The sequence below is a fragment of the Anoplopoma fimbria genome, chromosome 15, assembly GCF_027596085.1.
Source record: "Anoplopoma fimbria isolate UVic2021 breed Golden Eagle Sablefish chromosome 15, Afim_UVic_2022, whole genome shotgun sequence".
NCBI lineage: Eukaryota > Metazoa > Chordata > Actinopteri > Perciformes > Anoplopomatidae > Anoplopoma > Anoplopoma fimbria.
The window spans coordinates 24,695,651-24,827,738 of NC_072463.1; the positions used below are offsets into that span (position 1 = coordinate 24,695,651).

At 43.5% G+C, this 132,088-nt stretch overlaps 1 protein-coding gene across 5 annotated transcripts; it reads left to right on the top strand.

The window, feature by feature from the left end:
• The first annotated feature begins 37,732 nt into the window (after positions 1 to 37,732).
• Positions 37,733 to 116,135, top strand: meis2a (Meis homeobox 2a). 5 transcript variants are annotated; one of them, XM_054613679.1, is made up of 13 exons: positions 37,733 to 38,369; positions 38,767 to 38,990; positions 40,378 to 40,519; positions 40,771 to 40,821; positions 41,117 to 41,167; positions 41,669 to 41,818; positions 49,886 to 50,000; positions 70,447 to 70,592; positions 91,342 to 91,418; positions 108,519 to 108,577; positions 110,418 to 110,528; positions 111,027 to 111,125; positions 114,331 to 114,420. In XM_054613679.1, exons 1-12 carry the CDS (start codon positions 38,358 to 38,360, stop codon positions 111,083 to 111,085), a joined length of 1,197 nt encoding a protein of 398 aa, XP_054469654.1. In that variant the 5' UTR covers positions 37,733 to 38,357; the 3' UTR covers positions 111,086 to 111,125; positions 114,331 to 114,420. The 5 variants fall into 5 exon arrangements, with proteins under 5 accessions (XP_054469654.1, XP_054469656.1, XP_054469655.1 ...); XM_054613681.1 differs by having other exon boundaries at positions 110,439 to 110,528; XM_054613680.1 differs by having other exon boundaries at positions 70,450 to 70,592.
• The last annotated feature ends 15,953 nt before the right edge of the window (positions 116,136 to 132,088 follow it).

The following is a 132,088-nucleotide window of genomic DNA, read 5'->3' on the forward strand; positions in this document are numbered from 1 at the left end:
TATTTGAACCTCCATAGCACCTCATACAGTCGCTTAGTACGTTCTGTCTTTTCTGTCAGCAAACTCCTGCTTTAAAGTTCCCCTTTGTGGAGAAATTTTAAAACCCTGCTATCACACAAAAATTCACAAATGTCCCTCCCAAGCAAACCCATATTAAATCCTCAATCAGTGATAGACGTATCTCAGTACCGAGACAAAACGTTGATAAACCACCACCGCGACAGTGATTTGTCATTTAGAAGTGATTCGTCTGGTGCTGTCCCATCTCCTGCCTGAGTAAGACATCACATGTCGGTGGTGATTGACAGTTCCCAGTTCTGTCAGTTAGCTGCGGGGGAGCTGCAGGGAAAGATAAGGACATCTATCTGTGTAGTCCCCCATGGCAGGCCGGGGTCACATGAAGGTCCCCTCCAACCATGATGATATCTGTATCTGGTAGGCCTGGGTTTACTCCTACCATAACACCTGTCCTCAGCTGAACTTTCAACCCTACCCGACCCCACTTATCTGGATCAATCTGTGTGATCAGTGATTGTTAAAGGCAAACTTTGTCGAATTTCAAGCAACTTTTCATTGTTGCAATGGCGGTAGGTGCAATTGGACGTTGTTGGGTTTCCTCCGCGTTATCAGCGCAGGGAGCTCCCCTTTCAGTTGCAGGCAAGGGTTCCACCGGATGACGCAAAACTTTAAATTCAGTAGGTGAATAGAGTTAACACCCTAAACTGGGGGTTTATTTAGAACTAACTGTTGTCTTTAGAGTTAAGTTTTAACGTATGAGGACGTTGAGCAAAGACTTAAGATCTTCAGATTGCACTTTTTTAGCCCCAAAGAGGGTTGCTCTCTTTTGATACTGAGCAAAACATTGCTTTTTTCACCTGCTCTCTTCATCTGCCATGATAAGTCCCTTTGCATTGACTGTCCATTATTATAATAACCAAGGTAATTATTACTAAAACCACACTATAGCTAAATGTCTTCAATGGCTTTGGAGGGAGCTTTGAGAAACGTTCGAAATGTACCAGACTGCACAATACCATAAGTGTGTTAGCAGATTTAAGGGCCCTTTACTTTTATCTCTTTAAATCTCCTTATTTGGCTTTATACAAAAGCAAATGGGGAATCCAGCACTGTAGGGGGTACAAGAGGGGAGGGGCAAGCCCTGCACCACTTAACCTTAAAGTACCTTGTATTTAAATCCCTCAACATATGTAGTCTGGAAGTAAGATCTGTGTTAGAGTTTGTTTAAATGTATTTAACTGAATAGCTCTTTTGTAATGTGATTAGCTCGGCATTACCAAGTTGACACACAGTTGTTACAGTAAAGCGGGTTGGGTGCTCTGTATAGTACAGGTCAGGACAGTACAGGCACCTATATGCTACGCAGATCCACGTGGAGCCATCTAAGGTCAAATGAACAGGATATAGATGGGCTTAGAGAAAAAACAGGTCAAAGGCTTAAACAGGAACACATTTTAATTACAGTTAGGTTTCGCTGCGTATCTGTCACAATATCAAGAAAATCCTATCTGACGAGATAATGGAGGTTGTGTGTGCATGTGTTCTTCTTTGGACATGCGTTGGCATGTTTGATCTTCCTGTTTCTCAACAGGAAGATCCTCTGAGGTCAACCAGAGGTACTTTAGTGAACTGACTTAACCTCTTCCTATGTATCAAAGGTTATAGGAGTCACTAGACCATAGCCTCACCGTGAATATTATGTTATTTAAAGATCGATGTATGAAATAGACTGTAAGATTTAAACTTGTGGACATGATTCTCATAGTGACACATCGGAAAACAGATCAAAAAACAGACTGATAAGGAGTGATACAGAAAACTATAAAGGTGCAGCTCCAAATCCATAAATGACCTTGTCTGTGTTAGAAGAGAGGGGGAAATGCAAATAGCATCGGGAAATGACAGAGTGGAACAACAGGACATTTAAAGGGGAAACCAGACAGAAAGTGTTGGGGGGGTGTAAAGGGGAAAAGAGAGAGCCTTGCTTATTATCTCAATCATCGAGCGGAATAATAGGACAACAAAAAGCCTGAGTGTGCCCAAACCTACCATCCCGCCTGCCTGCCAGTCGAGCCTGATGTGGTTAAAAAAAGAGTTTGGCTAATCGACTAAGCTCTCGCCGTCCCCACCCCAGTGACCCAGAACAGCCATCATCCTCTCCCCGTGAGACCCCGACAGAGAAAACACTGCAGGGACATTAAACACCCATACACATTTTTAACCATTATCCTAAATGGCAAGGACTGTTCTTTTCTCCTTCCATAAGGTTTGAGCCATTGAATAAACTCAAATGATAATCCATCAATTTATTTCTACTTAGGTTGGTGAATAATGATGCAATATCAGTCCTGGAAGGAGCATTAGGGAGTAGAGATAAGTTCGTGAAAAATTGACATCATTGGTTTCAGTAGGGGCCTGGATTTCTTTTTCTTTTTTTTTTTTTACCTTTTGCAAAAAGAATTAAAAAGAAAAATCCTTAACATAGTTTTATAGCTTCTTATTCTTCAGGCTGCTTGTCCATATATTCTTGCTGCCCCATTTAACCCCCATAGTAAACACTCACACACAGCTATGTGGCAGTGACATGGGCAGCATGCCAGACCCATTGTCGCTGTAAATACTCGAGGGCTGGTGTTTCCCCAGAGGAAATGTGTTTGTATTGTAGCTATATCTTAACCACCTGTAACTTGAACTAAGTTTGATCCCTTAAAACGTTTCCTGTCCCATAGGAGAACATTAGGCTTGGTGGTGAAAGGAGGGTAAAATCCCGTATGTGGATTTCCTTTAATTACAATAACATTTGAAGTACACTATGTGATAAGTATTTTAACAGCACAGGTTGCCGGACCTTCTGTGTACTAACTATTTGAGGATAAGCAACAAGATAAAATAGCAAATATGACAAACATATGTCAACATATGTCAATATAAACCAAAAAGGAAAGTCGCCACAGTGCTACTATATGAACTTCCACTTTAAAGACTCACTTTTGGTTACAGAGATGAACATACCCAGCAATATATAAAGTAGTTCAAATTAGCTTTACCTCCACCAGCTGCGACATAAAAATGCTGCTCGGACATTAAAGCTGTACTGCTGTGGAATATTTGTTTTATAAGCGGATCCCTGTTTTTTTGGTGTCATGCATGCGTGTTAGCGTGCGTAACTTTTTGTGTTAGTTTCAAACGATTCCACTGTTTGACAGTTGGAGGCAGTAATGTGCAAAGAACCATTGCAACGCATTAATTAATGCATGAAAGGAGAAAACTGCGAGCTTAGTTAACACAAAAGTGAACAAATGCCAGTTTAAGATATTTAAAAAAATTGCATGTTAACATAACTTTTGTTTGCTGCCATGAAAACTCCACGGGGTACCTTTAAGTAAAATATCTTCATACTTACTGCATATACTGGCTGCAAGTCAGGTTAAGCCGTGGTCCACATTTGTCAGATGTTCCTCTAATTTCCTATTGGCCTGATGGAGGGAGCGAGTTGGCGTGAGACTTGTAGTGTGTGGGTGTGTGCGCATACAAGTTTGTAATGGCGAGGTGATTGTTAATTTACATCCGTTGCCATTCCCTGGTTTTAATTCCACCATTAGAGCATTAAAAGCGCTGCTGGCAGAGGCCCCATTACTCTGTTACTGGGGGATGTTGGAATGAAACTGTGTTATTATATAAATACCGTTGCACTTTTGACTCCAGGAAGCTACTTCCTGAGGTGTAACCCTTAGTCATTCAGGGACCTGATTTACAGTAACTAGCCGGGGGTTGGACGTTCTTCTCTAACACTTTATTTCACCCCTCTGCGCTCCTTCCCTCCTCGCTCTCCGTCTCCTTCCCACCCTTCACAGACACCCAGGTTTCTCATCTAATTTTAGGACTGGAAATCTCACTCTTTGACATGTCCTGGGGTTGATTTTCACCTCAACCACCGGCACAGCTGTCCGTCCATGTGACGTCCAGAGGCGAGATGTTCTGCTTTATTAAAAAGTGTGAATATAAAAAAAAAAAGCAGAGAGGGAAAGAGAGTGAGACACGCACGAACATAAGAGGTACAATGGGCGAGACCGTTAACATGCATCAGACCATTTTGTACATGCAGAGATACCGCCTTGTGCTAGCTGGGGCCGAGCTGTGTTTGTTTGAATTTTAACTGGCCATCATGCGTGTTGTATAGTGTACAAATCCATAGAAGAAAGGGTGCTGTTGTGGATCTATTCATCTGACAAACTTCTCCGGCAATTTGAGGTAAAAGACAATAACAATTAACATGACACAGAGAGAGAGGGGAGGAAAAAAGAAGCAAACTCCCTGCCAATCAAACTTGCTTTTGTGTACACCACAGCAGATAAAAAAAGAACCTGACTTTGGAATCAAAAGATTAAAACAAAAGCTCCCTTGTCGAGTATCTGTAATAGCACCAACTCTCTGGCTACTGATTATATAGAAAACAACTGCAATTACATTTCTGAGCTCACAAGAGAGAGGCGAAGAGGCAAAAACCAGGCCCAGGAGAGATGATTAATAATTACATTTTTATTCAAACGCAGCCAACGCGGTGACAGACACACCGTCTCACTGGTTCCCTCATCAGCCAAACGCAAAGCACGGGCACCAGGAGAAAAAAATAAATAAAGTGGCTGTGTTTTTCGTCCCACTTTTTCTTTTTGTCTCACATTTGATGAGAGCGCAACAGTGGTGTTTTAATTTAAATGTAAAAAAATCCCAGTGAAAGAGAATGATGCTATTTCCCCCCTAGTGAGTCTTTGGAGAAATCCTCTGCTCCCCTGTGCCTCCGTAACTCCTAATTTATTTCAAGAGTGTGTGTGATTAGAAAAACCCTCCTAAATTACTGTATCGCACAAAACGGTATAATTAAATTAATATTGGATGTAATAATTACTTTGTGGATTCTCATTTTTCATACACACAGCTGCTTTGTAGCCTGAACCATTAGCGTTTGTCTGCTGCAATTAACAAAGGCTCTAATGAGATTTCTGTGTATGTACGTGTGTGTGTATGTGAGCGTGACTTTATGGGGGCCTTGTTTGAGTGTGTGTGTGTGTGTGTGTGTGTGTGTGTGTGTGTGTGTGTGTGTGTGTGTGTGTGTGTGTGTGTGTGTGTGTGTGTGTGTGTGTGTGTGTGTGTGTGTGAATGCTTATGCATGCAGATTTGGCTGCATAGTGCGGGTTAGCAGCCACATGCCTCACTCCTACAAATATATAACAGCTCTGCATTTCATGACACCTTAAAAGGGTTTTGTCATCGCTGGGTTCTTTACGAGTATCTTTGGACAGAGTAATTTAGCTTCAATGAGAACATGAACTTTAAGGAAAAGGTGGAAAAGTTCCCACTTCTTAATGACTAAAGGTTGAAGAATCTCAGTGGTGCCAAGAAAGGTACATTACTCTCAATCTCAACTGTAATGTATTCCACTACTTGTGAAAAATAGCTACATTTGTCTAATGCATGTCATGGAACTGACTTAATTCTGAATGATGATCCCGTCCCACCGATTTCATTCACATTCTCATGCTTTCCAAGGACAAGAGTCACTTCCATTCAACTTTTATAGTTTAAATGTTATATTCACGGCTACTTGTACAAAGAGTTTGATGTCTAGTCTCGGTTTGTGAAATCCAATTCAGATACGCTCTTTCCGAGTTTCTCGTCGGGCCACAAATAGATTCTATTCCATTAATAACATGGCTAAATAAGTCAGGTAGTCAATAACTGTCACGTGCTGCTGGCATGTTTGGGGACCTGCTCAACCTCCTCCAGTGGACTTTGAGATAACCCTGTCCATTTGTAATGACCACAGTGTGTGTCACAGTCCTCTCTGTGTATTCTGACTGGCAGGTGGACCTCTCTTTTCTTCAAACAGGACACCAGTCTCCTTCTATCCCTCTCTCTCTCTCTCTCTCTCTCTTCTGTCTACAACACTTCTGTGCCAGTACTGTCACTGTGGATGAAAATGTCCCCTAGTTATCTGCCAGTGTAATTGCTGTCTTGTTTGGTTAGGAGATTGGAGGGCTGAAACTCTTTGTGTGGTCTCGCAGATTGAACAAACAGGCACCGGCAAGGAACCCCTGTCCAAAAACCACAAGACCGACTCTTGTCTGTGTGACGATAGCGAGCCAGATGGACGGGCGCAGGTGATAATTGTGGAGGTTGGCGTGTTGATGGGCCACGTTGGGTTGTGATGATGTAGCCTCAATTGAAAGCCATTCCGCTCAGTGCTATTACGTCTCCAGTTATGAGCTGAAGTTTATCTCTGCTCATGGATACATACACATCACACGGAATGACTTTGTTCTTTTTTTTTTTGCAATGATTGTAAAGATACATTTGTCAAAACTCTTTAGAGTCCTCACAGAGCCAGATTCTGTGGCTATTAGCCGGCCTGTTCTCTCTTTAGTGTACTGGATACAACGGCTGCACCTCTCCAAGTGGTGAAGCCCGGTTTGCTCCTCTGTGTGCTGTCGCTAGTCAGAAGTGACAGCCTTTATTTCAGCAGCCTGCACTTTTCCTCCCCGTCTCTGAGGGTGGTATCCCATCAACAGCACTGCCTCAGCCTCAGCCCCGTATACAATACTAGTCTCCACGCTCTTAAGGCGAAATTTCCATCCAAAACCCTCCAATCTCCTTTGGCCCTGCATGCTTTTATTTCCCTCTTTTTGCTCCTTTTTTTTTGCTTTTTCTTTCTGCTGTCCTCCCTTTCTGTTGAAAAGCGGAGAGCGACAGAGAGAACGTCAGGCTCCTCTTGTCATGGTGGTTCCAATCAGTGGGGCAAAGCTCAGGGATCATGTTTGATACTGTCAGATGGCCTGGAAAATTAAAAACCCAATTAAAGTGGCAGTCCAGAGGTCAGCTCTTCTGCATATCAAAAGCTCTCCTCTGGCTATTCTATACAAATTATATCCGTTAACAGCTCACTTTGCTCGGGCTGCACCAGCACAGCACTTACGGAGCAATAAGTGCTTTCCCCTCTCCCTGTTCCATTTCAAATGTAAACCTCTGCGTCTGCTCGGCCAGAGGAAATAGTGACAAACAAATTATTACTAAATCATTTTTCGTTGTTTCTTTCTTTGAACAAGACACAAAGCTATGTCTTGGGTGTGTTGTTAATGTAGCGACAGAAAGAGAAATACAACCAGCAGTTTATTTTTAGATATGTGGCCACCTAACTCTTTTTCTCCTCTTTTTCCTTTGTCCACACATGACATGCTGCATTTCTGCTCGCATTTATCTTTTTTTTCCGCTTTTTTGAGAAATAGCCACCGACCAAGCCCCCCAATTTCTCTCTCACTTTCTCTATCTCCCTCGTTCTTTTGTGTTCCCTGTTTTAACCCACGATTCATTAATTCCTGTACAGTGGTAGGGAAAGGACAGAGAGAAATGGCCAGCCAAGCTTAATGGCATGCGTCTCGGGCCAGGCCATTAATATTCAGCTTAATGTTTCTGATAACAGGGCTGGGGGCCACGAGGAGCCGCCGGCCCAGACAGCCTTATTAAGCAGCTGAAGTGGAATGATGCTCGCTCGCGTCAGGGATCAAATGCAAGAGTAAACACATATGTACACACACACACACACACACACACACACACACACACACACACACACACACACACACACACACACACACACACACACACACACACCCACTCACAGTCAAGACGATTGTCTTCAGGACTTCAGAAAGCATCAGGGTCTTCCCACTAAATCGCTCCCACCATCCGCCCTCTCTTTATCTGTGTGACAGTAGCAACTTCAGAAATTTGGTAAGTTGCTTTAGCTGTTTGTAAATGTATCACGCCGTCCAGGGACGATGTTCTACTTCATAGTCAGAGTTTGTTCGGGTTGTTAAATGTTTATTTCCCACAAACATAGCCTTAACATTTCTCTTTTTTTATTATACATTTTCTTTTTTTTTCCCCCTCCCTTTTTCTTTTTCTACAGCAAGCCACAAGTCCTCTGCGTTTGGGTCTTTTAGCTCCATCTCATTTACATTTAATGACATGATAATACACATTAGCAGACTATTTCAAATAATTACAGCCTTTCAATCGCTTTTTACCCTCACCTCTCTCCCCCAAATGTTCTTCTACATCCTACATGCTCTGTTCTTTTTTTTTCCTCTAAACTTTCATATTTTTAATGGCAATAATAGAAAATGCTTTCCCTCAGAAACAATGTATAATAATATGGCACAGAGACTGGGTAAAAGAAAAGATTGAGCAATTTTCCAAACGGTGCAGGGCGGAGGGGTGAATAGGACATTAAGTTCTTTTCTCTGGTAGTGGTGGTGTGTTTTTTTTTTTTTTTTTTTTTTTTCTGTCATACTGAAGGGGTCTTACGTTAAAGCTATAGCGGCCGGGCAGACAGGAAGGTGACAGCTCACCTGTCAGGTCAGCCATGGCTGATGGTGAATAAGAGCTGCTGTAATTCTCCCTTAAGTTCAAAGTATCCATTCAGAAAACAGACTGTAACCCATTGTGTTATGTTCTCTCATACTTTCCTTGTTATATGACGAAAGTCCGACATGCTGTCGATGGTTTGAGATAAAAAAGGAGATGTATCTGATAAGATGTTCAGTGCCAGGTGCAAAATAAGCATTATTAAACAGATTTTATGAAAAATAAATAAATACAATAATAAATATTGGCAAAATCTACCCATAACCAAAGGATACATGTGGTGTATTAAAACTTGGTTCTTATTTTCTATAGTTTTGACAGTCATTTCCATCAATTATAATTTTCACAGTAATTGTCGGGATCTAGAACAAGGCAACATGACTTATCCATAATGTCTGAAGGGCGAATAAACAATCAGACAAGTTGTAAACATGGCCGCATGTTAGCAGACACTGGCTTAGAACTAGAACCTTGAAAATGTATTTTATATTTCACCATGAGATTTGAATCTGATTATCTGAGTTAAAAGTAGAAAAAAAGCATTTAAACGATAAAAATAAGTAATGTAATAATCCAGAGTTTAATCTTCACATTTCATCTCCTTCTCCTCTGCCCAAAATGTCTAATGTTTTCCTGGATAAAGGCAAAAATGTCATTCTTGGCACTAGAAACCACCCCTGAATATATTCAGCCATGTCTATTAGGGCCTTATCAACATAATGAAAGAACATTGTTGGCACCCAGTGGTCCCTCTAGTCCTGTAAAATGTCTTTATATTCCTCTACAGTTATGGTACCGTGCAGAGTGATCACTGGTCCTAATGACTGAAAAGTTGGCTGACTGTTCCAGTCCTACACCTTATTAAACAGATGACAACAAACAGTGGTGGCTGAGCCTAAACCCATTAGAATTTTGGAAAAGATGTAAAAGATGACTCATCATTCATTTTTGACTCATCATTCATTTTCTATGGGTCCAGGTCTTTATATGCCAATGCATGTAAAATACTGATTAGTGACTTAAGATGCAGGTGTTTTTACTTTTAGGCCATACCGTTGGTGTCTCCACTTCTTCTCAATGTACAAAAAAAATATATATCATGGATATGGGAGCTGCCATCTTGAGATTTTGACCTGATTCGAAGCCAGAGTCCTTGCAGTAGTGATTGAATAGCCCCAGATTGTTAGCGTGAGCCACCTAGCTGCTACGTTAGCAACACTAAATAAAACTATTTAAAGCCAACCTTATCTGAAAAAAGAATATTTGAACATATATCAGTGTGACAAGAACTACCTACAATGACAGAATCCATCTTTGGGAATTTTTCCTTTTTTTTTTTGTTTGGCCCATTGACCATTGGCCACCTGTTAAAGCTGCTTTTTATGATTGGGACGGACAGTATAACCTTTTCAAAAGACGCATTGTCCAGCAACTGTTATGTTTATTTTTGAATGTATGTCTGAATTTTACACTGGACACTGACATCTACATGTTGCTAATATCCTGCCAACATGCTGTCTGCATGGCAAACCAATGTAGACTTAATATCTGGAGCTCTTATTCATATTATGAACCCATCACTTTGTCCTCTCCCTCTATTCAGAAGCTCCTGTTGTAGATGTGAAACAATTAAATAATGATGGATTTCTCAAGTATGAAATCCAAACAGAGAGAAACCGAGAATCTGAAACAATGGTAATTATCTGCGATGGACTGAAGTAGCTTAATATATACATTGTCTTATTAGCATATGAAAAACACACCAAATGTTAGCTTTGTATTAGCATGTGCACTCGTATGAATACATTTGTGCATTTGTATGTGCACATGCATGTTTGCGCATGCATCATTGTCTTAATGCGTCTTGGTCGCAGTAACTAACTAAATGAAATCAAGGTTTCTATTGTGTCTCTATTTTCCCCACATAATATTGTGTGAAAGAATTAGCCATGTGGAAGAGTAAGCAGAGCTCCCTCGTGGTGCGCGTATGAATCTATCCTTCGCAGTTGCACTGTACCGGTCAAACAAATTAAATTACCACGCCAGTATGTAAGTCATTTTATGTAAATGATGGTGTTAATGTTCTGCGTCGTGCTGTTGATGATTGGCTGGTGTGTACCTCCTCTGGTGGCTCTCGTCTAAAGGCCCGGTAGTCACCAGCTGGAAATGAACACGTACATTTGCCAAGAACAGTCGACAGTCTGCCCTAATTTTTTTTTTTTTTCTTCTGTCTGTACATTCAAAAGGATTTAACATATCTTTGTTGGCTTCAGGCTACAAAAGTAGTGGGACTTTGCTAGAATAGTGGAGAGTGTGGTTAAGATGCACAGGCCTACTGCTGTCAGTACAGATATATCTACATTTATGATTTTTTTGGCCAGAAGGAACACTTGTCTAGAGGCTTACAGCATCAATTTTATCGTGTATATTATTGGACAATAAATATTACATATGACGAATTATAATATCAAGCAATCTTTAATTCATATGTTTCCAAGGCATTTTTAAGTACAACTTTAAAAACAGGAATGTCGCAATCACAAAACACGTTTATGGACTTGCAGACTCAGTTCCATCTCAGCACATCTCAACCTCCATGTCCTTCCTCCCTTTTCCAAAAGTCTCCGCTGGCATCCTCCCTCCCTCACGTTCCCTCCACTGGCTGCTACAATTTATAGAGCCACAGAGGAGTGCAGGATTTACGCTGGGATTTTTGTTTCAGCCATCTATGGAATTAAGAAGTCTATCCTTGCATTTCATTAAATCCTGCCTAATGAGATGACTGTCTCTCCCCAAAGAGCAGATGATAAAGTACCCTATGCCATGGTGCATAAATTAGTATGGTGAGGTTAAATGCTGGAACTGACTCATGTTTCACAAGAGGACCCTATCCAGCAGTTAAATCAACTTGCATAAATACTGCCAACTGCAGGCTGAATTCAGCTGCCTACTTAGATCTTGCATCCAAAGCTAATGGATCATTTGGATCGAAATGAAATCAGAAGGCAAAAGAATGGAGCTAAGTAGAATTTGACAACTTTGCAAACTGCACCTGCACACTGATTCATATGTAGTGTTGTGACTACAAGTTGCTGTGAAATACAGGAATAGTAAACAGTATCAGCAACAGTACCACATTGTACAAATACTTCATTGGTTGTAAATGTCTTAATCTAGTATTAAATTTCTATAGCTGTCAATGACATTTTGAAAAAGTATAATAAGCAAGAAGCCGAAGAAGTATGTAGTAGCAGTACTTAAGTAAATGTACTTAGTTAATTTCCACCACTGCAAGCTGTGCTAACCTCTCATTGTAATGAGCATCGTGTGTTACTTGATCTTTAGGTTCAAATATTCAGAATAAGTTACAAATCTATTTATTGCAACGAAAAAAGAAAAATTCTGCTATTGCCGTGGCTCTGTGTGTGAGAATAAACAATGAGTGGCAATAATCAGTTTGATAGATATTTCAACCAGAACTTTATTTCTATAATGATGTGCTCCACATGGCTGTTGCTCTTTGAAGGAGGAATTTCCAACGTATTAGTATAATTACCAGTGATGAGAAAACGAACCAAATTTCCTTTCATGAGTTCATCTGAGCTGCGGTTTCACCACACACACACACACACACACACACACACACACACACACACACACACACACACACACACACACACACACACACACACACACACACACACACACACACACACACCGAGTGAGAGACAAAGAGAGAGGAAAAGAGAGAGTGAAATTGAGAGTGAGAGAGAGACAGTAGCCATCAAGAACTCAAAGAGTGGGGTTCATGCCTGATTTGATCATCACCTCTAATTGGACGATCATTTTCATAAAGCCTTTCAAATAGCTGACAGCTTCTGTCCACCATTTTCTGTCTATCTGTACAACTCTTTCCCCATATTTTTCGATGCTTAAAAAGATGCCCTCGGCCGAAGGCGAGCAATTGGAGGGGATGCTGGGATTTTGCTGATATTCCAGGTATTTTAAGCTTTTCGGTCCACATGGGCGTAATGGACTTATTCTCAAGCAGTTCTTGTCTCTCTAATTAGTGGTCCCCCCTCGAGCCGTAACAAGGGCACTGACGAGAGAGGCTTTTTCCCAATGATAATGTGAATGGATACCTGCAGGGGGAGATTTCTGCACTGTTCCTCATCCTGTCAGCCACTGAGGGTAACACAGGGGCTTAATGAACCTGAAAACAAGACACTGTGTGTGGTGAGGGGTGTGTGAGTGTGTGTGTAGGTGTGTGTGTGTGCAAATCCAGATGGGAGCTCTACAGTACCTTAGAGCTGGCTGTGGTGCATTTCTTAAAATACAGTGCATCTCTGGTGAGAATAAGGCACTCCCTGTTATGATGATGAAGTCAATTATTTGTCCGTGTGTTTATGATTTCGTGGAGTATGTCAGCTGTAAAGGTGAAACCGACGTCGGCACCTCGCCACATTTACAGAGGCAGAGTTTACCTTGTGTGAAAGTGCAAGAATCCGAGTCAAACCACACGAGGGGCCGAACATTGTAATGCGATATGTATGTCCTGCCTGCGAGACAGTTTGACTGATAAGTCAACACTGTGGACATGCATATCTGGGATGCATGCAATGTCACAAATGTCACGTATGATCGATCGGAAGGAGCACTGTCTGAGTGAGAGGTCATTGCTCTCCATATACAGCCAGGGGGTGGGAACGGGGACAGAACGCTCGGTCAGCACATGGTCACATTTTGGACGCACCATTTTTTCCTCCCCTCCCCTCTTGGGTGGGTAATGAGCTGAGTTGTTGTTTGGAGGAGCACACGTCACTCCATGTGACATTAGACTCACTCACTGCTGCCAGAGTCTACCCTGTGCTTTATCTCGGACACTCGGCCCTTTCAATGATGGGCTGCAGCTACCTTCTCAAGCTCGCTGACATTGAATGATGTGTTTGTTTATTGCGTCTGATAGGTGTCATGACAGACACGCATTAAGTCCTTGCAAAGTGAGCCATGCAATTTTTTCTTTTTCTCCGGTAATAGTGCTGTGGACCAAAGCAGGAAAGCATTTGCTTGAGGACGAAGCGGTGGGGGAAAGTCTATGTCAGACTAAGCAAAGTTAAAAAAGCTAGAGGGAATAAAGTATATAAACAGGAGAAATACAGATAGGTTGTGTGCGAGGGATGCAGAAACACAAAGAGACAGAAAGAGGGAAAGACTGAGAGACTGAGATGGAGGAAGGGAGCCACAGATGTGGCGGGGCCTCAGGCAATACAAGTCATTATGGTGTAAACTGCTCCAGTGGTGATGTTGTGGCGAGAGCAGAGAGGTCACCAGCTCGGGGTGTGTCAAGCAATACATGCAGGCATACACATAAGTAGAGGCGCACATACCTAGGAAATTGAGAGAACATCTGGATATGTGCCACCTGCCTGGAGGAAGTCATCTAGTTTACACGCAGTGCAGGAGGGGGTTTGTCCCTTCCTGGATGTGCAACCTTCATGCTAGCCTGCACCACTGGGGAGAGGATGGAGGACGAAGTGGAGAGTGAAGAGCGTGCAAACCAAATGACACACTTTACAGGGATTAAGTGTTAAAGTAAACACGGATATCGTGAGATGGGACAGGAAACGGAGAGAAATGCACACCGCCCGTCTCCTCTGCAGACCCCTATCATGTCACCACAGTTGCTTGTTTTACTCAGCTACAAGGCCCTGGTCCGATGTGCCGGGAGGATGCTTGGTGACAAGGGCTCTATCCGTTGTAAACCAATTCACAGGCGTTAAATTGAGGAAATAAAGAGATTTTTAGAGTTTAACAGGAAAGTTCAAATGTAAGTAAAAAAAATAACAGTTGGAATTTGTTTGTTTTTAGGCGTTACTTCTTTATGCCTTCTTGAGTGTAAAAGCAAGAGAGAACGGAGGAAAAGAAAGAGGATAGGAGACACAAAACTCAGCGCTAAGTATTGACCATCTGGCTCCAGCCCAAGCTAGCGTGCCACGAAACAATTGCATTCATTAGGTTAATTTATCATGGTGGTAAGCTCAATTTACTTTTGCCTGTGCGAGCGTGGCTCATTAAGATTCAGTCTGCCGTTTCCTCAGGCCGTCTTGTGATCATTCACACAGGGTTAACGCATTTTGGACCAGATAGGAAGCACTCCGGGGTTATCTGCCAGACCTAAACTGTTTAAATAAAGGCAGCAAAAGAAGAGGTGGAGAGAGGGATTACGGTGGCAAATGAGAGAATGAGAACGAGATGGGGAAAGGGGGGGGTGGATTGGGGGGAGTGATCTAAAGAAGAATGCCGTTGAAGAGAAGTAGGGAGAAAGAAAGGCTCAGCTCTCAGTTGACAGAATGGATGTTGCGCGGCCGCGATGGAACAGGAATGGAGAACGTGAGAGGGAAGGGAGGCACGTGACTAAATGTATTCTGATAACTGAACAGCAGATGTCTCGCATGGAGCTCCTTTGTTGCCTGAACAGCAGGACCCTGCACTTCAGTGGGCTCACTTCACACCGCATTCATTTGCCTGCCAGCTGCCAATTTAGGGTAGAGAGAGTGGAGAAAGAGAGGGGGAGAGAGAGAGAGAGACAGAGAAGGGAGGGAGAGAGACTCACACCAGTCCGTCCCTCCCCTCCCTCGGCATGTCTTACAGAGGGGCTGCCATTCCGTTCTCTCTTTACCCCGGTGGCCTGTACAATTAGCAATCTGCATAACCACCCACACCTCCACGCACCGCTCTCACAGAGCAGAGGGGGAGCTGCCTTTGTCTTTTGGCTGCTGTACAATGAGTCGCTTTAGACTTGGCTGGAAGCCAGGAGCTGTGGCCCAGAACTGCATGTTCTTGATGGATGACGAATACTCCCGGAGTCTTGTTTCCGCACGCAGCTGATTTGGCAGGTCAGGGATGAACTGCAGCCGAGGCCATCAACAGCCCTTTCCGTTAAAAAGAAAAAAACACCCCCTAAACTGTGGAAAGGGAGAAGTTTCTGAATTGTGAACTCTTTATTATTCTCCCAGGTACCTTTTTGCTCAATAGAAGCACGCTTTCATTAAGCCCACAAAGCCCACAGTTCATTAACGCCTGGGCGAAAACAAATTCACACCCCTCTGCTAAGTGATGCGGTCCGAGGCGCGATGGCATCGAGGCTGGCTGTGTGAGGCAAGACTCGGGTGTCTAACACCACAAGTCCACAGCTCACCTGATGCTCGTGACCGCGCTGAATTGGTAACGACCACATTTCTTACGTAACGTTAGAAGTAGAAAGGCTTTATTTTTCCTCTAAACTTTCTCATTGCGTTTTCTCTCATTGCACAGCAGCACTATGAACTTCTGCTCTGCTTTATTTTCACCATGTTATTATCTTAATTGTGAAGGCCAATCGGTGATGTGGGTGCTAAGGAGGTTCGTAGAGTCTGCAACCCTATTATTAAGGCTTGTGCGGTGCATCATATGGGAGATAATGCACATATTGGTCGACGGCCACCAGCTCATCTAAATTGTGCTTTGTTACAGTACAAAAAGCAGTGGGAGCAGATCCCTCTCATCACCCTCCCCAATGTCAATTCACAGGACGAGCAATGGAACGAGCATTATCCCCACTTCCTGAGTTGGAGGGGGGGGGGATGATAAAAACTTTTTGATTAAGGGAAGGGAATGTTCTATTTCATTCTGATTCGGGAAGCAGGAGAAAGAGCGGAGGATTAATCTTAAGGCCGTCGTTTTACTGCCTATCCCCACTCCTGTCTCAGAGCTGAAGAAGCGTGGGTGAATAATGGGGTGTCCATCAGCCGTGGGCTCAAGCCCAGATTGGGATTTTCTCTGGGGATAATACAAAGCAGGGCGACAATTGATGATTCATAATGTACAGTTTTAGCCTGCCGATAGCGCCAGCTATTGTGTCCGGGTTGGCATTAGTATTACAGTATCTCCCAATGAGGTGTTCCCGCCTGACAGCAATCTTTCGAAGTGTTCTTTTGCTGAGGATGGGAAAATCTTGAGTTTAAAAATACGGATACAGAACATCATACATGCTGTAATGCAGATATGTGACAAATTGCACTTCCAAGTCGTCTGAAGAGACAATGTCATTCAGTCATACATGCACAATATTTAAGGATCCTTTGAAAAGAAGGGAGGATCCAGCCTATGGCAGGAACCAGCCAGGAATAATGGCGCCTTGTTGCGTTCACTGACTTGACTCTCCCTCATTTTGTTCGCCGCGGCTTTACACTGAACCGAGAACAATCCCGCTAACAAAGTTGTCTGGCTCTCCAGTCATGTGAGCAGCACCTGTCGTGTCAGGGAGTGGAGGCAGAGGATACGCTGGGGATCCATGGTGGGGACGCTATCCATCAGCGGTTCCATTTGATATTTAATTTAGACTTTTATGAGCCTTAGAGGATGGGCCATGTCATTTTTCTCTCTCAGACTCTCTCTCAATAGGGATTGAGTATAAATTCCTTCCATCCGTGCAGCAGCCCAACCAAGGCTGCCTCAGATTTATAACTGTATGTGATGGTGGTGATGCTGGTGGTGGACGCTGACTGGCCTACATACAGGACACAGCACATGGGTCTCTGTCGGGGTCATAGCTGCTCTTCACTTCCTCAAACTTGGGTAAAAGACGCACTTATTTCGCTCAGATTTTAGTATAGCTGCCTTAATAAAGTGACTCTAGCCAGTGTTGCATTGGCATTACATTAGTGAGAAATAACTGTTATGATGATGTCATATCTGGCGTCACATTTAAAAGCAGCAGGACAAAATCAATTAATTTAGCATTAATCAACAGAGTGTGATATTATGCATACATGTTTTTTATTTCCGTGAGTTATGGACGGAGTAAAATACGCAATATTCTGAGAGGGTAATTTTAAGAGCAGCAACGAGTTTTATAAACTAATCCCCTCCTAATGGTCTGTTTTAACGTAATTTATAGCTTCATTCATTACCCCTTTTGTATCAGTAATTATTTCTAAAATACCAAAGAGCCATCTTTTCTTTCCTGGTTCTTCTCAGGCTCTGATTTATCGCCACGGCTCTGGCCTGATGCTGTCTTCCCAAGGTGTGACATTTCAAAATATTTATAGCTCTGGCACATTAAAGGCCTTCCTTTGAAGGTGACCGACCGCTCTTCCACACCAGTGTAATTAATGGAATCTCAGCTTGTTCGACTTGTGTTATTTATCCACTGCATTCTGCCGAAAGACTATGGAAAACAGCGAGGTGTTGGCTCAGCTACCTCAGCTCATAAACAGGCATTTTATACCCTCCAGTAACAGGATGCATTGCACCGTGGGGCGATAGGGAGACCATTCCACGTCAAAGCCCCAAAAGTTTAATATTTTATTGATTAGATCTAAACCTTCTGTCCAAAGTGGCAATTAAAATTCAATTAAACTGACTGAAAGCATCATATTAAACTTCATCTCTTTATGAGCTTCAAGATAATGCTGGAGGACAAGACTTGAATATAATCACACCCTTTTTAGATTATATTATCCTGTTCATTCACTATAAAAGTGACACTTTTAGGTATACTTTCAATATTTCTTATCTACAACATTCTAATGAACACATTTTATAGCCATTAAATCAACTATTATTGGGCAGTGTAATAAAGAGAGACGGTAACTTTTTTGTTCGTCATTCCACATTAAAGAAGAGTTAGTTGCACAAATTTTCTCACACAGGTAAATGAAATGTCAACAAACCAGTAAAGTATAAACAAATTGATTAAGCATACTTATTAAAACCTCCATAATCCTAACTAACAGTATGCACAATGGTGATAAAATATTCTAGTATCCCAGTGTTGCATAATAAGGCAGCCTCAAACTTCTGTTTTATTGAAAATGCATACATTAGTATTATGAAAAACATGCTTTGCCTGTTCAACAAGAAATAAGGCTTAGAGTCTAGAGCCATGCTAGTGACTGAAGCTGTAGTAAGACACAGCAGTGCATGCTAACATGTGCCAACAATGAAAACATTTGAATCTTGATGTTTGGCAGGGGCTTACCATGCTCACCATCTTAGTTCAGCATGTTAGCAAGCTAACATTAGTTCATTAGCTTAAAAGTCTGAGTCCGATGTAAATGGTGGTATTTTTGCATAACCAAAGTAAAATTTTGACCTCATGGTGCCACAAGACAAAAAGTCTGAAGAACATGATTTTTTTTTTATTATTCATTGTGAGTGGCTCATTAATCCATTTTATAGTTTCACTCTGAACCCAAAATGTCAACCTCATGGTGGCGCTAGAGAAAAAGTCAGGGGATCCAAAAAGTCATCAGGCCTCATTCTCTGGGAACCGTGAATGTCTGTAGATCATTTTGTGCCAATCTTTCGGGTAGACGTAAACTTATTTCACAGAATAAGTAAAAGCTTTGTGGTACTTCTCCGCATTATATCCATGACAATCCATGTAATAGTTGTTGAAATATTTTATTAAAAAACATAAATGTGCACCTTATAGCGGCACTAAAGTAAAAGGATATCCAAAGGCGGTGGATTTTATCGTCTGAGGAACATAAAAGTGGAGACAATTTTAACGCAATCCATCCAATAATTACTGTTGTATTTCAGTCTGGACCAAAGTGGTGGACAGAGAGGCCGATTTTGCCGTCCCTAAACTAATGCAGCTAGCCAGCATGGCTAGAAATGTGGCCACATGTCTCAATCGTAACAAAGACATTTACATGTATTGTATGTTCCATTTGCTGATCAAAAATAGTGTCAGGACTTCCACGGTATCCTTTCATTTATTTCCTACTGACTCATCAAAGGTCAAAGGTCAGCGCTAAGCCACAGCAAGGCCATTGATCCCGCAGAATCCACCGCCGTAAGCAGGCTATTTAGATGTACACAGAGAGCAGTGTGGGAGACTGGGAGAGGTTGTTATTACTGAGTGCCTCTCTGTTTCCCCAAGACTGTTTGCTCTGTGTGATTATTCTCTCTAGCTCCCTGAGCATCCCGGCTCCTGCCTCTGTGATAAAGATATTCATTTACCTGATATGAAAATCTTGTTCACGCCGATCCCAAATGACTCTAAATAGAAGAGGGAGAAAGCGGGGGGGAGGCGAGGGAGGATAGGGGAGTTGATGGCATCGAGAGTGGCTGGAAAAGAATGACATGAAATATTAATACGATCTGAGCCAATGTGACACCTTAAGTTTGCATGATAACAAAATAAGGTTTTCTATCAAACGGGGGGTCCGGGATATTTTTTTTTTATCGATTTGCAAAGAAACCATTACCAAGACATACAAGTCAGTTGAAGTGGAGAGTATAAACTTCCCATAGGTTTGAATGTGTTTGGCTGATAGTGATTCTGGGTAAAATGAATAACTGGATGGAGGCTGGGCATGACCGATTGTGTGTGTGCACAAGATTCTATTGTAGATGTGAATGTTTGCATGTTATTTTTTGTGCGTACGTCAAGGAGTATTCAACAGTACACATCCTTCTCTTTGCTAATGGTGAGATTCATATCTTTTTAACTGCCTCTGAATGAGGAGGCTTTGCGTGAAATGCTGGCATCCATCCACTAACTCTCCCACTGTTATGAAGTAGAGAGATGGATATTATGGGGGGGCGGGGAGGGGGACTAAATGTGTCCTCTCAAATGCATCCTCATGGTTAAAGGGATAAAATGAGATGCAGGGGTACGATCGTCACTCCCCCTCATCACGCAGCCAGCCCATCTTCTCTTCCTTTTATTTTGTTTGAGTACATGGCTCACTCATCTCAGGTTTTATTGTCTCTACCTCGGGGAGCGCCGCTTTTCCCTCTAACACGGTCGCCATGCGCGGCACATCAGGCAAGTTCTTGATTCTGTGCTCAGTAATTTAAAGCCTTTATGGAATTGCAATTTCAGGGCTCAGTGCTTGTTTTTCTAAAATGTACTCAAGGAATTAGCTACTCCAGCCACAAATCAGTTGAATTTATGCACAGTTGTAATACACTTTATGGGCTCATGGTACATTGCTTCAAAAACAGCAGATGTGAAATTATGATAAATATAATGAGGGTTTTTTCTTTTTTCTCAGCGCTCGCCTCTTTCTGTCCCTCACCCTCCTTTCCCTCTCTTGACTGTGAGAGAGGAGGATGTGAAGCGTGTTTACTTACCCCATACAATACATTTAATGTCTTAGTAAGGGTCGCCAACAAAACCTGATTAATGTCCTCATCTCTTTTATTAAAGATAAGAGTGGCACTGCAGTCAGGAGATAGAGAGAGTGCCATAAATCTCAGGCAAAATGAGCAGTCAAATAATCACTCATCAGAAATGAAATCTACATACATTAACACTCGCAGACATTCTGCTGTGAATATAAACACAGGGCTGTGGGCGATGAAGCCAGCTCCATTTATCCACATATTCACGGTTAGGGGGAGGTAAAGGTGTCTGGAGAGGGTAAGCTCTCAGCTGGTGATGATGTTTAAGGGGGTCCTGTCCCGCTAAGCTACAGTCCACCAGACTAACTATGTGTCCAGGGAAGCAGACGCACAATCATTACGGCAATGGATGAGTTGGATGGCGGAGGCAATTAAGCATCACCCTGAATAGGACATAATGTTGATCCATCCCTACGATTAATCAAGGCATGCATTAGACAGTGATGGGCGACCCTGTGCCTTTGTGACAAAATGATTCTTCATCCCGTGTTTGGGGATTGGGCTCCGGAGGTCCCTAATGCGCCATAGAGGCGCCCCAATGAAACCCTGTCATTTATTCTGTTTCCGTCCCTGACAGCTATCAACCTGTCTTCTGCCAGCCAAGGAACATTATCTGAACTCCCAAGGCGATTAGCGACAGGGACTTATGAGTGGTGGTAGCAGACAGGCAGATATGTAAAGCAACGATAATGCTACCTTACTTTTTACTATCGGGATCAGCTACCCAGGTACGTGTACACTCAGTTTATTAGGTCCACCCAGCTAAAAGTACTGTGGTCTAATACAACAGTCCTGCAATAAATCCTACCTTTAGTATTTGTTGGAGCTGTTTCAGAGGGGTGTTGAGTCAACTGTGTGGCTAATTTGGAGGATGTAGTTTGTGCTGAGGAATGATATTGCATTCAACAGAAAGGTGTTTCCGCTATTGTGGAAAAGATTATCTAAACGTCTGTCAGTATAACACAATACATTTCAACAGAACAAGAAACTGCAGCCTCCAAAGTGACCCTGCAGTTGAATCAACACCTCTCTTTAACAGTTTCAACAAAAACTAAACATTAAAATCTTCATGAAGGTAGGCTTTATTCAAGCATAATTGCATTACTTTTTGTTAGATGTACCTTATAAGTGTATGCATGCATATATGTTCCTAAATGTTCCATAGACTCCACAAAATAGAAATGTATATAAATGCATACAAGCATGTATGTACAGTGTGTGTCTGCAAGCAGTCATCTATGCACACATATGCATGAAGCCATATGTAAACACACTATTATGCTCAACACAAATAGAGACAAATGTGCTTTTTCCATCTCACTCACATCACAGGCCTCCCTGTGAAAGATGTCATACGTTGTGATTAAAACTTGTGGAAAATTAAAAACAAATGCACAATACACAATGACTGCACTTTGTTTTGGTGTCAATCATATGTTGATAATAAAAATGATATCTCATCTCTCGCTCATACGCCACTGCTGTGGCATCTGGCAGGGACAGGCTGACGAAGTGTCTTTACAGCGGAAATTACAAGAAATGGATTTTCCACGCTTGATAAGACTGCCAAATGACTTCATGTAGAGTTATAGAGTTGTGCAAAGTACTGCAGCGCCAATATTGACAGGGATGTGCAGCAGCGTCAGTGGTCTCCTTGTGATAACCGTTGCAAGCTGATACTGTACATCTCCCTTATAAAAATTATGCCCAAGCACATATATGATTGTAAAAGGAGCTGTATTTAACTTTCTGAACATTAACATAGCAGCAAACAACAATTTGCTATTTACGTATATAGTGGAGTAATGTCCACCTGAGCAGAGAATGAAGTTGCTCCACCTCTGTGTGTGTTGTCATCCGAGCTCCTCCTTGCTCTGTCGGAATAACTGGGCCGCTCTCAGTGCATGTCGGTGCTTGTGAGCCCCACTGGTTAGCTAACGGCCGCTGCTCGCCACTGCTAACGTACGGCGGTTACAGCTTAAGCGTAGCACCCACCCTTCGTTTCATCCACAGGTCAACACTGTTAGCTCTGTCAGCACTTTTGCCGTGGTTAGCACTGTTAGCAAAGTTAGCTATGGGCCTCCGGCTCGCCGCCGACATGTTGAGAGCCAGATAGAGGCAATCAAAAATGCTCCCAATCTCGGATCCTGCCCCTTTAATATTTCAGTATTTTATTCTGATATTTCTAAATATCATGTCATATTTGTTTTTTATTTAACTCTATAGTTTTCTCTGCATTCACCCTGTGACCTGTTAAAAATATGAAATAGGTAAAAAAGTATGCTATAAAAATCTGACATCAATTTTTTGTGATTTAGGATTATAGGGCCCCCATTATTTCTAATCACAATGTCATTTTACACATTATTTAAATGTAGAGATGTCCAGTTGTTCTGCTCCACAGTTTTCCATGTCCATATGGTTGCCTATTCACCTGTATTGCTGAATCATGAGAAGGTCATTACCTCCATCATTGAGCCCGGGCATCTAAGAGCCTGTTAACTTGGAACAGACCTGGCTGTGCAGCCCTGTGCTGATGGTACAATATGCTCCTTGTTATTCTAGGATCATTGACGCTAAAGCCCTGGCAATCAAGTCAGTTTTGTCGAAGCTCATTGGCTCAGTGGGGCCTCATCTCATCTGCGAGCTTGGAATGAGGAAAGGCGCGTTCGGGTTAGTTGGGTCGTTAGGTGGAAATTCCTTGATAATGGTGCATGTTACATTAGAGCCTTACAAACCAAGGATAAGGGTTTCAGAGTCCGTATAATGCAATTTACAGAATGGTTATGGTAGATAAGAAATTCTCTTGAGGTGTGAAGCATGGAGATGAATAGTTCCTTATTAATCTAGACTCATCACATGCTACACAGCCAAGACACTCTAGTTACAACATGAATAGACTCTTGCAAATCCAAGACCCTACTATGGCAGATGATGTATTGCTAAATGTGTTTCTCAAAGTGGAGACCTAATGCAGTTAGGAGAGGAGTTTGATTGTTTCTGTTATCATCCTACTTTTTAAAACAATTGTCCAAGCAGCAGCTAATTTCATGTAGCATTAATAAGACATTCATAAACGCCCTGTAGTTGTGACTGATCTCTCAGCATTAACAGGAGCCTGATGAAATGTACACCCATGATGAAATGGAAAGGGCAAAACAGCTGAGGCTGGAGTTGTGACCGGCAGCCACCAGGCTTCTACTTTTTTTTTTTTTTTTTTTTTTTTTTTTACTGGTCCCCTGTGAGACCACCATTACACATGAAAATTTAGTCATGCAGCTGGGTGCAACCAAAGTTACACTGTAACAGTCAGCGTTCAAAACACCCCAAAACACAGCACCATAGCTGCCAAATTCATCCAGAAGTGATCCAAAATCCACATGTAAATCGATTTAAGATGCAGATTGTAAAATCTTTTTTTTTATGTACACAGACTTGTACGTGGGACTTCTTTTCAAATAACTTGATATTTTCTTGCACAAATGCTGTGGAAGTATGCCAACAGTAACCTATATTGTCTCTGGAAAAAAACATAATTAAAAAAGAATGAAATTTGTTGATTTAATTTAATTAAACTTTAGGTACGTTAAATTATTCCCAAATATGAACTTTAACTGGAAAATTTGACTTTTATTATTTATATATATTTTACTTTGTCTGTATTTATGAATGCATTGAAATGCTTAGTTTAAAATTGCCCAAACTTTCTGAAACCTCCACAATCAGGCTGCAGGTACAGTAGTTTTATCTTGTAAACAGCTCAACCTATACACCAACTTTAACATCGTCCATGCTGGCATATCACACATTTGCGGAACGTAAAGTAAGGATAAAATGTTACCAATGAGATCGTGTTCAGTCGTGAGTTGTGTCGGAATCCTCGGCAGCATCTCCACTCCATCCCTGTCGCTGTGGGATATCAGCCTCCCAGAGGAAGAGGGGGCCATCTTTGAGGAGGTGGCGTCACACAGCTGCCATAGCCCAGCAAAGCTCCTCGAGGAAAGACATGTTGTCAGTGCGCATTAATCATCGGGCCCGCCATCGGAAACAGATTCCCCTCATAAGCAATTTCACTCATTAGAGTTACGGTGCTGATTTGCTGATTGGAGTTACGCTGAGGCTACTACACTGTGAGGAAAAGAGAGGAGAGCAGGAGGGAGAGAGGGCCTGACACATTTACCGTGATGTGAAAGCTGAGATGTTGATTAATGTGCATTGTTCCTGTCACATAAACTGAATAAATAAATATCAAACAAAAGCAGAGGGAGAGACTCATTTACAAGCCAGGAAATGAAAGTTCCATTTAGTTAAGGAGTAAGACGGACTGGGATGACAGTCTGTAGACATGACTGCAAACAAGAAATCACCACAGTGTAAGTCAAGGACTGTGTGCCCATATGTACAAAGAACAGAGCGTGGCTGTTTCAACTGCATTCCTTAAATTGATTCGGTTCAATTCTTGTGGCATAGACAAAACATTAAGAGGAGAGCCCCACTGCCCTGCCAGCTCCTCTGTGATAAGTGGCCTTCCTAGTTAGCATGACATCGCTGCAATCAGCAATTGAAAAGCCCTCGGGGCTGTGATTGTTTTCAAACCAATCTCACAGCTCACAATTCAACCCTGCATAAAATAAACATTTATTTTTTTATTTTTACAGAATTTAAAAGTGATGCATGGTGATAAACAGAATGTTCCACACCAGCCCCAATCCCCGTTTAGGTCGTATTTAGGATGGGCTGTTTAAATTGATTTTCATATCCCATTCACAAACACCCTTGTTTACATAAATAAACAGTATTCTGTTTGCTGCCATGGAAACAGTTTACACAGGCCCGCAAAAATCACCATTTAATGGAGTAAGATGTTTACATGCCTGAGAATGTTTGCCAATAATGGCATATCTCAGCTGTCACACTCTGGTTTCTCATAACTGGGGTGTGTGTTTATCCAGGCTATTGGGAGAGGAAGATGGTGTTTACGAGCTACAACTCTTTAAATGTAACACTTGTGAAGTAATACTTTCAGAATATCAACGTGAACCGTGCTCCTGTGATAATCCTCTACCACTAATAGGTATGGATTTAAACAAAAACAAAGTTGCTGGTCATTATTTCTTATTATCTTTCAATGTATTTTTACACGTTCTGGCATGATATCGAAGCAGTTATGTTCTTGTAGTAGCAGTAACTTTCTGAACACACTGAAGCCATTGTGCAACAGTGCCAACTTTGCGGCGTGTTTTGGTTTGATCCTATCCATTACATCCTCTCAGTCGGGTCCCTGCGTGACCCCCCCCCACTAGTCATTAGATCATTACTCCGTTTTTAGGGAGCAGCAAACATCCGAGGCCGTCTGAACTTTTCCTGTGGAGTGGAGCCAACAACCGCATGACTTAATAAATGGTGACAAACATAAGACAGCGCCCACATCAGCAGCATTACATACTAACAGAGACATGGAGCAAGTTCAACCAAATAAATGGTCACTACAGTTTTTTGTGGTTATGTATACATATATGCGTGAATGTCTACTCTCCTCCTGTCATGCCAGCATCATTTCTGTACTTTGATCATTTTCAAATCATCCTTAGCATATGTTTCTTCACTGTCTATGTACAGATGCACAGCCTGCGCTAATTAGGAGTTTTTTTTTGTCAGGTGAACGATGGCTTCCGATACACCCCTGTCATTTTCTTCAGGAGAAAATGCACTGGTGCAGGAATTCCTCCGTCTGCTGCCCTCAGCTCCTTTTTTCTCCCTGCTTTTGCAGATTCCTCCGTCCGCCCCGGCAGCCCGGGAGAAGTCGTTTTACAGTTCAATCAGGAATTCTAATAAACTGACCTGTGCTTTAATGACTAATTCATTGTCTCCTTTACTACCTTCATGGGTATAAAGCGGATTAATGACTTGAGCAAGGTTAAAAACAGTACCACTGTGCTTTTCCATCATCTATTATCAATCATCCTTTAGATTCTTAGGAGAGCAACGGAAATTGAAGGAAAATTAGTAATCCCTTTGATGGATGATACTAGCATAGGAGTGTATGTGTAAGATATAAGTGTGGCTATAGCATTAAATGGAAATTGCCTGATAAGTAGCATCGCGTGAGGAGCTTGCATTTTAAGACGCGCCACATATATGGAACAAACTGTAATTCTGTATGACAGGAGAATTATCATTCCGTGACAACAAAGCCACCAGAGTTTTAGACAACCCGAGTGAGGAAAATAAGTCATCTTTTTGATTATCCCCTCAACAGTGGACTCATAAAGACCTGTTATCAAAATGGCCCAGAGACACTATCTCATATATTGCACAGCACAGTTCTTTACAGTGTGTTTACAGCAAAGCTTTTAGGGGGAAAAAACTCTGCAGCAGTTTAGAGAATAGAGGTTAACAATTTCTCGTGAGTTGTTAAACTTCTTTGACAGTTTCTTTACTTTTCCTCACACTGTACTTCTTTCTTGTTGTTCAGAAATCCCATGGAAGAGCTGAGGAAAGAAAAAAAAAGAAAAACCAAAGGGGAACAGCGAGGAAGAGGGAAGAGAGGGTGTAAGGCTGCCTCTCTTTGTTTACCATTCCATATTCCCATCATACGTACGTACGCCTCTGCTACATCTCTGGGCTCTTCCCATTCTTGGCCCAGTCATTTCTGACAATGTTAATGATTTAGTGGAGAGCCCTCCACAACGGATGATTTGTGACATGTAGGAAGGCTCGGAACGGGGGAGGACTAGGCAGGTTTCTGTGGGGAGTGTTTGGGATCCAGGGATGCCTTGAAGATAGTGATTCATTATATTTAAGACAAGTGTGACATCCTACTTCAAGGAAGCAGCACACATACGTATGGAGGGGGGGAGATTTTTTTCGGGTGGCCAAAGTGGGGAGGGGTAGGTAAGTACAAAGGAATGCTGCAGTGTTTTTTGAGATGACATAGGAATAGGAGGCAGGCATATGGAGACGGCAGACTGGAAAATAATGGGTAATGGAGGAATTTAGCCCCGGGCTATATGCCTGCTTTGCCTACTTCTGTATAACTAGTATATTTATAATTCAAATACATACCTTTAATAATTAACAACCAGTGAATATTAAAGGAGAATGCAGGATATCTCTCCTACAGATGGAGTCAGGTGAAGAATAGTATTACATTTCAAATTTGACAACAACACAGAACAAAGGACCGCGGAGCGAAAACAAAAAAGTTGGCTGCCATTTTGGGCATTTTTTGTATTTTCTTTTTTTGTCTTGGGCTCATGAAATAAACAAAAAGTGGTCGTGTATGAGTGTGACATTTATTTTTTAACATATGATGGCGTCTTTGCATTAAAAAAAACAACTCTTTAGTGTTACTGGATTTTAAAAGCATTTGAAATATATGTGAACTTACTTTTAAATTAAAACACAGTCAATAACTGGCTGCTCTTACAGAAGCCTTATTGTTTGTTGGTTTCAGTTAGTGAATCATTCTCCAAGTCAGATGAGGGCAACTCCCTAGAAACTTAAATGTGCAGTTACACAAGCAAACATGTCAACGATTTTCTTGGAGTGTCTCATTCAGTATGCGATTGTTGTCTGGAGTCACAGAGAGCGAGTGTTGACACTCTTTTGTCTGGCCAAATTGTAAAGCTGCGGTGTGATACGCACGTGACATGAAGAGTGACATTCATGTGACTGAGTGATAATGATCCACTCTTATTAAACACACCCTACTCTACATAGAGTTATGTCACTTCAGACACATTTAGGCTGCAGAGATCTGGAAATGAGAACCTTATAACCAGATGCATTGAAATCCAGTGTATTTATGCAGAGTGTGCCTTTTAAAATATATATATATCCCAAAGGACAGTGTGTTTTGTAGTCTTGTACACAAGTAGCACAGAAAAGCTCTCATAGATTGTGTCAAACGATGTTATGCAAACACAGGAGTTCAACAAAAACCAACACATTTGCATTTTATGGATCTGAAAAGTGTTCCGCTTTTGTGCAGGCCTCATTTCTATCTCTGCGCTTTGATGTAGCTCATACATATTGACGACTCGCCGACGAAAAACCCACCATGTTAACTAAAGCATGAGCTCAATTTGTGCATCCCCTTTTAAAAAAAAATAAATAAATGGTGCATTAGTTTGTCCCATTTATATTTCCAGGGTTAATTAGCAAGTGAGAGATTGGACAATTAGTTCATCCATGCTAATTGATTATAATATTACAACTTGGTGATGATAGGATGAACGTAGACTCCTCATTCCGTATTCCTCCAAGGGATTCGATAATATATACAATGCTTCTGTGTAATGAGGGTTTTAAAAGACCAAATCAGCTGGGGAAATTGTTAATTCAATTCCACTCAGATGACTCTGAGTTTTTCAGGGCACAAATGAATTGGATTGAATTGCGGGGATCTGACGGAACGGCGCTGTCCTTTTTGATTTTGACTCGTGTCAACACAGCTGATGTAGATCACTGGTTCGTTTCTGTCACTGGCACAATAGGATGTGAACCCTCAAAGACCTGATCGTATCTAGGTCATTTTCTCTCCCGCTTCTAATTGAAAAGCCCGTTCCGTTTCATATCGGCGGCTTTCAGAGCTGCGTGCGGCTTTGCAAAGAGAGAATACAGTGAATACAGAAGAAAATGAACATGTGTGTGTTTTTCCCCGGAGGCGAACGCGGTGTCTTTAAAAACGAAGCCCGCTTTCTTTAACAATTGGCTGGACCCCCCCCCTCCTTATCTAACTTTACAGTCATATAGGACTTCTCTGCTCAGTTGTCAGATGTGTGGAATGTGAAGCTCAGGTATGGACCTCCATCCACCTCTCGCTGGTGGCCCCACTCGAGCTCCATCACACTGTGACAGTCTGTCATGAGGCTCAGCTGCAGGAATGAGTGCTGTTGTAGTTCACCTGGAAAGTTGCACAGGAAGGGCTCAAACTCCTACTTAAAGTGTGACAAATCAAAGGAAATGTAAATAAGTTACAGCTGTCACACCACTATTTCTGATATAGGAAAAAAAATACTTTAAAAGACAAACATATTTATTGCTCCGCTGTTACTTTGCCTTTTAGCTCAGATGTTAATTATGCATATTCTCACTCGTTGCTCATGTTCTATTTGAGAATTATTACTCTTTAGAGTGCTCATTCTTAAGCACCTTCTCTTTTCAACGAGAACCATTTCGTGAAAAATGTCTCAAAACGTTCATCCTGAGGTGCAGCAAATAAAAAAATAAGATTCATGTGTTAAATGCTGAAGTATTACACTTCTTTAGCGTGCTTAATAATTAATAGCCCATCCCATCGCTCTATGAATATTTACATGCAAAGTGTCCCTGGGAGCCTTCCTTATGCCAGAGGGAGGGAAGTCTGTGTGTTTATAGCATTAAACAGTCAAACATCGTCACCAACCCCATTTCGCCTCCAACCACGAAAAACACTCACTAAAGCATTGTGAGCATTTTATTTGTTGTTGCACAATGTAACCTATTCAACTTCCATTTAGACGTGGCAAGTCAAATTACAGGTGCTCTCTCTGTGCTCGACTGAAATCCCAGGACGCCGCTTGTCTAGTTCGTGCGTGAAGGGAGCAGAAATGAGGTTTCGTAGGGGTTGTTTCCAGAGCGATGACATTGCTCATTGAGATCACCTTCCACTTACTGTGTCAAAGTGTCAAAGGTCTCGTTGTCCGCCCGGCACCCGAATCAAGGCGTCAGCAGAAGAAATTACAAAGTGTATTCGATTAGGTTCGTGAGAGCAAACGGGGCGCGTGCTGATTTCAAAAGTTAATTTGAACTCGGCAACTTTCACTAAGAGGAAAATAAAATGCAAACTCTGCAAACAATGAATGATTACTTTGCTTATCTCAGCTAATTACACTGAGGACTTTAGACATTTGCAATGCCAGACATTAACGTCCTGTTCAATTCTAGTCTTTGCTACCAGTTTCTCTTCATTCCTCCCTTTGTATCTGATCCAGAAATATAAAACGAATGCTGTAATATGAGTTAAGAAACATTTCATGACCGCTCTGCTCGTGACAGCTTCAAAATACAATCAGATTTCCAACCTCTGACATTTGAGAGAAAGAGACTTGGCAGTGTTCACCGCTAGGAAGGTCCAGGAACACAGCACAACCCCTCCTGTTAAAGTTGCACCGGGGGCGCTATAAAGCATACCACGAGCTAATAACTACAAGTAGGATATGTTATACAAATAAATCTGCTGTAACTAGTGATCCTGGGCATGTTTGGCTCTGTTGCTTCCATCGGTGATATGTATCTAGCAAAGGGAAGGCTGGGTGTTGTTGTTGCCTCTCTGCAGGTCCCCGAGCTCTCAGATCTCCTCTCTGTCTCCTGTGTGGATAAGTAGTGGCTGCAAAGGCAACGCCGCTCTTTGATATTTCACTCCTCATTTGAATCAGTGGTCGCTTTATTTGACAATGCCAGGTAATTACCTGGGTACCTTGCTTGATCATGTGAACTCCTGCAGAACCACAGTGGAGTGGAGGGGAGGGAGGGAGGGAGGGAGAGCTGGGCTGTGTGGGTATCGGGTGAGGAGATTGAGATGGAAATGGGAACATGTAAACAGGAGAAAAAAAAAGAAAAAGCAGGGGGACAAAAACAAAACAAACACACACTGACAAACCATCTGCATTTGTTTACCTGCATTGTTTTCTGCAAGCATTTCAAACCAGCGGAGTCACGAGTAGGACCGTGTTGTGTTAAGCAAGTCGTCTGTGTTTTTAAACGTTCAGCAGGGTTTTTTGGTTTTTTTTGCCGGGACTGTCCCATGCTGTGAATGGAGGTCAGATATGGAGGGGTTACTACATACATGCATTAAGAAGAGGGGAGAACACCAAGCACACGTTTATTATAACTCCAATGAATAGTTTTTAGTCTCTTGGGTCATTTGATTAGCTCATAGTGTGTGTGTGTGTGTGTGTGTGTGTGTGTGTGTGTGTGTGTGTGTGTGTGTGTGTGTGTGTGTGTGTGTGTGTGTGTGTGTGTGTGTGTGTGTGTGTGTGTGTGTGTGTGTGTGTGTGTGTGTGTGTGTGTGTGTGTGTATTCAGTGAAACCTTTCTACTCATGAGCTCGTGTGTGTTTCACATCTGCACACATTTTGAACAAAAAAAAGAGTGGAGAGAGGAAAAAGAGAGGAGCGAATCGAAAGACAGTTTAAAAATGTTTTAATTCACGACATGAAAGTTACAAAATGTACAATAAATCCTCAGATAACAAAGTATGATTTGTTACAACATGTACATTATACAGACTGAAACATATTCCGAACTTTATGTTTCAACAACAAAATAACTGAGATTTTCTTGTCATTTTTGATTACAAATTAAAAATTGCTGATTCTCGATGAGGATGGAATTCTGTATTTGAAATAGCCGGATGTGGAACCTTGTCAGTGATGTTTTTTTGAATAGGAGAGCAGTGTTTACTCTGTTGTGTGACTGGAATATCAAAATCCGTCACTGGGTATGAATGCAGCTGCGTTCAGGCTGGCTGGCTGAGCTCTCCTTGGAGGAAAGCAATAGATAACTTAGTCTTGGCCCTGAAGTTTAAATGAAACACTGTGGCAGCATTTCATAAAGAAAATACTATATATCTCTCCTGTACTCAAATATTTTATTTGAGCATTGAAAGCATTATCTTAACACACATTTTATTTAAATTTAAATACGAAAATAAGTAAAGGACTAAGCACCCCCCCTGTGAAAGACATGTAATTAATTAAGGCTATAAATAAAGAAGAAAGACAGAAGACAGGCTAAATATAACCAACTTTTCACAAAGATGTTTTCCTCACCTTTTGATAATTAATCATATGAATAAGTCAGCGATCCATTGGTGTAGATAGTGTGTTTTTAGCTCTGTGAGGCTGTGTTTGGATCAGATGTTTCCTCTCCAGCCTCGTTGAATGCTCTCACACTCTGGTTTTGCATTATTTCGCATCTTGACACGTTTTGCAGGCTCTCGTACATTAACGATTTTTTATTCAGCTCCTAATCATATTGGAACCATGAAAACACCTCCTCCTCCTCCTCCTCCCAGCTTCCACACTGGACAACCAACACAAAAGTGGACTTTGCATTCATTTCAAAGTGGAGAAGGGGAATTAAGACAATGTAATAAAGGCTTAAACCTCTGGGGTCTGTCTGCCTGAAGCCACAGGGACACTTTATTGGACATGTTTCTATTTCCAAATCCGCATAACAGGCAACGATGCATGTATTCCCTATAATGTAGATAAGGCAGAGAGGGTTTGATGTGTAATAAAAGGTGTGCTGCCTGTTTAAGCCCCTTAAGCCTGATAAATGATGAGCGACAGAGGCACAGCAAGAGGGTCACTGCTATTAACTCCTCGGCTTCCCGGCCTCCACTTAAACTTCTCTCAATTACATCTGTAATGTGGCTGGATACGGGCCTTATAGGCTTCGACCTGCTCAATCAAAGTGAAATAAAAAAGGGAAGAAATCATGCACGCAAATCTCCCACAAGCCTTTTGTGGGTTGTAGGTATAGCTGTCCCTGAAGCTTGTGTTAGAGGAACAGGGATTATGGTCTGTGGGGTCACTAACATGCACACCAGGTATTCTGAGACAAACAACGAGATCATTAAAGCAGCATTTGGTGAATCTGCACAGGCGTTAAGGACGGAGACCTGCTGACTGCAGAGACATTTTATTTAACAAAAACATAAAATTAATTTCGTATTGTGTGTTTGTGTCGCAATATAATTTTACATCCCCAAGAATTTTCTCGACATAAAGGAGAATTTTGAATTTTGAAGGAGGTTATTTTTCCAGAATTAAAAGGTTGTTATAATAATGTTTGCGCTGTTTTCCAAATGACGATATGAATTATTTTATTCATTATTTAAATTAAAATTTAAAAAAAATCGGCTTCGCTTGAGTGATTGTTGAACTTTTCGTCTCTATTTTAAACATGCAATAACGAGCATAGTAGATAATAAAATATATATATATATATATATATATATATATATATATGTATATATATTTATATATATATAATATCCAATAATAATAGAGCTTAAACATCCATGTTTTAAGTACTTATATCTAACTGATTTTGATTTATCGGAAGGCCTTGCATACGAAATTAATTTAAAAATCACATACATTCACAAATTAAAAATAACTCTTTCACACATAATAAAATCAAAACTACGACTAATAAAAGCTGCATGTTCTACTCTGTGTGACAGTCACTGAAGGCTGTGAACAGTTATAATATATAGTCAATGAATTACCAGCAAAATAAATGAAGAATGAAGCTAAAATAAACGAATGCACAGGACGCTCGATTTGGACAATAAAACAAAATCTGTATTTTTACAATAATCATATTTTAAATGAGCTCTTCCATATTGTTAAAATTAATTATTTGATTGCCAAGACTTTCATTTAAATTTAAAACACGATTCGGTTTATTTTCGAACATTTTGTTTCGATGAAAACGATATTTATGTTTTCTTTATTTTGTGGGCCTTCAAACGAAGCTTTGGAAAACTGGGCCTCCAATGTGTCCGCCAGGTGTCGCTAGAGGGCCGCAAAATGTCTCTAAAAGACACAGTTACATTCTCTCTCTCTCTCTCTCTCTCTCTCTCTCTCTCTCTCTCTGTCTCTCTCTCTCTCTCTCTCTCTCTGTCTCTCTCTCTCTCTCTCTCTCTCTCTCTCTCTCTCTCTCTCTCTCTCTCTCTCTCTCTCTCTCTCTCTCTCTCTCTCTCTCTCTCTCTCTCTCTCTCTCTCTCTCTCTCTCTCTCTCTATGTCTCTCTCTCTCTCTCTCTCTCTCTCTCTCTATGTCTCTCTCTCTCTCTCTCTCTCTCTCTCTCTCTCTCTCTCTCTCTCTCTCTCTCTCTCTCTCTCTCTCTCTCTCTCTCTCTCCTCTCTCTCTCTCTCTCTCTCTCTCTCTCTCTCTCTCTCTCTGTCTCTCTCTCTCTCTCTCTCTCTCTCTCTCTCTCTCTCTCTCTCTCTCTGTCTCTCTCTCTCTCTCTCTCTCTCTCTCTCTCTCTCTCTCTCTGTCTCTGTCTCTCTCTCTGTCTCTGTCTGTCTCTCTCTCTCTCTCTCTCTCTCTCTCTCTCTCTCTCTAACCCCTTTGACACCAGACTCTGAGAATCGGTGGAGGGGAAAATGAGGCTTTGGAGCTGAAGAATTTACAGTTAGTCGCGAAACTTTTACAAGTATTTGAGTTGCTCACTCCACTTTCTGAAACCCTATAGTCACATTTCACTGCGGGGGTCAAAAGGAGTTCATAGTCAGATGACTGAGGTAATGCTCTCTAAGAGGAAGAGTTATTACAAACAAATCAGAGAAAAAATCATCTAAAAACATGTCCGCAAGAAGAGGGAAATGAAATGTGTTTGGTGAGATGATCACAGGATTAACAGTATTAGTCTCCATAGCTGAAACAACAAATACTTTAATTTAGTGCATAAAGTGATAATTTAAGTTATTTATGCATCAGCAGCTGCGTTTCTTCTCATCTTCAAACTGCTGCAAAAAAATAAAATAAAATAAGAAATAGACCGGCTGCATGGTTCCTCTCCAGCAGTCAGTATATGATGCAGTCTTATACATTAGCTGCTCATTTACATAATCTCACACTGAAGAGGCCAAAGAAGAACAAAGTTACAAACCAGATTAGGGTCGTTTTATGTGTCCCAAGTGTTTCTCCAGGAGTGTTTAAGGTCACTAAGAGGATTTGAAGCTCGGTTCATATCGGTGATCTTTTTGAGGGAATTAAACCAACAATGCCTTTCTCTCCATATTTAGCAACAGGCTTGTGAGTGTGTGTGGACAGAGGAGGGGAAGCTTCGGACCTGGTGCACCTTCAGGATGTGACATGAGGTGGATCTTTAGTGGATCTTTAGCCTGTGATTGTCCCAGTAGTGTTTTCCTTGAAATGGATCCTCTCCCCTCCTCTTAATGAATCCAAACGCAGCTGGCCATGTCCCACACGGACACCGAGAGCTTTAACCCTAAACTGACCTCAATCTGACACCACCAGATGAAACTGTACCGCCTGTTAATGCCATCCACTGATTCTTTATCCTCGGGTAAGAGCTGTGTGTGCACCTGAAAAACAGCCACAGCATGAAAGCCACTTGTAAGAAATGTAAAACTCCTTTAAAAAGCTGTAATTGTGTGTGCTGGGAGTCCTCCTGGAATAATCCGGCTTGTAAACGCGGTCAGGTTGTAAGCAGGGGGAGTTTAAATTGGCACAGGTCTTGTTTATGAGGAAAATTAATTTTAATTACCTATTGAGTGAATGATGATTAAAATAAAATTAGAAAATTAAACACCGACTTGTGTAATGTGGAATCAAAAGCTGTGATTAAGCGAAATTAACCCTAAATGTTTGTTAATGACGCCGCCGTGTGTTTATGGCTTCTGTTAATTACTCAAATAAATTCACAAAAGAAGGAGTTCCGAGTCGTTGCTGTAAGTTTTACAGTGAAGGACGTGTTTGTGCGTCGGACACGCATAATTACCCCGATGTGCTCACACGCTGGTCGGGTGTTTGCCTCCCTCTCCTCGGGGGGAAATCACATATTCCCACAATAAATGCGCAAAAATGCGGTAAAGACCTGGAAGTATGTGCATTTAAAAGAAATCGCTCCAGCGTTTTTGGGATTATAGGACATTCTATTAAGATTAAACATACATGTGAGAATAAATCTATTTTTTTAAATAATAGTCAAACCTTAAAACTTCCCCTCACTGCGCCGTGGAAGGACACAACAAAGCAGTATAATGATGCAGGATAATATATAAGGTTTGTGCTACTTACCAAAGGTTGTCCAAAGAAGGAAGTTGGAAAAAAAGTGCACAAATCAATGTGAACGATAGTATTTAGCTTATGGAGACATGAGTCTTCCATAGTTGTGTTTACAGGAGAGACTGAGGCTCTGTGCAGCTCTGCACGATGAAATGTCCACACAGCCGTTTGTCAAACCTGCAGTCCTCCACTTCCCACCCCCTGTAAGCCAACAAACACAACTGTTGTCACGCTTTCATTTATTGAATCGTTTTCTCTTTAAACACACACAAAAAAAGCCTTACTATTTCTGCAATCGACCCTCAAAAACCCACTCTGGTATTTAGTTTGTTGGAGAGTTTATTGACCCTTCCGACGGCGTGTGTCCACCTTCATCCTAACCTGTGAATAATTAATTCCCACCATCACAAAAATGTCATAAATGGAGCCTTTATGTGAGAAGCTATCAATACGGCCATGATGCAGTATTAGCATTGATGGAGCTCAATATTAATATTATAGATGGCCTGCTTCTGTTTGTGCGTAAAAGGCTCCAAAAAGGCTCCAGTGCGTCGCTCCTCCTCCTCCAACCTTCAGTCTCTCATGATGGATGATCTCAGGGAGCTTTGATAATTGACTACTCTGAGGTAAGACACGGACTTCCATCAAGAGAGCGGATTGGACGAAAGAAACATACAAAATTACTTTCTCCACAAAGCTTTTTTGTTTTTTTCTCCCCTTTTGGAAAAGTTCATTCTTGTCTTAGAGGGGTGCTGCGTGTGGTTTAATTTCCACCATAATTAGCTGTAAAATTATAAAGTATCAGGCAAACAATTGTATAATCACCAAACAGATAACAAGTAATGAACCCAGCATTCATAGGATGTCCTTTATAACATGTATGTATCACTGAGGATGCATGGACACAAGCTCCAAATCTTTATCTTTCTCATTTATCGTGCGTAAAAGTGTGCGTAAATGTGCTATAAACCAAACTTCTCCATTCTCACTCATGAGTCATGTGGTTAGAATCCAGTCAGTGTTGTGTTTTGTTTAACTCTGAGAATCTGCAGCAGAAGTGTCCGTGCCTGTAAACCTTCTTCTTCTCTTTTTTCTTTTGGTTTCTCTTCAGGACTCTTGGACAGAGTTGGAGCTTCTTTGGCTTTTTCTACCCCCAGTGTGGAGTTGAATGCGTCCCTGCGCCTTCCATATACTCTGCATATCACAAGATTTGGTCTCTCCTCTCTCTGTTCTGCTGGAGGACTGGCTATGGCCACCACTACTTCCGGGATCCGTCATTTCATTCGTCCTCCGCTCAGCGAGCTGACTGTGTTTCTATAAGCAGCCAGCAGCCAACCTGCCAACACTCGCTGACACTCACTCATCCAGGCTCAGATAGACCAAATACCTACAGGGGAAAGCAAGGACAGATCTGAATCGCAGTCTCTTAATTTCTACTGCTTTTTCCCTTCTTCTTGTTCTTTTTTTTTTTTTTTTTAACAGTGATAATAAAACAAGATAGCGATCTGGAGGCTTTAAAGGAGACGCGGACTTGCGGGATGAAAACGGACTAAAAAAAGATTCGTCCTTCTCTTGAACATCATCACCGACCGTCATTCATTCATTACCTTGACAACCTCTGGCTTTGATTGACAGCTGGAGTGGCAAAAAGCCATGAGACACGACAGTTTAGTTACATGCAGGTTGTTGATGGGCCGATTGTAACCTTCACTTTGGCGCATTTTTCCCAGTTTTTCCCCGAGGAAAGAGGGAAAACAAGAAAAATTGCAAAACTCCCTGATGCTCCGATACCTGCTGAAGCACACTGGCGAATAGGAGAAGTCGCAAAGTTGGTTGGAAAAAGGAATCTTGCCTCTAAATCACTTTCTAAACGGGACTTGGGATATTAAATATACGACAGATTCAGGAGTTTATTGGAGCGCAGCCTGATGGCACAAAGGGTAAGTTTACATCTACACTACCTGTTCACAGCCACACAGGGAGGCAGTCTATCGATAACCTCTCTCTCAGTATTCCTATCAAAGCTGCTGTATTTCACATTGTTTTCCGCAGCTGCTCTTGTGACAGCCTCTCACAGCCTCACGACTCAGTTTCACAGGAGACTCCAAACTAATTCGCTCTTTTCACCCAGCAAACCCTCTCTTTCGGGAGCACAAATCTAATGTTTTTGGTAATGACAAACCATTTATCAGATAGCCTATAACATAAAAACACTTTTTTTTTCCTCCCCTGCTGCAGCTTATTAGATCTCTGCGTGAATCCAAACTGAGCATGCTTCTTTTTTCCTCCTTTTTTTGTACTTTTCACATCTGACTTCTGCTCTGCTTCTATTCCCAGTACGATGAGCTGGCCCACTACGGTGGGATGGACGGGGTCTCTGCGTCCATGTACGGGGACCCCCACGCTCCCCGGCCGCTGCCCCAGGTCCACCACCTGAACCACGGGCCGCCGCTGCACGCCAGCCAGCACTACGGAGCCCACGGCCACCCCAACGCCATGCCCAGCAGCATGGGCTCTGCTGTCAACGACGTGCTGAAGAGGGATAAAGATCAGATTTATGGGTAAGGTTTTGCATGAATCAAACATGCGTGCAATTTTTTTTTTTTTTCTATTAGGGAGTTTTGTTGCAGTTTCTCTCTAAATTCAAAAAAAAGTGTTTTGTGTTTTGTCCACCGCAATTTTGGAGCTCCATTGTTGGTCAGGGGAGTTTGTCGGTGTGTAATTATATATATATATATTACATTGTAGGAGTAAGCCTTGAAATACAAGCTATAAAATAATATGGAAGCTCTCTGTGAACAGTCACAGCTCTAAAGTCACGCACTGCATAGACATATAATATAAAAAAAGCTATTTCTCAATAAAAACTTAACTTTAATATTACTGCCCAGTATTTGCTAATCCTTAAAATAGTATTGACTCATTTAAACGTTGTCTTTGCTGCAGAAAAAACTCCACAAATGTTTTCAACACACACACACACACACACACACACACGTCTTTATAATTATTATCTCATCCCATTATTCTCAATGAATTAAAGAACACGTATTTAGACGTTTATACTGATGAATCCAAAACTTACAACAAAAACTAATGTTTCCAGACGCTGCTCATTAAACACACCGACTCATAAAGTGTTATAATCCAGTGTATCATTATAATCTGTGTGTAGATTAAATCCCCTTCATCTCTTCTACTCACGGAATAGTTTACCTTCATGTTTTTATATACTGACAACAATCTAAATCACGTAAATTCAGAAACTGAAGGCAGTTAATGAAGCTAAACGTTTGTTCTGGAAATGGCATTTTGTTCTAAAATTACAAATTAACTTTGGAGATTTATATTTTTTTGTTTGTCTCTCGATGTTAATAGAAGAGTTACTTATTCTTATGAGCCATAGTTGTAATAGTAAAGCTTCAGTGCGTCTGTAGGGAACTCTGCAGAATTATTATTTCATTTCATGTTTTTGTGCAGACTTTATAATTCCTTTAAAACACTAACTGCTAAATAGTGTTAATCTTCTTTTGTTTTTTGTTGAGTTTTGTTGACTTCTCAGCCGTTTCTACTTTGCACTGCAAAAAATATCAACTAGTCTGAACATGTCGATTAATAAATAACACATTGAGTCTTAAAATCCTTACATTTCCCCCAAAAAGAAGAGTAAAATATCCCAGATGCTTGTTTAACAATGCGTCCGAATCAAACAGCTTCTGAATAGAATCTTGATTCAGGTTTTATTGTTTCAGCTGTTGACAGTTCTATTTAAAAACGCGTCTAGAAACTATGGTGGAAAAGTAAAAGCTGTGTTCACTTTATCAATATATATATATATATATATACATACATAGAGAGACATTTAGCCGACAGATACTTGGTTGTCGGTCTTTGCAGTGCTCTGTGGAGCCGGTGTGCTGTTCTCAGGCTGTGTTTCCACTCTTGCAGTCACCCATTATTCCCACTGCTCGCACTGGTTTTTGAGAAGTGCGAGTTGGCGACGTGCACTCCGAGGGAGCCCGGCGTGGCAGGAGGAGACGTCTGCTCCTCAGACTCCTTCAACGAGGACATCGCAGTCTTTGCCAAACAGGTCAATTTAAAAAAAATATTAAAAAATAAATATTGTTGGATGACGTCATAGCTTCTTATTTATTTTATTGTTTTTTTATTTATTTATTTTGCAATAAAAGTTTCCCATGATGTGAGTAGCCCAGTGTTCCACTTAACACAAAGTCATTATTAAAAAAAAATGTTTGTATTATCAGGTTACATTTCTTGATAGAAATAGACACATTCTGCAGAATTCATGCCGAACTAACTTTGACATTTGTTTTATTTTAGGTCCGAGCAGAAAAACCTTTATTTTCATCAAATCCAGAGTTGGACAATTTGGTAAGCGAACCCTTTAGAACCTCTTTAGAACCTCTTTAGTCTCCAGTGGTTGCGGTTCTACTCTGCCCTGTTGGGATCCTCCACACTGAACATATGATTTAAACAGTTTTGAAGTGACTGTGTGTGACCACTGTTCAGTCTGCACCATCTAACTGACCTGCTGACCAGTGTGCGATGGCCAGAAATGTGTTAAAACAATATGTGACTGCAGTGCACATTAGCATTAAATACTGTGCATGTGTAAAAATATGAAACCTGTAAATTATGTCATATAAAATGTGTTTATTTTCCCCAGATGATACAAGCCATACAAGTATTACGATTTCACCTCTTGGAATTAGAAAAGGTAAATATTATATTGTTTTATATTTCTGTGGCAAAAGCATGCTGTTTAAATGCAACTGATATATATATATATTTTTAAAGTGCTGTAGTTATTAGCAGATATTTAAAAATAAACCGGCATGAATTGGGAGAAAGTTATTGGGTTTTTTTATTTTTTATTTTCATAAAATATGCTATTATATTTAGCCAGCTGTTGTGTGACCATTGATAAAATATCACATTGTTATCGATCCTTAGATTGAGTTTCAGCTGCTCATTATCTCCATTATAACTGTTTATAACTGTTTATAACTGTTTATAACTGTTTATAACTGTTTATAACTGTTTATAACTTGTTGCTCGGGTCTCAGGAGAATAATAAGCACTGAAACAATTCCACTATTGTTTCCTCGACGCCGATACTGCCTCTTAATTGGAGTTATTCTTGGACTGGCTGAAGCGTTTCCCCATCCTGGAAAAAAAATAAAAAGGTGCTATTTTCCTATTTTATTTCTCTTTCTAGGTGCACGAGCTCTGCGACAATTTTTGCCACCGATACATCAGCTGTTTGAAAGGGAAAATGCCAATAGACCTAGTTATTGACGAACGGGATGGAAGCTCAAAGTCAGACCACGAAGAGCTGTCGGGGTCCTCGACCAACCTCGCAGACCACGTGAGTAACAGAATAATAACATTCTCAATATGTTTCTTTTTTGTTTGTTTTTTGAACACACATGCTGATGAATAATCTGCAGTTTTTGGTGTGATCTGGTGTGTTTGCTGTGTCTCATAATGTCACTGTGCCATCAGTGTTCTGCAGAAACCTGCCGATCGATGTTCTGAGGTCAAAAGCTAGATGTGATACAATAGACTGAGTTATTGTTTTAGTCTTTTGATTAGAGGCAGTCATGTGTGCATAATGCATGTGTGTGTGTGTGTGTGTGTGTGTGTGTGTGTGTGTGTGTGTGCAAATCGCTGCCGTTTATTATAGAGTTGGAAAAAAAAAGAAAAGCAATTATCTGTTCCGCAGGTTTAATGTTAAAGCAGGGTATCAGCGGTAAGCTGTAGCTTTAGGCCAATATTTAAAAAGAAAAGGCTGTGTATGTGGGGCTGTGGGAGCTGGATGTGGAGCCTTTTCTTTGTGGAGCCTATTGAACTAGATCTCACAGCTGAAGCTTACCATCAATGTCAAGTTCACCAGGCACCTGATGGTTGTTTGAGGCCTTCAGTGCTGTTGATTAATGTGTTTAATTGTTTCTATTGATTGCCGTGCGGTTTTGCTCTGCAGTGGCTTTTCTCCTCTTTATTGCTAGAGGCTCCATAATGCAGAATTCAATTATATGCACCTGAAGTACAGTACAGCTTTACATTCTGCAGATCGATTGGTTTAAATCGTGCATTTTCGGTGTAATAATCACAGCTCTCTGCAATATGGATTAAGTTGACGATATGTTATTGAGTTAATATCTGTGAATGAATGTGATAAAGAGAGAGAGAGAGAGAGAATGAGCAGGCTATTGCAAGTAAGTGACTAGTTAATATCTGTGCAGCACAGGGACAAGCCTATTAGGAATTAAAGCAGGTTTAAGTGTTATGCAAAGTCTCTGCATCTGTCGGCTCTGGCTGCAGGCCCGTCGCGTTTACGCGGCCACGCGGCGCGGCCACGCAGCGCGCTCCCGCCGCTCCAGGTGAATTAAAACGCAATTAGACCTGAGATGCCGATGTTGGTTTGAGAAACGGTCAAAACGGCAATATTGTGGTCCTCCAAACACAAGTGTAGAAATGAGGCATGCTGTTGTTTATATTGTGGAGATTAGATAAACTAGCCTGTTTAGTTTCATGGCAGATGGTTGATACTCAAGCCAATTTCCAATGGTGCCTCCAGTGCTCAGGCACCAGCTTTGTCATCAGTCCACTTGTGAGAAATATTTAGATAATTAGAAAATTAGATATGCCAATAAAGCAAATCAGGAGCAGCAATAAACAAAGAAGGTTGCATGACAAGCCATTTATCTTGGAGCCATTTGGACTGACCACCTCATTAGGTATTTAACTTTTGAGGGATTTATTTAACTTCTGTGGCACCGCTGAACTTTTTATTATACCGCTGGGCCGAAGTAGAAAAAAGCAGAGGAGTTTTGTTTTTTTTTCTTCTTGTTTGCTTTTAGAGCTCTGTCTGAGCTTAGAGTTATTTTAATCATGGCTGAGTACATGTTAAGGAAACATATACACTCTCCAGCTAATAGTTATTTTTTCATGAACAAGAATACATAGTTATTTTTTATGCATGTAGCCATGAGGCTATAGTGGAAATATTTGCTGTTGAGGTGAAAATGTGCACAGTGCAGTCCTGATCCGAAAGCCTTGTGCTAAATAGTTAACTTCCTCAACAGTAATTTCCATATCTAATTGAGATGGGTCCAGCTTTTTCATGCCTGAAATGTGTTTTGAATATTGTAAACAATGCACAAAAAATGCATTTGGCTGCAAAACTGTGCTGCTGGATGGAAAGCAATGTCTGTCCTGATTTATTTCTTTTATTTATTCATTTTTATTTGGCTCTATTTTATTATTAATATCTGTCCTCGCCTCTCATTGAGGAGAAAAAGGCGGTTTGATAGTTAGATATGCTAATTTATTTAGTTAGAATCTCTCACGTCCATTTTTCTTTGCTTTGATATGCATTTTTAATATATAGCCCTGGGCTACATCTCATTTGGCAAAAGTTGGTTTTTCTGGAGATGATGAGGCTCTTCACTGTGAAGGAGGAGAAGCGTTTTATTTGTTCGGGTGTGAGTGTATGTGCGTGTGTGTTTCCTTCCTTTTTTTTTTTTTTTCCCTCCTCTCTCCTCTTCATACCTGAGCATAATAAGCACAGTTTTATTCACACTTGAATGCAGCATTGTCTTAGAGATGATTGGATTATGGTATAGTGAGAGCGGGATGAGGCCTTGCTGACACTGTTGGTGACTATCTCAACCATGTAGCCCACCCACGGCTTCCTAACTCATCGCCCCTCCTCAGATCAACCCATCCCAATTTAAAGAAAGAAGAAAAAAAAGATATTGTATTACACATGAAGGGTGATGGGGAAGTATAAAAAAAAAAACACAGAGCAGTGTAGATTTGTAAACGGTTGATACAGTGTGTGTGCTTGTCAATGGTTCGCTCTCTTGTCTTTTAATTAATGAATAACATTTCTGTCTCTTCTGTGCTACATCCAATTAGGGAGGCAAATAGAATTAACAGTGTCTGAATATTATCTGTTCTAATGAATTAGCCTTTGTGTCTTCTTGCGCTATTGTGCCGCTTCTCGAGTAAAGCTTACATATTAGCAGAAGGCTTTTCATTTCCTCCATGCATATGCATTACGCTTTTGAGACTGTCTTTGATTTTCTGCATAGTTTCAGATTTGTTAAAGAGGAACTGTGTAGGATTTGCAGGTCCCGGCGCTTTGTTTTGGAGAGCCTTCCTTAGGGAGTGATAGTAGTTCCCATAGCGGGTTTGGTGTAGCTTATCTTCACCCTGCATGGCTGGAAAGAAAAAAAAAAAAAAAAGAAAGCTTTCTCTGTTTACATTTGATTTTCTGGTACAGACTCTGAGTGCTGTACACCGATGGTCAGACATGGTGATGTCACAGGTTTGGTCAAGTAATAACAATAGTTCATCTTGTGCCCATGCAGTGATTTACTGTCATGTGTTGTTTCTGTATGGCACTATGCATGGTGCAGCGCATACACAGCCTCTCTGCCTGTGGACAGAGAGCCCTCGGGCCGAGCCGGCCTGCTGAACCGTGGAATTTCTCAGTTTTGGAGGTGTTCTAATTCAACTAGCTTTGTTCTCCTCGGGGACCGACGGCCTGTTGGATCTCTCCCTCCCCTCCTCGTGAAAACAGTGCAGCGTTGACTTGGACCGCTCCGTCTGTTCCACACAATTGTTTTGTGATGGTGGGATGTCTGGCCTTACATTTCCTATTTGATTAGTGTTCAGAGGCAGGGCCCTGTTGGCAGGCATATCTAATCATCGCTACCGCGGCTGGAGAGAGAGAGAGAGAGAGAGAGCTAGGCTCACTTGTTGCATCTCCCACACTCCCTTCCTTTTAACTGCATGCATGCTGTAAATGACTGCAATAAAAAACTGATGCTGCGCAGTCATTTTAGGATCATTTTAGGATAAAGGTGCTTGTGTGTTGACTTGTATTGAAATGCAACATACAATAATGAACACACAGTAAATCACTAGAATAGTTCTGCCTTAGATTCTACGTTTACAAAGAGAATAATTAACAAAGATAATAATATTTAGGCCAATAAAACAAACTGATATTTATCTGCATCATAATATTAGATGTTATGGCAGAACAGTTTTATTGGATTGCATTTGAGTCTACAGGTGTGCGAAGTAAAGTAGCCACTGTGTGTATATTTACATGCTCATATTTTAGGGCTTTTTTCATACAAGGAATAACTGAAAGTTGAGCTATCCATAATGACTTTGTTGGTTTTATATTTATTCCATTCTACATTTTGGAATAGTCATTTTGATGTGTGTTTATGTGCCGTTGGCTACAGTGAAAAAGGTGTTTTTTTCCTCAGAGAAAGTTAAAAAGCATTACTACAATCACTCAATCCCAGATGTCTGTTAAAACATGTTCCGGTGAATTATTAGTTGCCAAATGAAGGACTCTTCATTCCAGATAATTGAGGGTGTTGTAAATACTCAGTTGTTCAATAGAGGTGCACCTACACTTTTCCGTAGAGACTGTGTATAATTACGTGCTCAACCCAACAGAAATGTGTGTTTTTCTGTGTTTATGCTGTGTAGCAAGATGTGTCTTGAAATGTCAGCTGGCTTTGTGATTTACGGCCCTGTGTGTTTCTGGCGTGTCAGCGATTCTGTACATATTCAGTGCAGGATTCCTGTAGCTGCCCTTTGCAGGTTGCATTGCAACGTGCACACACACACACACACACACACACACACACACACACACACACACACACACACACACACACACACACACACACACACACACACACACACTAGGCGAGGCGCTCTCAGCCCGTCTCACGCTGCTACTACACCACCAGATTTCTTCCCTTTCCCGAGGGTTCCAGGGGAATTTGAGGGGAAATTCAATGATGCTGCTAAATCAATTTTATTTGAAATTCCTAGGGATGTAGGCAGAGTGCAGGGAGGGAAGTGAGATTGCGCCAGGCAGGTGTTTGTAAATGAGAAACAGGGGACAGGAGCAGAGGAGACGGCAGCATTCTCCCGCTCTCCTGTGGCCCGGCTCCACTACAAGCCTTCCTCCCCATATTGTGTCCTGCTTTTATATTAATTACAACTTGTATTATCAGCTGCCAGTTGCTAACCCCAGCAAATAGAAAAGGCAGCCCCTAGAGACCATGCTTCTTTTGTATCTTATTCTCTATCTAGTCTTATTGTGTTTGTGTGTGTCTGTGTGTGCGTTCTCGCCTTCACATGTATGTGCGTTTGCTTGCCGGCGTCCTCCTCCTCCTCCTGGTAACACTGCTCTTTAACACAATTAGTGAAGAGCACGGAGTGAACCATGTTTGACTCCTAATTATGCCCAGCTTCAGGGAATAGTCACATGGGCTAGAGGCCTTCTTTCTCTTTTTGCTTCTTCCTCAAAATTTATTTTTCAGAGGGCTTCTTGTGTAGGTTAAAGAAGACTGTTTGGGTGACATGATTTATTTTTTTTCAACTTGTTTGAACCTTATCAGACCCACGAGGGTTGTGACAAAATGGTTGTGTGTGTTTGCGTTGCGCGGTGCAGTGTCTGTTGATGCAGCCTCCTTAGCTCAGAGAGGCGCTCTAAATTATTCATGGGGAGGAAAGGCTGTTGCTTTTGTTGCCTTGTTTAGCGTGGAAAGTTAACGCTTTTGTTGTGATATTTGTTGTCTTGTTTTGCAGATAGGGTTATAAATGAGAGCTGACTTACAGGTATTAAACAAGGAGAGTGTGCTTCATTAAAGATATCTACTGCATATGCACTAGGCGAAGTATCCACTGTATTATTATTATTAGGTCACACAAAGTGCTGAGCTCTGCTTTTTGCCCAATAAGAAAGAAACTAACAAAGCATTATCTCCATCCCTGCATACGGGCCCATTAAACCCACGGTAGCAAATCACAGCAAAATATCATTCCCTTTTACACCATTAGCTGAGGTGTCTTTGAATTTAATTTAGTGCCAGCACCATTAAAAATGACACATTACTCTACAATGATAGCTAAATTAAGTCCTATCGATTCAGCTGTTGCATTAAAACCGTGCTGTGGCCATAGCTGGCAAGTGTATGAGAGAGAGAGAGAGAGAAAGAGAGAGAGAACAAGAGAGCGAGAGTGTGTGAGAGCAGCGAGCATAGTTTTTCCAGGTCTGTCTCGTATCTCGCTGGCACTGTGTCTCATTGTGAGGAAATAGAACCCAGTCATTTTCTTCTCTTGGAACAGCAGCTCGTTTCGGAGAGCATTGAGCCCAGCTCTGCCTAAATACATTATACACTCTGGGAGTCTGGGACTTTTACCTCCTTCACAGACAAAATTAGACAGAGGGTTGATGGGCTTTTCCCACATTAGTGATTTTACTCAGCATATGCTGTGTTGAGAATAACAGACAACAGCCCTCGTTCCCATGAAGAGTACCATGTGTTGATCAGTGGCCCAGAGAGTAAACACATGACAATCATCCAGCCCTCTCAGAGCAGGGACACTTTTCTCTCCGTTGACTCTGGAGGGCTCAAACCCACGCCTGGGCTATTGTTCGCCCTTTCTTCGTGCCCCTCTTCTGAGCAATTCTCCAAGCTCTTTATCTGATTGCCATCCGGTGAACAGCTGACGCTGAGAGCGCCTTGAGTGGAGCGGAGGGTCTGAAGGGCCTTGTGTGTTTCTGTCTGCTGTTTTCAGCTCCGAGCTGTTTGAGAAAACCGGCCCTCCTTCCCCAAAAAACTTAGCAGATAAAAGGGCCTCGCTCACAGGCGTAGCAGAAGCCTTGCCTCCGCAGCAGCAGAACAAGCAGCAGCACATCAGGACTGCACACCCAGGGGAGCTCGGCAGCCGCTTGTCTTATATCCTCCGTTTCCCCTGCAAACCTCCGCTAGTCTCCAGGCACTATCCTGTCTGTCCTCCACCAGTACAGCTCACTCTGACTGGGGCACCAAAGCAGGCGGGCAGGCTCCTCTCTGGCGGGAGCAGAGGGAAAAGAAGTTCATCAGGAACTGAAGTTAGACAAAATGGTAAAAATGATCTCTTCCTTGGAATATTCTGTTGCGTGTACATTTTCCCTCGGCTTTTGTATGTATGTATACGTGTTTATGTGTGTTTGAGGGAGAAAAGAAGAAAAAAAACATAGCGGGGACTGAGAAGTGGGTTGAGGTTTGTGGCAAGCCTTGGTGCAGGCCTGTGTTTGTTTGTCTTGGGCTCTGCTCAAGGGGCCGCTTCTCTCGGGGGCCCCAGACAACGCTGGGCTTACGTTCGCCAACATTTTGTCATCATGCTCAGGTGACGGATTAAATTGGGAAAGACTAGCTTGGGCTATGTTGGCTGCATCAACTCTGTATGAGAGAGACTGTTTGGAGTGTGCATTTGATTGAGCCTGTGTGCTCGAGAGTAGTAAATGACGTGATCAGTCTGTCCCTCTATTGAGCCAATGGCAGAGGAAATTCCACCTCCAGCCTGCCTTCATGTGGCACTGATAAAGCCCTTCCTGTAAAGTAGAAAATCCTGTTTCCCTGTGTGCACCGACAGGGCAGTGGGAAGGACCAGGAAAGAGAGGAGGAGAAGGAGAAAAAAAATAGCTGTGGATGGAGGGAAGGAAAAAAGAAAGACGCCTTAAAAGCTATGAATTTGTTTATGGACATTTCTTTGAAGTTAGCCAGCAGAGATTTAACACATTTCTTTTCCCAGCATGTGTTTGTATATATAAAAGTGAGTGTGTGTGTGCATGTGTGTTTATACTTCTCGCTCTATTATGTCATTAGCATGTGTTCGTAAGTGTATTTCTGCAGGCCCTCTGTGGGCGTGCGTGTATCTCGGTGTGGGCGTGTGCACATTTTTGGCAGATTAGCAAGAGAATCACTGTCATATCTTATTTTCATTTCTGACAGTGGTAATGATTAATGGCGGCTGTGGTGTGTTTGGACTTTTTACCTCTATATTTCCTCACTTGACACGGAAGTCTCAATTGGTTATGGTATAAACGAACTCCACTGGGCTCTGCCATATGTGTTTGGACAATTACTCACAAGTGCTCCACTTGCAACGTTCAAAAAATCAAGCGCCACATTAACAGAGCTTCGTTTTGCTCTCATGCATTAATGAAACACTTTGATTACAGTGTTTTGACTTATTGCCAGCTGCTGTTAGTTTCTTTCTATTCCTCTTTGATTTTATTGGCATTTTTGATTGTCTGCTAGCAGGGAACTAGGCAATGGGGCTCTTTGCCTTTGCCAGGAGAATTTAAACCAGCCAAGGACCTTCACTGTGCCTGTAGACTCTTACAGATGTCACTCACTTTTCCAGCATACTGACATGGTCTCTCTCTCTCTCTCTCTCTCTCTCTCTCTCTCTCTTTCTTTCTCTCTGCGTATCTCCCTCCTCCCCCTCTCCCCCTTCCTGCTCTCTCTGCTCCTGGTTTGCGGTTTGGACCGGGAATGTGGATGGATGCACGGATGGATGGATGGATCCCACGCTCCCCTTCTCTCTTTTCAAACCTCAGAACCCAGCTTCCTGGAGAGACCATGATGACGCCACCTCCACACACTCAGCCGGCACACCGGGGCCCTCCAGCGGGGGACACGCTTCACAGAGCGGTGACAACAGCAGCGAACAAGGTGAGCCAGCACAGAAAGGGACATGTACTTGCACACACATGCACACATTTATACATGCATGAACTTGTGCACTCAAGCACTCACACATAAATATACATAGATACATGCACAGGTCCATAGGGTTCATATTAATCATCATGCATGGGTAGAGTTGCCACCACTTCACTTTAACCCTGTCTAATGTGAGATCTACAGTGAATAGATGACACATTTCTCTATACACACATGTCCCAGCCCCTCCTTTTGCACATTGGATTATCCCGCTTTTTGACTGGCGTCCATGTAAACACATAGTCACACCTAAAAATGAACACGCTTATCCACTGTTACACTCGCGCGCAAGTGCAAGCCACAGCCACTGTAATACACCAACCTGGTAAAGGGCTTTCCAAAACGTTGCTATTTAGAGAGCTCAACAAAAGCCGATGATTAATACTTTATTTCTGCCAGTTCTTGCGTGCATTTAAATCATATTAACTTTGCTCACACAACAGCCCCTAATTATGTCTCAGTGAGCCTTCTGTTATCTAGTACACGACCTGCCAAACAGTAATAATGCATTTCAAAACAAATGTATTTGAAATTATTACAGATAGCTTGTGCAAGTCACAGCGATCTGCCTTGTATTTTCGTCACGGTCTATATTAAATTTGACATGTAAATTATCAAAAGCATATGCTGTTAGTTGAATTTAGAGGTGAGAACGAGCATCAATACATTTTAGGTTAAAATTGTTTATAAAATGCGACTGCTGGCTGAACTAAGAGAACAGATGATGAGCTCTTGGCCTTTCCTTTTTTTTGCCTTCTCCCTGTTTTGAATTCACCAAGATCTCCTTTCACTGGCGGATGAGTGTGTGTGTGTGTGTGTGTGTGTGTGTGTGTGTGTGTGTGTGTGTGTGTGTGTGTGTGTGTGTGTGTGTGTGTGTGTGTGTGTGTGTGTGTGTGTGTGTGTGTGTGTGTGTGTGTGTGTGTGTGTTATTGTGGGTCTCTTTCTTTATCCGTGTGTGCCCTCTGGCAGTGTCCACGGTTTTGCATGAAATTTCATCACACCCTCTACACACACAAACATGCTCAAACACTCCGATGCACACTCTCAGCAGCTCGCTCGCACAGTGAAGCCGCTTGGCGTGTCCTGTTCCAGGCTATCGTTTTGTCGATTAGCGATCAAATGTATCGATGGAATGTGTGTCTGTGGTGGGGCCGTTTAAATCATTTTCTCCTCTTCAGTGAGAAGCAGCAGTTGGACCATTACTGACCACACACTGAGGGCTTCAGCAGACCTCTGTGGTTGGCTGTGTCAGGACTAGTTGGATCACAGGCTAGTTGATGATGATCGCTAGGGCTTGGCTAAGCAACAGGATATGCCTGTTTGATAGTACAAGCATAATGAAGAAATAATACAATCAAATATCACTTAATTAATCCTGATAATGATAATTCTCCTTTTGCTTGCCCCCTCCATGGTGAGCAGAGCAAAATGAACAGTTAAAGAAAGAGAAGAAGAAAGAAAGAAATTAAAGCAGATCAGGTGTTGGAGTTTCTGATATGGAAGGAAGAGTATTACTTAAAAACAGTGTATGATTGCAGGTCAGAACACAGAGTTTTTGCACTCATCTTTGCAATTACAAGTAGCATGGGAGATGAAGACTGCAGGAACAACAGAGAGAGGAGGAGGGGGGGGATGAGAGAAAGAAATGCACTGCCTATTGATTATCTTACACACATAAGTACAAGTGACCTGTAATCCACAGAGCACTTATCGACTCCTCTCCCCACCGTATCCAGTAACAGCGGATCAATACGGGCCAAAGACAGTTACGGTACAGCACCGCACACAGGGCCAAGATAGGCCTGGACTAGATCAGGATCAGGGCCAGAGCCTGACCTACACTGAAGAGTGCTAAATGCTCGACCTTTTATGGTAAATAAAAAACAAAGTAGGCAGTATAGAATTGACGCAGAGATTTAAAAGGAAAGCAAAGCAAGAGACATGGAAGTTAAGAGGTGAAGGAGTAGAGAAGGTGAAAAAGTATGCAGAGTGAGAAAAAGGAGAAAGAGGAAAAAAAAGCCAGAGAGAGGGCAGCTGATTTAATGGTCTAATGAGGCTGTCCTCCAGCCAGTTGTTTTGTGTGAAGCATGCTCTGACCTTTCGCTCCGCTCGGGAGCCCCGCCGCCTCATTTTTCACATTCTTGCAATTACGTTAACGCTTGAAGCGCTCGCTGACTCCCGACTCTGGCCCTTCCATTCTGACACAGCCTTCCCTACACAACCTCTCCACCTTTTCCCCCTCCTCTCCTCCACGCCACTCCACTCCGCGCATGAACTCGCCTCCTATCTCAATACATTTCCACATAAAATTTGTAGTCCACACTCTCACGTCCACAGAGAAAATGTGAAATGCGTGCTTCACTTCAGTAATGGGGTCTTTAACAGCTTGGCCCCTGTTAAAAGGGGTGACGATGTGGATCAGTTGAGGAAGACAGAATAAGATGGGAGCCAGTGAGAGAGAGGAGAAGTGGGAGAAAGAGTGTGTGAGACCCGCGGTGCTTTTTGGTTTTAGCTGCCAAGAAAAACAACAACTTTCTACCGCCATCTTCCATCTTGAAAGGTGTGTTGTATGTGTGGCTGTGGCGTGGAAAAAATGTCAGCATCCCTGTGTCGAATATGGGACTTCAAGCGTGTCTCCCAAAGACTAGAAGTCCAATGTTTTGAAAGTAAAAAGTTTACAAGAGGAGAAAGTTTTAACGTGTCTCCACCTTTCCCTTTTGCTGATGTTAGGGTATGTACAGAAAAAATAAAGATCAGCATCACTCACATACCTCCTTTTAGTCGAGCATAAACTGTGCATACATGACTGAGGATGGTTGCTGTGAACAGAGTTCACTTCCACAAATCTCCGTCTTGTATCTCAGCATTGAGCATTTGCTCTGAACCTGTGCCAAAAAACAATTTAACAAGTGCGCAAATATGTATCGCCCCTCTTGTGGAATAATTTATTGTCGAGCCGTAAACCAAGGTGAAGCATGCTCATAGCTGTGAGTAAAGATTGCCAGTTAAGGTTCTGACGCATATGAAAAAGGTTTCAGTACAATACTCAGATCTGTAACCTCTCCCCACCCCCCTGCTCTTAAAATACTTTTTTTCCCCCTTTTCTCCGAATTTCCCTCCAAAAAAGAAAATATGAATGATCACCCTCAGGGCAAATTCTGCACTCTCACTTACTCACTTAGAGAGTGACTCCCTATGTTCTAGCTAGATAAACAAATATCTGCGGCTTATGGGAAACGGTTAAGAAGGTAACACACAATAACTTCATTGGCTCTGCTTGCACATCATTTTGATTAACTGTCCTTTGGAACTCCTCCAAGCTTATCTCGAAACATCAGAGACATCAGTTGCAGGGAGTTAAACTTGATGAATGTGCGTGCCTTAAGATAGCATTCGTTTCCAAGCAGGTGTCCGTAATATGTTAAAACACCCAAAGTGTGATGGAGCAGCTGATGAAATACTCTGCATGTTGTCCACACCAAACACAGTAGAGTAAAGTGCACTTAGTCATTAGCTGTATATCCCCAACACTGATTCAGTACGGTAGGTAATGTTTTTCCCTCTTGCTCTATGTGTATATGCGTGTGTCTGAGTGAGTGTGTGTGTGCCTCAGCTCCAGTTCACACTTGCAATTATTAGCTATGCATGAAGACCAAAATCCACGTTGACATCTTGAGTGGTGAGCAAAGGGGCTTTCCGTACAATTCTACTGTAGATGGAAAAGGCTCAACAGAAGAGAGGAGAAAGCATTTTGTACATTTTCTCAGCAATTGAACAATCCCCACGCTCTGTGGATAGACAGACTCCCCAGAGAGACCGAGAGAGGCAGAGATGGAGAGAAAGGGAGGAAGAGAGGGAGAGCTTGAGTGTTCGGCTCCAAGGGAGCATGCTGCGCTTGATGGTATTGTGGTACATTTGTGTGTGTGTGTGGGTGTGTATGCGTGTGTACACGTGGGGAGTGTGGTGAGCTCCCTTGGCCCTGGCCAGGGGCCCCACTCAGCAAGGTCTTTGTGGTTGAGCTCACCAAAGGGGGGTCATTCCTGGTGGGGACACGACTCCTTGTGTCTGCCCTGAGAGTCCCAGCATGAACAAGGCCTGTTGAATCTCGCACTTTCCAGACCTTTGGTTTTCCTTTTTTTTTCTTTTCTTTTTTTTTTTTTTTTTACTTACAGCTCAAGAAGACCCAAAAATGAGGGATGAGAAAAAAAGAAAAAAAATGAACCACAACCGAAAGATCAGCAGAGTCTGTGATAAACGCAAGACGGAGGCCTTGTGTTTTACTATCCTATACTCCAGCTCTGGAGTGATCAGCGAGGTGTATAGAAAATATATATAGTTTGTGTGTGTGCGCATGTGCGTGTGTGAGCTGGTTCCCCTCTAAGTGCCTGTTAGAGTTTAATTTAGTGTAGTAATTAAAGCTGAACACTGGCCCATAAACAACAGATAAACAATAAAGCAGACCCAAGGCCTGCTGTTTCATGGCTCTCACTCCCAGCTGTTGGAGCGCTGATAATTTTTACACAGTGCCCCCACCTCACCACAACACAATGCTGAAGCAACAAGGGCGTGTATTCGTTGTAAATGTGTTCTCGGGTATATTTAAGTGTGTGATTGCAGAAAAAAAAATAAGGCCAAAGAAACGCATAAACACACAGGATATGCCCACTTCCCCTCCCGAAAGAAAACACAGAGAACCACAGTGAAGCAGAAAGCGTCTGCCTCGGTAGCCACTTAAAAAACCAGCTCAATGGCAACAGCGATCACATAAACATTACACCAAGTGTAATTCAACCTAGAACTCACAGCTTCTCGCCTTTAGTGGCAGCAAGTTAACTTCACTTAAACAGAAAACAAGCTAAAGATATACCTGCATAATAAGGATGACAATGCTAAAGTGTTGCTCAACCATCTACTGTGTGCAACGTTAGCCTTGTCACTACATGTCAGCCCCATGTTAGTCAGGTGTCTGTTGTGAAAACAGTGCAGTATGTCTGTCTGATGGTTTGTTGGGAAGGGGCAGGGCCATTGTTGAAAGCTGAGAAGAGTTGCTGTGGAGGGGGAGAAAACACGGTACAGAGGGGATACTTTCATGATCCCATTAGCATAAGAGAGGCTAAATTATTCATGTGGAGTGCTTAATCTATGGGGAAAAGTATAGTTAATGCACATAGTTTTAAAATGGATCTCTCCCTGCCTCTGCCCTAACACCAGATTCTTGCTGGATTCAGCATTCGCGGGCATTTACGGGAACGCCTGTCACTCTCCCCCGCGTAGACACACATAGACATAGTGTGTGTGTGTGTGTGTGTGTGGGCATATGTGCACTCTTGCTAAAGCGCTGCTGCACTTCGAGCTGTTTCAAGGGGCTCTGCTCTCAGACTCATCCCCTCTTTCCCCTCTCTCCATAAGTCCCGTTCTCATCCTCTCCCTCCCTCTCTCGCCGTTTCCCTCACACTCCTCTCCTCTCTCACCCCTCTCTGTCTCGCTCTCAGAACCGCAGACTACCTGGCCCTCATCCAAAATGTGATTAAAGAGAATGATCAGCTCCCTCAGCTCCCTCCTTCCTTCCTCCTTTTCCGCTCTCTTCTCCTCCTTTTTTTTGTTTTATGTCTCTACGTGTTTCTCCTGACCCTGGGTTGCGTTCTTAGAGTCTATAGATCATGAGAGAAGGAAAAAAACACATGAAAACAGCAAAAGCAAAAAGGAACTGTTAAAGGATGCGGGCTGCCACTGGAGTCGGCTCCACTTCCAGTAACATAGTCTCCAACCCACAACATCACCACCACTCCATCCACACTGTAGCCCAAGCTTTCTCCCTCTTATCGTCTCCTTCCTCCCACTCCTTCTCTTTCCTGCTCTCTCCTCTCCCTCGGCTCTGGTTCGGGCCTGGTCCCTCTGGTCCATAATCATGAACAGGCCCCCCGGCGCGACCCGGCCCAACCAAGCTTGGCCTAGCTTGGCCAGGAACTGGGTCCTACGCAGCAGGAAAGGCACATTAACTGGGTCAGCCTAATGTGCAAACTAATGTTTGGAGAACATGGGGAAAAAATTACCCAGATTATTCTGACAGCAGCTGAGGAGAATGTCTGTCTGTTTTTAGCCATCAAGGGAAAGCTTAGGGGGAGGGACATTTTTTCTCTCTCTTTCTTTTCTTCTCTTTCTCAAAGAAGTAGATGAAGACCAGCTTATCTGAGATTGAGTCGAGCATAATTAAAAAGCAGAAAGAGAAATGTGTTGCAGGGGAAGTAATCATGATTGAATGAACTACAGTAATAGGAGGGGAGTCACTTTCCCTCTCTTTTACCCAAAGGCTGGGGCCAAAAACAAAGATTGAGTGTCATGCTGTTGTATCAGTTCATTATACAGTGGGTTTACACACCCATGTTCCTTTGCTGATTACTCCAGTGCACGTGGTGATGATGAGGAGTGCACAGGGGTCTGATGTAATATGGCTAAAAGGGATTTGAGCGTGTGCCCCAAAGGGCATTTCCACGTCCATTAATGCTGCCGCCGCTGTATTTTCACAGGGATGAAGGTGCTTCAGTTCTTTAAAGGGAGAGTGTTTTCCCAGGAAATGTTCCGTCTTGTTTCAGCAGGCTAGCCTGAAGGGGGTCAGCCAAGAAGTCATCCTTAAGAGGTGATAATCTAATTGCTCTAGTCCTCACCAGATTTGTTTCCCCCTTGTCTGGCAGTGTGTTTGTGTGTGTGTTTACAGAGAGTGTAAGCATGCGTGTGTGAATGCATTAGACATAGAATGGCAGGGCAGAGGCAGCAAGATGCCACCGGTTTCTTCTGTGTCCAACCCCGGGCCCCTTTCTAGATCAGAGAGAGGTTACGGAGGCCAAGTCTGTCAAAGGCACACCTGCAGGGAAAGTCCAAAAACCCCAACTGCCAGCTTACACAGGCCCGTTTAAGGTGTGCTTATTTGGAGTTTAACCCTGACTTCAAATGTCCTTTCCCTCTCTCCCCCTTTGTGTTTGACCAATGGGCCTTGTGCTCTTTTACTTTCTTGCCTTTTCTTCTGCCTCCCTTGGCTCTTTAATCTCCTTCACCACCCCCACCCTCCCAATTCTCCTCCCCCTAATATCCGAACCCCACATCACAGCAAAGGTCCCTCCCAAAAGACAGCAAGCGGTTTAGTGGCTTAGCAAGGCCAGCTATAGCTTGTTCACTTGTTGTGTGGTTTTCTCTTGTGTAAACCAGGGTTTTACACACTGAAGCATATTTGGAACTGAGCGGAGCAGTTATACCCTACAGGTAGTGCTTTAACCATGCTGCCACCGTCCAAGAGAGTGGGAGGATGATAAAGGAAGTGTGTTACAATCCGAGTTCTTCCTCTCTGCTGCTGATTTTCACGCGCACATCTTTCACGTTTATGCAAAGCTTTTGAGGGCATTATGCAAGATAAGCTCATTTTCTAGTCTGATTCCCACTCTAGTACATGCTTTAATGACTCTTAAAGCCAACGGCTGCTTTTTTAGGCATAATAGAAGTCCCGCGGTCTCTCAGTTACCACGTAGCCAGGGTGCTTTTTCCACACCTGATCACTTTTGTTCACCCATTTTATGGCTATTGGGGAGCAGGCGGAGGTGAGCGATTTGACAGTAGTTAGTGCCATGAGCCCTAATGTTTATTGGAAGGAAGAATCTAATAATTTTTGATTACCCCAGAGGAGGTATTAGCCATGTTAGTCAGCAAGGATAATTTCTTATTTACATGCCCCAAGCAGTGAATACTCTGAAGGAACACTGGGGCTAAATGCGCAACAAAACGAATCAAACATGCCAAACGAGATGCTCCATCCTGGCTGGCTGCGGGGCTGAAGCTGAGAAAACCTTCATTATGCATTTACCATAATTCATTTAGAGGGTTATCAATTTGCAGAATACAGAGAAGATGTTTGGAGGGGGAAGCAAGCAAACACCATATCAAACGAAGGAAGAGAGAAAGGAATGAGGGAAAGCGAGATGAAAAGGAGTAAGATATTCAGGGAGAGCTCGGTGCCTGGATTTTTTAATGTTGTTCCAATTACACACTTTTCCATGTTCTGAGGCAGAACTTGCATGTTAAATGCTGCAATCCCCTCTCTTTTACCAGTGTCACACTCCGCCCCCTAAAAAAAAGCAAAAACTGATTTCTTTTTAATGAAAGCCATTTGGCAGAGGAATTCTGTTCTATACAGTTTTTGTTGAGATTGAGGCTACGCAGAGATGTTCTAGTTCAAATATTGTCTTTCTGTTCATTTAGGGTCACTCTTTGTTTGGCCTCTGCCCTGCTTACTCAAGGGCTTCTTGTATCTGTCTCTCGGTGTGGATTTCAGGACAGTTACTACATGTTTTTATTTTTTCTCTCCTGGCAACGCACACTGAGAAAAAAAGACCTTTAAAAGCATCTTTCCCTCTGCCATGAGGCAAGGATGACTAAGGCCCCATTAGAACAATTGCAGGAAACTTAGGGAGACGGGGAGTGTTTGAAAGAATGAAAGCAGACAGAAAACACCACTGTCTTGTGATAACCAGTGCTTGCTTTCATTATCTAAGCACAAAAAAAACTCCACCTTGGAAAAATTGCACTCATTCCTTAGCTTCATTCAATTGAAAATGAAACAATGAAACGGAGAGGTTGGAAAAAAGCAAGACAAAAAAAACAAAACATTTAACATTTTCCAAAGTGAGGGGGGGAAAAGCTGCATTGTTTAGTACGAATACTTACTCCCAGGGATGCAGTCCTTAGACAACTGAGTGTCTGCAGGAGACATCTGTGAAGCCTGACCTTGTGACCCCGGAAAGAATGCTCTTAAGGTGGGGGAAAAAACTGCCTTTACCATTGCATCATGGCCTACAGGACAGCCCAGCAGCAGCACTACAAACACAACTGCTCCAGAAAATAACAACACAACAGACCAACAGTCGATGGAAAAAAAACGAGGTGGAGGAAAAAAAAAGTGGCGTAAGAGAGAGACAAGCAAAAGAGAGAGAAAGAGATACTGTAAATATACAGAGTGAGAAGGAAAAGAAAAAAAGGGAAATGGAGAAAAGGATGGACAGAAAGGCTGATAACATGCACAGAAAACACAGACAGACTTGATACGAATTGTGCCTCACAGGCCTGGCTGTCTTTTACTCCCCCCCCACCCACCCATGAGATCATTTTCATCCTTTATGAGTCAAAAGGAAGCCCAGTTGAAAATGAAAGGTTACACAAGCCAGAGCCCGAGCCCTCGGAGTGAGAGAGGAGAAGATCCCTGCTGCAAGGGCCCTGCTGCTATTCAAAGCACCTGCCATTGTGTGGGCGCCCATCCAGGCCTATTGTTGTGCAGAAATTAGTCGTGCTCCCTTTGGCTCCCTTCGGCTCCAGAGGCATGCGGCGGACCCCCTTGTTGTTTTGGGTTCAGATACGTGGTCGGATAGATGCGTGGCCCTGGCTACCATCACCACTGGCTGTGGCCCTTTGCCCTTTTCTCCCAATGCACAGTATCATTCTGTTTTCTTTTTTTTACTCATCCACCCTCTGTTGTGCACTTCTCAAGAACACTTTCAGGCCAACATTCCTATAGTTTTCTCTCTCTTTCTTTTGTACTCCTACTCTCCTTTCTCCTTTGGTGTATATGCTTATTGTTCTTTGGAGCACCCTCATTATACCCATGGTTATATTTTAAGGGCCTCTCTCTTTGATTTTGGCCTCATGGGGAGTGAGTGGTGGGCTGGTGGGAGCTGTAGGGCTGGCCCAGCTCTCCGGGCTCCCCAGCCAGCGTCTCGGAGAGTGGGCTTGGGGGTATTGTTGGGCTGGGTACCACTGCAGAAGCGCTGGTGCTACAGATAGTGCAGGGGGTGGATGTGAGGGGAAAATTGAAAAGTCAATAACGAAGGCCGCACAAAAAAAAAGAAAGAAAAGAAAGGGTGAAACAAAAGGAGATGGAGAGCTTCAAAAAGCTGAGAGCTATAGAGCACTACTAATTAATAGCATCAGAGGAACAGCTTTTTTCCCTTTCTTCTGGAACTTTAATGCTGCATATTCACTTGCAAGGCAAGGCGATTAGAGGTTGCATTGTGAGTCAGGTCCATCTCACTGCCAGACCAGACTACAGTGGCCATGTTATATGAGGGACGATTGGTAATGTCTCAATGAGAAAATGAAAAACAAACAAAAAAGTGCATTGAGTGGCCAGGAAAACAAAAGACACTTTATTGTAATGCATCCATAACTTTGTAAAACTATTGAACCATCAGTCACTGTGTTACAGAGGAGTCATTTTTGAGCTGTTTCTAATATGTTTTTCCTCCTATATGAATGAGTTATAGTATAAGAAACACTGCTGATTATAATGCAGATCAATACAACACCAGCACAAAGTACATCTTCAGTGCAACATAGAACTGATTTAACCCGCAAATAAGTAAGGAAGTATTTATTTCAAAGCTTTTGCATTGCATTACAGAGGTCTTTTTCATATTTTGGCCACTCAGTATAGAATTACTGTGCATTATTGTCAGTAAGCATGTGTATATTCACATGCATTTGTTTTTCTACATTTGTCAAATTATACCCTAATTCCAAGATACATTGCTGTGTATTCCTACTCAGCCTTGTCAGGCAGCTAATGGAAAGGTGAGGTCCAGGAACGTGACAAAATACACATTTTGGACGGTCAGCGAGGCTGTGTGGCAGTAATTTGAACCAAGGCTTTGCAATTTGTATTTTTTCACAGCAGTAATAGGCTCCTCTCTCACTTTTTCTTGCCATAGCAATTTCCACTGCCAACAGCTGTCAGGCCTCTAAAATCAAAATTAGTGCCATGGAATTGGGCCTTAATGAAATGACCTGCTGGATTTACCTTAAGGAGCAAGGCGGACAGTCAATACTAGCCTCGTCAAAACCCTCTCTCTGCATGCTGCGGCCCCATTAACGAAAGGAAATAGTCTCGCGTAAATGTATTAAGCACTACTTCCACCTTCTAATTATATTTTTTCCCTTCTCCCTTCATAATTCGTTCACGCTTTCATTTGTTCTTAATATTGGAAAAGGCTTTTAACTGGCTTTTCCGTCCTCATGGGGTCACCAATTATATGTCACAATCTATCAGAGGAATGTCAGATGAGTCCTTGTTGAATATTGGGGATAAATGTGGTGTCCCAGCACCGCTAAGATGTGTAAATATGTTTCCTTAAGTTCATAGCAAAAATACATTTCTTTTCATAATATACTGAATACTGTGGCATTAAAGGGTAACACCATGGAATCCAGACTTGTGGGCTCGCCCCGCCTCTTCTTCCTATAGAAAGACGTGAATGTGTGCCAAGGACCCAGTGGAGGACACTGGGCCCTGGTTATTGACTTGTAAAGGAGCCGTTAGGTGAGGGGTCTTGACAAGACATGAGCGTCTGACTCTCTTGTAAAGTAGTATCTGATTTCTCTGCTAGTTGGCTCCCCGGAGAGACCCTCCTCTACCCTCTGTTGATCAGTCTCTTACTCACAGCTGTATGGAAAAACGCAGCGATAAAAAGAATGAAAGAGAAGTTTTGTGAAAGGAGACGCTCTCGTTGTGTATGCCATGATTCCCTGTTAGGGTGAAAATGAGAGCAAAGGGGGGAGGGAGAAGGGAGCAAAATAATCAGCTGCTAGGTGAAAGAGCTGTTTCCAAGAGTTCATGTGTATCTCAGTCAGTATGTCCGGAAAAAAAACGTCTTCAGATAAATGTTTCGGTGAGTCGGGTGATATTGACTTGTCAATAACGGCATCTGCATTTGTGTACAGTATGAAAGTAGCAGAACTGTATCAGTAAGAGGGCAGACAAAGCAGGTATGAGCTAAGCCGGATCCTCACTCCTCATAGATCTGACTAATTTATGAGGGTAAACTGCGCTGACAGAGAGAGAGAGAGAGAGAGAGAGAGAGAGAGAGAGAGAGATGCAGGTGGAGGGAGGAAGTTTTCATTGACTCTCCAGAGTAGGGCAAGCCAAAGCCCCGGAGGGATCTCTCTCAGTTTGAACTTTATCAGGGGCTGCGCTTAATCAATACACTATCGGAAAAAGAATTAATTACTAAAGCAGAATAAAACAGCTGCATTTTAAACCAAGGATTCATCAATTCTGTAATCTCTTGGTTACAGCTCAGGTGTCAGGAGGATCATTTTAGCTCCATGTAATGAGGAACTCTGGGAGTTTACCCCAACCCTCTGCCGTCCTCCTCCTCCTCCTCCTCCTCCTCCACCTCTCTGTTTCTGACCTCCCCTTCCAACCAACACCCAGTCTCTATCCTCTACCTCCTCATCAACATATTTTCCTTTTTTTTCCTTTTTTCCTTTTCCATTCCATTTCCTACCTTCTCAGCTGTTTGTCATCTACCTTCAATATTCTCTCCTTTTATTATTTCTTTTACACTTTCCCTCCTCCCTTGCCCCATCCTTAATAGACTAACTGTATTCTACTCTCTCATCCCCCCCCCCCATTCTGCTACATTCCCTTCCCACCAAATTCCTGTCTTTGCGGGGATGGTACGAAGGGGTATTAAACTTGAAATCTCTGGTGTGAATGCTGACTGGAACGGGACATTCCCGCTGCTGCAGCCGTCAAGCCGGACATTCCTCCGCTCAGGCTGGGACACCGCTGGTGTTAGAGGGGGCATAAGGGACGGGGGATGTTGGTGTAGTGTGCAGAAAAACAACACACAATGCTCAAATAGTGAAAATGTATATATATTTTGTGTATAAACTCGATGGAGGGTGACAATCAAAAGAGAGGATTGGCTGGATGGAAATGAATGGCGTATGGTAACACACTTAGATATTTGGGGACAGTCAAGCCACATGGGGAGTATCCCTTGTGTCACAATAACCTTGGCCACGCTGTTGCCATGACCACTGCCATCCACCTCTCGCAGTCCTTGACCCCAGCCCGAAGCCTGCTAACGGACTGTCCTTGACTCCATCATAATGGGGGATTTCAAGGCAAGTTGAGAAGGGGTTATGGGTGATGAATTGGGTTTTTAGTGAGCTCATTAGGAAGCCAAACAGAGTTTAGACTGGCGGAGCGGGGCAGCAGCACAGTAATCAGTTCTGCTCGCTTTGTTCCCTGCCTCCAGGACATTTGTGTGAAAAAAAAAAAAAAAAAAAAAAGAGAGCGAGGAGAAAAAAAAACTTCATGGTATTTGGCTGATGAGAGGACTGCTGAGCAGAGGCTAAAATCTGATGGTTGACTTGTTGATTTATAAACCTTTTAATCCATTCACTCTACAAACCCCCCCAGCTCTGTGTAGAAACTCCCGTCTCTCCTAACCTCTACTTTGATGCCACTGTCCATCAGGTGTGGCAAAGATGTCTGCAATAAATCAAAGTCGTCCTCCTCTCTCAGTATAAAAACGGGGAGTCTGTTTGTTTGGTTTTGAATTGTAATTGAGGGTAGAGAATCACCGCTCATGCTGTTGTCATACATTGCCTCAAACAGTGGAAGCTGTTCTGAATCACGAAACCACACTATGTTAAAACCAGCACACAGCGGCTCTTTCTGGTGGTTTAGGTACGAGACTTTGATATGCAATAGTTCCTAGAGGGGATTGCAAAGCCATTTCTTCACTAGCAGATGGATGCATATGATGCGTTTGTGTGCTCTCCAGCTCTTTGTTTTCTTTTGCTCTGTGTGTCTGTCTATTCCCTGCTTTCACTACATTATCATTCCAAAGTAGAGCAACTTAGTCATTTTTACAAAGCAAAAAAGTGTGGAAGCAGCTTGTGTTACTAATGATCGTTCTTGTTTCAATTCAAAATAGCCTGCTTTTGGGAAATACCTATTCTTTAATATTTGATGCAGCATCAAACCTTAGGATTAAAGTATGCTTCTCTGTGGGCACATAGTCCTGTTTTTCAATCGTAGCAGTCGTAAATTATAGAGGGTGTAGCCACAATATGTGCAATTTTAACCATTACGAATAGCTCCATTGTACCATATGAAGTTAGGGATAAAATAAGGACAACATCTGGGTAGACAGACACAAGGTTTGGACAGATGCATTGGCAAGTTTGTACATTTGTTTATTAAGAAACAAGGGATGAACCGCGATTACCTGCGAGACCAATTAGCCCCAATTTCGATTTGAAATTTAAGGGGAAGAGCAGCGATAGTGTTGGAGTGCAGGGCGAAGCGGGGTGGAGTTGTCAGGGAGGCAGAGAGTGTGAAATGTCTGGTGGAGACCCAAAGCCCTTCATTAGCCACTGATCCCTGTCTGCTGAGTGAGGAGCAGTCATGGGCATCACAGCTCCCTTTTTAGTTCCCCCAAAAAAGGTGGGGTGAGGGGCTGGAGGGTAGCTACCCCATCCCCTGCAATTTAGCCCTTTGCCATTCATGCAAATTGGGTCCTGACATCTGCAACAGCCTGCCTCCTTTCTTTTATACATCTTTATTCCGTCTCTTTTCTTTAGGTCTTTCCCCCCCCCTTAAATAAAGCCCCCTTTAGATGGGAGACTCTTGTCTCAGCTGACATACAACCTTTTCTACACGCTCCACATCTGTGTAAAAGTAGCACTTTCCTGTGTGTTTATATACCCATATTTAAATATCTACGGGGAAAACATTTCATTTTGCAAGCATTAAAAGTGCCAATTTCTGATGTATTAAGAAAATTGTTGTTGCAGGCAGAAGGTTAATTACACCAATAGTTAGTTCCGTATAAAGCCTTGGATAATGTGCATACTTTGTAAACCCAGATACATTTTTTTAGGGGTTTGGCAGATGATAATCTTATGAAAAGATCAAGTGAGTTCTAGGCAGTGACTCTGGAGAGAAGTCAGTAACCAGGCAGCCTGCCCCCCTTCCTCCCTCTCCCTTCTGGACGAACCACTCTTCTTTGACTCCAGGGGAGAAGCTGAAAGGGGAGGGTGGCTTTGCTCCAGCCCTTGTTTTGGATTAAAAGGTAAAATAGCCTAACTGGCCGTTAAAAACAAGTTTTACCTCCAACCCTCCAGCCCTCCCCTCTCTTTCTCTCTGCTCCCTCCACTTCAACCTCGCCCCTGTATGGCAGGGATGTGCACAGTGGGGTCAGCGCTGCGCCTGTGAGAGGAGAGAGGCCTTGTGTCGGTGGAGAGGCGATAGTTATCTCCAGCATTCCAGGGATGACAGAGAGATATCTGCATGATGGCAGGGTTAGGGGGCTTAGAGAAGGGGCGGAGAAGGGAGGTACAGGAGTTGTTGAGCAACTACCCCCACCACCACCTCCCTCCTTCCCTTCCCTTCCCTTCCCTTCCCTCCCTGCCTTTCTTACTGCCTGACTGCCTCGCTTCCCCACACATAGAAAAAAACCCATCTAATTAGAAGCTCTTATTCCACTTCATTTAAGGGAACACTTAATGATGTGTTTTTTGGGGGGAGACAACTACGCATTACTTCTCATGCAAAAGGAACCACTCAGTCGTTGCACTCAGGATGCAGATACAGCTGTGTTTGAGATGGAGGTTTGTCCTAATTTCTGCCGGGTGTCATGGCTATTGGAGGACAGAGGGAAATGTGGCAGTCCTCTCCCCTTCACCTTTAGCCGGCGTCCTGGTGGTAATAGGGGGGCGGTAAAGCAAAGGCGGGTAGTGACATCTGAGTTTGGCAGGGGAGACTTGCTGAAGGAGAGAGTTTGTTGTAATTGCTCTGACAGGTTTTAGGGCTGTTAATGACTCTGGCCCGAGCGCTACCAATTTGTCAGCGTGCTTGCTGTTTACTAAGCTGTTGTTTTATGGTCCAGTGCAAGGGGCTGCTGCTTGTTTAAGCACAGATCAGGAAATAATCAGCGTAAAACACTGGCTGCAGTGGTGCAGCCGCACTAAAAACAGTTCCGTCTAGAGCCCTCATCTACTGTATGGATCTGAATGAGCGCAGTAAACCATATGGCGGGTGGTCACACAAGGACACACAAACACACATGATGGGTTACTTGTTGTGTGAAAATGGACGCTCAAGTGTGTGTTTTATCATCAAAGGGATTACGTTCTACTCGTTAACACTCGTCTGTGTCGTATGCTAAGGAGTGTGAACCATATTACTAGCATGCCGCTATAACCAGAAGTCCTGTAATCCCCAGTTCGGCACAGAGCAACAGAGGCTCAGCCATTCCACTAGTGTGAATAGAGCCTCTGCGTGTTTGTGTATGTGTGTATGTGAGAGAGATTGTGTGTACGTCAAGAGCATGTGGTCCCAAAGACCCCTTCGTAAATCCATAATAAATAAAAGGGGTAACCAGACGGACAAAAGAGGAGCCCCCACTGCTTCTCTCATTCGCTGCCATTTGGGGGACTGAATGTGCTAAACGCCGCTTATGTTGGCTGAAAAGTTGAGGAGAAAAAGAGGGTAAAGGGAGGCTCTCAATCCCCCTCTTCTTTTCTCTTCATTCTCTGCGGCCAAGCCTGCAGGGCTTGAGGTGTGGTAATAGAAGGGTGTTGGATGTAGGGCTTTAGAGGGTCACTATGGTGTGCTAAGGTAGGCCAAAGGAGCTCCTGCTACAACAAACCTCTTAGCTTCTGATCTCGATCTACTTCTCTTTCCTTCCGACTCCCCTCATGGGTTTCTCTCTACTCCTCATTTGGTTGAGCTCGGGTGAACATGCCTGACTAGTTTGGGCTGACAGGGGTTGTGGGGGGTCTGTTGTAATTAGTCACTTTAACCACAGCTTCCATAAGCCACTGCCTCTACACTCTTTGCTTCATTACCCTGAAACAAATGCCGGGGCCTCCCAGTGCAAAATCACTGGGCAGCCTTTGGAGTAGTACACACACAACATCCAAAGCTTGTCTGGAGGCCTTTCAGTAGGTGTATTAATAGTACAGGGAAGAATAAGTCTGGAGTGTTATTTGATAACTAACCATGACTGGGTTTGAATGTTTTCCAACTATTGACAAGTCATTATTCATTCATGCATGGGTATGTCGGAATGGTGGAGCAGCACAGGGAGGGCTCACTGATATGTGTTACTTGCGGCCATTTCAATAATGCTTCCAGGGCCGACTAGACCTCAGTGGCTCCCTTAGGGGCAGGGTGCCTCCGAGACATGAAGCCCGATCTCTAGAGTCATTAAGACTCTCCTGAATTCCCCTTTACTCTCAGTAGACACTGCAGGACACTTTGTGCTAAACCAGTTCTTTGTGCAGGAAATCCTGAAGCAACCCTGAATGTGCCAACATTAGATAAGCAGAGTTGCAGTGTGTTTACAGTCCTTTCCCAACCCCTTAATGAGCTCAGCCCTGAGACCAATTTACTCACAGGGAGATATATCTGAATGCATTTTTAATAACCACCCACTGGTGATTAGAGAGGGAATGTATGTGAGCAAAATTTGCTCTTGGACTCATGCTTGTTTGTTTGTCAGTGTTTTCTTTCACTCTCTCGCCCTCATTGCATCTGGTCATTGTCTTCTATCTCGCCCGATTACACCTTCTCTCTTTCTGTGCGTATTAAAACAGGCACAAACTTTCATTGCAAGCACTTTATCTCAAGATATTGATAGAGTGGGTGAGGGAGAAGGAGAGAGGAGGAAAGAGCAAGAGAAGACAGACAGAGAGACAGGGGGGGGGGCTGTCTTTTTTCCGTCTCCAAGGGCGCTGCTTTTCCAAAAGTGCCTGGGGCTACACTCCAGCACCTCGGCTCCCCTAGGCCTTTCGGCTGCCTCCTAATAGCCAACCCCCATCTGTGTCACATGGCCAGATGATGGGACGCTTCCCCCTGCTCTGCCCTTTTTTTTTTTTTTTTTTTTTTTTGCTTTCCCTATTTTTTTTTTTTTCAGAGTGCACATCCACACAGGTTAGAATGGCAGAGTTGCCAGGGAACAGTCAGAAGCCATTAGCGTTTGGGACAATTTGCCCTGCAGCGTTCCTTCTCTTGCTCATAAGAAAAGAGTGGGGGTGGATGCAAAGCACCAGCTCGCCTTTAGATGTAATGAGGTTGTGCAAGTTGGGTCTTCTTTATTCTTTTTCTTCTCCGTCTTTTCTTCCCCCCTGCTCCTTCTTGTTCCTCTTCTTTCTTTCTTTGTTTTTTCTTTTCGCCTTCTGTCCACACTTTATTTTCCTACGTGGTCTATTTGGAAATCACATGTTTCTGCACACATATATATATAACTTCAAAACAACTATAAATACAGAACACAAAATGTGTGCTTGAATGCCACATGTCTGGTCTGTGCACACATGACAGTAGCCATGTGCATGTGAGAGAAAGACAGAGGGAGAGAGGAGCTGAAAGCCTTGGAGTCTGGTTTCACCCTTGCGGGCTCGGGGCAGGAGGCAGCGAGCATGCTGGGTAATGAAGTGACAGGTCAGTCTGTAAATACGCATGGGTCGCTCTGGCCCTGGCCAGGGGGGAGGCTATCGCATTGCAGTGAAAATGGAAACGTCAATAAAATTAATCTGCCAGCCTTTTGGCCACTGTGTGGTTCCATTGGATGAGCCTGACTGATCACAGCAGGAGAGGGATTTGGAGACTAGCTCGAAAATCAACACAAAACCTAGCGGCACACAAACAAACAACTAAACTGTGTATCAACATTATTCAGTGAAGCTCAAAAGCACAGAAACAAGGGGAGGGTGGTTGAAATGCACAGCTCACTAGTTGTTGTTATTGAAGTTTAAAAGCAAACTGGGGGAGTTAGACTTGACTTCCGTCTGGGTCGCATTTCTCAGGAAGCCCCTCACAGTCAGGGTAGGGCTATGGCCAGACCAAAGTTTATTGTTTTAGGCTTTCCTGAACAAGGATTCGTACTTAGCCTGGGATTTACGGCATTTGCCACTAATGAATGCCCATTCTACAATTACAACACCCCTAGCCGGTGTCCCCATTCCCAAATGTCCTTCAGAGGGGCCGTTGCTTCTTTAACTTCACACAGGGAGCGCAAAGTCGGCACTTCTCTGTTTTCCTCTTTCGTGTGGCTCTGCGCTAATGATGTGGAAGGAAAACACTGTGCACAGAAAGAAAAGAAAGACAGAGAGAGAAGAAAAAAGCGAGGGAAAAACAAGGGCGAGGAAAAGGAAAATAGAGAAAGTAGTTAGAAGTGAGGGCCCCTGCTGTCCTTGTAGTCTTCATTTATTTTGCATTTGATTACACTGTCGGATCTTTTTTCTTTCCCCCTTTTTAATGTTATTAGTTCAAATATTTATGCGAGATTAAGGCTTGTATAGGTGGTTGTGATTGATGCCTCCCCAAAAACAGGAGGACATGCGAGTCTGGATTTTGAGAATGTCAGGGTCCTTCTCTGCCTTAGTGGAGGAGTTTTTCAGATACATAATTTAGATGCCCTCAAGGAAGGCTTTCAAGGCATTTGTGCCCGGGGGCAAGAAAAAATAACTATGACTGTTAAAAGTAAATCATTTTTGCTAATGCACAATTAATGCTGGGGAAGAGGAACAAGAAAAAAGGCCAGGGACAAAGATGGAAACTTCGATTTAAAGGAGAAATCGTGCCTTGGTTATGTGCATGTTGTTCCTCTTGAAATCAAACGCTGACGGACATTAATGCAGGCGAAGCCGCCGCTGGCCTGTCATGCTAATCTTGTGGCGGAATGGGGAGGGGTTGCTGCAAGAGAAGGGAGTCGGAGAGGAGGACTAAGGGAGTCGGGGCTTGGGGTGGGGTGGCGTGGGGGAGGCAGACGAGTCCATTATGTGCATCGAAGTGCAACAATGACCCACCCCAAATCACATCCTTTAATATACATACTTTAATGCTCATGCGTCTCAACTGGATTCTGTGAATTATCAACTCCTTTGAGTTCTGTTTGTATGTGAGAGTGTGTCTGTGCACGCAACATGAATTTACCAATGTATTGTATGTGCCCGCTATAGCTCCTTCCTGTCCCCTTTGGCTCTCTTCAAAAGATGAAAAAAAAAATGCTCTACATTATGTCAAGCATGCAAATTTAATTGAATTAATGACATGAGTCCGAGCCTCTACTGTACTTGAAGGCTCCTTGTCCTCCTTTTTTTGTCATCTCGCTCCATTTTTTTCTTTCCTCCTCCTACTGTAGAACTGGAATGAGGAACCTAGTGTTTCAGCATCCAACCATAATATTACAGTCATTAACCCCTATTCCCCTCTCCCGTGCTCTGGGGTATAAAACAACCCTGCTAGGCCTCTGCGTAAACCCCTCACTCGCTGTACAGGCCTTCCTCTAAGGCCATCTAAATCCCCCTACCTCCATATCTCCACTACACAACACTGGCTTTGCTGCGGCGATACTTTAGGCCTCAGTACAGTGCTTTTGAATTCCTTAGTTTCCGTGGTATTTGTCCATTTATCCATTTTTCATAAGCCTTAAACTCAGCTTGGACTGCTTGAACTTCTGTTTCAGCTCTGAGAATTTTTTAGATCGTATTGTATTATATTCTGAGTCATTGCTGTTGTCTGGGATGTTATTTAACCCCGGGTTTGGTTTCCGTCCAGGAGATGGCTTAGACAACAGCGTTGCATCGCCTGGCACAGGGGATGACGATGATCCCGACAAGGATAAGAAGAGGCAGAAAAAGCGTGGCATTTTCCCCAAGGTGGCAACTAACATCATGAGGGCGTGGCTGTTCCAGCATCTCACGGTAAGCACGGCCATTACTTGTGGAGATAAACATGTATGAAAACAACCCAGATAGAAACACACACACACACACACACACACACACACACACACACACACACACACACACACACACACACACACACACACACACACACACACACACACACACACACACATCTGTCACATAGTTGTTACTGAGTAGGCAAGGGAGTGATTGACGGCTGTGCTGTGATGCTCACCTGTCAGCCACCTGTCAGAGGGACACAGTGACCAGGTCAATCTAATCAGTTTGGACTGTTTGCTCTGCTCAGCACACTCTGAGAGGGAGATGGCCCAAAAACCCATGACATTTACTCCAATATGAGATGCACTGTTTGTTTGGCCTGAAGGAGAATGTTTTGGGTTTTTTCTCGGACAGATTAAGAGAAGTAATGGTAGTTAGTGGAGAATGATTGTGAGTGTAAAGGTGTGTAAAAGATTTAGGTTGAGTACACATATTTTTGTTATCCTTTACGGTAATTCCTGTGTAGCTGTAAGACGTTTATGTGTACAAATTTCTAGGCCGAGAGATACTGTATATTATTTTTTTATTGGATAAACTCACATTTAATAATCCGGTTGACGTGGTGACATATTAGTTTTTGTTTGAGGTTGGGATGGTACATGCTAAAATACATCTGAGAGTAAGTTTTTGTTTGCCAGCTGACACTGGCTCATTCAATTCACTAAACACACTGGTTCTACATGGATCAAATATTCAAATGCAACAGTAATTCAAACCTACTTGGCAAAACGAACACTCTTTGCTTAGCCGTTTTATGTAAGTGACAGTCTGTGTTTCCGTCTGTCTATCGGTGCGTGTCATGTATAAGGGGAAAGGACCACATGTCCCCCACCCTCACTAATGTCAGGACATTATCAGAACATCAGGCTGTATTGATTTTGCAACACAGGTCAGATTTCAGGAGGAGGTGGCCACCTCACGACACATAAGCTGCTCTGTGATCATGTGACTCGCTGTCCCAGAGACGGAGGGACAATGTAAGGGGGAAGGGAGAAGTAAAAGGAGAGAGAGAGAAAGTAGAGAAGACTTAGTTCAGAGCTTCAGCCTTATGGATCATCCACATATTTAAGCGGGTCAGTGGGCCCCAGTGCACCCTGTACCCCCCTCCTTAAGAGTGCCCACCCCCCTGCCCAAAGCCCCTGTACCCTGATTACCTAACCAAAAGCCCAAGTAATGTGTGGCCAGCAAATACGGCCTAATTGAAAGGGCTGTAAATCCATTACATATTGGTCAGGGATAATCAGGAGTGCTTTAATCACTTTTATCTATTCAGGAGCAGTGAAGCTGCAACAGCAAAGCCCTGAGCCTCGTAGGCCTTAGCGGCTCCACCACGCCAGTCTGCATGCTTATTATTCTCATCATTATCAAAATGACTTCACAGCTGTTCACAGCTCCATCGCTCCCTGACTGGAGACCTCTCACCAAGCCGCGCAGACCAGGCCTCATTCAGAGGCAGAGGGCGGGAGGGAGGATAAACTTATTTATTTTTTGCTTTGGGTTCTTTTCCCCCGCTGAGCTTGGAGTAGAACGCCTTGTTTGTGTATGACTGGGTCAAACAAGGGAAAATGTTTCATTCAAGTGGAATTTAGGTTTGCACTGTCCGTACGTTCAAATGCGCATGCACAAATGACATGAACAAACGTTATGTAAGCTATGACTAAAAACTGCCCCTTGATTTGTCATCTTTCTTGGTGAAAGCTTCACACAGCTTCAGCGCTCTCATCTGCAAAAGATGCGGAGAGAAAGACAGAATGACGCTTACAGAGCTTTTGAAAGAGTCGCCAACAATTTTCTTTAGAATTGTTTTAAAATTGAATTGAAAGAGAGGAAAGAGGGGGGTGGGGGGGTGGGTCATTTTTCAAAGAGCTGGTTAATTCAGGCAGTGCTTTCTTTTTCTCTGTCCCTCTCTCCTTTATCACAACCCCTGCTTGTAGATGTTCTCTCCAATCTTTATTTGTTTCTTTTATCTAAAGCCCCGACCAGTCTTGTACAAATAATAATCCCTCCCTTTTAACCTGCCTTCATTTCTCTACTGAGGAAGAGGACTAATTGAATTATCCCCCTTCTCACCATCCAATTCTCCCACCCATAAACTCTCTCACTCACTCCCTCTTTCACACACACGCACACACACACACACACATTAGCCACTCTCCTTTCTTTTAATTTGTTAAGCAAATGTATTTGCCATTGCTGGATGCGTTTGTGCAAGGGTGAATTCTTGGGGACTTTGGCCCCTGAATGGCCTATAGCAGCATTCTGCCATTCATGCATTCATTAACTGAGGGGTGAGGAGTGAAAGGAACGGCCTTGTATTTTCCTCAAACTGCGGGGCCAGCATGGAGCTCCTCTTCTATGAGCCACAGGGGTCTCTCTACATATGTTCTCAACATCCAGCTATTGTCACATCTTCTGAAAAGCTCAAAAGGACAGGACCCCCCCCTTCACACAGAGAAAAACAACACAGGCCAATAGTAACAACTGTTGGCTTTTGGATTCAGTCTAACAAAATTGCCCTCTCCCCTCCCACCCTCCCTTGCTTCACTCTGACCTCACACTCTCTTGGGAGAAATCACAAGATGGTCTTCTTCATGCCAGTCGCTTATAGAAAGTAGCCATCAACCCCACCATGCCAGCATTCCAGCTGAGGGGAAAATACGTATTTTGGCGCCATCGGGATCTCACAAAATCTACAAATATTCCACAATTACTCTGTGGGGACTGTTGATCCCATATGCACATGCACTAGAGAGCACGTGAGCTGGCCACCTTAAATGCCCCATATGTAATTGGCAAACGGCAGGACAGATCAGCTGGTGTTAGCTGGCAGAAGAGGGTCAGGCTGTCTCTCCACTCCCTCCTTCTATCCTCCCTCCCACTCTTTCTCTCTCTAATACCCCCCTCCCTCCCCAGGAGTTTCTGGATGTCTTCCAGCCACATTAGTGGAAGGTAAATCCCAGACTGTTGGTATAAGCTTTCCAATACTGCGGGGAGATTATGTTATCAGAAAGGTAAACTTCACTGTTAGGGGTAAAATGTTCTACTGCACTTCAAAAGCACGGACCACAAAATTCAGGAGAGGAAGAGGATAGGTAGGTAAAGGGAATGTAAGATAGAATAAGAGAAGTGAAAAGAGCGTGTGGCAGGCAGAGGAATGGAGAGGCAGGGATGTTTTTTCTTATTCTTGCACAAGGTGATGCCCTTTTTTGGGGGGCAAAGCAAACTCTGAAATCTACAATTAGCCCCTTGGCGCCCCTGGCCTTCCTTTCCTCTCACCCCCTGCTAGCCCCCTGCTAGCCCTGGCTCACCCCTGTAAAGACAAGGGTCGGCCACGCAATGAAAACAGGAAGCACTCAGATACAAAGATACCACTCTGGGCTCTGGCCTTGTCTTTTGACTAGTGTAAACCCTCAAACACCTATGAAAATAAATAGGGGACCTTAGGAGCAAACCAGGCCCGTTGAGGGCTGGCACACGTGTGTATGTGTGTGTTAGCTAGAAAGGAGGGAGGGGGAGAGGGGGTGAGTGGGGGTGGGGGTGAGTGGTCAGTCAGATGAGTAAGAAGGTAGCCCTCTCAAGCATCAAGCGTCTCAGGTTTTGTGCCGGGCCACCCTTTGGCCTGGGTGTTTGGGGAAATTCTGTTAAGCTGCTAAGCCAGGTGTATTGGTCCCCTGGGCTCCTTGAAAGGAAGTGATATATCCCTTGGTCATTTGGAGAGTCCTTGGACTGTGAGCAGTAGAACTAGATTCAGATGAGAAATGTTTATGATTAGATGGTATTTAGAAATAGTTATTAGTACAATACATCATTGTCTTTTATATTTGACAGTATATCAATAAGTATTGACTCACAGAAAATTGTGTTATTACATTTATAAAAATGGAGTATATACACTCCCAGGTATATATATATATATATATATATATATATATATATATACATATACATACACTGCCATGCTAATACAGGCGTTAACCAGAGTGAGGACACATCACACTTTGTGAGGAGATGAGTACATTGTGCTGCAAACATCATTAGACACTAGTGACAGTGGCTGCCCCCCACCTCCTTCCAATCCCAGCCCAACATAGCATTAGTCTCCATGACAACATGGTGTCATCGTCAGGTCGAGCCCTCCTAGCCGCTCTCTCGACCGCCCTTTATAGATGCACATAAAAGAGCCAGCTAGGGTCATTCACAAGACATGAGCGCAGGCAAGGCCAAACCCTGGCAACGGATGTTTGTCCCATATGATAAACAAGTGTACAAGTCCATCCCTCAAAAAGAGAGGGCATGTTGTTGGAGTAGACTAAACAGTCAGCTCTGTAGGATCCCCAGCTTTGTTACAGCTCCTCTAGTCCTTCTAATCCTTGTGTGTCGTTCCAGTACAAGTAGCATTTAACTGGTGGAGACACACATCTGCAAACAGTTGGAACAGGAATACCCAAGCCCTTTCTCCTTTTTCACTGAACTGCCGAAAGCTGTTTATACCATAGTTGCTGGTGCTGTCTTTTCAGTATACATGGCCAAATAATTGTCTTTTTTTAAATAAAAAAACCAAAACATGTTTGGGTGGTTAGTGCATTTACATCAGTTTGAAAATGAAAGTCATTAATATTATAAAGAGGCAACTATGTGTCAGCGACGTACACTGTTTGCTTTACACCTCCTTAGCTTTTTGTGAGTTTGATGAAGAGAGGGTGGAGACAAAGCCGAAGGAGGAAGGGAGAGGGTGCGGAGGGTTAGGGGTAAGACCAAGGGGTGAGGAGGGGGTAAAGAGGGGGCTCCTTAGGGTCAAAGAGGTGGGAGCCTGGAGGAGGCCCACACACTAATCTGTCATGTGCTCGTTTGCCTCGGAGCCCAAAAGTCAGCTCTCCAGTCACCCGTAGCAACCCAGGCGACAGTTTGGTTCACTGCCGCTGCCCAAATGTGTGACTATCAGTGGGAGATGCAGGAAAGAGAGTCATCACGTTACTTTTGTGACAACACAGATAGCTTTGTGTGCGTGTGTTTACAAAACAGGCCTAAGTAACAATATGAAAGGGTAGTTTGGTGATGTTTAGCACAGGACACATTGAAAGTCATTGATAATGACTCTGAAGGAGATCTTTTGGGGTGGGGGGGTTGGTGCCTAGCTATTGTCTAGTCACTGTGTTCTAATGTTGCTGCTCAGCGACCCTGGAAAACAGAGACACAAGCCACCCCAGCCTGCCATCTGTTCTTCCCCAGCCGGGGCCGTCACAGAGGGGCTCCAACAGCATGGACAGACCTCACAGGGAAAGACGCTCAGACCCAGACACCCCCGACACTACAGTGAAAAGATTATCAGCAAATTATTTATTTTACATAAGAATCTCACTTTCCTTGTCAGAACTCATTAATAAATTACTTTTTTTAGAGAGCAGAAAACAGAAGGAAAGTTTAGAAGGGGGATACAGTGACTTCCAATTTTCACAGGCTGTATAATTATATGACGGGTCGCATCGACTTTGCCATCATGTGGTAATTTCCCAGTGTTAGTGTGTCACAGCTCTTTGGCCGACTAAAGCCTTGTTTACAGTGTGCTTTGGCATAGTAGGTAGCCGTTCCAGAGGTTTAGTGTTTTTCGCAGCCCTAATTCGTTTCATGCTCCGACATCAGACCTTTACACTTTGCCCCCTAATCCAGATATGTCATAGTTTCACTTCAAAGACAACTAACCCCACGTGGAATCTACTGACATATGAAGCATGGCGCATTAACCCTGCATACTATACAGTCTGTGTGTGCTTGTAAAAAGAGCAGACATGTTTGCTGTTTCATTCTCATAGGCTTGTTTATCCACAAGATGAGCATCATGCTATTATGCATGTGGAAATGCTGGGATACCTGCACAACCCCCCCAACACTGTCCTGGCTTTTCCCTCCCTCCCCGCTAATTTGCATTCCTGCTGTTTGCATCCTTATGCAGGTTGTTTAATGAAGTAGCAGAAATGAGTGCTTTCGCTAAGGGACTGTTTACGACACATTCCCCACTGCATGGAGGTGATTAAGCTGTGTGAATCTCCCCAGTGTTTGCCAACGGAAAAAAGAGTAACCTCCGGTAAGACAACAGCAAGGTAAAACAAAGAAGGAGAGTGTATGTGCGTTTCTTTTAAAGGAAGTTTTACAACAGTGGTGTCCTCATAGAAGACCGGGAGCGGAGCATGGGTTTCACCGACCCCTGCAGAGGTGACTGCACATGCCCTGACCGCAGCAGAATACAGGCAGGGATAGGCCTGTGGGGGGCAGTCAGATTTATAAACCTCCCCCCCCCCAAAGAAAACACATGCACAAAGCTGAGGAGACCTCTTTAAGGCCCTATGCTCCGCTAAGAATAAGAACCAGCGCGACAACATTTCCCTGCCTTCAGCACAGCGGCACAATCCACTGCTGCTGTAGTCATAACACTGATCCGTTGGCTAGGACCTGGCTGTGGGAAGTAAGGCTGAATGACGTCATGTGTAATAAGGGACCCCGCAAGCTAGTCTGTGATAGTGTACGTGCACCCGCTGGAAAACCAAGGTTATTAAGATGGTGGTAGCTGATTCTGTGCCGTTTTCCCTTTTCTACACTTTTGGGGTTATCTTACTCATAACAAAATGTATAAGAGGATTTTGGTTTCACATCTTACAGCTAGTTTCCTTAAATTACCCCTTAGCCTTCCAGGGGTACCGCCCTGCAGGCTAGCCTCATCCCCCCACGGTTGATTGCGGGGTTGTGGCAAGCGCCGCCAGAACGGTGGCTGCTGCATGCTGGGGGACCATTGAGGCCAATGAGATTCTGCTGCAGGCCTCCAAGCTGCCCCAGCGTTGCTTTGATATTCATCTCACACCAAGAGAAGAATAATGCATAAGGGGAAAGGAGCAGCACAAGTGTGGAAACAGCAAACCCGGGCTAAAGAAGGGAGGGAGGCAAGGAAACAGAAAAGGAATGGGGATGGAGGCATTGAGTGGAAATCAAAAACAGACCTAGTGTTTCTCTGTTTGGTTTGTCATGGGACTCTGGTTGCACCAAATCCCACTCCTGCCATTTTGTGTGATTTTTTATTTATTTTCCTCCCCTCCCCTCCTACCCCTCTCAAATGCATGCTTTTGTTTTGCCCAGCACTCAGTCCAGGGGCAGGCAGTGGGATTCCTGCACAGTGGGGTCCTTATAACTGGGAGCCGTGTCTCTTGTTCTCACCTCTTCCCCTTACTTCCTCACCTTTTTCATTTTCCTCCCCATTGATATCCTCTCGCTTTCCCTCTCTGAACATATGGACTAGTTTTTAAAGAGAGCGCCCAGTCCACATCAAAGACCGAGGCTGAGCGGGTCAATTTGTTGCTCTTTTCCCCGACTCTTCCCCCCTCCACTAGCCTCAGTGGACCCTCCCTGCACCGACGCCATTTACCCAGAATGCTCCAATGCTCAAGCAGTTCTGCCTAGCATATATATTGAGCGTGTGTTGTCAGTGTCTGTTCTCCACGTAGAGCCGACCTCATTTACTTCAAACCTCCGAATTTCTCTGCAGCCACATCCCCCTAAGATCATGTAAGGCTATACACATGAGCATGTGTGATAGAAAGCAACCCTTGTATCAAAAAATAGCTGCACCACATGCTGATAAGAAAAAGCAGATGGGTAGAAGAAGAGAATCAAAGAAAGAAAATCAAATAAAAAGAAAAAAAGAAAATATATATGAATCCAAATCGAAGCAGAGCAGGCCTTGGCTCCAGATGTGAATCTCTCTGAATATTGATCATGGAGAAAGCTAGTCCCCTATATCCCCGGGCCTGCAGCGACTGACACACAAAGCACCTCTCTAAAGCCCATAAACCAGCTTGTACAATTATTTAGATATAGAGGGCGACAACAGCAGTGTATGCCTCCCAACCCAGAACCTCCTACTGCTCCTCCTGCTCCTCCTTTCGCTCTTTCTCATCCGGCATGAAGATGAAGAAACTAAAAAGGGGGGCAAATGTGTAATTAGCCACACATTTGTGAATCCTCCTTAATGTTCATTACTGAAACCAGGGGCAATTACAAGTTCAAAGGGGGTTTAGGGCACCAGCAGCCCGCATAATCAGTCGCATATTAAGCACAGCTCATTTGTCACAGCACGTACGCCGTTATGTGCACACAGAAACACACATGCATGCATGCTGTCAGAGTTGAGTCATAGACAGGCTGACAGGCGTCAATTTCTTTGCAGGCACAAATCTCAGCCAGCCCAAGGCACCGAGTTAGTTCGCCAAATCCTCTTACGCTCTGATTCTTTGTTTTCACTAGACAACAGCAAACACCATAAACACCTTCACCTCAGCTTGCTCGACGTTACGCTGTATCCTACTTGCATTCATCCTCTTATAGGTGTCCTGTTTACTCCTAAAATCCCACCTATCCCGCCAGGTTGCAGCTTATTCTTTTAACCTCTATCTTCCTCCGTGTCCGCCTCCTCCCACATGGCCGTGTCTCTGCAACACGTGACAGTGTGTGTTTCATGTCTGTCCCCGGTGGTGTATCTCGGTTACCTCTGGGGCCGGGTCACAATGGCTAATCCTGTCTTCAGGTGGCTGTTTAGCACACTGAGAGGAGAGCTCGCAGAACCGGAGGTGAGCTCTTGTTACAGGACTCCCTGACCAGGGGTCACCTCAGACACTGTCAGAATACACACACGTATAACACACACATAAACATGCACACATGTCCTGGCAGATAGGCATGAGTGCTTGTACAACATGCATACAATCTGGTACACACAGCAAAGTTTTCACACAAAAAACACTGTCACTCAAACACATTGAGCCTGCTTATCTATCCCAGGTGGCTCAGCCTTCATCCCTACCCTCCCTTGTTCTTTATCTGCCTACTGTACCACTACCCTCCTAGTCTTTCTCTGTCTTCTCTCATTCCCAGATCAGTCAGCCTCTTGTTCACATTAGGATTCCCTGATATGATCTCCATGAAGACTTGCTCTAGTGGCCATGCGTTGCCTGTCCTGCCTGGCACCCTCATTGTTTAAGCTGCTCTCACAGGGGGGACACAGTCAGGTCTCCAGTGAATTGAATGGGGCCCTATCATGTGTGGCTCAGCGTAGTGGGAGAGAGAGAACTCATTTTTCACCGGGGGAACGACATCCATCCCAGCAGCCAAAACGCTGGCTGTTTCATTAAGTAGCCCATCCAGGCAGACAGATGTGTTCACCACACAGCCATGTTTGCCTATGCAAGAGCGTGTATTAACCCACAATCCTTTGGGGGAGATTAATAGGCTACCAGTCCCTTTCCATTGATTATCTCCATGCCATTTTCCCCTCCGTTCCTTGGCTAGATATTAAAAACTAATGAAGCCTATTGAAAACGAGAACCGCAAGGCTCTTCACGGATCATTTTAGGTTATTTGGACTCAAACAGAGAGGGATCTCTTTAAGGCACAGTTTGAGTCGAATTAAGAAAATAAATGTGGAGAGCAGTCTTGAAGAAATGGGAGGAAAAAGAGGAGAAATAGTCAAGAGTGTGACTGTAAAAAGATGTGTGTTTAAGAAAAGACAACTCTGCTTTGACACATGGAGCGGAGACACGGCAGATGTTAGCAATTCCAGAGCATAGCAGAGCATTCCTAGTGTTGGAACCACGACCTAATTGCCATAATGGAGGTGGTAAGCGCTGACAGTAATGGAGTCGTGGGGATCTATCCCCAGCAACCTGAATTAGGGGCCACTTGGCAGATCCACTTCAAGATGGCCTGTGCTTTTTTTTTATATCCTTGTTTTCACTGCTCTGCAAACTTTTAGAACATTGCATCACCAACTTTCTCACCCTTGTTAGAAGTCGGGGGCTCAGGGTTTGTGTTTGTCATGGGGTGCTGTGTGGAGGGAGAAGGGTGGCGTGGGGATGAGGCTGCGTGAGATGGATGCATCAGAGAGGCCAGGGCGGCGAGTGAGCAAAGAGTTAAAAGCGTCCATGTGATGGGCTCACCTCTGCACCAGGCCTGGTGAAAGGCGGCGGGGTGCTGTCGGGGAAAATGACTTCCTGAGACATTACCATCAATCACCAGACAGGTCAGGCCCCCCAATCCTGCCATCAGGATGGTGGAGAGGCGAGGGGGGATGGGAATGGAGGATTAGACTAGAGGGGACGAAAACAGAAAGAAAGACTGAGTTAAGGCTTGTTGGGGAACAGCCTATTAACAATCTCTTTTTTTCCGCACTGTCTGACTGTTTTATGACTTTCCCTTCCTCTGCCTATCTATCTCGTCGTGTCATTCTCTCTTTCTATTTTCCAGTCCTCCATAAAACGGCTACCCAGGCATTCAGGAACGGCCCCTGCTGGTCAGAGTCCTCTCCTCGACTCAATTGATTCATTAATTATTCCACAGGCAGTTGGCTAGAAGCAAATCTAAAGAGAGGAAGAGAAAAAGAGAGGGAGCAAGAGTTAGATGGGGAGACGGGGGACAGCTGTCTCGCACCCCCAGTCGGTCTTGCTTTCACTCTCTTTCTCTCGCTCTGTCTCTTTTCCTTTCTGTAAATGAAGGATGGGAGAGGGGAGGGGCTTGGGTTACCTCAGTGAGCGGTTGTGTTACATTCCTGAGAAGGGACGGGGTAGGGGGGGTGGTTCAACGAGTTGTTGAAAAGAACACAGACGCTTGTCAACAGCCTCCGAGCTGGGGAGCCATCATGCCTTGCTCTAGGCCCGGAGGTCAATGACCCTGTGTTGCACCCAGATAGAGACCCAGGTAGAGAGAGAGAGAGAGAGAAAAAAGAAATCCCCATACGGTGCGTGTCACTGCTTGTCCGTGGCAGAGGTCAGTCAAAAGCCTCAAAAATCTCTAAATCCTCCTCTTTCTTTCTTCACCCATAAATCACTGTACGAGAGCAGTGGCTGAGTGACTGTGGAGTAGCTTTCTGCAGGAGAGAGAGAGAGAGAGAGAGAGAGAGAGAAGGAAGACGATATGCAGAAAGAGAGAGACGGAGAAGAAAAAAAACGGCAAGCGCCTGGCAGTCACGGCAAAATGGCCCATTAGATTTAAGGAGTAAAAGTTCATCAGCTTTATTAATGGGAAGGTATATAAATGAAGTATGAATTACCTGACTTTTATGGAGTGGCGAGAGTGAAACTGGAGTGTCTTATGATATAATGTTTTAGTGAGCTGTTCTGAACGCTCTGATGAACAGGCTGCAGAGAGGAAGAGGAGAGAGAGCGGGGAGAGAGAGACTGAAGTGTGCTGGGGTCCCCTGAGTCCAGCGGCTGGAAGGTTGCCTGATTGTTGCTAACATGCGTAGCTGATCGGGTTAGCTTGGAGACGGGGACGTCCGTAGCTTCCAGGCTTATTCTTTGCGTGTCATTAGCTCGCATCGTAAAAATTGCTGGCACGAAAATAAAGAAAGGTCAGCCACATCTCTGATTTTGTCTTTCTGCTGCACATCATGCAAACACAAGTGTGCAGCTACAGTCGAACATGCATGCACTTGCAAGTAAGTTTATAAACAAGCATGCATACAGGCATACAGTGTACGCAAGAACAAATGCAAGCACAAGGGCACTCACGCCAGTGCACACACAGACAAACACACATGCGCCCCACCATCCTGTAATAAGCGGTAAGCTGAGCTAGCTGATGGTCATCCTCCCATGGGGCTGCTGGGTGGCTGCCAACTTCCTGCCTGCTTTGTCAGTGGATAAAGCCCCTAACAAACGAGAGGGCTGTAGCTAGGCAGGCCAGCCAGGTCAAAGGTCACCTCAGCCCCCGGCCAGGATTGAGCCTCGGAGCACTACAAGGAGAGAGAGGGAGAGGATGGAAGAATGCACTTAAAGATCGGCTGCTATTAACCAGGCCTAAAAGCTCTAACCCTGCCTTACCGCTCCTTCTCTTCTTTTCTCGTCTCTTCTCTTTTTTTTTTGCGGCACTTCACAAAGGCATTTTAACTCGACATCACATGTCGACTCTGCTTTGAGGAACATTAAGAAAGTGAAAGATCCTGAGGGCATTTGTCAGTCCACACAGCCCGGTGCAGCCAGCCGCCCCTGGGTGTTGAGCAATGACAGGAGATATCTCCTTGACTCATGCACCCCGAGATGAAAGGCGAGCTCAGAAGACGTGCACATCTGAAAGGCAAAAACGGTATTCAGTAAGAGAGAACAGACACAACAGGTAGGGATGGGGTGGTGACTGATCAGGGCTTGGCTGGCTTTGTTCCATGGAAGTACTTGTGATCTCAGATGAATGCACCTATGGTTACCATCAGCTATGCTCCTCCGTCTCACTGACAGGGACATGATCTGAGGTGTCTGTCTGTCACGGGCCTAAGAGCTTCTCTCACTGGCAGAGGATAGAGGCAAAAGGGAGACAGTGGTCGAGAGAAGAGAAAATCTTTCCAACCCCAGCTGTCCATTCAGAGGGAGAGAGAAAATTTGACATGGTTGACTTGAACACATTTAGCACCATTAGCAAACAGGAAGTGTCCCCTGCAGCTGTTTTTGGGCCGGAGAGGGGGTGTTCCTGCCTGCACTGTAATGGACAAATGTTACCCATCATGTTTGCCTTTGATTTTTGACCTGAAAACAAAAAATTGACATTACAAATGTCCTATGATATCTTCCAAATTGGCTTGACATTCCATAGCTAGCCCGGGGGGGGGTTCGTGTTTGTCCTCTGTAAGTGGTTCTGCTCTTGTTGTCGTGTCCTAAGGCCCGCCATTAGAATGTACTGCCCTTTCTCTTGAGAATGTAGAGTCTTAAAGAGACATAGGGGGAGACTAGAAAGAGAGAGGGGGAGAGCTAAAAGAGGTCCTGGTTGTGTATTTGAATACTTATGCTCATTAAGTTAATGCACAATGAAAGGGAGAACCGTCAAGTGGAAACTCTCAGAAGCTCCTATTTGAAGAGCGAACACACCCCCTTTTCTCTCCCTCGGTCTGTCCATCTCTCCACAAATTACTCTGTTTCTGTTTCAATTGAAGATCAGCACCACTTTACTTTGACTTAAGAAGTTAAACAAAGTCTACAGAGCACAATAGAGAAAGAGGATAAACTTAAAGAGACCCTGTATGTTAATATTAAGTCCTTTTCCCAACAGACTTCATCAACAGGGTGGAGGTTGTAAGTGCTTACTGTCTTGCAGTGGCCTGTAAGCTTCAGTATGGCTTAATAGTGTCTGTTAACCTAGACCAATTTGATGCAGAATATTCATGTACATAGGGAGATTAAGGACAAACTAAGCCACATTTGTGAGGAGGTAGTTATGGTTATTTTGGAGTCTCAGAAACAGAAATAATTTTTCAGCCAAATTGTAAATGATAAAAGGTACAATCATTTCTTTATTTGTACATTTATTCGATGGCTTCCTTTGTTATTCCCCCATGCAAGAGGTTTTCTTAGGCCAACTCTCAGTCAGTCAGTATAGAAAATAATTGCATTTTTACAATGTGTACATACGTCATTAAACCAGTGCCGATGTTTATTCAGTTGCTTGGTTTGTTCACTACGCTTTAGCCATAGCATTGGCTCCCAGTGACTTTATGACTGGCAACAGTGACAAGTGGTGTGGATATGAGGTTGTCCAATGCAGGCAATGTAGGTGGGTCTTCTGCCAGGCCACTAATGATCGGCTTATAGGCCCTAAAAGTCCCTCGCAAAGGCAAGAGACCAATAACCTCACGCTCCTAACAAGCAACATCTTAGAGGCTAAAAGAACAGGAGGTTCACTTTTAGAGAATTATAATTAAAAAAAATAAATCCCAAAGACTTGAAAATGTAAAGTTATTGAAATGTATTAGGACCAAAACCTCTTGTAAGAGGATGATCCTGTGGCTCAGCTGTAGTCATTACAACAAGATGTTTTTTTAAGATTTCTAGAGAGCAAGTAGTGAGCGTGGCTGTACGTTGACATCAGGCGAGCTGGAGAACAGAGCTGGGTGCCCCTGAGCAGGCAGTTACCACAACAAAGCCAACAGACTGGTCTGAAAAACCAGGCCAAATTCCTGCCCTCTAGAACCTGGCTTAAAGCTTGAGCGGAAACTTTGAAAGAGGGGGACGAGATGAGAGGAGAGGAGAGGAGAAGAGGAAGAGGTAGAGTGAGGAGGATACGAGACGAGGCCAGACGGGTTAGCGTGTAGCGAGAAAGGGATAGCTGCTGGGGCCTATGGAGTACGGCGAGGAAAAGGAGAGATCGACGGAAATGAGAGAGAGGGAGAGACTGAGAGGAGACCAGGCCCCCGCTGTAAGTATGGAGGGATCGTATTCCTTCCTCTTGAAAGCGGAGGGGCAGCCGTGTGGTGGAAAAAGAAGCCATGAACTTGATCTGACGATTAAATAGGCGCATCTCTATGGCTGCAGGCCACGAATGAGACGAGGACCACAACAGAGAACACACACACACACACACACACACACACACACACACACACACACACACACACACACACACACACACACACACACACACACACACACACAGTTTGTGTGTATAACTGTTGGCAAACTCCAATAGATCTATGGGTTGAGTTCAGTTGATCCTTGTTAAGGTGTCTTGGGCAGATTTCTGCATAGATAACGAAAGCAGTTTTATTTTCTTTATTGGATAAAAGTAATACCTTATTATCATTTTTCCACGATTTGGAAACATTCCCCTTAAAACATCTTTCTGTTCAAATGGTCGATCCGCTGAGTCTGGAGGTGCATTGGGATTGTGTGGGAGTGATTGCTATTTAGCCTCATGGAGCTTGGTACAATCAGATGCCTATATCTCGCATATCCTCCAGGGCTCCTTTCTCACCCTCATCGCTCCATTCGTTCCTCGCTCCTTCTGACTCCCCTCACCCACTTTGCTGTTACTGTAGCTTGGCAGGCGAGCAGGGCAGTTATGCTGTAGAGCTTCTCTACAACCTCGCACCATCTCCAGTGAACATAAATTAATGGTGTAGAGCAAATAGGCTGCTGGCTTTGGTCCAGAAGCTGGCTTCAGGAGTCGGGCCAGCGATTGTTGTGGCGAGCCATGGCAGCAACAACAGTGGTAGTACTGATGCACTGCCAACCAACCAGCCAGCCAGTCAGACAGACTGGGGGCCCTTTTGCTCTATAATAGATGCCGCGGGCCTCGCCAGTCCGCCTTGTATTTGCAATCATCACTGTTTTACTGTCAGAGGGCAGTCCGCGGAGAGCCCTTATAGTTATTGTGGAAGCGCTGGAGTCAGAGAGACAGAAGTGTAGTGGTATGTTCTGAGTGCGAGTGGTGTGAGATGTAGATATGGATGTATTTTAATTTGCTGATATCAGAGGTTGGCATGCAGTGTGTGCAGTTTTGTAGGTTGGCATCATGTGAGTTCTGTTTATAAGTTGGCTGTGTCTGCGTGTGTGTGCAATCAAGAGAGGGAGAGAGAGAGAGAGAAGGGGAGAGCAGAGCAGCAGGGTTGAGTCATTGAGTCATGTGGCATTCTTGCCTGTTTTCAGACTGTTGTCAGGAAGCAGTGTAGTTCCCAGTAAAATAAAACAAACACCCCAAAAAAAACTCCCTCCCACCTCCACCCGCCTAAGAACACACAAAGAGAGGGAAAGAGAGAGAGCATAGTTGAGCATGGAGATGTATATGAAGAAAGTGGTAGAGAGAAATACTTTTTTATATAACCAGTTTACTCAATTTGCAATCCTTAGTTTGGGCTCAGTATGAGAATAAACCTTTAGTTAATAATTGATGAAATAAATCAAATTGATTACTTATCATTGTAACTCATCATAATTGAATTTTGATTCAAATAATTCTTTGCAGTTTATACTGATACACTTGCAATACCATTGTCATAGAAATATGAAGCTCTTCTTTTTTTAATTGTCACTCGTCAATCTATTCAACGTTTACAGACAGAAGTAATTAACTCTGTCCTTCAATTGAAACCACAAATCTGTCAGAAAACTGAAGCTAAAAAGCCAGATATTGCTCTGTGCATATAAACACCGTTGATGGATTCAAAAACTCCCACTGGATTTATTTGTCATATCTGTTTGATCTCCCGGTAATGCCGATATGCATTCAATCTCATTGTCATTTGTCAAAGAAGCCAATTGTAGCATTATTAACAACGGCAACTTGATATTTAAAATGTGCCAATCTTACCCCAGCTCAATGCAGATTCCATATTAAAATGTCATTCTTGTATTTGATTGCGTTTATTTCTGACAGTGAATATTATTATCGTCCACCAGTCGCTTTGATTAAAAACAAATAAGATTTCAATCAATGTGAGGAAGGCACATATGAAAGGAAGTACTGGGATACAATATTGCTGTAAAACTAGACACAAACTCACAATGAAGCCCATCAAATACTTCCAAACACATAAAAGCATTACTATGCAAAAAGTTATTATGTAGAATTATTTTTTTCTTTGACACTTTTTTTTTAATCTAATACTTTAATATGAATAAACAAAGACTTTTATAGAATGAAAAATATATGTGCAGATTATCTAATAACCTTATCTTATTGACAAAGTAGCTTGGGCTGAATCACACGAATCATCATCAGCAAATACTCCGTGTTGCCACGGCAACATGGTAAACAGCCAGTGGCCTGTGATTTCCTGAGAGTCATTAGCATGGAATAGGTTTGCAAGCCAATGCGACCTTGTGACCTGGCTCTATAACTCATGTCACACACTGATGATGTCATCCATCAATGGGGTCCACCAGCGGCTCCGGCAAGGGGCTGCAGGTACGGCGAGCAGAGGGGATGGGGGCAGAGTGGGAAAAAAGCAGTCGGATAATGATCGGGCTGTGGGGTTTGACGATGGGAGAAAATAGGTTTTCAGGCGAGAATTAATCTGATATATAGCAAGCTGGACGTTGAATGAGTAGAGTCAGTGAGGGCAAAAGGTGTGGTGTGAAGTAGGAGTGGTCCAGCAGTAGATGTGGTTGTTGTATATGGGGAAACGCCAAGCTGGGGCTCAGAGGGGGTTTAAGGGCCGTACACAGCAGATGATGGAGCCACCTCAGCTTATAATGTTCAGGAACCACAGGGGCCATTACAACCAGCACTATCAGAGAGCGCAGAACACATCACACCCTATAATTTAGCCATCACACACACATACACACACACACACACACACACACACACACACACACACACACACACACACACACACACACACACACACACACACACACACACACACACACACACAGCTCCATTCTCAGTGACTGGCAGAATGTGATCCACCTGCATATGCGCCTGTGTTTATGTGTTTGTGTTGCTGTTTGGCTGTGCTGTTTCAGGTCAGATTGTAGGAGTTGGACAACATGTGTGCATCCGGATAGTGCACGCTTGTGCCATTAACAGGCTTTAGCGTAATTAACTGAGCTTTTTATTTTTTTCAGTCTGGTGCTGCCCGGACAACAAATTGAAGCTGCTCATTTCTGGCTCTAATTATTTATAGACCGGCTGTTTTACGTTTTGCGGTCAATCCTCTTTTAAGGATATTGGCCTTGGTGTTTGTAACTGAACATATTGAGCGGATCCAAAGCTAGTGGGGAGATTATCAATACCATCTTTGATCTTGCTCTGTGTTTGTGTTTCATCCATTAAATAACCATGTCGTACTGTCTCCTGAGGGTAAGGAAGGACATCTCCGGGAAGAAACACTTTAAACAGATTGAGTACTCTGACTCTGTTTAATATTTATTCACCAATTCATCTCACGTTTACTGTTTTCATATAGGACTCTTTTTTTTTTGCACTCATTGGGTGATTTACTAACATATATTTTTTTTACTGAGGCAATTAACATTAAAAGGTTACTCAGAGGTCTAAATAGCCCTTCTCCAATTTCACGGCTGCTGAAGCCATGTAACCACTGGACCAACCATGTCGGCTTATATCTCACGTGTGTGTGTGTGTGTGTGTGTGTGTGTGTGTGTGTGTGTGTGTGTGTGTGTGTGTGTGTGTGTGTGTGTGTGTGTGTGTGTGTGTGTGTGTGTGTGTGTGTGTGTGTGTGTGTGTGTGTGTGTGTGTGCGGCCACATCATTTTCTGTAGCTGATATTTCAGAGGGCTATGCTTTAAGGAAAGCTGCCCCAAGTGTGGGTGGCCTGCAGTCACAGCCATAAAAAGTATGCGTCTGTGTCAAGGAGGGGGGGTTGTCAGCAAGAAAGGCGAGAGAGAGAGTTGAGGAAAGCTCACATACGGACATGTTGTGTGTGTTTGCTTCTCTGTGTGTGTGCTTTGCGATGCATAAGTGCAAGTCTTGGGGTTGCAGGGGAGCGATCTAGTCTGACACAGGGAGGAAAGAAAAGGGGAATGAGCGAGGGCTGGGTGGGGTATGAGATGAACGAAATAGGATTTTTTTTTTTTTGTCTCGTGTCTATGTGGTCGGAGCAAATCTCCTTACTCAGGGGTTTTGTGTGCGAGGGGGGCTTTAACGTCCCCACTCTCCTTGATGAGACATCTTTCTTGTTTGTTCAAACCATTCATTACGTGGTGCATGCTGGACAAGCTATGCCGCTGGCCGGCGTATTTATCACAGAACCAAAGCGCGCTCTGGCTGACAGTAGGCGATTGATGACCGGGCCTGGGCTTGAGAGGCTGAGGGAAGCCTTAATACAATGTAAATGACCCACTCCCATTTCCAATCTAGGCTGCTCCTCTCCCCACACCTCCATACCACATCATCTTTAGCTGGATCTCAATTCGTCTTTATGTTTGTGTAGGGTGCGTACATAAAAAAAACAAAATGTGGGAGGGAGTGTGTGTCCTGTTATATTTGCGAGCATGTTTGTGATCGTGACCGGGGTCATAGCTAATGCGAAAACGCCTTGGAAGCCCAGGAGTGTTAGGGGGAGGGAGAGAGAGGCTGTGCTGTTATTACATGTTGTTGTCCAGAGCACACACACACACACACACACACACACACACACACACACACACACACACACACACACACACACACACACACACACACAAGGATGTAGATATGTATATCTGTTGCATTCTACTGAGCTCGTTTACACACTCATACATATGTGCACACACACATACACACACAGAGTTACCAAAACAGACATTGCTCTGTCTTCCCTAGCCAAGGATATGTCAGCACCTGGCAATCAAAAAATGTATTCCTATGCAAGCATTATCATCTTTCCTTTTGTTAATAATTTTAGCATATTAAAAGGGACTACATGCACAAGTACAAATCACAGTAATCCCTCTATGCAGCCGGGACTCATTATTTGTCCAATCTCAGCCTTGTTTGTTATTAATTGAGCACATTCCTCAAACCATTTTTTCCATCTCTCCTTTAATTAAAACAGACTACGTTTCGACAGGCAGTGCTACCTGAAAGGAGAAATCGTCCCCTCCGCTGATATGAAACCTCACTTACATCAATTATTTCCGCAGTAAATTAGAAAATTGTTCTTGAGCAACTGTTATCATTTCAAGTTAAAATTGAATTCAATTAACTTGAGCCAGGCACACATTACTAGCTTTATGTAATTTGCTTTCTCAGTGAGTATGGAGCTGAAAAAAAAAGGATATATGTCGTAAAGCCAAAAGGAATTTTGCTTGCAGGCTATGAATGTGTGTTAATGGAGCTTAAAACCAAACATAAATAGAGGAGGATTTAGGTGTCACTTTTTAAAAGGAGTTTTTGTGTGTTGGGATTTGCAGGTGTCATGTCTATGAATATTTGTTTGTGTGCATTTCTGTTTGCAGAAATGTGCCCTTGTGAACGTGGAACCCTGTGTGCATGCATGCTCCCAGTCTACGGTGTCTGAATGAAACACATAGTGTCTCATTTGTTTCGTTTGCGTGCGCCGCGACTCCTAATCTGGTCCTTAAAGACATCTGTCACCAGCGATCACTGTTGTTTTGTCATGCTTCATAGCAAGCCCAGAGGGAGCAAGGCAGCCCAAGGTCTGCCATTTATATCAGCCCATGTTCTCTAGATTGGACCTGACATAAATAGTATCATTGCAGCCCTGGTCCCAGAATTACATTTTCAGGTAAAAATCTTGGCGAGGCTGTGGAGGAGATTTCACAGCATTCTGTTCTTTTAGCATTAGTCTGTTTTCTGCTGCTCTCTATGAAAGAGCCACAACCAGGATACATGTCAGACATTCAAGGAAAGACAAATGCATTCACTGCAAATCTGCACCCACTCGTTCTGTTGCTTGGTATTATGGAAGGATTCTCAGACATCACAGTATCAGCGTTAGGCCGGCTCGAAAGTCTTGTTTTTCAGCGTGTGCCTGTAACTGTGTTTCTTTTTGTTTTTTTCTGCATGCGGTGCGTATGTTCAGTGTGTACACTGTATGTGTTTTTGTGTGGGCGGGTTGGGGACAGGGGAGGGGGTTATCACAGTTGACAGTTTTGACAAACTTGTTCGGCCAGCTCTGACAGGTTTAACGCTCAGTTGTGCTTGCGTATGTTGATGTGTGGGTGGACACATGTAAGCTGTGAACGTCTATAGGGTGCAAAGGAGGGGCAGGGTTGGGTGGAGGTCATGAGAAGGTGCAGTCTTGGGTTGCACAATACAACAAACAAGGGAACATATTGAATACATACAGTAATAGGCAACAGTCAGGAACTCGACTCTTAGCAAGTTTTCCCTTCCAGCGCTTCTCTTTATAAGTGCTTGCATACGTGAATATTTATCTACATCTGTATGTCAAAGAGGCTCATTTGTGTGTTTTCTCTCTCTGTTTGCTCCTGCAGCACCCATACCCGTCTGAAGAGCAGAAGAAGCAGCTAGCCCAAGACACAGGCCTCACCATCTTACAAGTAAACAACTGGTGAGTCAAGATTTTTGCTTGCCCTATCTCCACCACCAGCATCGCTGTGCCTTTCATTTTGAAAAGCCTTTCGCCTCCCTCTCCCTGCCAAGTGTGAAAACCGTTTATGTACAGCCCTCCCCTATTTACACACACGGAGGTGCGCACGTTGATACACACACAGACAACCTTTGTAACATTATTACATGTAATCTACCAGGATGTTCCGGTGTTATCGGCGAAGTGTTTTTGGGCTAAGTCAGTGGCCTTTGTGGTTTGATGCACATATATTCAGTGGGATATATTTAAGGGAGAAAAGGCAGAGATCATAAGCTACCCCTACAGCCCCCACACCAAACCCACCCCTTCATCCAAAAGCCATACCTAGAACTGCCACTGGTGCCCCCACAAAAAGGCAAAACTGCCTTCCACCCCCTCCCTATTTTACACAAGCTATATGGTGGATTAAGGTTTTGGTGGCCTGGCCAGCAGGGCCTTTGTAGATGGCTTAGCACATAACTGGGGGTGGTGGATTAAATAAAATGATCACAGAAGCAAAGAAATGATACAGGAATTACTTATCAAAATACTAGCCCAGGTTTTATCTGCAGCTTAATTTTGTTCAGTACATTCTCAGGGTGATGTTCAGATTAATTGAACTGACAGCTTCCTTTCAAATTTCCGGGAAGGTATTTGCACGGATTTCAGGTCTTACACAAACTTAATTATATGGAACCCCATTTTATCATTCTAATTCCATGTAGCGGGGGTTCTATTTACAAATGACAAGTCTGTGCCTTTTATTCACAGCTTTCCTTAATATATTTATCAAAGCGGGTTCATTTACAAAGTGCTCTATCTGTTGGGTACAGGCAGGCCGACATTAACGAAGCTTTTAGGTTTATCAGACTCGCAGCCTGACAAGCCACCCGAGGGTCAATTGATTTTTTGGTTCTGTGATACATTTTTTTCTCATTTTTCCTGGATCACAATGAGAAACATGCCTAGAGAATTAGCCTGGTTTGTCGGCCTTATCTATCAGCCCCCTCCCTCGTCCTCCCCCCGCCATCCTGACATACTCTCTCTCTTTCTGTCTCTCTCTCTCTCTCTCTCACCCTTTTCTTTATTCCCTCCTAGCCAAGGGAAGTCAAGCTACTTAAATTGGCCACAGGAACCGCTGTTATCAGACTTTAATGCACCCTACAGTGTGGATAGCATTTCAATTACACCAGTAACCAAAGATTAGCCCCCGCTTGCCTGTTTCATGCCTCGTGCCACCGTTTCGGGACGCCACGCACCTTACCTACAGGAGCAGAAAATTGAGTTGCCTTGCCTGTGTCATGGTGATTAATGCAGAAATACTCTGCAAACCTGCGAGGAGAGCGACATCGACAGAGATAGATATAGGAAGAGTCCCTGCCTTCTCAGGGGCCATGAAATCCAAGCCTGGCACTGAAATGTCTCAGATCCATTTATAAGAGGTCTGAAAGAATCTCGTGCTGGGAAAACATCCTCATGAGCGCTGTTTTCATACGCACATACACATAGGTGGTCATGGAGCTGCGTATTAATGTCACACCAGCCGCGTTAACAAAAACACACCAGGAATCAATTTTCACAAATAAAGTCATTAGAGAGGTTGATACTCTGCTGGTCTATCTGTGGTACATTCTGGTTGCTGTCAACTCGCCTGGCGGAAGCTGTCACGTTAATGTCTATTTTATGGTGATGGAAAGATGAGCGGAAGAGCTGGTTCAGCTCAAAGTGCTAAACCAGGCAGGACAGTGAGTTACAGTTAAATACAGCTTTTTTTTCCCTCTTTGGTTGGCTGCTTAGTTGGTCCACCCAGGATATGACAGACCTCTCCCATATGAAGTTCCTGTTTTTTTTGTGTTTTTTTTTTTTAAAAAAGCTCTTCAAATTCCTGGCTGGCCCCTTGCATTGTTCTGTAGTTCCCTTTGATGCATGGCCGCCGCCACGTTACTGACCAAAGAGAGAGGGAGATAGAGACAGAGGGAGAGAGAGAGAGGCAGAAGCAGAGGATGAGTGGGGGGGAAAGGGAGGGGATGGCCGCCGTCTTCGGTTTCCAGAGCTCTCCCCCGGGGAAAGGATGTGCTGAATCAGGGCTTTGTCCGCAGGCACAATTGTAGCCCAGCGAGGGCACAAGGGTGCTCTGTGTGATAGTCAATAGAGAGTGCATCTCGCTCTCTCCCCACTTGCCCCATCAAACCTCCCCAAACCATCACCCACCAACGGGCACCTCCCTATACGTTTACCTGCAGCTCACCTGTACTCACAGAAAACAAAACCCGTAGTAGACCACTTTAAGCTGGTTGGAAAAACCTTTTGTTTCGGTACCACAGAAGACCCCTTATTCTGCATCTAGTCTATATACACACACCCCATTAGCTGTCTGATGTTAATAAGGAACAAAGGAAAAGGTGAAAGTCCAAGATCTCAATGCCCTGGTGTTGAGCAGATGAGTAGAAGGACTTGATTATCCAGTTAAAAGTGTAGTCTGTGTGTGTGTGAGTGTATGTGCACGTAATGCACATTGTTACTAATGGGAGTATGTGTGTACAGTGTGTCAGGACACCATTAGTTGACCATTAGGTAGTATGTTTGCTCTGGCCACGTTTGAGACAACTGGCGTCATGCTAACGGAGTCGGGGAGTGGTCTGACATGTAATTGCATTTGTTTAAGATTGCGGCAAAAAGGTGAGGGACGTGTCACACATGGCATTCTGGGAAAGCGGAGTAGGTGAAACGGCAGACTCGGGTGTCTCTGCGCTGAAGGAGCATTCACAGTTTACAGTATCTAGCGGTATATTTGCCTGCCTCAGCAGCTCCTGGTGTCCTGCTATCAGTCTGGGCTAAATGGGGCCTGACCGAATCCTTTCATGTCTCAGCGTCAGGCCCAGCATGATGTGCCCTCACTCACTGCCATAAATGCACACGCCAACAATCCTGTCGTTATTTACCACTGCAGCAATTCACACACACACACACACACACACACACACACACACACACACACACACACACACACACACACACACACACACACACACACACACACACACACACACACACGTACAAGCATACAGTACATGCACGCAGGGTTATTACATGGGCCTGAGAGATGATGGCGATGACAGATGACTGAGAGAAACAGCATCTAAAAAAAGGAAGGAAATCGTCCCCTCATTATTCCCTCATCTCACAGGCAGCCAGTGGGTCATTTCCACAGCAGAGAGAGAGAGAGAGAGAGAGAGAGAGAGAGGATAGAGGATAGAGGCAGAGCAAGTCAGAGAGCAAATATGTCAGTTCTTGGCATCTATGATGACTGACTGCTGTGCCACTGGAGCACTAATAACAATAAAGAGGGCACTAAGCCACACTCTATTTTTACTTCTCTACCTCCTCTCTATAGCCCAGGGGGGAATACATGTATACACACACACACACACACACACACGCACACACAGGGGAGAGGCTCTAATTAGCGGCAGAAAGGAATACAATGAGTGAGTTATTAAGACACAGGGGCGGATCGCAGCCAACCTTTGCCCCCTGTCGGAGCACAGGTCACATGATAAGGGAAGGATATCCGCCAGACAACGGCGCCAAGCAGCCTGTGCCCACTGAGGAGATGAAATAGGCTCAATCTCTCGGTCACTCAGGGCAGGGCATGGTGCACTGATTGTTTTTTTGTTTTTTCTGAGAATCCAGCCTCAACAGAGTCATCATATTGCTCACTGTACATCAAATGTATGTTTACATTTTGATTTAGATATTTAATTCTATTGTATTGAGACAACTGCAAAATAAACTCATGAGACTAGACTACCAAAACTGCATACATGTCAGTGTAATAAATGAAATGAAAGCTTAACAGAGAGGTCTGAGGGACACTACATATTAAAAAGACATTACAATCATATGCCTTCACAAGAAATTCACTTTATCAACATAGAATCCTGATTGTTCTCAAGCTCCCTTTCAAGCATGTTCCCCATTCCCATTCAAATCTTTATTTCCCCCTTTCTCTCCAAGACCTCACAAAGTTTAACTCACCCAATGGAGATAAAAAGATCTGTAGAGCAGGTTCACATGCAAACTGTTATAAACGGTCAAGCACATTTGTTTGAAGAATCTGAGAACAAGAAAGAGGAAAACTAAAGCCAAATTTGTTCCTCCACTTAGCGTAGCATTTTCCGTCCCCTATTCGCCAGTCCAATGAGACCCTTAGAAATACTGCCTTTTATGTTTTTTATGATTCTCGGGTTTGGCGGGCGAGCCCGTAGTGAAATGCAAAATAATAACTAATATTTTCCAAATGTAACATAAAGCTATGAAACTGACCCAGCCGCCTCTTTTTTCCACATTCTTTATAAGTATTTAAGCCTTATGAATCCCTTTTCCCTCTCCTTCCTCGTCTATATAGAACTGCCTATTCCTTACTTTTCTGTCTCTTCGTCTCTGCCACACTGGTGGGCCAGTTGACTGAAGTTGCTGGTTATCTGTCTAACTTTGACCCAGATGGAAATGTCAGGCCTTTTTTTGGCTGCAACCAGGGACTCCCGGCAGTGACCATCTTATGCCCCTAGCCTTCTAAATATACAGCTGGAGTGTGGAGAGGTTGCGGCTGTGTGTGTGTGTGTGTTTGTGTGTATATCACTCTGGTGTGTCTTTGTGCGCCACCATAAGTGTATATGTGAGTCTGACTGAGAGAGAAAGACTATCGGGCCGCTGCCAACACAGGCATCATGATCCCTCTCATTTAGGGGCCGCTAATTGGCAGTTAATTAGCAGAATTGACTCTGTTGTCAGATCCCAAGTGCCAGCCCCCCTACCAACACCCCCTACCCGCTAAGTTCATTTGATCTGGCTGCTTTCTTGATGCTGTAATAATAATCCCATTTTATCTGTTTTGGAAGGCGAAACACATTTGGAAAACCATATTTTCATTATTGGCAGAGTGAAATATAACGGCTCCCTGTTGGAGTAGGTTTCATTTTGTTTTTCATTTGGTTCCGCAGTTGTTACAGATCCAAATATCTGTTCGCGCCACAATCTAGACACATGCCGTACTTACAGGATAAGCCATGGTAGCCTTGAACAGCTGATGCTAATGTGCGACACTGTGTTTATGTGTGCATTCACAGTATATGTGCTGTGTGTGAGTACATGAGCACATGCCACTGTTGAAACGCTCGGCGTGATTAACAGGGCCCACTTCCACTTTATCAGGCACTGGGGGCACATTGAGTCATAGCATGGCATGGACACCCACCGTGACCATGGAGCAGCCCTGTGCCCACCTCGCCGTGAGGCTGGAGTTATGAAAAACAGGTGGTGCTTTTCAAAAATTGGCACTGTTGGGCGATCATGCACAAAAACGAATGCTTTTTTACTTGTTTTCCCATTACACGCTCAAGACTCTCCAAGGCTGTGGAATTCTCCCAGCAAAGACGGCATGCAAGGAGAGCGAAGCCAGACGAGGCAAGATAGAGCTGAAAGAGGCATTACAGAGAAAGCATTAGCAAGAGAGATGGGAGGAGGGAGGTCTTTGTACTTCTCTGCTCCTTTTGGCTCTTTTATTCCTCAACGGCTTGGTTTTATTGGTGGGTCGTTTAATAACAAGGGCTCTGCGTTTGAAATGAAGTCGAGCTGCGTTTGCGTGGGCGAGCCTTCTTTTTTTATTTTTAAGATGGTAATTTCTGTACTAGGGGTGAGAACTGGAGAGAGATCGAGAGAAAAGGGAATATAATACACCAGAAAGAGAAGAGAGAGAGAGCAAGAAGGTTGAGAGTGTGGGATAGAGAAAATTCAAGGAGAATACAAGGGAGGAAAATAGGTTAATTTATTTCATTTGCAGGAAGAGAAAGATCTTAAAAAGGAAAAAAAAAAGGTTGGTGATAGTGAGAAAGAAAGTGTAGGATGCTGTTTTCATGAACAAGCAGCTTAATGCACACGGGCAGCCACAGTAAGCCTGCCAGAATCTCCCTGTGCCTGAGGCCATCTGTGAGCAGAATAGCAATTTTATTACTTTGTCATTAAACCAATTTCACAGCAGTATTGTTTGTTAATGAGCAGCCGCAAACGAGCGAAGATGTCACGTACTAGAATAGCAGCAAGATTTGTGACCCCAGTTCTGCTCTGTCTCATTCTGCCAACCTGTACCTCATTCTTATTCTTCGGCTCTTTCCGCCACCGTCTTCTTTCTTTACATCCTTACTGTCATCCTACCTCTCTCCCTGCCTTCCTCCCATCTTGCTCATCCCTCCCTTTCTCCCTCTGTTATAAGGGTCCTTGGCCCATAAAAGGGGAAACTGCTGAAAGATAAAATGCAAAGTCTATACAGTCAAGTCTCTGTTTATGAGCTTCCATTTGCCTCAAGAGCTCATTGGGACGAAGGGTTTCAGCATGCAGCTGGGAACCCTGGGATATTGGCCTGTTATTTAGCTCTAAAGCCTGACATTGGTGCCAATGCCAAGCGCCAACAGAGGGACTAAGCGTCTGAATAGGTGCATAAGTCCTTTGGGTTATATGCTAGATGATGTCATGCATTGTTTCTGATATATTAAAATTGTTTACAGTATGAGGCTTTATCACTGTTTTGTTTTTTTTCATTGAGTTGATTAGTGTTGGAGTGGTGATTTAAAAAAAAAAATCTGAGTTCAGGTCAGTCTATTGAGAATGGTCTTCAGCTGCTGTGGTGCTATATGAGTCTTTATGGCTAGTCACTGTGTTTGTGTTTTTACTCTGGAGGTCATTTAGCACAGTTTGGTAGTCTTTTTGTGGCTTATGACAGAGAGAGAGAGAGGCAGTGAGACAGAGAGAGAGAGAGAGAGAGAGAGATTTAAACTGAGGCCTCAGAGGATCAGACAACCTGACAGAGTAGATTTGGAATAATTAGTTTTATCTGCTGAGGGAGATAGCCTGAGGAGCTGTGTGTTAGCCAAAGGGTGCTGCTATGTGTATCTATCTTGCGATGTGTTCTGGGTTGCTGAACGTTGTGTATGTGTTAGTGTGCAATGGAGGGAGGGGTGATGGTGTGGGGGACTAAAAAGGATAAAGGTGACCAGGTGTAACAGAATGGCCTTGAGGGAGGGTGGGAGGGTGGCGGTGTGTTTGTGTGAGTGTGTGAGTGTGTTGGAGCCAGAGAGGACAGGATCTCCTTCTTTGGCTGAGCTCTTTAAACTCTGTGAACCTCTACTAGGTATTTTCTCTCTGTCCAGGCATGCTCGTTGCCACACTCTTCCTCTTTCTCTGTTTCTCTTTACCTCCCTCTTTCACACTTTGTATTCCCTCCATCCCTGTATTTGGATATACAGTAAAAACGAGCATATGTCTTTGCTCTGTTTGCTCCATTAAAAGTATCCCCCTCTGACCTCCCTCCCCCTATTTTAAGACACAATGAGAGTGAGTGTTTTTTGAATATGAAAGGGAGAGAGAGTTGTAATGACATCCCTTAACAATGCTCCAATGTGTTATTCTTACCTGTTGTGTGTTCTCTGAAGCTGTGATTCATGGCCTGGTGCCCATGTGGCTCGAGGTTCAGGCCAATAAGCCCATCATGGAAGACCCTATAAATCAATATAGCCCTTTGTTTGTTTAAGCCATGCTCTACCCCAGTTCAGGCCTGTTATGGATGAGATATCAGTGGAGTCAGTGCCAAGCAGAAAAGAGGGAGGGAGTCATAGGGCCTCTCCACAAAAACAATCCAATCTTAATTGGACCGTGGCCCAAAATCTTGGAGATATCAAACCCGGTAATTAGCAATTTGCAAAAGGTGAGGAATAAACAGTGCATCTTGCCACCGCATTCTCTCCATGCATGCACAAACACACACATGCTTTGACCAAGTTATCAGAGGGAGCTGGAGGATTTAGCCACTATTAGTCAACACTATTACATGCATAACAAGATGCAGAGATACAGAGGAAGAGCTGGATAAAGGAAAGGGGGGAGAACAATGAAGAGTACATTACCCTAATCTAGGGTTTCTCTCCTCCCAGCCTTATGAATATTTATTCTTCCCATTATCGACGATGATGTTTCAATCAGGAGATTCTGTGAGCATGTGCGGCGAGGAGGGAGGGCAGCGGAAATATCTTTTCCCTTGTGGGGGTTGACGGCGTCTGCCTGTAACCCTCCCCAAGATATATCTGCTCTATCATCTTCTTGTTATACTGAGACTTTCTGCAGCAGCTCTCTCACAGGTATGAGGAAAAGAAATATCAAGTCTCCAAAGTTATCTATCTGCCCTTTGTTAGAAAGTTACACCTTTTCTGAAATAATAGACCAATCATTGTAAGACTCACTCCTTAGATATTTTAGTCTTAACCTACAAGATAAAGCATTTTTGAGAATGGGATTTATTTTATTTAGAAGACTTACCGCTCACAGGCATTGCATTCAAGGCCCATATTCTGCAGTTAAGGCTGAATTGAAGAGATTGTTGTATTTGTTTCAGGCTGTCAAATATGAAGGAGGCCAGTCAAAGCCGTACACAGTCAGTGGTAGATCTGATCTGAGAGGCCGAGGGCTCGCTTCAGGCCACCAGGCACATCAGAGTCCCTGTGGTCCACTCCACAGTGTCAGTGCTGCTTCTGCCAGCAGTCCTCTCCACAAACAACAGCTATTTATATCACTTGCCTGCTGCTGGGCTTTTTTGCCCTAAACTCTGCTTCTGACCGTGCCTGCACATGTGTGTTTGTGTGCCTGTGTGTTGACGCTTATGTGTGTCAAAGCGATTACGTGCAATTGAAACTGAAGATTAATTATTCAGTAGGGAAGTCAGAGGCAAGCTGAAAACATTTGACCGATGAGTCTCGTCACTAATATGTGCAAACACACTTACTGAGACACATCATGGAAACGTGCTTGGTCGAAACAGTCACTCACACGCCACAGACACAATGGTGAGAAGATGATGACTTCCCAGTGGGAGGGAGAATCCCTTTCCAAACACACACACACACACACACACACACACACACACACACACACACACACACACACACACACACACACACACACACACACACACACACACACACACACACAGACACACACAGAGAGACACACACTGAATCCCTTACTCCCCAGTAGTCTGGCTCTTTAAGACTCCAAGTGCAGCAGCACCTAAACCCAGGCATTAGAGAATCCCGACAGTCTAGGTTTAGGTGTCACATTTTAATTGCTCAAACTGCTATGCATTTTCACTGCCCTAAATTCATTGTTAATAGTACAGCACTGTGAGGAGAAAAAAAGTGAGAGAGAGCCTGTGCGTGCGTATATTAGTTTGGGGTGGGCTGGTAAAATGGGGGCACCCATCGTGTGCAACCTCCTATTGGCTCTGCTTTCTGACTTCTGCTAATGCATTTGAGATTTAGGAGCACAAGTTAAAGTGTGCATATGTGTATGTATGTGTGTGTATGTGTACATGCATGCTCACAAGTGTATCCAGGCATGTTTGGTGTGTTGCGTAAGGGTGTAACTGCAGAAGCCCCTCTTGGCAGGCCCCCTCTTCTTCTCTTTTAGCTGAACCCATTATAGTCTTATAAAGGAGGGAGAAGAAGAGACGTTTGATATGAAGCAAAGGAAATAGATTGGCCTTATTTCCTGCCTGGCTGCCGCAGCGCAGACACTTGTGTTGCCTAGACGATGCAGGCAATTGACACTCAATTTTGTTTGAAATATCACGCTTCTATCATGCCATTATCAGCTTCCCCTGGTAATCCACAAAGCCGCCCTGTTTGATATCTGACAATAAGGGGGAGTCACAGAGTCGCAGAATCTCTCACTCGATTACCAGGCAGAGAGGGAGAAAAAAAGGGCTGAGAATGAAAGGGAGCAGAAGACGATGGAGCAAGAGGCAAGGCAAGAGAGGGTGAAGGAAATAGAGATGGAAAGATAGTGCAGGAGGGAGATCGGGAGGCTGGAAAAAGTCACACATTTGTATGATAGCAGTGAGAAGTGGGCGGTAGTGGAGATTATACCTGCCGCCCCGCAGAGACATACTAAGGAGCCCAACAGGTCTGGCATTGTGGGAAAAAGAGAAATCTGGGCAATAGGGGTGGCACTCTTCACAACTGAGAAAATGGGGCGATCTTCTAAGCACACCCTCCCGTCTCAGGAGGGATGATGGGTAGGTCGTGGTAATCATAGCGCTGGATTCATTCTTTCTTTTCCCCGGATCTCCTCTGTGGTGTCTGAGCATCTTTGTGTGTGTGTGTGTGTGCCAGAACATCTATGTTCTATTCCCTGCTGGCACTGCATGAAAGCAGGAAGCCCTCACCCACCCAAAAGGTGAGAAACTGGCTTATGAAGTGTGAGTGTTACCTTCCAGTGCTGACGACCTCTGTCACGCGCTATGTGCTGGAACCTTTGACGGGGAGAGGAGTGTGGGGGGGGGGGGGGTAATATTGACATATGCTGAATGTTTTCAGATGCTCTTCAAACAACGCAAAACACAGCTGTTAGTCTCTCAGCTCCTGGGCAGGCAGAGAATACCTTTTGTGCACCTATGCACGTTAATAAGGTGTTGTCTTAAGGGAGGGAGCCCAAGAGTAAGAGAAGAAAGAGGCCTCGCTAACAAGGGAGATGTGGATCAACTCTTTCCTTAATCCAGCTGTCTGGTGGTGATATTCAAAAATAACAGTGTTTGTGAAAGCATTCCAGGGCAGGGGTGCCAGCCTTGAGGGAAAGGGAGGTTAATGACGGGAAATATTAGGGGACCGTCTGGGAGAGAGAAAATGAAAGAGAAAGACGAGGTGATTCCACCCTTCCTCCTTAAAAACTTCTAGAGCTATGGCAGGTTAGCCACGTTGGGTTACTACAATAAGGTCTCTTTCATACAGGTGTGTTGACGCCTGGGGCAGGCTTGGCCTCGGTCCATTCCATTCACCCTGGCTGATTTGAACAATAACTATCATATCTCTTAAAAGAGAAGGGAGGGTGAAGCGTCAAGAAGGAGATGCCTGAGAGCTGTGTCGGGGCCAAGAACAACCCCCGCTGCCGTTGTCAGAGCTTGTTGATGTTGTCGGGAGGAAAAAACGGGCACGTTTTTTTTTTTAACCCACCCCCCTCCTTCCATAACCCCCACATTTTTTTGCCTGTTCTCCTTTTTCTCTCCCTCCACTTCTGCACTGTTTTTGTGCCGTAGGACAGAGTGTAGTGAAGAGACAGAGGAACAAAGTGCTGCTGTGTGGAGCAGCAGCTGCTGCTTGCCGGATCAAAGGGGCAACAAGCGTGGTCTTCCTGGCCCAACGCTGCTCTGGAGGTGTTTGACGGACAGTCAGCAGCTGGGGCCGCCCAGCCCGCCATGCAGGGGTCAGGCCGCTGGACTGCAAGGCCCAGGGGTGACATGCCCTCACTGGACAGGGGGAAGAGGGGAGAAGGTGTTAGATGGAAGGGTAAATAGAGGGAGAGATGTCTATGTTTGTTTCCTTTGTTGTTTTTCTTGCTTTTGTCGTTTAGAGCGTTACTTCTGGGACTATTACTGTATATTTCTATTATTCAACTTGTAACGGACTGTTTTGTCTTTTGTGATTAGTTTTCACTTATTCATCCTAATGCATAGGCGGACGTTGAAGCCGGATTGGTGTAAAACCATCACTAGAATAGCATTGCACTCCACACTGCAGTATTCCACCTCTTTGGTGCTGACAGAAAATCAGAGCGAGAAAAGAGAGACAGACAGGGAGCGAGCATGCCGCAGTGCTATTGATTTATTTTAATTAGCTGCTCGTTAAATCGTGTCAGTTTGCAACACAAATATATAATTCTTTGTCTGATTTTCCACTCGAGTCTTAATGACTCGTGCTCCCCGGGTTTCAGAGAGGAATGACTTCAGCAGCTAGACTGACAGAGCAATGCAAATGTTACTCATATTGGACTGAGAGGGGGGGGGGTTGCCACAAAAGGGCAATGTGTGGAGTAATAAAAAGGGAAAGAAAAACAGGTCAGTGAAAGTCCATGGAGGAGAGGTGAAACAGTCCCCCTTTGAGAGGCCGACAAAAGAGTGTGGAGGGGGGTACGGAGGCACAGTGGACGAGAGAAAGAGGGAGAGAGAGACAGAGGTAAAACTATGTAAACACAGTGGCTGCCCTAAACGTAGGCCCTCTCTGACGTTCCTTAAAAAACGATCCTGCCTCGCTCCGCTTCACATCTGCACTAAATCAAACACAGCGGTGAGGTAATGTTCGCCCAGCTTATGTCTCTTGACTCCTGTTTTAACTTAAAGAAGGGATAGAAAAAGGGAAACTGTCTCTGATAGGATGAGCTCGAGGAAGCTGCCCTGTTCCTCCCCTATCTCTTTGACCATTATCTCCGTCCTGGAGGAGTGAAGCCTTTGAAACGCTCCTTTGTGATAGTTTATGATAAATCCATAGATACTGTAGGTTCAGTCTGGTGGCAAGATGTGAACTGATTCAATCAGCGTTGTTGACACTACAGTAGATCAGTGTTGGAGGTTCAGTAGCCCCAGACTGCCCCACTGTCTGACTGGACCATAATTAGTGTTTGCTTATACTAAACACACCCTCCTCATGGGGTTAATTTGCATGCAATTCCTGGTAAAAGTGTTTTTTCGTCTTTTTTGGGGGGGAGAGGGAGGGATCAAACTAAAGCCTTCCTCCTTTGATTCCAGTGAGTTGTGACTCAATCGCTGGGGGTTTGGAATATTTATTTCTGTCTGAAGCAGAAGTATGGAAGCAATGAGCTCTAATAGGAACCAGAGGACAGTCATGTTTGCAAGCAGTGATCAGGCATCGGGTTCAGCACGTTCTTGTTCAGATTGTGTTGCATCTTATCTCCCTGCAGAGACAGACACAGGGCCCAGGAATTTGACTGACGAACATAAACTTGCCCCCATGTCCCTGGCATATGAGCTCTCAGAGTGGGCATTTGCAGGTCAGCCGTGAAGACAATAAACTGTCAACGATTTCTGCGTCACAATTTCAAAGCTGCCTCTTCCGTTCACACGCTTATCCGGGCTACATTTAGAGCAGTCCGGTGGTCTTTTCTTTGGAGAATACATGTTCAGTATTTCTCTCTTCATGTTGTCTCACTCTGGCTCTGACTCACTTTCTTTCTTTCATCACGAACTCGTCAAACGAGTGACCCTACTCCTGATTGGCCGCATTCCCTCCGATCTCCACAGCAATTGGCCAGCCAAGCAGCAAGGCTCTCTCTCTCTCTCTCTCTCTCTCTCTCTCTCTCTCTCTCTCTCTCTCTCTCTCTCTCTCTCTCTCTCTCTCTCTCTGTTGGCTGTGCTCCAGGGTAGGGTGGTTTGGCATGACGATTTCTCAGGGAAGGAATGCTGACAACAGGAGCGAGTTACCAGGTGTGGCTGCAAGTCAGTTAACCAGAAACAAGGCCTTTCTGACAGATTGAGATGAGGAAGCAAGAAGAAAAAAAAAAAAGAATAAACACAAGCACTAAGTCTGACAGACTGGTTTGCCGTGATTTCATCTCCAAACTACCAGCACCCTTCAGTAGTATTTGTCAACTTTCTTTTATTATGATGATGCATTAGAGGGTTATAAAGTTGAGCGTCTCTACTTTATGAAATACATTCACATGGTACGTTTGAGGATTATGTAACTTCCTTATTGGATCTCTTCTTCTGGTTCTCACCAGCCCTTAACTTCACCCACTCTGCACTCACACACACACACTCTGTATATTTAACACCTAAGCAGACACTCTCTGAAGAGTGTCCCTGTCCTGTGTGTGTGAGCAGATATTAGTAACCAGGGATGCAGTGTTGATCCAGCCTAGCAGAGACCTCGTGTCAAGTGGACTCCTGCTGCCCTGGCTCCATCGTTCCTATCTGCCTGTTTTTTTCCTCTGCAACCTGCGTAGCCACTACACTCAGGGCGCTAGTAAACTTAGCACTCTATATTGTAATGGAGTAAGGTTTTCTTGACTTCCTGTAGACATATTGTATCTGCGTGTACACGTGTTTGTACACAAGCGTCGCTAGCATCTTTTCAGGGTATGTCAGCGGGAAGTGCTACTGACGGCCAATTGGCAGTAGCGTGTGAGGAATGCGTCAACATGGACGTACACACATATCGAACGACATGTGCATACATATTCACATGCACGCTCCAACGCATTCTTAGCACTGCAAGAGCAGTTTTTGATTTGCAACTTGAAAATGTGTCACAGGCTTATTGGCTTTAAGGAACCAGTTGCCCACGTTAAACAGCAGTGGACCGCTGCCCCCACCAGCCCGCTTTCTCCTGGGGTAATGTACACATTCTGAGCTGTATCCCGAGGAATGACCTCCACGCGACCCCCTAACCTTGCCTTTAATTATTTGTTTGAAGACAGCATGGAGTTCCCATGCTGAGAGGCACTCTGTGTACCGTGTGTGTGTGTGTGTGTGTGTGTGTGTTGGCGTTTCTGTGCTCTAACATTGAGCAGAGGCAGGCCATAATAAGCTAGACCACCAGATGTAGATAATAAAACATGGGCTTTGGGTTGGAGGTTTTTAGCTAGTGTCCCCTGTGAGCCTCCTGTGTTCTGGTTAGTCTACAGACACACTGGCGGTGGCTGTGGTCATGTCCTTGGTGTCGATGTGTAGATTTACAGCACACACACGTATGTTTTAGCGAGTGGTTGGGAATTCTGAGTCCCCGTGGTCAACCTCTGTGTCTCTCCCAGGGCCTTAGGTCCTCAGATCCTTCCATCTATCCGTCCATCCCAGTTTGACTGGCCTTCATCTCCCGAGGATTCCTGGTTGTGTTGTTCTAAGCACACACCATTAGCAGCTCACGGGTTGAGGGAAAACAGTGTTATCAGGCCTGGCTCTGATAATCTCAATTGGCTTTACTCAGACTGATAAAAGGTGCTCTAAGGCCACGAAAGGGGCCCTTGGTCACCCCCCATCCCCTCCAGTGCACCGCATTGCCTTTACTATGGCAACTTGTTTAGCATACAAAACAGAGCCTTTGTGTGTGTGTGTGTCTGTATGTGTGTGATATGGCGGTGGTTGGCCAACAGGGAATGTTGACAAGAAGCAGGTCCATCTCAGAAACAGCTTGGAGGGAAAATATTTGAATATCCATATGTTTGTGTAAACGGCAAGGAGCTTTTTCGATGATTAAATAATAGTATTTTAATGATAGCCTGACCTAGTCCTGTCTACTTTATGTCATACATTTCCGGGAAAAACACAAGAGGAAGAACACTGTTTTTAAAGTATTTCCTCTGCAGTCACTGGGCACATTTAGCACCTGGGAAGAACATTCCTGATATTATGCGTTTATGGTTATATCCCAGAATAGGTAAGAATGCAGATGGTTGTGGTTTTTGAGCCCCTTGGTGCGTCTAGGAAGGGAGAAAGCAGGACATATATTTTGGCAGGCCCTGCACTCTGAGCTTAAAGAAGGGAGTGTGATACCGGGAATGTCTTACTGTTTACTTGCTCAGCTGGTTTTGATGCTAGAAGTGTCTTTCTCTCTAAAGCACTGCAGGCATTTCTGACAGCATAGCTATCTAAGAATGCTTTGTCCTCTTTGTTCTATGGAAAAAGTACTTTCACACTTAATAAATCTTAATCCTCATTCCTCCCTTAAATCACAAGTCATGCATTACAATCATATAATTTCCAATCCAACTCTCATTGGCGCAACCCACCTCCCTTCCTCCACTTACGATCCATCTCATTCTCATATGGATGCGTTTCATCTTTAACTCTCAGGGGCCCGTGGCACCCCTTCGTACCTGCACTCTGGATGCCCCCTGGCAAATGAGCACCGCGTCTCTCTTCTCCCAACCGTGCATTTCGTACGTTTAACCATGTCACTTTGAGCCGGGCAGATTACAGGCGTTTAAGTTCATTGGAGAAGGTAAGGGCAGGTATCAGGGCTTCATGGGGGATTAGGAGCCCAAATTGGTTCCAGCTCTCCCTTCCTTCTAATGACCAGTTCTTTACCGTACCGATGGTGCCGTGGCCCGTACGTTAGAGGAGGGCGGTGGCCTGTGGGGCCTTTTTTTTCTCTCTCCTCTGCTTCTTTGGAACCAGCAAAGGACTCCATGCTGGACAGCTCCAATGTGATTTGAAACCCCTCTTTAATATCAACCACATGGTGGTACCTGTAGTGCTAAGACCATGCTGCATTTTTATTATGTGAAAGTGAATGGGACAAAGACAGAGAGATAAAAAGGGGTAAAACAGGAAGAAAGATAGAAAAGGTGAAGAACTTGCTCGACCTGAGTGTCCAGCTTGTGTTTGACACAGCCCAAGGCATCTCCATTCTAAGTTAAAAAGGTTGCCCCTGGCTGGCAGTCACCTCCAGATGACCTCCGGCTCTACACTGGAAAAGCCACAGGAGCAAGGCCGGCTGGGGAGGCTTTGTGGGGCTGCACTTATTCGCTGCTGTGGTGGTGATAAAACTTCAGACAGCCTAATTGATGGGCTCGCTGACATAACAATACCTTGTGAAAGCACGGAGTGGCCCATGCCTGGTCCTCATTTCTAGACAGCTGGAAGGGGAGCAGAGCCCCCTACAATGCAGCCTGAGTGGGGGTCCCACAGAGGGGAAGGGTGGAGGTGGGGGTGGAATGGTGGGGAGTAATGAAAGGAACCATTTGTATCCTGCACTTTGCTAACTTAGAGCTTACTTTGAAATTCCAATGGGTGATAACACTCCAGGAACAACGTTGTTTTGGAGTTGGAACCGTAGACAGGATACTGTACTGGCTGGCTGCAGGAAAGACAGAGAGAGAGAGAGTGATGTGCCACAGTGAGAGTTCTTATGTGCCCAGGCTGCACTTAATACTTGAGGAATGTCTCCCCGGTGCCCATAGCAACCAAACGTAATCAAAAGCTTTATTAAAAGAAGGGGGAATAGATCATAAGGAACATTAAAAGTATCCCTCGCTGGGTTCCCAAGTCGGCACACAATTGCCCTTTTGTTTGTTGCTTTTTTGTTGTGAGCGCCTTCTCTCAAGAACCTCGGTGGCTAATGTTGCCATTAAGTCATACAAAACTGTTTTGTCTTTGTGGAGGCTTGTGATGAATCTTTTTTGTGTGTGAATGCGGGTTGATTTAACGTTTGTTTTTCTCCTCTGTTTTTTTCCTCTCCTCTCTACCAGGTTCATTAACGCCAGGAGAAGAATAGTACAGCCCATGATTGACCAGTCAAATCGAGCAGGTAAAAAAAACAAAAAAAAAGAACAACCCAGTCAATGTACAGCCGCTGAGTGCTGCTTCTCTCTCTTTCCTTCCCAAGCATGTAGGCACCCTTTCCAAATCCTTTGCTGGCATGCACATCATGCCTGGAGCCCAGATTTTTTAAAGGGGCACCCTACACCCCCCTCCAAAAAAAAATAAAAAAATCTCTTCCACTACTCCCTCCTCTTCCTCTCCCTCCCTTCATCCCCTTTTCCATTTTCTGTATGAAATGGGTTCAGCAGTGGTGATTGACTCTAATTGGAGATTTCCCAGTCTAAGTGGAGAGAGAGGTATATTAGCACCTTCTCTGTGAATTACTAATTGGACACAGGAGGAGTGCCAGAAATGCTATCAGCAATTTACGAGTTATCTCCTCTTTAAGGCTGTTTTTTTTGTTTTTTGTTTTTTTATAGTCGAGGGTTAAGGGGGAAGTGAAGGATTCCCCTCACTTTTTCTGCTGCGTTTTTTATTTTATTCCCTCAAGAATTACTGTTCTGAATTTTGATATTAAGTAGTTATTTCGGCACATTTCACATATCAAGACCGCTACGTAGCTGCTTAGACAGATTTTTATATAACAGTATCAGTTAATGTATTTTCAGTCACGAAAACTGCCCTGAGGAGGAGGAATGAGTTAAATATGGTGCCTTGATTAAATCAGATCTGATGTTTTGATTTAACGCCAGCGCAGGCAGAGCTTTTCATATCTTTAAAACAGATTATGGAAAGCTACATATTGTTAATTGATTACACATTTATTTCCCATATCTATTGTGGTCAGATTACAAAAAGCACCAACTGACTAGTAAACACGCCGCTCTGTGATCCCGCGGAGTGATTCAGTCACCCTAAGCTTCATCGACTTTGGCATTACCAAAAAGAAGCCAAGTAATTTGTCTCAGGGAGGGAAAAGCTGTTATTGTTGATTAGCAAGCTCCCGTCTTAAAAAGGTCCCCACACACTGGGGTGGAGATTGTTCAAAACGAACATGAGCCGTGATTAAAAATGAGATGCACTAACAAGTGTGGGTGACTCTCTCTGCAATTATAACACTCATGTGTGGAATATTTGTTATCGTGCAACCGATGTGTGCCAATCAACGATCTCCACAAAAACAGCGTGACTAACAGCTCCCCCTAATCTTTAAGAATTACAGATTATCCAAGATTATACTGCTATTGTCCTAGAATACACTGTTTTCTACAGTCTCCAAAGAGCATCAGTTCATTAGGGCTAATAGTAGGCAAAGCAACATACAACTGAGAAAATTGATTGCTACTGATTCTTCTGTGTCATAACAGATAATCAGGTAAATCATTCAGAATATTCAATAATGTTCAATTGGAGTTACATGTTATGTCGAGGAGTAGATGACTGTTGACTCGAGTACTGACTGGGTGATCTGCCCCATGGCAGACATTCTTCTCATCCTGTCAAACTGCATGCTTTCTTCTTAGAGAACAATGTATTTCCTGTGAATTTGGTTTTGAATGACACTGTGTGTGTGCGCGCCTGTGTGTCTGTCTGTGCGGGTGTGTGAGGGTGTGTGTGTCTGTCTGTGCGGGTGTGTGAGGGTGTGTGTGCGAGTGTGTGTTTGTGAGTGTGTGTGTGTGTGTGTGTGTGTGCTTGAGTGCTTGCATGCATTGGGACCTACTGTATGCGTGTTTGCATGCCACGCGTCAGTCATTGCGGTCCACAAACATGAGCACAATGTCTTTCAGTATGTTTGGGCTGGAGCTGGGACAATTGCTGATTGTCTGGTGTGTTTTCTCTTCTTCTTCCCCCTCCCTTTTTCATGTCCACGTTTTGACTACAATCAGGTTTTCTTCTTGATCCTTCAGTGAGCCAAGGAGCAGCATACAGTCCAGAGGGCCAGCCAATGGGCAGCTTCGTGCTGGACGGTCAGCAACACATGGGGATCCGACCAGCCGGTAAGTCCGGCCGTCCGTCCACCTCTCTCCCTGCGTCCGTGTTCCCTCATGCCTTCTTTACCAGACACCAGTTTCACCCTCAGTTATCACACAGCTGATCAACACTGATCCTCTTGTCTGTAGCATGAGATTAAGTCACCTCAGCACGGAGCAAGTCCCGGAGTCAGCCACGTAAAACTAATACTAACAACTGCTACACACCCACAGTAACACCTCTCTTTAAAAAGTCACCCTTCACCAGACTGTCTGCTGCCTGTCTCGCTTGTTTTTTTTCTCTCTAATCAAACACATCTGGGAAAATCCCTTGCAATTATCATAACAAAGGCATTTGTGTGATGCCATGCAAAACACTTACCACTTCTTCACATCTTTCACCTCCCTAATAATTTCCCATCTGACCCTAACCAACCTGATCCTCTCTCTCAGTGGTTCTCCTCTGGTTTCTCTGTGATTCATTCTCCTTCTGACCCTTTTCTGGCGTTTATCTTCTCTTTCTAGGGCCTATGAGTGGAATGGGGATGAATATGGGCATGGATGGGCAATGGCACTACATGTAACCTCCATCTTGTAAAGCAAAACGCAAAGAAAAAGGGGGAAGTAAGTACTGGGCTCTTTTCCTTGTTTCTTCGGTTGTTTGTTTAACACTTTTGGGCTGTGGGTTCTATTTTCTTCACCCACAATTCCCTTTCATTTCACCCGGGCTAGCCCTTCTTCCACTGGCCATAATTTGCAGCAAGCTCCTTCCCTCTACTCCCTAGCATCAACTATTAGCCAGGATGCATGTTTTAGCAAGATGCTTTAAGGGGTAAAAGAGGGGGCCAGTAGCTAAGGATGAATTTAAGACGACCCGTCGACTTGTGGCGCCAGACAACAGGAACAACAACAAGAAGAAGGAGGGGAAGAAACACCCTGGCACGGCATGCGCAAATTTATTTATCACAACAGCACCATCGCTCTCCCCATCCCGGACAGCCAATGCAAATGTTGGACATTTAGGGAAAAAATAACATCTCCTGGGGAAGGGGCTGACGGGGAGAAATTAAGCAGGCTCCAGTGAAGCGATAAAGAAGGAGAAGTGAAACTGTCCTCAGAGTGACATAAATCTGTCTGGGGAAGGATTGATGCCCAAATTATCTTATATGCAAAGACGGGAACACCGCAGTACATTACGGTCCCTGAGCGAGATATACGGGCCGTGGGTGACATGGCCGATCCTTCACTGGGGGTTTGGTTTGAGCTGTGTAAAGGGAGGAATGAGTCTGTGTGTTTTGATTATTTTTTACTGGAGGGAGACGATTTAAGGGGGGCGGGGGCCAGCGACTAGCCTGACCTGAGACTCACAGACAAGAGCGGGGAGACACTGAGATAAATTTATAAGGTTGTAGACACAAGCATGACTGCGTCTAAAAAGGAGGGGATCTCTTTCACACATACAGATACAGTCTCTCTCTGTGTCGCTGTCTCTCTGACTCTCCGTGTCTCTCTCTCTCTCACACACACACACACACACACACACACACACACACACACACACACACACACACACACACACACACAATCCCTATTCAGCTAAATGGCGGCAGTCTGATTAAGCTGGCCATTCCACCTCCTGCTTGTGCCACAGTGCTGACATTTGAAAAATCAAGACATATCACATCCCGAAGGCGGCGGGGCAGAAGAGATTTTATTTTAACACCTAAACTCCCTTGCCCAATGAGGCACAATATAATAACACTTACCTTGATTAAAAGAACCCTTTATATGTAAATGGAGACGGAATCTTCCGAAGGGTCACAGCGGCAATTCTGCCGACAGAGATCATTTCACCCCTCTAGTCCTTGCTTCATCTCTTTCTCTCTCTCTCTCTCTCTCTCTACCTCTGTTTCTCTACGTCTCTCGCTCATTTTCTCTCATCCCCTCCTGTCTTTGCTAATGGCAGCAGAAAAAAAAAATCAGGAAGCAATGTTCCCTAAAACAGCCACACAGAGACAACATTTGCTCAGGTTGGCTAATTCTTAATACAGGGCTATATAATTTTGAGACTATTTAATTACGTAACATACTTTATGCTTCATGACCAATTACATTAATAGCTTAATACAGAGGAATATTATCCTCTCTTGATTTGATTACACAGCCACACAATATGGTATATTTGGTACTTAATTATGGCCAGCCATTGAGCAGGACCACTGTGGCATAACAGAAGTGCACAGCCAGCCAGGGAGGCAGGCATGCAGAGATGGAGAGAGAGAGAGAGAGAGAGAGAGAGAGAGAGGCCCAGTCTGTCCTCAGTTATTGTCTTCAGATGGTTTTACCACTCTTGTTAATAAAGGAGGGGGTCTCCGATCTACTTAACAGAATGACTGCAGCTTACAAGACTGGAGATTACCAGCTTACAGTGTCAAAAACATCTGCTGGGCCTTTTAACAGGAGCTGCTCTAGGTTATATGGAGGTGAGGGCACCCATCATACCCCAACACCCTGAATGATTTATTTATTTTATGACCCCAGTAGTGAGGTTTTAAGAGACCTGCTCTGACAAACATGTGCATTTCAAATGAACTGACATGGAAAGGGAGTATTAGAAAATAGGGGAGCTTTCAACCAATGAGACTGGTCATTAATCTTGGCCTCTGCTGTCCCCTTTTTTTTTTTCCTCTCTCCTTTCTGTCCTCCTCCTCCTCTTCCCCTCACCGGGGCCCTCCAGTGTAATTTCTTAATTGCAGTGTACTAAGGTGGAGGAATGCAGAGAGTGAGCATGCCTAGTGACCTTGCAGCGACCTCTCCCCTCCTATTACAGCTTCTAATCCCCCAGGGGTTCACATTACAAAGCAGGTCGGTCCGGACCCAATCCCAGACCCAGGCCCCCTGGCTCCAGCGGGACCCCCTGCTCTCACTTGCCTCTCCCCAAGGTCCAGGCCTTTAGACCAGCCATGTTCCCATATTCCAGTCCCAGGCTCCAGGAGCAACCCCCCACATCTTACTGTTCTTCTTTCTGATTTCAACAAACAGCCGTGTGAGAAGCCAAACAGTGGCACTGCTGAGCCAGCTCTGTGTTCTGGGTCCTGTCACAGTATGAGAGATGCCAGCATGCTGAGGTCTCCACACATAGGAAGTGGAGTACATCTTAGGGGACATCAGTTTACCCCACCTGCATTTCCTTTCTTTCCTCTTTCAACTTCCTTCCTTTTATCTTTGCTGCTCTTTTTTTTTCTACTTGCAAAACCCACACTCCATGCATTCAAGAGCAGAACTTTGTTTTCCTTAAAATGCTTTCATCCAGGGCTGGAACGGAGTCTTTATTGCTCTCTGTTTTGGTGTTACAGCTAACTGAGTCCTAAATTATTTAATAACTTCTTTAAGGCATCCTAAATCAAATATGTTCCCAGAGGCTCGTCCCCATGTGAGAGTGCCTGTTCGGTTCGTCACTTAAGTCAGATGGGGAATTGACTGTTCCACTTGTAAAAGTATTAGCACTTCTCCACATCGATACGGCTGGTTGGTTTTCCTCACATCCTCCAGGACTGCAGTGTCTGTGGATGACTGAGGATCATTTTCCAACCTGAGACCCGACCACAACGCTATTGGGCATTGTAAACCACTCACCATAGCCCAAAATAGCCCAGTGCAATAATGTGTCTCTCTTATCGAAGCTAAGAACTCTGTAGTCACAGACGCAGTGTCATAAAATCCACCAAGCCCTTAAGCTAAGGTCTGTAAATGGAGAAGGAACATGTCAACGGAAACGGTTTTATTGAGTGTTTGAATTAATTTATTTATTTCTGTCTCTCTCTCTCAGGTCTGCCAGGCATGCCAGGGGAGTACGTACCTCAGAGCGTTCCTATGGGCATGAGCATGGCCCCACCAAATTACAACAACCCTCATCAGATGACCTCTCACCCCTCCCAGCTCCGACACGGACCACCTCTCCATGCGTACCTGCCCGACCACCCCCACGCCCACCACCCTCATCACCATCCCCACCACGCCATGCTGATGCATGGAGGACCCTCATCGCACCCAGGAATGACCATGTCTGCACAGAGACCCCCTTTGCTCACTCCCATCGACCCCAGTACTGGAGGACAAGGCCTGGACATCCATGCCCAATAGTATAAGGGAACTTTGCTACCATGACAACAGCAGCTACCACAAGAAAACAGTTTTAAAAAAAAACAAAGCAGCAGCCCACAATAAATCCTATTTTGAGACTATTTTTAAGAATAAAAAGCGAACCCTTTTGACCAGAATTTGGCACTAAAGAAACAGAATTCCAGATGAGCTGTGATAATTCTTTTTTTTTTTTTTTTTTTTTTTTTTTAGACTTGTCAATTTTGTTACTTTCATCCAAACGGAGGACCAAGCTGACAAGAACACTTTGTAAAGTCTTGGGCTTTTGGTAGAGATCAACAGCGGATGTTTTGACGTACACGTGTGCAAAGAACGGACAGATGCACGCACTCAAAAACACACACTTTTCGCACACTCACTCACACATACACCATCATAAACATGTTCAGTACGCTTTCATGTGATGCGCTCAAACCCTTCTAAAATAAAATCACTCTGGAAGATTTAAAAAAAGAAACAACAGAAGGACTCCAAGAGTTATAACTACTGTAGTATAAAAAGTATAGATAAATAAGTTAAAACTTGTGCTTTTTTCGTTGATCACATGGTTTATGTTTCCTGAGCTAGTTTTAGAATTAAAGGTTAACCTTTTCTCTCTCACACTGTGTGTGCTCCTTCCTGGAGGAGAAACTGTCTCGCAGCACAGCACTATAAAAGAAAAAAACAACAACAAGAGGATGGAACATCTCAAACCATAGAGGGCAATCAGGTCCTGTTCCCCATAAGAACAGGGCATGATGGGAAAAGGCTGCTAAATGACACCGGATCTCTCCAGAAGATTCAGTTTGAACATTTGTCATGCCCCTCTTTTTTTTGGTTCATGAATGAATGTTGCCCTGTAGGTTTTAAAGGAAAAAAGTTCTTTGTTTGAATTGCCCAAGCACTGGATTGTGTTGGTTTTATACATTTTTATTTTAATATTATTTTATTTTTTTGTACCCTGGACTCTCATTGGTAAGAGCCTCTTGAAGGAAGCTTAATAGTGGAAAAGCAACATCCTACGGCGCTTCTTTATCTGCGGATCAACATTCTTGCCATAAGGACAATACTGACACAAACGTTGATTCTGCGGCGAAGCATTTGATGGTTGATGCACCAAAAAACCTAAAACTAAAAAAAAGGAAAAAAAAAACTTAAATTATGAACTCAATGCTTTTGGGGGAGGGGGTTAAAAGCTGAGAGAATATTGTAACAAACTTCGTACAGAGTTCAGTCTATTAATTGTTTCATGTTAGATATTCTATGTGTTTACCTCAATTGAAAAAGAATGTTTTTGCTAGTTTCAGATCTGCTGTGGCATTGATATTGTATGTCCATGAATTCCTTCCTTTTTCAGCACGTGTTCCTCACTAGATGATAAGATGCCGTCTCCCTTAAGCTTTGTCAAAAATACATTAAATACTTGTATGAGGACTGTGACGTAATGTTTAAAAGGTGTTCAGTCACAAATGCTGTAATAAATATTTCATTTTTGATTTTTGTTAGATTTTGGTGTGATTAACTGTGTTATAAACAGAGTTGTTATCCACATAATAGTAATAATACTAATTAGTGAATTATTATTATCATTATAATTATTACCAAAAAATATTATTTGCATTATTATTGTTATTGTTCAGAAAACTAGTTATGGATGAGTTGCTGCGTGTCAACAAGGCCTCAACTTTTAGTTTCATTTTTGTAAATGGTTAAAAATTACAACAGTCAAGCTCCCACTTTTTCCAGCAATCTATTTGCAGTAGCTTGTTTTAACCAGACTACCCATTTAGTTATTGAATGACAATAACAAACTATTGTTAAATATATCTTGCTTTGGCAATTTATTTAGGCACACAAATATGTTCTGTAAATGATAAATAACTGTGAAATGCAAATGAAGGGTGCAAATTCACCACCAACACATTTAAGTTTTAGACCAAAGATACACTGTTAGCAGTGATGTGTTGCTAAATAAAAATAAATCAACGGTGGCCTCCAGCCCATAAACCTATAGGGATAAAAATAACAGAAATTACATTACATTTTTTCAAAGAGCATTTATTTTATTCTTAATTTTCTTGAAAAAAAAATGCTATAAATTGAAAATGAATACAACGTATGTGAGATACAATTGTAGATATTCTTGCTTGTTTAAAAAGGTAGATTTAACCCTAATGTGTCATTTAAAACTAAATGATCTAGTTTAGGTGGATTCACAGCTCTTTCCCTGGTGTTCAGACAGTGGAGCAGGAGAACCAGAGAACCAGGCCCTCTCTCGGTGTGCTCTGATCCTTTCTGCCGTTTTGCAGCGCCGCCTGTCGGCCACATGTGGCTCCACAGATGGCTGTGCTGGTTCTCTCCTCTCTTCTCTGCCTGTGTTCGGCCTCGGCCATCAACTCACAGCCTAAACCCAGAGAAGACAACATCACTTCGGCTGGAATGTTTTCTGCCCTTCACATAGAAGTTTAAAGTTCTGCTTTGTGGGAATCAAGGCCTCAAATATTGTTTTCTTCAGTTTTCTTATCTTTATTCTTTATTTTTTATTGCTAACACTGCTTATCTGCTGACTTTATCTTGTGTGTGTATCAACACATATAATACATAGCACAACATAATAATAATAATAATAATAATAATAATAATAATAATAATAATAATAATAATAATAATAATAACACAATTAATAGAATGTATATATTTTTTAATTCCTGTATTGAGTGTATTTAACTTCTGGGATTTTGGTTTATACATTCAGCTGGTTATTGCTGTTATTTTTATGTGGCCTTCTTAAAGTTATTTTTTTTTCCTAACAATTTGTTAAAAAAAAAAAAAGACTTATTATTATTATTATTATAGACGTATTTAGCTTTATTTTATTCATTAATTTGCAATTGAATCTAAACTATCGTAAATAACTATCGATGTTTACTTATTGAGTATTAATCTAACTGTTGGATATTGTACGTAAAAAAAAGAAATTCATGAAAATCACTGAAAATTACTTCACTTTGTGAATTAAAACACGTTCATACACTAAATAAATAAATATTTCCAGTACAATTTCCCGCATGGAAAGACATTTTTAAATCTTAAAACTAATATCAGTATATTTGATGTTTATTTAAAACTCTCTGCTGCTTTATTTTATTTAAGTTATATTTAGCATTTGGTCTGAATATTACTTGCGAGTTGTTTTATTGAAATCCGGGACATAATATGCACAGTTCCCGTTGCTTTAACTCTTTCTCTGCTCACACTGGAGGGATGTTAAGGCCTTAAACAGAGAAAACGTATATTTATTGGTTTTACACCAGAGTTCAGTTAATGAAGCATCTTCTAAAAGTCCCTTTTTTATTCTTCTTCTTTGGATAAAACGGAAGGAAGAAGCCCTCCGTTTTGTGCGGAGATTATCAGATGAAAAAGAGAGAAAACGTGAGGATTACTGTGGATGGAGAGGATTTTAATATTAATAGTTTTTTCTTTTCTTTTCCCTCCTGCTCTCCTCCTCCACCCCTCCTCCTCCCCGATGAGACAGAAGGTAGATTGCCTCTGCTGCTTTCCTTTTGCCGATTCGGTGTGACAGGGATGATGGATGATCCAGCCGAGCTAAACAACTCCTCCCCTTCATCTCCTCCCTGTCAAAGCCAGTCCGGCTGCTGCTGCAGGAATAAAATAAGGAATATATTCCCTCTCCACTGCTGCACAATGCAGCCTGGTCCTCTGGAAGACAATGTGCAACAATATTAAAAGTCCACACACAGAAACACTACCAGAGGCCTGTGTAGGTGTGTGTGTGTGTGAGTGTGAGTGTGTGTGTGTGTGTGTGTGTGTGTGTGTGTGTGTGTGTGTGTGTGCAACATGTTAATAACATGCATGGTGTTGGCTCTGTGTTTCCTCTCTGCACAGCTTCTGGTGAAGTGTATGATCTGAGAGACACGACCGACATTTGTGTATTTATATATACACAAATGCATCTGCTGGCTTTTAAAAAAAAAAAGTTTTGTTTTGCTTTCAAATTGCTGAATGTGGTCATAAACATGGAGGTGCAGGAGGCTGAGTGTCCTTCGCTTTGCAGCTGGCTCTTCCAGAAATGACTTGCTCAGGGGGACAGGTCTTAGGTTTTTTGTGTGTGTGTGTGTGTGTGTGTGTGTGTGTGTGTGTGTGTGTGTGTGTGTGTGTGTGTGTGTGTGTGTGTGTGTGTGTGTGTGTGTGTGTGTGTGTGTGTGTGTGTGTGCCCTCCTTTTTAAAAAAACATTTCAGCAGTTTCCTCTCCTCTTGCCATAAGGTGTTTCTATGGCTACGTTATGTAGGCCTGTGTGGGGTCAGAGGCGGGGGTCCCTGGGAGAAAAGGGCCACATTTGGCTGATCATTTATCAATGTCAGCCGCATAATGATTCTCCCTGCAGTCCCCCTATTGATGAGGATAATTACATTAGCTCAGAGTGACTGATCAATAAAGCCCAGGGAAAATGGTTTATTATAGCACCACCGAAAGGGCTTTCTTTAGAAGGGACTGGCTGCTTTCTGCTTTGTTTTTTAGGAAATAAAAGGCTGATCTGAGACAAAACTTCATCTGCAGGCAGATTTCACTAACTGAATGTTTTTTCTTTTTCAGGTTTGTGTTGTGTTTCCTTATTTTTTTTCTTCTTTTTTTGTTGTGTATTTTTTTTTAAACAAATCATTGTGTTTTTTTCTTCATGGGACAGAATCCAAAAATCAACTATTAACATCGGTCTTTAGCACAGAGAGACACAGAGTGCAGCTTTGGCTCCAGCTGGTGAAGTCAGTTAGACTTAAGGCACAAGAAGCCATATGAATGATTATTATGATAAATCAAATGTCAAACTGGAAGTCATACAAGACCTAAAGGCTATACCAACCACCTTATAGTATGTTAAGGTGTGATTTCAGATACAATATATATAATATATATATATATATAATATATATATATATATATATTGATGGCAAAAAAAAAAAACGTTAACACCTGATGCAACGTCCAAAAATCCAAGAGAAATACAAATTTAGAGTAAGCTAAAGTAGTCTGGTTTTGTTGGTCAACGAGCAAAAAAATAGTCCCAATAGACGGGCAGTGTGTGTGTGTGTGTGTGTGTGTGTGTGTGTGTGTGTGTGTGTGTGTGTGTGTGTGTGTGTGTGTGTGTGTGTGTGTTCTTTAATTGTCAACAACTTATCCCCTGCAGGAATGTTAGAAACTCTTTCGCCTTAATTCTCTGCGCTGATGCGTGTCTGCAGGAGACAGCAGCTCCAGCATCATCTATTTATATATATATATATATATATATATATATATATATATATATATATATATATATATATATATATATATATATTTATCATTTATGATGGTATTTTCTCAGGAGGAGGAAGAAGCCTCCATACAGATAATCACTGATGACTCTCACAAACGCACTTCCTTATTTATTCGATGGCATTTTGATAAATAAAAAATTAGGATTTTATCTTAAAAGCTAAGGCCTTGAGATATTGGAATATTATATAATTATGCGGAATAAGGATTCAAATCAAACATTTTTTTTATTTGTTTCATTTATAAAAAAATATACAACGTTATTTAAAAAAAAGACAAGTTATGAAAAAAAAAATCAAATAGAGTAAACGTGCATTATTAATCTAAATGCCAGATAATAATGCAATGTTTAATGAAACGAGTGTGTGGGTTTAGGATGGGTGATATCAGGACGATTCTGTTCACACTTCAGTGGTGCTTGTCTTCTTAAAGATGAGTGACAGCCCAACACACACTCACCCCACGAAAATAAATCTTAATGATGTGAAAATTATAATTAGTCCAATAATGTAGCTATAGGGGTTTGGAGGGAGAAGGAATTGGAAACTGCAGTCGGCCTGTTGCGAAGAAGCATGAAAGGAGGAGGGGATAAATAAAGCGCAATAAAAAGGGAAATAGCAGGAGTTTAGTCAGGCCTGGAGGTACTCAAACCTTTATTTCAATCAGTTAAGATTTAATTAGGCCAGCCTCGGGCCTCATTGTGTGTCACAAGGCCCGGAGGTTCCTCTCCAGTGGAATGATCAGCTTTATGGCTTCAGTAGACATAAGATTCACAAATAAATCTGGCATTGTTCCATCAGGAGGCGGAAGTCCAAACAAAAAAAATCGATTGATTTCATTTATGGGGTTGTTGTCCTAAATTGATTTTGATTCTTAATTTCATCGGTTATTTTGAGATCTTAAAAAAGGTTAGAAACGGACAGCAAAGTGAGACATTTCACAAGAACTGTAAATAACAGAGGAGAGAGAGAGAGAGAGAGAGAGAGAGAGAGAGAGAGAGAGAGAGAGAGAGAGAGAGAGAGAGAGAGAGAGAGAGAGAGAGAGAGAGAGAGGAGAGAGAGAGAGAGAGAGAGAGAGAGAGAGAGAGAGACAGAGAGAGAGAGAGAGAGAGAGAGAGAGAGAGAGAGAGAGAGAGACAGAGAGACAGAGAGAGAGACATAGAGAGAGACAGAGACAGAGAGAGAGAGACAGAGAGAGAGAGAGAGAGAGAGAGAGAGAGACAGAGAGAGAGAGAGAGAGAGAGAGAGAGAGACAGAGAGAGAGAGAGAGAGAGAGAGAGACAGAGAGACAGAGAGACAGAGAGAGAGAGAGAGAGAGAGAGAGACAGAGAGAGAGAGACAGAGAGAGAGAGAGAGAGAGAGAGAGAGAGAGAGAGAGAGAGAGAGAGAGAGAGAGAGAGAGAGAGAGAGAGAGAGAGGAGAGAGAGAGAGAGAGAGAGAGACAGAGAGAGAGAGAGAGAGAGAGAGAGAGAGACAGAGAGAAAGAGTTCATTCTAAAATATGAAATTCCTCCGGGTTATTGATCAATGTGCACATTTCTATATAGGCACAGTGCAAACGTTTCAAAACCAATTAATTAATAACCCCAATATAATGGAGGTTGGTTGTTTTTTGGAGAGACAGAGCTGAGACCCCCCCCCCACCACCACACCCTTGGGTGCACTGTTATTACATGATGGCGACCCCTTCTGGAGGCCAAAGTAAATGTGTTTATAGAAAGAGAAGAAGAAGAAGAGGCGGCCTGTTGTGACACCAGCTCAAAAAATAGCTTTCGTTCACATTTCTGCTTTAAATATGGAGAAGACTGATCATCAGGCCGGTGTGATCCTGTTGCTTCCTCTGAGATGATAAGATGTGCAAATGTGACCTCCACAGACTCCCATCCCACATTTACTCACAGGTATAAAGCTCCTTATGCATGTATTAGGCGGCCACGTTGATGGTAAAATCAATAAAGATGGATTGTAGGGTCAATATTATGCTTCGCACCTGGGACTTGTTGCCCGGCTCCCCTTCCTGAGAGAGAGAAATGAGCAATTCATAGCATGCAACCGCAACATGTCTGCAAGAGCTGCATGTGAGAGACTATCAGAGACTATCTGTGTGTTTAAAGAGAGAGAGAGAGAGAGAGAGAGAGAGAGAGAGAGAGAGAGAGAGAGAGTCATCCAGCCAGGGGCCTGAAGGACCCGGATAACACTGACATCATTAATCACGGCCCACTTGAAGATTATGACTGAAAGTATAGAATCGGTAACCATTATCGTCTCGGATGGCAGTTAAAACCTCTTCTTATTTTTCAAAACAATGAAATGGCACAGAAGTCTCTCCGGGGAGAGGGAGACTGGGAGAGGGAGGACTGGGGAGGGAGACTGGGAGAGGAGAGGAGACTGGGGGGAGAGGAGGACTGGGAGAGGAGGACTGGGAGAGGGAGACTGGGAGAGGAGGACTGGGAGACTGGGGAGGACTGGGAGAGGGAGACTGGGAGAGGGAGACTGGGGGAGGGGGACTGGGAGGAGGACTGGGAGACTGGGGAGGACTGGGAGAGGGGACTGGGAGAGGAGGACTGGGAGAGGGAGGACTGGGAGAGGGAGACTGGGAGAGGGAGACTGGGAGAGGGAGGACTGGGAGAGGAGGACTGGTGTCACTGGGATGGAGTTACAGACTGTGCTTCCTCTGCAGAGACTCAGAGGAGGTCCGCTCCGTTACTGAGCTGCTTTAAGAATGATTCTAATGAAACAAACAACAACAATTTTAAAATATTTTAAATAATCATCTTAAAAATAAAGCACCATAATAAAAACATAAAACAATAGATGTAATAATGACGTATGTGTGGGCTATTATTATGTATTATTTTATTGTCGTTGCCAAGGATTAATCCTCTATATTTATTATAACGTTATGAAATAAAATAAAAACGAATTACAGTGATTTCGTATGAAAATTGAAATAAACGCGTTTTTATTGTCATTCAAGTACAAAGTAAAGACTGTCCACATCTCCAAATTATTTTTACACGAGACAAAAAAAAAATGATTTTTGTTTATTTATTTATTTTTCTAAAAGTGGAAAAACATGTAAACATTTCGAGAAAATCTTATTTCAAGTTGTGAACAAGCAGACTTCATGGGATTTCCATCATTTTACATTTTATTTATCCGAGAGCAAAAAGTAGTCGTCGAATTTTATTGTTAAATAAATACAATATAAATACAACCCTATTTTATTCTTTACGTATTTATTTTGGAGACACTTTGTTGACATCGACTTATATCAAAAGAGCAAACAATCAGTTTATGAGCCGTTAAAGATGAGGAACGACTGCAGATGAAGGAACTGAATGTTTCTTTGAATTAGTGAACAATTAGTGACATTGAACATAAAGACATTGAACATAAAGACATTGAACATAAAGACATTGAACATAAAGACATTGAACGCATCCACGACGCAGTTCAAAAAGGATTCTCATTTCCTTTCTCCTTTTTTTTTTTTTTTTTTTACTTCAGTCTGTCCTTTTTTAGTTTATAGGCATATCCGGTGTTTTATGCATAAAAAGACTCATGCTGAGAGGATTCGTAAGAAGAAAAAAAAAATGTCATACATCTAACATTTCCTCTGTGATATATTTGATGTTTGTGTGTTTGTAATTTCATATGTGAGCATATCCGAGAGGCAGGAAGAGCTAGCATGGCTCCCAGTTAGCAGTCGGAAGCTGCAGTGATGAAAAGCAATAGCTGGTGTCAAGAACTTTTTTAGCACATCACAGCTGGTGGGAATAAATAGTAGCCAACTGAAGAAGAGTGGGAGGAGCAGGAGGAGCAGGAGGGGGTGCAGCCTGTGACATAAGGTTATTTGGGTGAGTGTGACCACAGGGAACCTGGGCTTCCATATCTCCTCTACACAATGCATGCCCTGTGTGCCACTGCCTCACAAGTCCAACTTTGTTTCTCAACAAGGAGTGTAAACTGTTGTCAATATTCTGATAGCCTTCATCTGCCAATAATGACAGGCAGCCGGCTCCCTATCTTATCTGCGGGCCAGGTAGCGCCGTACCTGGGGGGAATAACTGCTGCGATAAAGAGTGTCTGGGCCAATAGAAAAGGCTCTTGTCTGTCTGTGAGGAGTTAATGGAGAACGCCACTGGAGACAGGAAGTCCTCAGAAAGTGAAAAGCACTTTATTGCGCACCTGAATGGCCCGGCATAGGGTTTCTCTCAAACCCAATGGGAAAACCACATTACAGGTCCTTACACAGGGTCATTACAACAGGGCAATGGAGTTCAAGTGATCCATTGCATTTGAATGACAACATCACATCGCTCCATTCATTCTTCCCTCTTGTGTGACCTGCCTATGATCCCTGTGGGACTGGGAAGTTGTCAGCGGAGTGATGTGCTGAAGTTACAGTAGAGAGTGTGCAAGATTCGGTTCATTCGAGTTTTCTTCCTTCAAAGTGTGCGTGAAAAATTGCCTCATGCGCTCCTCGCTGACTCTGAGTCGAGACAGTTGTAGGGGGGCTGTTGCTTTCTTACACCAACAGGTTCATGGAGCCATAACCCACAGTACACCGCAACATGACATCATCAAGCCTCTAAAAATGAACTGCAACATCGATCCCTCGCAGGCTGACCTCCCATAAGTCAAATATAGACGATGTGGGACATGTGTTTGGATGGAAGTGTATATTTACCTGTCACCAGGAACTCAAGGACATGGCAGCAGCGAGGTTGTATCCAGCCCAAGAGGGGAGTGTTTTGGGGGTGAAAATGAGTTGTAAAAGTGATAAATGGCCCACAATTCTCGAGCTGAGAAGGGCCGGAGCTGGCACTGTGCTTTCAGCCAAACAGTTAATTGCTCAGCAGTGAAGGCCCAACAAAATACTCGTAAAACATCACAGAAAAAAAAGAAAAACGTTGAGTCAAGTCTTCCTCTCCTTCTCCCTTTTCTCGTCTCCTTCCGCTAAACGGCTGCTTCCATCCCTGCCCTTCACAAATTCCCAGCACAAAAATATTTAGTTGCCAGTGGCAACAATTGAATGAAATTACCAATCACATCTGCTTTTTCTAATATTCCCACAGTGAAGCCGACTCTGTACATAATGGACGAGTCATCTAATCTGTGCGTCAGGATTTAAAGCCAGGGTTTATTGCGATGTGATAAATGTTTGTGAGGCTTGTTTTGACAAATGCAAGCGTCCTTCTGAATGAGAGCGGGCTGGACGGTGTGCAGAGCCAGATCAGCTGGATTAGAGGCTCTGATTGTGCCCTGGATTCAAGCCTTGATCGCAGCACCAATCACAAACCTGTGGTCGATGCATCCCATAATAGCTATGCTTGTCTCCATGGTCACCGCCGCCTGTGTACAGTAGCCCCACCTCCTCCTAACTGCGCTTATTTCATAATAACAAGCTTGCAACAGCTCTCATCAGGCGACCGTGCTCACAAATAAAGGACAAGGGAAAGGGTGAGCCAGGGTTTGTTTTGACTCAATCACATTTTGTCTGCAGCCTCTTGCAACTAACCCCCCCCTTTCACAGTCATATTTTCCTTCCACACAGCTCTAATCTTTTAGAATGTCACTGGTCCTCATACGTCTCCGCTGTCTCGTCCTCCTCTACCTCCCCTCTACCCTGCTGTTCTCCTCCACCCCGCCCATCCCCATGCCTGGCCTGTACCTGTACCTGTGGATGTTACTAGGCCTCCTTTGGACCCCTTGCTGAGAACAGGAGATGACACAGTTTCTGGGTCACTTCTGTCACAGTCCAAATGCCACTCGGGGGGGGCTGACCTTTCCGGTGGCCGATGCCAGAGCGGGCAGCCTCCATGCAGGCTGTCACCCCTGTGGTTCCAAACACAAACGCACACTCCCTCCATTTCACCGACAGACCTTTTTTCCCCTGCAAACTCCCCAAGCTCCTCTGAGGTATTCCTCTCCTCCTTTTGTTTTTTTATCCATGACAATACATGTTAAAACAATGGGGGCGAATAAAAGCTGACAAGCTAAAATAGACACTGTAAAATATGGCTTATGTATGAGATCTTATCTAAACTCAGGACGGTCACAGGCCTCAGAGATGGCCACAGACACATGGTGTATCAGGTCTCACTGGAAGGAACTCCAAATATGCTTCCTGGATTTATTTGAAGGCGTGGGTTACACGACGAGCGCCACTGTTTTTACAAATGGGAGCTTGGCTCTAAATGGAATACCTCAATTAGCACGATGCCCAGTCAACACCTCTCTGTTTAACATAGTACACCATCAAAGATATCTAGGTTTCAACTGCCAAGCTGTTCCTTTTTAACAGAAAGTGACTTGGGTTGCTCATTTCTGGCTGTCAGAAATGGAATATTTCAATGGCCAGGCCCTGGGTGCATGTGATCCCATGTCACATCAGTGTCAGGAGACATTTTTGCAGGGTGTTCAGAGCCCTGAATTCTGTTTTGATTTTTGAAGCTCTCGGCCGTGTCTCTGCTTGTCCTGCACTACCAGTGACTCATACATCACTAAACTAAAGAAGTCCCCACATCTCCCCCCCACTACTGTGAGTGGATTAATGTGTCATAGTTGTTCACTTTCCCTCAAACATACCATCTGCCCTCCATCCTGTCAATCAAACATCCACTGCTTTGCCATTTTAAAATCCCCGAGACCATTTTTCTCACGATCCATTGTTGTTTTTAAATAACAGCCTCTGATTAGCAGACAGAGCTTCCTAAAAATAAAAATGAAATCTCTTTACATCTGCTCCAGCTCAGGGCAGAGAGGCTGCTTTTTTCCCAGTGCTGTTATTCAAGCCCTCTTAAATACATTTTTTTTTTAAATTTCAAACTCACTGCTCTGACTCTTCCAGGAGAACTTTTATTTCTTTCCACCCTGTGATGTCTTGCTGGCCGAGGGAGGCTTAGAGGATCCCTACTAAAAGCACCATGCTGCCTGGGGCAGAAACAGGCCAGAGCTCTCTCCACATAAATAACACAGGAGCGTGGAGGAAGTCCGTTTGGTGGTCTGCTGGAGGGATAGAACCTACCCTTCAGTCTGTCTCTGGTTCTGTACTTCTTTCTCATTCCGGGTCTCAGTGGTCTATCCAGCAGCTTGGCTGAAAAAGCATAAAACAGCAGGATCATGAAGAAATTGGGCCAAGATGTACATCTGAGTTGATAGTGGACTTCCAACAGCCTGCAGGCCCAGACAGAGTGGATGCTGTGAGCTGCCTCAAACTAACCTGACACATGGGAGTAACAGATTTAAGAATTGTAACCATTACTACAATACTGAATAAAATGTGTAACTAAATAGTTCTGCATGTAGTTTCTTGGCAATATTGTAACAGGAATCACATGGTTTATAGTATGGCTTCAATATTTTCTCTTTCACACAAAATGTATTATCATAATACTCCTATATTCCCGAACGTGTTTTTTTGTACTATGACAAAATACTGTATATTGAGTCTTGTTGTTACTGGATGCCTCTCGAGGATCACATTTCTCCACAACACTGGTGTTCCTGTCCCCCAGGATACGACCTCTCCAAACTTGCCTTATTTGGAGAGCACTCGAGTGCCCCATTGTTGTGACAAGAACAATGAATCTAAAAAGAGGTGGGAGACGAGGGCAAGGAAAACACAAAATAAAGATGTCTACCTCTTAAAAAAAATCATCAGATGGGAGTATTTTTTTCTATATTTGCTCCCACATCATGGAAACACTGTCAGCTGACGCCGATGTCGGCCCTCGCCTTTGAAGTCCATTTTAAAAAAAGCTCTATTTAGTGTGCATTGTGTGCAGAACTTAATTTATTGGAGTTGACCCTGGCTCCTCTTTTGTGCGACAGCCATCTTGGAAAACAATGGCAGGAAGGCTTGAAACTTGAGAGGAACTGAATCTGCTGTTTTCCATTTTTTTTACTCAATAGAGAATTTTCCCTCCCTGAGTAAAATAGCTCTGTTTTTGTGTCCAACAGGAGCCATAAACTGATGTCTAAGCATTCCATGGCCAGGCAATAGGCCTGAGTTTAACTGGACACATGGGGACAGTTGTTTTGTACCACATGGAGCAGGGGGGGGCCTGACAGAGGAAGCCATGGCCGCCTGGCGACCCCGCGGTGACCCACTGGCCTCCTCATGGAGGGATCAAGGCCTAGATGGGAGCCAGCTGAGGGTTAGAGGTTTAAGGGTAACAAATCAAGCAACACTTTAGTGGTATTTAACCCCCACATACCATATCTCTCTAACTGCGTGAGTGGTGCATGACTGTGCAGAACAAACATAGAAGAGCTTATTTGTATTCTATATCGGGGAGTTCTCCTCAGTAACAGGAGCGGTGGGTCAGCACTGGGACAGATCACACTATATTAAAGACAAGAAGAACATCATTTCATTCAGGTGTCACTATATCTTTCACCTGAGGTCTGCTTTGATTAATTTATCTGCAAGCGTGGTGATGGACAGCCACAAAGTCTCTGTACTGATCTGTGCACTAGGAAACAAATGATCTTCCTTACTTCAATACTGCAACAGTTTGGGGGCACAACACCTGCTTCTTATTACAAGATGCATTCTCTGAGATGGTGGTATGTTCTCCACCCTTTCACTTTCTTTCCTCTTATCGTTTTGTGTGCCATAAAGAAGAGGACAGGACGGGGACCCCCTATAGGCAGTGCATATCTGCCTCTAAAAGCATCACTCAATTTTATGTTCACTTCTGGTTCCCCTAACCTGGCTGTGTTCCTTCCATTGGTATCTGCTCATAAAAGGGAACTGAGGTTGTAAAGAAGTGCAACAGACAACTGCTGGATAGTCAAACACCTTTACATGAAAATCAGGTGTCAGTATCTGTAGGCACTTAACTTAACTTAATGTGTATATAATACACACATAAGGTTTATGCTTTTAATAAGGCAAGAACGAAAACAAAATAGCACTGTACAATATACATTTTCCTTTTACAATGATCACAGTATGAAATGTGGTATAGACACATAATCCTGCACTCATGGGGGGTAACATATAGACCTAACTACTTTGCTTTTCATTAGACTGTGACCTCACAGACACCTTAATCCCAGAACATTGTAACTTCATGATGACTTGCTATGATGTAAGCAAATGTTTGCCAACACAGTTTTTACAGCATAGGATACATATTCAGTACCAGAGGGGAACCGTCACATAGGGCCTAAAAAAATAAAAAAAGATATACATATTTAAAAAGTTATCAGTTCTAATTGTGTTTTATCAATGTATTATTTGACAATCAACATAAAAAAAATTATCTAGGGAAATAAACCCTTCAAATATGAATGTTAAGTAGAATGTGGAGGTTAGATGAATACCTTTCTTTACCTATAAGAATTCCCTGCTTCCCTGAAAATGTCATGCTTTCAGCTCTGTGATTGGTGCATAACTATATATTTACGGTAAGTCGATTTGAAATGACAGTATTTTTGACCAATCACATCTTCGCTCTTAATGGGTGGGCTCTGCTTTCTGGAACCTTTGGACAAGTTCCGACAGGAGTCAGCTGAGCCAGTGGCGGTACTGTGGAGAGGTGGACGGGGTCGAGAAGAACATCCAAGGCGCAGTATTCGAGATACATGTTTAATAAAACATCTGAGTAAATCTGCAGAAGAAGTCAACCAAGCAGGCAGAAGCTTTGCTGTTGGGTTGGTGTGTGTTGGGTGCAGTGGGCCCTTCCACACCGCGTCATACAGGTGCGTTCCTCCTTTTGTTTACAGCAAGCAGGAGCCTGAACTGTGTTTTGACCATAATCAAAATGGCTCGAAGTCAAGAAAATATTAATCGAATCACCATATTTCATTAGATATAAACATGCTGTGAATCCTGGAGATGACTACAGATGATTCTTTCTTTTTTTATTATTAAATTTGACTTTTGAACTTTCCACTGCCCTGGAGTTCATGGCATTATGTCAACCATAACTGGAATCTAATTGTACAAACAGTATAATATCAATAATAGCAACCATGAAGAAATACTGAGTACAAGCACAATGAATAGACATGCACAAATAAATGAAGTGTTATGAATGAAGCTTCAAAGTGAATCAGACCTAAAAAAATAATTACAAATACATGTGATAGTATGGGGGAATAACCACTCATAAAATATGTAAAGAACTTATGAACTTGGCAATATCAAAGAAAAAAATCATAAGGTATATTCTGTTTATGCGAAGTTTATAAATTGTTGTCTCCATATAATAAAACCCATGTCCCTCTTCTAGGTTACCCAGCAGGCCGAAGAACACCGCACAGAGTTTGATGATGACTATGTTCATTGCGCCGATGGATACGTCAACTTTCTTACCAGCTTCAACTTCTGTTGACTTCTGTCAACCTGTTCAGCAGTGGGTCTCATGGAGCCCTAATGCAGCGTGTTTGACAGCCCTTTAACCCAGATTGCCTGTCGCTTTAGGGACCACGAAAAGGTGGTGTTCCCTAGACCTTCTAGATCCACAACAGTTTGGGCCTAATCCAATGCTGCCTCTTCAAGTTGAATGGATAGCTATGGTGCATATTTCGACCAGCACAGACTCAACACTGAGCTCACTGTCATGTACGGCTTGTCTGACTTTGAGCCCAGTCAACATTCATCAAAATAAATCTGAAAGAAGGCATGGCACAAGTGCACACTCACACGTCTGACAATGCCTGTGTCCACTGCCTCTATGGAGAGGTCATTCTCTAGGAACGCATCTGGGCAGGTCCAACTGTCAGACTTGGCCTTAACTTCCATCAAGAAGGAATTGCTGATGGATGATGCCATCCGCAACTTCATCCAAAAGGACATGGGGATGGGCTTCCTGTTCAAGTAATGCGATCATCAAAGGGTAAGTTATTTAAAATCTAATAGGCCGCTGTGCCAACTGATTTTATTCTGGCCGCCGGTGCCACTGTTGTGTATATGTTGAGGTTCATTTGGAAAGCTGTCATAAAGAATTACGGGTAAAATCTGTAAATATACCAACATTAAGATCATTTTAGGCTATCGTTAGTCAGTATAATGACCGTTCTCCAAATAAACCGTATGTAACAGGCCACTGTGCCAATCCATTAGTTAACAATATTGCTTGTTTGTGTTGGTGGGTTCTAAGCTCAGTGTCTGTCCAACTGTTGCTGATGTTCACTTTCTAAGATTCTATAGTGTCCATTGCAGTGTTGCTTCTGTTCACTGTATATGGTTCTGAGGGGTGTGACGCATTGTCGCTGATGTTTACTGTATATGGTTCTGAAGTGTCCGTCGCAGTGTCGCTGCTGTTCACTGTCCATGGTTCTGAATTGTCTGTTGAAGTGTCTGTCGCAATGTTGCTGCTGTTCGTGATTTATGGTTCTGAAATGTCTGTCACACTGTCACTGCTGTTCACTGTATATGGTTCTGAAATGTCTGTTGCAGTGTCATGGTGTCACTGTTCATGGTACTGAGGTTTCTGTCCCAGTGTCGCTGCTGTTCACTGTCCTGAAGTGTGTGTTGCAGTGTCGCTTGTGTTATGATTTATTATTTGTTAGAAGGATTTGCATCTTGCTTTAGAAATGAGACGTTTTTCTTGTTTTGTTGATTACGCTCACTTTCTCTGTGCTGTTTACATGATGGACTGTTGAGGCATCGTTGTTTTTGTTTCAGAGCTGGAGTTGTCATAAGTTACTTTTGAAGTACAAGAAGATGGGAGTGACACAGTAGGGTGGTTTATTTACCTTTGCGGGCAGGAGGACAGGGCTCAACACTGTTTTTTAAAAGAGGTTGCAAGGCTGGCATCAGCTCCGAAACCGAAGATATGGTTGTTTTTTCAGCTCAACGATGAGAGTGTGACAGGTAGGCCTGTCATGTGTATGTTGTAACCTCCATGCCTTGCAGTAAAACTTTACCTCCAGCTCAAAGAAGCCTGGATGCTTCACCTCCAAATATTACCTTTTACTTTTTGTTCAGGTTCATCTGGCTATTTGTCAGTTGAATCATTTTGCATATTCGTTTGTGAAACAACTTAATTTCCATGTGAGTAAACGAACCAACTCACTTGCAGCGTTGTCCGGTTCTGATTGTTACAGCATAAAATATCAGTAATGTAACAAATATTCAAAATCTTTTAATTTTGG

Bases quoted from the DNA above. Each gene is read 5' to 3' on its own strand.
- meis2a (XM_054613682.1), top strand. The intron at 108,578-110,417 runs GTAAAAAAAACA...GACTACAATCAG, and splicing joins TGACCAGTCAAATCGAGCAG to GTTTTCTTCTTGATCCTTCA. The intron at 110,529-114,330 runs GTAAGTCCGGCC...TCTCTCTCTCAG, and splicing joins CATGGGGATCCGACCAGCCG to GTCTGCCAGGCATGCCAGGG.